Below are 144,179 nucleotides of genomic sequence, written 5' to 3'. Positions count from 1 at the left end.
CAGATTAGCACTTCTCACTGCAAGGGGACACAACGTTAATTCAGTCTCGGCTCTGCATTTAGTAAATGGCTAAAACTCCATCAGACAACACCAGCTTTGTTTTGGAAATGGAGCCTTTTTAGAGCAGTTTTCTCGGATAAATTTAATGACTATTCTTCAAAATTGCTCGTTACTTAAATGCCACTTATCATGAAGACAATTTTGCTGCTTAATTTTTTGTGTTTGGTTTGTTTTGGTGTTTGTTTTTTTTTTTTTTTTTTTTGAGTCAGAAATATTTTCTTCAATTTTTATTTAGGACAAGTGGACGTGCTTAGTGCAGCATAATGAAGAAAAGTGCCCTACCTATATGAAGTCATGTATCTCCCTCCACTGAGGAGCCTTCCTGACTCTTGAAAAGACACAACAGTTCCAGAAGAGTCTTCTTTTCTGGGGATAAAAAAATGCAGAATTAGCTCATGTTTTGTTTGCCATCAGCTCTAAACTTGAAGTTGTTCTATTTGCAATTAAGGCTTGCCCAGGATCTCAGATGCCTCAATGAGAGGAAGCAGATCACTCACAGCTCCTGGGCCACGTGCTTTGCAGTGTGGTCATTTTCCCAGCCAACACATCCTTTTATTTTAATTCCTCATTTGAACACTTTTGATCAGGTGCAACAGCTCTGATCCCAGGAATCAGTGCTCCCCTGCTAAGCAGAGGGGAGGCAGGAATGTTACTGTGCAAGCTTCCTGAGAAACCTTTCAGAAATCTTGGTTAAAAAAAGCTTTGATAAAACCAATGCATTGGTGGGGAGGAATTGGCTCCTGAATGTCTCCTCATAAGGGTCTCCAAGGGTAAGTTTTGCTAATTAGAATTTGAATTAGAATTGGTGATCAGATACTTTTTTTTTTTGCTTTTGCTCTACCTTTCTTCATAAAGTATTTCCCAAACACTGAGGATGACAACTTAACAGGTGTTAATAGATGGTATGTCCTGTTGTTTATGGGCATTATCAGTGTATGGTATTTTAAGTACACTTCAGTGTATCACAGATGACTATAAATCACAGAAGTTGCCTTCTTTATTATTTTCCAGTACGCAGTGATTTGCTACAATTTATTACAATAACTATTAGATATCCTTACTCTTGTAAAGTGCTGCAAATGGAATTACAATATTAAGTAACTAAAATGCAAATTTAAAGTGATTTGAATACACTCATTCTTATCACATCTTGTCTTCTGCTCACACTTCTGACAAGATGCTTTTAAATTCTGTATTTACTCAGTTGCAGTTCCTCCCACCTTCCCACCTGGAAACTCCACCAGCTAATGCTTTTTCTATCCTACAGGTTATTGGTAAAAGTTTTAAATAATGCCAGGCACTGTGCAATCAAAATGGCTTCAATTATAGGCATTAAAAGCTTTTAACAGATTTTTCAATAGTATATAGGTATTATACATACCTATTATACATGACCTATTATATAGGTAGTAAATAGGTATTGTATATCCCTATTATATATAGTACAGGTAATCCAGGGGCAGCCCATTTCTGGAGGTTACATCAGCTAATCTGTAATTTAGGATACTGTAAGCAGAAAATCCCAACCACCGTGCTGGGGAAGGAGCTGAGGATGGCAAATCCATGGAATCTCAGCTGGATCTTCTGACAGAGACACCCTGCAAAGGTGCTGCACAGCACCTCCAGTGCCCCCAAGGCCCTGCAGGAAAGGGTTGATGCCACAAGGGTGGCAGAGGTTGGTGCTTCCAGAGCAGTGGTGGTGTCCCCTGGACAGCTCAGCACGTCCCGAGGGAGACAGACGGGGGAGAAGGGCACAGCCCAACCACAAAGGAAAACTGCCTGCAAATCTCTTCATTCCCTGCCCTCTTGGATGTAACCTCCACTGAAGCTTGCCAGAAATATGAATCTTGGATGATGAATTAATTTAGAGTTTATCATTAGTAAGTGTATATTCACAAGTACATACACATATCTACAGCATAAAATTTTTCACTCTCTTTTTTCAAATTACATGTCCTGAACTGAAATTATTGTCTCTGGTTTATTCTGTGCCCTTCACACACCATTTTCAGAGTGGAATTCATGAAATACAAACTGCTCAGCAAAGCACTCTAACAAGTTTTTCTCTGCAAATATTTGCTGTTGGAATTTAAACAAAAATCCTTTGGGTTCCACTGTGCTGACAGACTTAATGTCCTGTCATGCTTTTTCTTATATTTAAAAATTAATGACTTTGTATTTGCAGTCAGTTTTGCATCAAGAACACTCTTGCTTGCAATTAATTCCTTGTAGTCTCTCTCAGCAAAGCTCCTTGTCCTGATTCCTGATGATGATCCAATTCTAGACTCCGCTGAGCCTTGAAGTAATCAAGAATGAGGAGGTTCTTTCATTTTTTTACAGGCTGATTTATTCACTCCTACTAAGAATTTGTTCCAGTTGCTATCTCCCATCCTCTGATAGATATATATATTATATATATGTAATTTCTGTATGTATACAGACGTGCATATATTAAAATAGGTGTGTGTATATATATATGTATTCTGCTAATTAAATGTTGCAATGTGGGATGACCTTCACAACAAGCTGTTTGACTACTGGGCTTCATTCCATTAGACTGAAATGAATCCAGACCCAGGGAAAAGGTATGCACTCCACTTTGGGTAGTGTTATTTTGGCAGCTTCTTTGGCAAGTCTGTTTCCTGTCCTTGCCCATGCTGGCTTCCAACTAACAGAAGGAAAAGACATATCAATAAAGCAAGAAAATGAATGTAATTTGGTCAAACTGTAAAGACAACTAGTGTGGGAGAAAAGTAAATTATATGTCTTGCCTTGACTGAAGCCTAGTCATGCTGTGTAAATTATAATTTCCAAACTCTTTCAATTTTTTCCAAATTTTAGCTCCCTGAGCTAGATTTCCCGTTGTCTTTTCTGCTGTGGCAGGCTTAAACACTGCTGTTCAAACTCAGGAAGGTCCTGCTTTGCCTTTGCTGCAATAACCACAGGAGATGCAAATTTACTGACCCAAACTGGTTTTATAAACGTGCTCTGTACCAGTGGGTAACTGCACTCTAGAAGATTTGCCAGCAAGTGCCTGATTTCAGTAATGCAAATCACTCCTATAAATAGAGTAAATGTGTAACTACTGCCCTTAGTACAGAGGGTTTGCAGCAGTGCAAGGACCAGGGGGCTGAAAGGCTGCTTCCAAAAAAACAGATAGATAAGCTTTGTCTCTCACAGCCACTTAGACTGGGAAGAATCAGGGATTTCTTTATGCAGCACGAGGAAAAGCCTTGTTTAACTGCAGGATTTAAGATGATAATTGGTAGACAGTTACTTTAATAAGAAAATATGCTGCCTAGAGTCAAAATCACGTGCTGGAGGAAAGGCCATAAAGATATTACCTTGAAAAGCTGAAGAACTGCCCCATGAATGCACAGAAGGGATGTGTCTGTACCTTCTTTAGCCTAAGCAAGCTGCAGGGAATGAAACAAATCCAGCTTCCCAGAATCAAGATCCGGGCCATCCTTGAATGATTAATCAGATGTCCCCCAGCTAGAAACTCCCTGAGGAATATCCTTCCCTCTGAAAGTAAACCCAGGCAAAATGTTCTGCAGAGGCAGGAGGATCCTGCAGAGGCAGAGCTTCTGTTTTTACCACCTCTCCCCCAGAAACCTGTGAGGTGAGCTGCCTTGGAAGACTGGAGTTCCTGCAAGCCAAGTCTGTGCCCTGGGACTGTGGTCCATTTTCTGAGTGACCTGCAGGCCATGGTCCTGGTTTTTGGAGGGAGGCTGTGCACAGGGACGGGGCAGTGCAGGAGAGAGGATGGGAGGTCAGGCAGATGTGGCTGGGGCAGCACTGAGGGGTGGGGGGCAAGGCCAATGCCATTTGTCACACCTGTAACAGCTGCAGGTAGTTTCAAGGGAGTTTTTCCATCTTCCTGTCCAGCCAGTTGGCAACTGACTCTGTCAAATTTTTTTTAGGATTTGCTGAGGAAGGTTGAGTACTAAGTCACCAAAACACAGATATAAATCTATAGAGTGTGATCAGAGCAAGCTTCAGGAGAAGTGCTCTGCTTATCCTTTTTGTTCTCCTTCCAAGGGCAGAATTTTAAAGGTCTAATTTTACAAGTAGTAAACTTGTAAAGAAATTGGATATGCTGCAAAACTGCTTTCAGAAGGTTAATTTCATAAGAAGCACTTCTAGTTCTTTGAAGATTGGTGTGAACACAAAATAGGAGAAGTTAGTGACATCACCACCATTTTCTAACTCACTATTTCCTTGGCAGTCTTTTTAAGGTTTATATACAGTTCATAAAGTGATTTGAAGCATCTTTGTTACATTTATGAAGATGTTCAGAGCTTTCTGACATTTCCTGACAAGGAGCTCTTTAAAAGTGATCCTGAGCATTTTTCTAAAGTGAAATTATCCTGACCTGCAATAAAGTGCCTAAAAAATGAGTGCAGCCTTATCCTGGGAAGCAGCTAACATTCCAATCTTCATTGCTGCCAAGGCTTCAGCAGTTTGTGAACACTTCAGGGAGAGAAAGACATCCTCAATTACTGATTTTAAAATCACAGTTATTCAGAACTTGGAAGACTGTGAATCTCCTAAATATTGTTGATACCAGCAATAAACTTTGCAGTTTTTTGTCCCCTGATGCTCAAAAAATTCAAGGCCTATCTTAACATCCTCTCCCTTCAAGCACTACTTTTTGAAATTACTTTTCTGAAGGATGTAATTTCTGTATGTGTGCTGCCTAGCCTGTCCCTGGAAAGGCAATTCTTTCCTTGGGAAGCAGGCACAGACTTTACTATCAATGGACTCAAAATAGCATGGGTAATTTCATTTTCTGTTTTGGGTTTTTTTTTCCTCATAGTACATAAAAAAAGATTGGAAAGTCCAACTGAACATTTCTCTAAATACTGTCGTTTTCAGGGAGCACTTGGACTTTTTTTATCTACCTGAGTGATAAAACACTAGCACATGTGCAAAACATATATATATTTAAAAGCTTGGCCAGTACTTCTGAATAGCAATGGTCAGAGAATTCTTTAGCAAGGTATTTACAAATGCAAGATCTATATTAAAAAAAAAAAAGGTAGTTGTATGTGATAACTTCTTGATGCATTAGAGGAGTTCATTTTTGTTTAATAAATACAGTGTCTTCCAGATGTGAGCAAATGTATTTCTAATTGTCTTTTGCATTGACCATGAATAAATTCTGTTGTTCCTTGTTACTGTCAGCTGCCATATATCCTTTCCTTCATGTGCTTTTTGGTTTTTTGGTTTGGTTTACTTTTTTTATTTTCTTTCCCCAAGAATAGGAAACAGCACTTTAGGGACACTCAGTTTTCACACCTTAGCTCTGATTTACGAGGGGCTGTACAAACCTGATGCTGGAAGCTGTGAAAGAGCTCAGCCCCAGCCCTGTCAGTACCTTGGCTGCAGGTCAGGGAAGGATCAGAAACAGCTGCCCAGAGTCCAGCAGTTCTGCTGATTGCTGCTAATGGAGAAACAGGTGCTCATTCTGTTTCAGGGTGTTTTCAATCAACAAACAGGTTTTGCATTAATGTGTCTGGTGTTATTCAATGGTTCAAGTCAAATGTCCAATACCTCACTGTACTGCCAATGATAGTGGGGAGGTGTCTGTCTTGGTGTCCCCTACAGAGACTGCCACATCCATATGTAAATCTTGCATTTAAATGAGATATTAAATGTTTTAAATGTTATATTGAATGTTATATAAATGCTATAAGAGAGCTCCTTTTTCACCAGGAATTCAGAGTAGTTACTTGTCCTTGCAGCTGATGGAGAAATTTCACTCAGGTGCTAACTGGCAGGGAGGAAGATGCAGACCATGGGTTTGTGGGCCAGGACAAAACAAGCTGCTGGAGAATTAAAATCCTTGCAGGCAAAAAGCCTCTGTGGAATAGTGCAAGAGCAATTTTTACTACAGCTCTGCCCAAATAACCCTCCCTGCTCTTTCACAATCAGTGCATCAGCAAGTTCATGGTCCTTCTGTGCATGGACTGGTGCTGGCTGAGGAGAATGAGAAGCTCAGTCTTGTAGGATATATTTTAGGGGATCATGCTCCTACAGCTGAGCTTGATATTAGCAGGATAAGACAGTTTAATAGGCTTTTCCTAACTTCAATACATGCTGGAAAATCCAGTGGGTGCCGCTGAATAGGTTTACTACATCTTGAAGCTGGCTTTCTGGAACATTTAAATTTGGAAAAGCTGAGACCGAGACAAATTCATAGCAAGGCTGGTTATATTTAATCCTAAAAGCTCAGGAAAATGTCAAAGATGGCATTGCAGTAGGAAATCCTATTTTTCTCAAGAACTGTATGTGGCCTCAGCAGACACATTGTTTTCTTCTGGAGCACCTCATGCTGTGGAAAATGTCAGTTTAGAAGACAGACCTTCCAGGCTGCTAATACAGCACTGAGAGATTCATAAGCTTGTAAAATGGATCATTACACATTGTACAAAAATCCATACCATCCTCTTGGCTTAATATAGCACGGAAAGAAATATTTCCAAGACTTCACTGGAGGAACAGATTGGAGATCATGACAAAGAATGAGCATGTAGTGTAATTTATAGCTTGCCTGAATTAGACTTCTCATGTTTGATCTGCAGTTAAAACTGGATAGAGTAGGCTTAAGTTGGCTTTGCCAGCTAATGAAGAACTTCTCTCAGGAGAGTGGCTGTTCATTTAGCCTGGCTGTGTGCTGGGATCCGCTCCTTGCAGCTGTTTCCTGATCTTGTTGATGTGTTTAAGGAACACACATTTGGTACTACATGCTTCTGGAGGTGGTGTATCTTCACACTTCCTGCGGAGACTTAGCACTCTGCTTTGCAGAGTAGTAGAAACAAAAGCCTGGAACATAAACAATCAAAATTCTTCTGGGAGAGGAATCTTAATGGAAAGCAAAGTCTCCAAGTGCAGCCCCACGAAGGGGCTCGTGGCCAGTTCTGCTGTAGCTCAAAATTAAGATCTGAAGAATGCATGCAAGACATTGCTCTACCTCAAGCTAGTTTGTCAGGGTAAATATTGACATATTTTGATACGATAAAACTAGATAAGAACCATAGTAATAGACAAAACATTCCAACAGGTAACATTTATATGCAAGACTTACACATGGATGTGGAAGTCTGTGTAGGACACCAAGACAGACACGCCCCACTGTCATTAGTAGTACAGTGAGGTATCAGACATTTGACTTGAATGACAGATTAACACCAGACATATTTATGCAAAACCTGTTTGTTAATTGAAAATACCCTAAAATAGAATGACCACCTGTTTCTCCATTAGAAGTACTGCCTTCCTTCTTTAACTAGAGAGCCTCATGGGCTTTCCACAAGCTGCAAGCCTCTGGGAACCCTCGAAGGATCCTTTGGTTTGCAGGCATCCTTGTGCCCTATGCTGATGGAGCTGAAGGGCTGTGGGTACCTGGAACGGCCTCCTCAGGCTGCAAATGTCCCTCTGGCTCTGAGGTGTGAAAAATGCATATTTTATGATTGGCTTTTCGCAAATATTCAAATGAATATTGTATGTGTTGTGTTAGAAAGTAATGCTGTATTAATTCCCTTAAGTAGTGTGGTAAATATAGGTTATAAAAAAGTGTTAAAATAGAAACTATGCTAGGTAGGATACTTTTTTTAAACAAAGGACTTGCAGGGAGATAGCAGCCACAGGACACCTAAATCTTTCAGAGAAAAAGAATTTATTGCCCTCTTATCAGAAGAAACGAACTTCTTCCCGCCTCGAAGGCACTGTTAGGATTAGGAGGAAGAAGTTGACGCTGACCAGACAGAATCCTGTGTTTGAATGGAATTTATGCATCATGGATGAGGCGTATGAATATGCAACAGGCTGTTGCTTTTAAGGGTTAATCCTTTGTTAACAGGTGTCCTTTTTCGGGCTTGTGCTGCCCAGACAAAGGTACCCGGACATCTGTAACTCTTTGTTTCTATTGTTTCATATTGTCATAATTCAAATTGTCCAAATTATTATTACTCTAATTGTATTGCTATTTTAATAACCATTCTATTACTATTAAACTTTTAAAATTTTAAAAACAAGTGGTTTGCGTTTTTCACAGAGGGCATTTAATGCTCAGGGTCAAGTATGACAGGGATGCAAGGGACACATGAGTGTGTGGGAAACAACAGCTGCAAGGAGCCAAAAAAAAAAAACCAACCCCAAAAAAACAACAAAAACCAAACCAAAAAAAACCACAACCCAAAAAGAAAAGTAAAACAAAAACCAAAGAAGGAAACAGCAAAATCCAGTCTGGAAAATATGTCTGAGGACATATGGAATGGCAGGGATGTTGTATACAACAGGAGGATAGTGCAAATGAAGCCAGTGTGGTGGAGAGGCAGATGGGGAACAGAAGTGTGTGCACAGGAAGAGGATGGAGAGGGATGTGGCTTGGGCAGCTTCTCCCATCTCAAGTGAAACTTGCAGGGAAAGAGGGAGCATTGGAGTGGCACTTTGCCTAGGTTTTCTCTGAAAGGAATTGCCAATGGTAGATGGGAAGACAGTTTTGAATTTGCAATGAAGAAAAAAGGCAGTTTGGGAGCCATGAGCTGAAGTGGCTTAAACTTGTGGGGTTAGAAAATCTTTAACACCATTGCAGGAGTCTCGTGTATGGAAAGGAAAACTCAGCTCTGCACACAGACCTTGTCTTTGAAGTGGTTCCAGCAGCTCTGAACTAACTGCATTTCAACAGCCAATAAAAAGAGCTGAAAGAATGACCAGCAGGGCAAGCTTTCAGTTTTTAGAGGATTAGATTGTTTCTACCTAGCACTAACCTTCAGGTTCCCAACATTCAATCAGTATTCTAGACATAGTGGTGTCTTTCTTGTTCCTGAAAGCAGTTGTAGAAGTGGTGCTTTTAAGCTCTCTAATTGTAAAAAAAAAAATTCAGTTGCATGAGTACAGGGGGAGGATATGAGTAAAGAAGTTTAAAAAGTTCACTAAGATGAAATATGCCACTTAAAAATTTTATCTTTGAAAGAGATTTTTACAAAATTCTGTTGCCATCACACTGCTGAACTTTCCTTATTGCTGACCCATCACACTGAAAGGGGAAAGATACTTTTCTTATTTTGGATGTGTGCTGCACCTGTTTTTTCTGCACTGTTGAATCCACAGCCTCAGGTTCTCTAGAAACACTTAGGTCTTCTGGATGCCTGTGTCAGAATGGTGACTCAACAATTTTTCTTTTGCCAACCTGCCTGTGACTTCCTTTAACAGAGCATTCAGAAATTATTTCTACACTTGTGCAATGAGGACCATGCAGAAAGTTAAATGTAAAATGTAATGAGCCCGAGGGTACGGTGGAGGCAACATTTGTGCCTGCTCTTGCCACCCTGCACTTGTGGGTGAGAATTATGTCAAAAATGCAAATTGAAGAGGCTGCCAGATAAAGGGATGATTTATGCCTGGTGTATAATGGGAAGAAATGCAGATATGCAAATCTTGTGACCAGGACTCCATTTCCTGGAGATCTAGCCAGCAAAAATTCTTCCAATACAAGGGAAATTTAATGGACAAGCTGGACATAAGATCAGTTGATATGACATGAGCAAAACTCTCATCAGTGCCTGGGCTTGCTGGACTGCTCATCGTGGAGAAGACTAAACATGGTGTTATAGCAAGGATGTCAAAGAAGAAACATAAAAGAAGAAGAAGAAGAAACAAAAACCCTGTGTAATTTTGGTCCAAAATGGACAGCAATGGATCTTCTTCTCCCACAACTTGAAGATCACCAACACTGCAAATTTAATTTTTCTTACCAACAGATCCTATTTCTTACCATGCTCATTAAAGCCTTTCTTCCCCTGTTTCTGGGAAGAATGCAGGAAATGCTTGGTGACTCTTCCATGATGCTGGAGCATGACATTTTCATGATACAGGACAACATGGAAACATCTGCTAGGGAAACAAGATGTGTCCATGTGAAGTTTTATTTTAAAATCTGCTTTTTTTGAGCAAAACTGGGGTTCCCAGCTTGTACCTATGAAGGGAGCAAGTACTTTTTGCAAGGCTTTTAAAAACTTCTGTCTAGTTGACAGTGCAGCAGCTATTGCTTTAAAAGATGGTGTTCAAGGCAATGCCACCCAAAGCCACAGAAATTCCCTTGGAGTGGGGTTGAGGTCAGTGTTTGCATTCATGTGTTGGACCTAGTCTTGCAACTTTCTAGAAGGCAACATACTTTTGTGGCCATGGCTCCCTGGAAGAATCAACTTCTGCTAAAATAATGAACTGTCTATGCAAGGGAGGGAGCAAAAGTGCAAGGGACAGAACTGCCCTGGGAAACAAATTTAGATTATGCCATTCATTTTAAAATCTATCAAAATGATCCCAGTTCTCACCATTTTCAAACCTCATTTGAATTAGCATTTCCTTAAAAATCCATCCTCATGTACAGCCTTGTACACTGGTATAACTTCTTTTAAAATGCTCAAGCAGTTTCTTCCCTGCAGGTTGGGGGATTGGATTGGATTGGATTGGATTGGATTGGATTGGATTGGAGATGTGGATTGGAGAGTCTCAGTGACTTGGATACCTTTAGCTACTTAAAGCAGCCTAATCCTACAACTCTGAAGTGAAAAAGAAGCTCTTAATACCTGCATAATTTCATGTGGTCTTATTATACAAAGATGAATTGCCTTTTCTGTGGAGCCTTGCATTTAGATTAATAACAAATGTAAAGGAATCAAGAGAATTGTATTTCTGCAAGAGAAATTGATCTGTTAACATTTAAATTCTTTGCCACAGGCTTTAGTAAATCTTTCAGTTGAAGGTAAGATTAACTTCTTCCCTATGGTTCCAACATCTTGGCTTGCAATGCTTTTAAAAGATGCATGAAGGATAGATATTTTTGCCTTTCAGCATTTTGATCAGATCACTTTCATTTGGCCAGATGCTATCACGGCTGTAAATTTCAAAGCTAAAAATAGACCTGACTTTTCCCCCCCTTATCTCTTAATTCTTTCAAATAGATAATGATTCAGTGCTACCTTGTGACCTTTCAAGTCTAGCTCACTGCATGTTAAGTGAGCACACTGATTTGGAGAGTAGAAGTCTTGTAGATTAAGGTTTTTAAGAAAGGAGTTAGGTTTTCTGATCTTTTATTTAAAGCAGTAGGTAAGAGCAAGATGATTTTATTCCCTCACTGTAGGATATATGCATGCCAACTCCAGAGCCTAAAAGCCAGATTCTGGCTTTTCAATTCAAGTAATCCTATCATAAAATCTTTACTTTTAACAAGACTACTTCATAGCATGTAATACTAATATTTAAAACATTAGGTTCTGCATTCACTGGTACTACCTTGCATCTTGAGTAATTGATCAAGGCAAGCTGACACCAGATTTGTGTCATCACAGAAAAGAGCAAAGTTCAATTGCTGGCTCTCGTCTGCAGTGGCTGCAATATTTACTGCTGCAAAGGGACTTTGGTATCTTCTTCCTTATGCTGTGGCAGTAACTTGTTATGACAGGCTTTTCAGAAAGAATAGACTGTAGCAGAAGGTTTGCTCCAGTGTTTTAAGATTAAATCCAGTGGTGTGGCGTTGAAACTTTTGAAACTTGAAAGATCCAGCAGGGCACATGAAATAATCCAGAATTCAATCTTGGCAGAGGATGCCCCTCAGCCCCAGATTTTCTGCCAGTTTCTTCAGCACGCCCTTGTGAGTTATTTCCCAAAATTTCTTGGGAGCCTCAGACAGCTGGTATTCCATGCATCACACACTGACACCATGCATCTCTGCAGAAGGGGCTTTTAGGAAGCTGGGCAGTTCAAGACTGCAAATCCATTTTGCTGGTTTATTTTCTGTTTGTGTGCAGGAAGGAAAAAATTGGTTCTGGTCAAATCTGAATCTGAAAATTAGACATTGAGTATGAAAACTACATTGACATCAAACAGAGCACGGGGTAAAATCAGGGTCTGGGTGTGGGAAGGGATATGAAGGATTGAGTTTGTGAGAGAAGGAGACTGTGGCAACAAGGATCCTGGAAAGGAACTGCACTGAAATCAGTGAATTGAACTCTGATCTTACCTTACTCCTCTGGAAGGATTTTTCTGTTTAAAATTTCTCCTTCTCCACTCATGCCCACAAACCAAGGAAGAATAAAAAAAATCAAAACCAAAAGCAAAAATCCAATTTCCATCCCACAGGATGTTTGATGTTTATAGGACTCCTCATCAAGATGTGTTGCATTGGAACAAACAGCTTGAGCAGACAGAAGAAACAAATGGCATATAAATAATCTTCATTCTGTATTATCTACCTCCTTTGTCTTTAAGCAATCAGTGGGAATGAACAACTCAGTATTTGTATTTAGCTACAGCACAGGCATGCTTCTTGCTTTGGTTTTGATGGTTAATGAATTGACTTTGCTTTTTAAATGGTGAAGGTTATAACTAAGACAAGATATCAAAACAAGTGAGAGTGCTTAGAAATTCTGTCAGTTCACTAATACACACAATTCAGAGAAATCAGTGAAGTGCTTTGGTTTTGTTTAGCTGAATATTGGTTGGTGGGGTAAATGTGGTCCTGCTAAAACTGTTGTGTTCTCCATCTCTCAGCAAAACTTGAGCAGCATCCCTTTCTGAGTGCATGCTCCTCTCAGTGAAGTCACAATGCTTTGTGTGTAGTAGAAACCACCTCAAAATAACACCTAAGCAGCCCAGGGATGAACAGTCTGGGCAACACCTGTAGGGGGGGATCAGTAACCTTTTCCTTTTAAGTGGGACAGTCTGTCTTTTTTACCACATCACACAGAAATTCTGTTACAAAACAAGATCAGGAACCTGCGTCACAAAACTGTTCTGAGGAGTTCAGAAAATGTCAAATTCATAAGCAGACCTAAAAAAATAAACCAAGGGCTCTATTTCTGTTGCCACCTGAGCTGGGACTTTATGTACTCATTTGATTTTGTCCATAAAATAACCCTACCAGCTTTTTTAGTGTGTTGAAAACACAGTAACTATGATGTGTGCACTGGATGAAAATTATTTATTCACACTTGTCCTGGTTGCCTTCCTCGTGTGCTTCCACCTTTCAGCTGTACAAGAGAATGATGGGACTGCTACAGGAAGGAAAAACACAATTATAAGAGCCACTCCTACCAGGTAGGTCTCTCCCATTTACTGAGAAACACAGACAAGCAAACAAACACAGAAACGAAACTAAAAATGACTGAAATATCACATGTGTTTTTCAGAACTCCTTGTTCCATATGTCAGTGATGTTTTCCCTGAAGGGGAAGGGACATACCTAATTCTCAATTTGGCCCAAATGAACTGAGGAGATCCCCAGCCAGAGGGAAAAAATAGGAACTTCTTCAGAGGTAGGAATAAATAGTTCATTTTCCCAGCTGTCTCCTTCCCAGCTCACCACTATCCCAGGGTGCAAAGATCACTCTTTTATTGAAAGGTAGTCCCTAGGAAATGTGTAGAGAAAAATGCATCATGGAAAAATTTCTGTTTGGAGCAATTCTACAACAAACTAAATGAAAAAATGCCAAGTCCTTCACCCTGGATCTTCCCCCCCCACCCCCGCCTTTCTCCTATAAGCAGCCACCCATCCTCACTATCATTTTATCTGTTTTTTCAGGGGACAGACATCTGTGCTGGGGAGTAATCATCAAACTCGGAGTTGTGGCTAGAAGGTGGTATCAATAACATCTCACCTCTCATTACAAGGACATGAATTCCAGGAATGTAAATTTAAATTACCTGTTTAGAAGGATACTCAGATTCCAAAATCTACAGAACAGGAACTGATAGAATCAGTGCTGCTGAAGCAAGCAGACTCTTTAAATGGAGGCATAAACTGTTGGAAACTTCCTCCCTGGCCCCAACAATTTCTCTTAATTACAGATCTCTATATTTCTCTAAATTGTACTGCTGTGTTGCTGGCACTCTTCAAGCAAGTGGAGTTACTGGCTAGATGGCCTATCCTTACCACAAAAAGAAAAATGGGAGCAAATGTGCATGTGGGAGAGTTCAAGGTCCAGATTTTGGAAGGAGATAAATGCCTCTTAATTCTATTGACTGTCAGGAGCACAGAAAGTTTTCAGCATTCCTTGTGACCTGGCCCTATATCCAAGTGATTGGATAGAATTACAAAACTGCTATTACTGTCAGGTGAAATAAGCACTGCTGGCAGTCAAGAGACCTTTTAGAATGATAATAACTCACTTTTTATTTGACATGGAGAGAAACTTCTTAAGTAACTCAGTTTTCTGTACTTGATGCTTTTGTTAATCACTGCTGAAAATACACCCTTTACTGTTCTGGGAAATGGTTCTAAAAAATGACCTTTTTTTCTACAAACTTCCACACTGAAGTATTTATAAATTGCCATGCATTACAACATTACACAGGAATAGTGAAATAAAACAAATCCCTTCCCTGCTCCAAGCAAAAAAAAAAAAATTATCTGATTAACCCCCTAAAGGTCACTATCTTCATAACATTGCCAGTGCAGCAGTTCAGTTTAAAATCATGGAAAAGAGGCCTGGTTACAAAAGCTGTGGTTGTTGTGTGGATGAACTGCACTCAGCTGTGGAATAATTGCTAATAACCTCCTGCCCTAGCAGTCTGTCCTTGAAAGAGGATCATGACCTGATCTGAAAACCACACCAAGCTGGTTGGAGGAGGGAGGAGGCTCCGTGCGAACTCCGTGTGGTGCTGCCAAAACAAATGTGATTGCTGCAGGGTTTTCTGCCAAAAAAACCAGGCTAGGACTCACCTGGGGGCAAAGGGGAGGGGACAGAGAAAAAATGACAGTCTGGCACCTGAGCTGAGAAGGGACAGAGCATAGTGTCACCAGGGTAGGACTCTTCAAACCAGTGGTTGTTACAGGAGGACCTTCCCCCTCAACTCAAGCAGGAGGCACCTTGGCATCCTCAAGGATGGAGACACAGAGGCTTTGTTGCTCTGACAGGTTCCTCTGGTTCCAGCAAGTGCCTCAGAAAGATCTGCATCCACCCATAAACATTTCTACATTTAATCTTCAGCCCTGGGGTGGTCAAACAGTGCTCAAGGTCAAACATCTGTCACTCAGCAGTCTGCTCAGGGATGGGAGTCTGGACCCTGATTTTTCTATATGGAAATCTGTTGCAGGTGCCAAACTGTATTCATTCCTCCTCTTTCCCCTCCTCTTTTCAGGAGCTTCATTTGATGATCCTCGTGTGTCCCTTCCAGCTCGAGGTATTCTAGGATTCCATGATTTCATGACCTATTTTGCTTAACCGTTTAGGTGACTCGAACTTTTACCATTACCACCTGAGCTTTCCTGGAGCTCTGCTGATTCCCTTTGCCTGCTCCTCCATATGTGACAACAGTCTGTGAAACAGGTGAGATTACAGCAGTCAAAGTGAGAGCTGGGAAAGGAAGCAAACTCCACAAAAGTTTTGGGCATAGAGAAAGAAGAATTACCTTCAGCCACCACCTGTTCTGCTGGTAGCTACCATTCACAAAGGAGAGGCTGGAAGCAGTGAGTGAAATGTAGCATATAAATATATATTTATATATAAAAATAAATATATATAAATAACATTTATAAATGTATATAAATAACATTTTCACTCTTTCTGAGCCCATGTTCAGCTCCAGTGGTTATGGCACGTGGAAGCAGAGAGCAAAACTTCTCAGCAATTTGTGCTCTGCAGCACTGCAGCAGGTTAGTGCTGGGAAGGCTCACACTGCCTCTCAATAGGGCTGAGCTCAATGAAGGAGGAGATGCAAGATCTGAACAGAGAGTTGGGATATTTGATCCTAGACTGGGACATTTTCAGCTAAGGGTTGTGCTTCTGTAAGCCAGGGACAAGAATGCTGGAGGGGTTCTAGGCAGAGCACAAGTGCTGTACATCACTGCATTTGAATATGGCAGCTTCATCATGAGGCAAGGGATGTCTCTGGAAAACCTTCCTCTGGTCCACCCTCAGGTAACCTGCCCATGGATATGCAGGACTTGTCATCCAGCAAAACATGACATCGTAAAATAGAAGCAAATCCAAATCTTGCAGGTTGTCAGCACAATCTTCCCAGCACAAGTGATACCAGACTGAAGGAAGAATGTAATACAGGAGGGGGTTGATGCAGGCAAGCAGAGAGCAGTGAAAAAGCAGTAAGTACTTGCCTGATAAGCTCTCAGGGAACATCCATACTGCAGGCAAAAACAACAGAGCTGGCAGCAGCGCATGATGGATGCTACAGAAAATGTAGTTAGCACATATCTGTACACAGGCCAGGAGCCAGGGCTGTAGCACTGAAGCTAAGGGAGTTTTGACAAGGAAAATACAAGCCACAGATATAAAGATCACAGGTTGTTAGAGAGGATTCAGTGGTTTTTTCCTTCAGGTCACCTTTGCTGCAGCAGCACAAACGCACTGAAAGCCTAGCAGAACAAAAATAGTAATGAGCAGCTCTTTGGTTCCCCTGATGTCTTCTGATCCCAGATGTCCAGAGTGTGGGGAAGAAGATGGGGCACTTCACATCTCTCACTTTCTTATCTTCTTCCCCTCAGCCTTTTCTACCTTTTCCTTCCTACCTTTTTGAAAAGGTAGCCTTCCTACCTTTCCAATGCCATCCCTGCCAGCTCAACCTGCTGCATGTCAGCAGTGGCAGCAGGAATTACACAAGTTCTGGCATTCTTGCAGTCCCTTGATACCCCTCACATGGGTGCAGATCTTTCTTTCTCTGTCCTGGGGGAAGCAGTAGGACTTCACTGCCCAGGGGAGATCTGACCCAGGGTGCAAGAAACACTTTGGATTCTCCTTGCTGGCAGGAGCAGTGTGAGCTGTCCCCTTGGTGAGCTCTGTCTGGATGCGGTTCAAGAAGTGCTTGAAAAACTGTCAACCTGCCATGGAGGCAGCGGGATGCATTTCCCTGCAGTCAGGCTCCAGCAGACAAGCAGAATCAGCCTGGAAGCACAAGCCATGGCCCCAGAGCAGTAGCCAGCACTTATTAGGATCTCAGGAAGAGTGAAGCTGGCAGGCTCAGGGAAACACACTGCCAAAAATACACTTGGCAGTTGGCAGGAGAGAAGTGAGGCAGAAACCAGCGTCCCTCGGTGCTCTTTGGCCACGTACCCCAAAAAGAGCAGGAAGTCCCACAGCAGGTGTTCCCTGAACATCATCCTCACTGGGACCCAGCAGGAAATCTGTACCAGGGAGGCCACACCTCAAATCCTGTGTCCAATTCTGGCCCTCTCACTGCAAGGAAGGCATTGAGGTGCTGGAGCATGTCCAAAGAAGGGCAGTGGAGCTGGGGAAGGGTCTGGGACACAAATCTGATGAGGAGCAGCTGAGGGAGCTGGGAGTGTTTGGCCTGGAGAAAAGAAGGCTTGGGGTGACCTTATCATTTTCTACAACTCCCTGAAAGGATATTTAAGCCAGATGGGTGTTGAGCTCTTATTTCAAGTAACAAGTCACGGGAGAAGAGGAAACAGCCTCAAGTTGTGCTAGGGAAGGTTCAGGTTGGATATTGGGACAGATTTACTCACCAAAAGGGCTGTAAGATATTGGAACAGACTATGCACAGAAATGGTTGAGTCACCATCCCTGCAAGTCTGCACAGCCCTCAGGACATGGTTTAGTGATGGTCTTGGCACTGCTCAGTTAGTGTTGGACTCGATGATCTTATAGATCTTTCCCAACCTACACAATTCTGTGCTCCTGCTGTTTCTCACCTGCCAGCTATATCCTGGTCAAGGAGTGCGGGGAAGGTATCAGGTAACTAACAAGCTGCAATTGCATTTTAACTGTCAAAGTTTTCTCTCCAAACTTCCTAAAAGGTATAATTTTGTCATCATAGCCTTCCGTTTCATTGTGAGGGCACTGAAGCAGGTCAGTCTTTGAGTTTTATAAGGAAAGTTTAAAAAAAACCTCGTCAATAGGAAAGCTAGAAAGGAGGAGAACTCAGGGTAGGAGAGCAGATATGGAGGAGGAGATGAGGGGGAGGTGATTTTTATTTACTGTCAGGGGTGATATTGTCTCCTAGAAGAGGAAAAGTGGGCAACTCTTGCAGGGCTTCTGCTGCTCCAAGTATTTTTACTCTTTATAAAATATGAGGCATACTTACAAAAATAAAAAACTGAATGGGCTAAATTGTGCTGCCTCTTCAGATGCCACACACCAGTCCCAACCTTGTATAAACTTTTTGACACACAAAGGTACAGATGGTGTTTGTACTCTTACTGCAAGTATTTGTACTCTTACTGCTTGATGCATGTCACCCACGCAGCGTGGTAAAACACTTGACCTCATTTTGACATTCCCTTCTAGGGAATACCATCCAGGGGCAAGTGGAGAGTGGCTGTGAGGCAGATCAGGCCTCCTTGCAAGGACTTTTAACAAATCATTGCACCTTCTTGTCAGATTTTTGCATCCTGGATGCTTCTGTGAGGGCAGAGCTCCTATAGAGCTTTGGGTAAGATAAATCACCCCATGCCAGTGGCAATAATGCTTACAGAACTCCTCTTCCTTTCTAAAGCATCACTCTCATGCCTAACTAGCTGACTTCTGACTCTTCGGGGGACAGGCCTGGTAAAGCAGATCCAGATTAGGAGTATTTTATTTCTCCTGGTCATTTTAAGTCCTCCACCTTTCAGGCCTCTGCCTTGGGCTGGTATCCAGAGTGGGAAGGTAAGGGAAAACTGCTTCTGGCAGCAGGATGGGAGGAGAGCTCGTGCTGACTCCTGCCTTGCAAAGTACAACAGACTTTCTGTTAAGAGTGTGAGTGTCCACAAGTGACTGCTGATGATGGTCCCTGTTGGAGTTCAAACCATTCTTCAATTTATGAAAAAGAGCAAAGGCAATCCTGAATGAGTCCCACACAGTCTTTTGGGGCAAGGCTGTGTAGTTTGTGCTATTCACAAATACAAGTGGCCAGAAAAAAAATGTGCAGGGATGCAGCCCTCTTCATGTGACTCAGAGCTTTAAATCTGTCCTCTGTTTTAATCCAAGAGCTGTGATTGCAGCACAACACTTTGCTGGCAGTTCTGCCAAAAGCAAGCTGCTTCCTATGTGGAGAGAATGTCTCCTAGGAGAGCTTCTGAAAAGGTTAGTAAAAGAGATCCCCTACTAACTTCTGCTTCACAATCTAAACCCCTGTTACCTGCTATCCAAATAATTCCTGCCAGGCAATGCTTCACTTCAGCAAAATTTAAGAGCAAACAGTAGCAAACTGAAACTATTACATTAAATAATGAAAAACAAGTTCTGAAGCATCTGAAAAATAAGTTCTTCTATTTGACCAATTCTTGGTCAAAAAATATATATGACTGGTCACAGTCTAGATTTTCTGGCACTGATTCAAAACCAATCTGTACCTTTGTGTGTCAAGGGGTTGATACAAGGTTGGGATTGGTGTATGGCATCTGGAGAAGCAGCACAATTTAGCCCATTCAGCTATTTCTTTTTGTAAGTACGCCTCATATTTTATAAAATGTTTTCATTGTACCCATTGTGACACCACAGATGTAAAAACTCAACAAACTGGCTGGAATACTGGAATCAGACTGAGAAAGCCTCAGGACTTCAAATGATGTCTCTTCTCTCTTCTGTAAGGTACTGTAGCCATGTCTTGTCCCATATACTCCTTGCTGCTTTTCATCACAAATGGTAAAAATGTGTAAAATCCCAGTAGTATATTAATTCAATCTTTCTCACTGTTCAAAAACTCTGAAGAGTCTGCTTCAGAGTGTTCTGTACTTTGCCTGTGATAGTTTCCAGTCCTTGCTACAGGCTGCTGATGTGCCCAGTCTGAAGTGAGGATTGTAACCCTGCAAACAGGAATGCTGGAGTTCCCTGCCTGTCATTAGTACATGTCAACACTTCATTAAACTGTCCAGAGCCTGCAAGCATAAGACAAATGGACTTGATTGTGCAAAACAAGCAGGACCAAAATTAATAATTTTTCATCCTCTGTGTTTTGTGGATTAATTGGACAGACATTCAACTGAATGGGGTAAGAATCTGAAAGGACAAGAAAGGCAGCAGTTTAAAATATCATATTTCTACAGCTGGAAGTCAAGTGCTTGTGAGCCATTAGTCTTTGTAAAGACTGAGAGATTGATTCCTGGCATGGGCTGTGAGATAGCCACCTCCAGACACCCTGGGAAAATCAAAAGCTATCATGAGGTCCATTAGCTGCAAACTCCAGTCTGTAAGGTCAGGGCTGAGGCACAACGGCTGCAAGAGTACATGAGACATTTAAATTGGTGCTGCATCTCTTGGGTAGACAAAAATCTTTAGTTTCTGGTGGTGCTTCTCTTGCTGAAAGCCATTCTGTCTCCCTGAGCATTCATGATTTTTAAATGTAAATGTTTGGAGCTGCTGAATTGCAGTGGAGCATTGTCTGTGGGCAGAGAGATGAAGGCACTCTATGGAAGCACACTGACCTCAGGGCTGAGGAGAGAATAAAGGCAAGAGAAAGGAAGCAGCAAAAGAAGCACATATTTGAACATAATTTTGAAAGAATAAAGCTAAAATAATATTGTGTAAAAATTAATTTATTGCTGACATTGAATATACTTTTATCAGGTTAAGAAGCAAAGGCAAATCAGGTATAGGGACTGAGCTTATTTTTAGTCTAGAGGAGGAAGAGAATCCAGCAAAGAGGATAGAATCGTGGTAAAGGGATGCCAGATAATAGTGTGAGTGAACACAGAGGAGAAAAGGGATAATTGTCATCCTGCAGCAGAAAATGAACCTCTGGGATGAAAGGGGTTACTGTGCAGGATGGCTCAAGACTCTTTATGCTGTTCAAATTCATGAGTGACCAAAACCACGGCTTGTTTGAAGTCATCTTATGTTCTCAAAGAAAATCTGAAGTACTATTTCATTAAAACTCTTGGCCAGTTTTTAATTGGCTGAAAGGTGACCTGTTTTTCCATGTCTATCTGATAAAACCTATTTTTTCTCCTTATTGCTCTTAGACCAACAATACTACTACTGGTGCCTCAAAACTGGGGTGATGAAAAGACCTGAAATAATCAGAGTGAAAAATACAAGAATGCTGAAAATCAGGGGGGGAAATGTAGCTTAACTCTGTGACAGTTTATGGGAAAAGAAAGTCTTTAGGTAAAGTTGAACCAGATTTCCCTAAAAATCACAGATTTATTGCAAGAAGACAAAAACTGTTTAGAAGAAGAGTAACAAGTGCACAGCCTGTGACTGTGAGATCCCAAAGAGATGCAGAACTCTTTGGTCCAGCCATGTCCCACCTCCACCCTAGGGCACAACTTGGATATCCACCATCCCACCAAGAGCAGAAAGCTGGGTGAAGGTGCAGGATTTGCAGATCTAAGAAGTTTTGCTGTCTTATGAAAGAATAAAATATTTTTATATTATGTGCCATGTCCACAGGTCTTTGCACCATCTCATACTGTATTTCAAGACCCATCATCTCCTGCTCTGCTTGCAGAAGTTGCAGCTTTAACACTGGAAATGTTATAAACAAAGGCTGAGGGAGCAGACTCATGGCTCTAGCTCCCTGCTCAGTTTTTATAACACAGACCTTGCTACTTGAGAAAATGGGAGCTTTTTTCCCAGTGCCTCTGGAATTTTTTTTTTTTCCAAACAAACAAAGAAACAAAAAAAAAAAATTCTCCTGATTCTTCTGGGGAAAAAAAAAATATTTCCAGAATCTCAGTCTACTTACAGACTGGAAGAAGACCCAGTTAGGCAAGACAAGCAAATGTAGCACCAATAGTCACAAAATTACAGCAGATATTCATGACCATCACACAGGTTTCTGGGAGGGAAAAGCATTATATTGCTAGGAATTATCTACCAGAATACTTTTATAACTTTTGATGCTTTTGACAAGCATGAGACTACCTCTAACAAATTTCTTATGAACTCAGACCTATCAGAACTTATGCAGGAACTGAGAATCTGAGAAGGGATAGTGAGCTCCTGAACAACTGATTTAATTGAATGCAATTAAGGACTAAGAGGTATCAGATGCATGCAATCATATGCTCTCAATCTAGAGATTCCTATTAGCATCTCTCAGAGAGCATTTCCAAATTTGCTATTTGCTGGTGCTCAATTCTTTTTTTGGTGTGTGAGATTTATTCCCAGGATGTATCTCATTGTATTTAACCAGCGGATTCTGCTTTATTGTGTTGTTATTTATTAAATTCTCCTCATGGAACACAGGGCAGGCCTAGCAAATCCAAAGAACAAGAGATTCTCTCTGTCCAGTGGAAGCTACCTGAAAATTAAAAATACTTGCTCCAAGAATTTCCTGTGAGTATAAAATGCAACCCTTAAAAAACATGTTTGGATTCATTGTGTAAGTAATTTTCACGTGTTAACTACATTTATTTGCTTTGTTTGACACATAGATTGGTTACCAGCTCCATCTCCAAATTATTTTGGCACAAGTCGTGCAGCACCCTTACAGAAAACATAGTTTGAACCATATTATGAACTAACATGTTGGGAGACCTAACAAGTAATTTTTCTTAGCAAATAACAAAACAGAAATAAGCATCAGATATTTACTGTAGAGGAATATTATTGTTTCAAAGTTTATTCTATAGAAGTAAAATATTAAGAGAATTAGACCTGTTTGGCAAAATATTAAATCAAATTACTTTTTCCACCCATAAAATTGATATTTCTTTTCTGGCTGATGAAGAATCCACCTTGTGTTTGACATATTACCCCTTACAATTTCTTTAATCCACATCCTGCAAATAATTAAACTGAAATTACTCTGTGCAATACAGAGTCAAATAAAGATAACAGTTTAAGAATCTGAATATCAGTTTTGGCAAAGTCAAGCTGTCAGTTCTCACTAAGAGCGGGTTGGAATCTGGAAGAGTTTCTAAATACAAAAAAAAAAAACACCAAAAACCCACACTTTGGTGAGTGCTTCCGTGATGGGGGACTGCATTTGTCAGCATCACACAAAGACAAAGGAGAGGCAATGTTGTGTTCCTGGGAACCTTTCATCTCTTTCTTCACTGAACATGCCAGAGAGCTTGAACCTCTGGGTGTGCCCAGAACAGCATCCAGGCATTCCAAGTTTCCATAGGAATATTGCAGAGGAAGGCTTGGGCTCTCTGGGACAGAGTGGCTCTTCTTTTATCCTCAGTGCTGTCACAGAGCATGACAGGACAAAGCCTCCCAGGACCCCTAAGAAACTTCCCTGGTGAAGATGGGACCATCCCATGGCTGCCACTCTGGGCCTCCTTGAAATGCTTCAGGAGCATCTGAGCTGACACAGTGGGGTGCACACAGGAGACACTGCCCAGTTTTTTGCAGCCCCTGCACTGTTTAAATGACTTACATCCTGCTAGCTCTTGCACTGGTAGAGCTGTTCTTCTGCAGGAACTTTCAGGGAATACTGCAAATCCTTCAGCAATTTTATGGTCAAGGCAGTACAATGCAGTTATTTTGGGCTCCAGCTCACAGTGCCATACATTTACATCAGATTCTGCATTTTCATGAAAAAGAAATGCCAAGTTTCTTGCCCTTACAGAAAGCTTTAAGCTTTAAAATATGAAATTGATGCAATGTTATCTGCCTGAGGGCCTGAAACAAGAGTTCCAGAGAAACTGATGCAATGTGATGTGCTTGAGATCCTGAAATGTGCTCCAAGGAGTGTGAACTCCTGTATGCAACTTCATTTCATATTTATTCCTGAATCCATGGTCCCAGCAAAGCTAGAGACAACCAGCCCTGCAAAGAGCAGTGAAAAGGTAGGAACAGATAATTGTGGCAAGCCCTGCCTGCTCACTAAATCACTGTGCCCTGCAAATCAATTTAGGCATTACAGGTTACCCTGCTGCTCTTCCTTCTTCTCTTGCAGGAAAAGAAGAGGTTTTTATTTTCCACTGCTACTTGTACTGATTAAGTACAACCAGGAGCTTGAGTAGAGAGTCATGGAAGGCTCACTGGCAATACTTATGGGCTCTGAATTCTTTTATTCCAGCCACCACATATTGGGAACGTCACTTAATAAAAGGGTCTAATGAAAAGTAATGTTGAAAGTTCATGAATGTTGCATAGCTTGGTAAACTGTTATTTTTCTGTGTAAAGAGCCCTGGAAGTACACATGGGGATAAGGGAAAGCTGAACCTGTCAGGAAACCGTGTTGAACAATTAGGCACTTAAGGCTGGCAGCAGGAAAAAGCCAGGACTCTGCAGAAAAGTAGAATTGATGAAAGCCATTCTTCCCTTTGAGCCATAATGTTATCAGCCTGCTTTACTCCTACTTTATAGAATTGGCTCCTCTCCAGTCTTTAAACTCAATTATGTGATATTTTTTAAACTCAATTATGTAATATAACCAAAAGCATCATCTGGTCTTCTGGTACTTGTTACTATTTTCATCTGTTAAATCATTGAAGTATTTTTGTGATTAATAAAGGCTTTTAAGTGAGTTTTAAGGCTGGGGTGAGGGGGGCCTTTTGGGGAAAAGCTGTTGTAATTGCTCATCTTCTAATCAGCTAACAGTAAAAGGTTTGAATATTTGTGATCTGACGGTGTAATCTCAAGGGACTGAAAATATGCTTATTTCTGATTTACTAGAAGAAACCATGACATTTAACTGACTGAGGTCTCTATCCCACCATGAACTCAATATAACCTTTGGTATACCACTGGCTTGCAGAATAAGGAAAACCTTAACAGGGAGTTAAAAGGAAATAGAGCTGAAGGAGGGAGTCATGATAAAGCATCTGGAATACAAATAGAAACAGAAATATAACCATACAATGTAACTAGGTGTGAATGCATTTCTACTTCTCTCTCAGTAGCCCCATTTATGTGGCTACATTTCTGGGGAAAAGAAGCTGAAATAAAGAGATGCTCAGGCTTTCTTTTCTTTAGGAAATAAGGGAAATAAATTGACAAACAATGGAAGCAGAGAGAATGGAGACAGCAGCGTAGGCTACAGACAGATTTGCTGCTGTGACTTCAGTTAGGTAAGAGGTTACTGCTGGAACTCTGCTCACCACCTCCCCCTCAGTGTTACTGCCTCTCCAAGATCTGCAGGCGTCTCTGAACATACAGATTTGAGTTTTGTGCTCTGACTTTAGGGAGTCACTGAGTGTGCAACCCAGCCAGTGGCTCCAAAGGCAGCACTGCTGCAGGGGCAGGAGCACCCAGCCAAGGATCCACCCTTGGGGTGCTGGTAACCCCAAAAGCCCAGCTCAGCTGCCAGGGCAGCACTCTGACCAGCTACACCGGTGTCATGCCAAGCCCACCAGGTTTTTACCACTGCAATAAGAGCAGAATGTGACACAGAATAAAAGCTGCAAACAGAACGGGAGAGAAAGTGCATCAGTTTGGAGGAGTAGGAAATGAAGGAGAAAAAGTTAAGAGAAAAAAAATTAAATGAGACAGAATCTGGTTCAGATGTATAAACCATCTGTAGTGTGTGTCAGTGTAGCAACAAAGATCACAGAAGCACAGAAGCACAGAATATGTTGAGTTGGAAGGGACCCATCAGGATCGTTGGGTCCAGCTTCTGGCCCTGCACAGGTTTGTCCAAATGCTTCTGGAGCTCTGCCAGGCTTGGTGCTGTGATCACTGCCCTGGGGAGCCTGTTCAGTGCCCAGCCACCATCTGGGGGAAAAACCTTTTCCTGATATCCACCCTCAACCTTCCCTGACACAGCTTCAGGCCTTGGGTTCTGTCACTGGTCACCACAGAGGGGAGACCTACAAGCTTCAAGGCCACATGGAAGATGAAGAGACTAAAAAATGCAGTGGTTTGTTTATGACCAAGACCTTCTCCAGGGGTTCAAAAGGTTCCAGGCTTCCAGAGGAGTCTTTGGCAGTGCTCTGTGCCAGTGAGTCTCCACCTGCAACTCAGGTTTAGAGGCTTTTTTTTGACCTTTAAAGCTATAAGAAACACTACTGTTGCCAGATAATCATTTCCTCTCTGAGATGCAGCACATTTCTGCTAAGCAATCCTGGCTTTTTTTCCTGCCTGAGTGTGGATCTCATAATTTTGTCACTAAACCATGAAATCCCTCAGTACACCCTGCACAGAGGAGTGGGAATGGAGGTGCTGGGGTGAGACACTGAGAGATCACTTGAGCATGGAGCCCTCCAGTTGTGATGCTCTCAGGATACCTGATTCAGTGGGAAAAAAAACTGCTGAGAGTTCTCTCAAGAGCCAGTTGAAATGTGGGAGGGTGCTTAGCATCGAGCCAGTCCTCAGCACAGTAATCCTATAAATCCAAATAAGTTAAGGCAATAAAGAGCTGTTTTTCATGACTTGAGAGCCCCCTGTGGCTGCAGATTTGGCAGCAGCATCTGACTTCATGTTCCAGAAATCTCACAAAAAATCTTTATGGTGGAAAAGCAAGGCACATTAGATCCCTAAGCCTTTAACACATTTTTCTCATCATAACCCCTAGGGGGTTTTGTCCATTTTGCAGGCTTGTGGATTAGTTCTGAGTGTCTTACATAAAGGCTGTAGCTTAGTCCTCCATATTATTGTACCCTCAATGCACACTCGCTTTTTATCTCCTACAGAAAATATTGGCACCCCATAGGCAGTCAAAGCATTTGACATTGTGGTTTGACTTTTACTCCAAGAGGGAAGGAGCCTTGGGCCAGCCCAGCTCCTTCCTGCTGGAGTTACTCCTTGTCATTTATTAAGAATCAGTACTTTTCAAATTGGCTTCTACAGTTATGAGCCTTTCCAGAACAACACAGCTTTGAGATGTCATTTGGACTGGGCTGGTGACTCAGACAGAAGTGTGTCTTTGCTAATTCACAGTTTATTCTGTATTTTAAAAAGCTCCACAGAAGGGGCTGTCACTGTCTGTGAGAAGAGACTTCTGAGAAGTGACTACTCACTGTCACTTCATGACATTCACACACAAGTAAAAAGCGTGTTCTCACCTCTATGAAGTAAAGGTAACATGAGAAAACTTTAGACTGTGCCCAGGAAACCTGTGAAGATGAGCAACCACAATTCTCCCCACTTGAGAAACTCCTTATTCTGGTACTGAGCCCACCTGCCCTGGGGTGACAGCTCTACTGAGCTACTTTTAATACTGTAGGGATTGAGCAGCCCAGGTCTGACTGAAAATGTGGACTACGAGAAGAGAAGAACATCTTGGCTGGGTCCAGCTGCTGGGACCATCCAGACCAAGTGCTGTGTCCAGCAGTGGCAACAGGAGAGAGCCTGAGAGGAAAGTACCTGAGCTTGGGCACTTTTTGCGGCACATTCCCTCAGCTGGACTGGGGGCTGTCCTGGTTTCAGTTAGGACAGAATTAACTTCTTCTCAATGACTGGTGCAGGGCTGTGTTTTGGATTCAGAAGGAGAATAATGATGATAACACACTGATGTTTTGGTTTTTGCTAAGTCATGTTTATCCTAAGTCAAGGACTTTTTGTTTTTTTTTTCTTCCATGCTCTGCCAGGGAGGAGGGACAGAAAAGAAAAGACCTGTGAGGGGGCATAGCTGGGATAAGCGATCCAGACTGGCCAAAGGGATATTCCACACCAAATATCATGCCCAGAATATAAACTAGGGGAGTTACCCAGAAAAGGGAATGGTCTGAATTCAAGAATGGGATGTGGCATCAGTCAGTGAGTGGTGAGCAATTTTACTGTGCATCACTTGCTTTTTTGTTTTTTTCAATTTTTAAATCATTATTATTTATCATTTTTATTATATTATTTACTATTTTTATTATATTTTACTTGGTTTTCAATTATTAAACTGTTCTTATCTCAACCTAAAAGTTTTACTTTGGAGTTCAGACCTTGCTATGGAGAGCAGTACATCTTTCATCTCTTTTAAACCCATCTCCTGTTATTTTCAATTAGTGTCCCTCAGCCCCCACTCTGCACAGCTTGCTGAGTAACAGCTCCCCATCCAGCTCAGAGTGACTTTGTAAACCTCAGCTACATCCCACTCCTCCTTCTCCTTTGCACACCAAACAAATGGGTGTGGAAAGGAGATAAATATGGGGCCATGGGGCTCCAAAATGGGGCCATTTTGTTCTTTCCATGCAAGGCAGTGGCTCCATCCTTTGAAATTCTCATTTCTGTGTCCGGTGTCTCTCTGCCCACACTGAGGTGCTGACACCAGATCCACCAGCAGGCAGAGCCCAAGGTGTGGGTTTGCTCTGCTCCTCTGTGAAGGCACCCAGGCGCCATCAGCTCTGTTTCCAGGACCCTTTCTGATGGTGTTTTGTTGCCTTTCTGGCTGTTGCTGTGTTCTGAGCCAAGGATTTCAGTGACCTGCCGGTGGTGGCTGCAGGAGCCCTTTCCCAAGGGCTCCAAATGCCTCTTTGGAGCTCAATTTTATGTAACAGTGACTTCTATATAAAAAATGTTCTTTTATCTGCACTGCAGCATATCTGCCACTTTTTTGACCTTCATCATCTGCCACCTTTTGGACCTTCAGGGCCTCATTTGACTGCTAATCTCCATAAATTTGGAGATATTCATTCCACCAGCCTCCCCAGGCTGAGATGTTGAATAAAGCCTGCCTCACACCCAGTTTCTGAGAGAACTGGTGTCGACCCTTCTCTGTCCTGAAAATGACAGTTTGACCTTTCCTTTTTTGCTTTTTCAAACCATACTTCAGACCATAAAAGCACCTCTCCTCCAATCCCATGGAAACCTAATTTTATTAATACCTTTTCACGAGGAGCCTTGTCAAAGGCTTTTGAAAACCCAAGCATATCATGCCTGCTAACAATCTTTCCTGTAATTCACAAAACCCTCCTTGTCCTTGTAAGTCATCAACACACAGGGTTACCACAGGAGAACTAAGTCCACTTGGTTTCAGAATTACAGAATTACAAGTTCTTTACAATTAAGTTGTTCACTTTTGTTTCTCAGTTCCACTCTACAAGGAATAGTCCAGGTTCCCCTCCCACGTGATGCACCTGCAAGCAGAAGGTCAGTGACAGAGCCTCATTTGTATATTGGCAGCTCAGAGCTTTTCTAAAATGAGACCTAAAGAAGCAAATACATTCTTTATTTAAATCAAGAAGTGGAACAAATATATGGGCTTTAAGGGGTGATTATTAAAGTCTAGTCAAAAGAAAAGTCTGGGGTTTCATCCTGATCGAAAGAGAAAGTAACAATGATTTGAGGTCAAACAAAATTGTTTTGAAATCAAATCCTATTTTTTGTTAGATTTTAATATATTTTCATGCCATCTTAAATAGTTAACTTCAAGGCTAAGCATTATTTTAAAATGAAAAATGGCATGCCTCATTAAAATATATTGCATTAAAATAAATTTTAAAAATGTTAGGATGTTTTCTGTATTTGTTGATGAAGCTTACTGGCCAAATTCTGGTCTGGATTTACAAATAATTCCAGTAGATCCAAAAGTGCTTTATCAGAAAATGAATTTTTTGCATGAAAAATTTAAGCAAACTTTGTATACAGACCTCCCCTCTTGTAGTCACAAACAAAATCCTGTGTGCCACAGTATCATGTGTTCTGACTGAATATCAAACTACAGTGCTGCAATTCAAGCACAGAGAAGCCTAGCTTGAAAGCAATTCACTCTTCTTCCTCCCCAGACTGCATGAAGTCAGACTTTCAAACTGCTCCTCTCTCACCCTCACTGACCCCTTGCTGATGCTGATCTTGGCACAAGACTGAGCCAAGCTGGTGATTTGATGCTCAGAGGGCTGGAGCCCCTCTCCTGTGGAGATGGACTGAGAGAGCTGGCTTCAAAGTGGAGGAGAGTAGGTTTAGGTTAGATATGAGGGGAAATTCTTTACTTTCAGGGTGGTGAGGAACTGGCACAGGTTGCCCAGAGAAGCTGTGGATGCTCCTTCCCTGGAAGGGTTCAGGGCCAGGTTGGATGGGGCTCTGAGCAACCTGGTGGAAGGTGTCCCTGTCCATGGCAGGGAGTTTGGAACTGGGTGATCTTTCAGGTTCCTTCCAACCCAAACCACTCAATCATTCTATGGATTTGCAGTAATTCATTTTTAGATGTTGATCCTCTTAAAAGCCAGACCTGTTAAGTTCCATAACTGTTTTCCTGTCCTTAAATCTGAAAACACCTGGAGTGTCACCTCATTCTACATCCAAATTCTGAAAATTTTTACTTATAACATCTTGGAAATCCAAGTTCCAAGAGGTTACCATCGATACTCAAATCAAAAAGTCAATCAGAAAGAGGAATTTGCACAGGGTGTAAGTGTGGTATGAAATCACAATCAACTAAGTATGAATCACTCTTTCAGAAGACAAATGCAGGTACTTAGTGATCTAACCACATGCCTAAGGGAAATTTACATGCCAGTGATGTACTCTTCAGAATTTAATAATCCATATGCATCATTAATGTGCTACTTAGCAAACCTAGGGTATATCATTTCTCAGTCAGGCAGAATTTTTCTTAGCTTCATTTTTTCCTGTTACCTTGCACTACAATTCAAAAAGAACAATCATCTAACATTTTGACTTAATAAAAATTCACTTTAAAGCATTTTTAGTGTTGGTAGGGGAGCTCTTGTTTATCACACAGCAGTTTGAGCATATATTGAACAGTACAGATATTAACTGGCTTATCTTTTACCAAAAGCAAAAAGACTGGGGAAAGTGGGGACAAAAAGTTAAGGGTGTGAAAATGTGTAAGCAGGGGAAAAAAAACCATTTCAGCATAGAAAAACTGAAAGACATTTAGAAGAACCCACTACTGACTGTGCTTACTGGCAGGATTTCAAAATGCCACAGGAGAGATGCTCCCCCTGCAAACCTCTTTACAGTACTATGTAAACTTGGAATTTTCCTAAAAAAGATTAGAAAAATCTGCAATATTACTGTTTTGGTTTGGCTCATGAAATCTTTCTTTTTTCAACAAAACCCTGGAAGACAGGGAATATTGAGCAATCAGGCTAACCAGTAGCCTCAATGTGTTATACAGGGATATGAGAAAACACAGTTTATAATATTGTGCATAAAGGATGAAAAAAATTTCTATATATTTTCCAAAAATTTTCAAATTTTTTTCTATTTTGATACTTAAACGTCTTTAGAAGTCCAGCTCTTGGGCAATAATAATAATAATAATAAATGTTACTAAAAAACAGGATCAGTTAAGGTTGGTGATGGTGTGGCTCCCTCTACTGCAGTATCCTGGATGGTGTTGCTGATCCCTGCCTCGGTTCCTGGCTTGGCTGTGAGAGAACAGAAGCAATCCTTCTAAATAAAAAAAAACCGACCAAAGACTACACCAACAGATTTTTGCTCACTCAGAAATAGCTTTATGATTCTCTGGAGCAAGTCACAAAGACTCATTTCAGGCAGGAAGACACAGACACTCTGCTTAAAAGAGATTCAGGTGCAGCTGGAGCCTTGCAGCTCCTTTTGAGGCAGGGAGGTACCTTAAGGAGAGATGGGGTATTCCTCCAGAATCATGTTTTAAGATTCCTTCCCCTCCTGCTTCCACTGATTACTCTTCTCTTTGTTCAACTTCTTTTCTTTTTCTCTCATATGTCCTGATTCTTCTTGTCTCATTTTGTGTGTGTTGGGTCTTCCTGCCCCGCCCTCGCTTTATTATTTTGGGTTTATTCTTTTTGATCTTTTTGTCTCACCACTTCTTTATATGGAAAAAGGCTTTGAAAGGAGCTGTTGTTTTTTTCTGACAATAGCATAGACCATTGCCACAAAATCCTTTAAGTGGAGAAAAATGCACTGGCAGTCCAAAAAGAAACTGGTTCAGCATCCCGATGCTGCATTGTTACAGTGCACCAACACCATGAAAATGAAGCATTAACCACATTCTTCCACCCACACAACACGGGAGGAAGGATGCTGGGGCAGATCTGTGCTTCCACATGTGCCCCATCTCAGTGTGGTGTGACATCAGTGTGACCTGATGTCACATCCTTGTCCTGCACAAAGCTGGGCTGCTCTCAGTCAATCGGGTGGAAGCAGGAGACTGGGGACTGGGGGGCTGCATTTAGAAGTTCTGGGAAATGGATGAATGGCAATGGGCACTCACTTTAGGCAGACCTGCTTGAAATGAAGCAGTAAATTCAGAACTGCTTTGCAGGCCCCTGGAGTGGCTGTGGTGCTTGCATAGGAGGTCAGTGCTTGGTCTCTCTGCTGCAGCTGAGTGATGCTGTGGAAGGGCTGCTGCTCTGATCTTGGCACTATCAGTGAACATCTGTGATTTGAGCTGGCATCTGCCTGTGGGGTGGAAATAACTGGCAGTGGAGTTGATCACCTCCATGTGAAGCAGGAGCAGAAGGTAACAACCATCCAGCTGGTGGATGACTGTGAGCACTGAGCTCTTGTGCCCCCAGCCTCCAGGCAGGCCCATTAGAAGATGCACAGCTGCCCCCTCAGGCTCTCCCTGCCTACAGGTACTTTCCATGGATCAGTGCAGAGTTAATGGAAACAGGCTCTCCTTTGTCCACTGCTGGAAAGTTGATCCCTTCTTGGGAAAGAGAGCTTTCTGAATTCACCACCACGTGTCTGTGTGTACAGACACTAACCCATACCCACGGGCACACATGGTAGGTGCACCCCAGGAGGGGGCAGGACCGTCCTGTTGTGCACTGCCAGCCGCACAGTTGCAAGTCTCTGTTTGGTTTTTTTTTCATTTCACAATTCACAACAGATGACACCTTTTGTGAAACCTTGGTTTTAAAATCCCCAGGATTACATGAGAATTTATTTGAAAGGAAGGCAAGTTCTTGGCTTTCATTCTTCCAGGGAAATATTTGAAAATTAGACCACTCACCACCTTGGATTGAAAAATCACCAGGCAAATTTAAAAGTTCATTATATTTTAAAGACTTGTTATTTTTTAATGCCCAGAGTTGGCAATGTAGCATAAGTCTGTTGTCAGCTCACAGATTTTACCTAAATTAGATACTAAAGGACTTCAGCAGTCCTTACCAAAAAAAAAAAATATGGGGCCATCTGTTACCAAAGAGTTTCTTCTAAAATTACAAATCTCTGTTGCAAGTGCTGCCCAGCTGTAATTGGCAGTGAGGTAAGTAAGCCACCACCTGAGGGCAGAGAAAAAGACAATGAACAAAAACTTCACCCAGGAAATGATCAGACTTTACTGCATCTATTTAGTAATTTTTTCAACACAAAATGCTTCAAACTAATGAAATGCAATTTCCATGCACAGAAAATAGACATGCAAAAATATATGCATTAAAAAGTACCAATTCAATGATCTCGTTTAAGTGTGAAGCAGGATTTTCTCTAAGAGACCCTGTGTTAAGATTTAAGGAAGAATGTAGGAGGAGACAGCAGATGCTCAGAGATAAGTGAAAATTATTTAGGTGTACTTCTATTAATACAAAACCTGAACTGAATTATTACTATGAGCACAGGATGTTCAAGACACGTGGTAACAGACAAGTCAAGCGGTGACGTGGGAGTCTTCCGGCTGAGGCTGCCTTCCTGAAGTAGGAATAAAAGAGAATGTGTCAAACAGAAGACTATTAAATGTGAAGCTGAAAAAAAAATAGTTATGAAAAGGAAGTGTGTAAAAAGGAGGACTTGTTTCCTGGTAACCCTGTGGAAAAGTCAAATTTAGTGATAGAGATTATACCTTAAATTATGCATAAATGAATGTCACAGCTATGAGCTTTAACTTCTGAAGTTCAGGCAGCACTGACAGCAGCAGAGTTGCCATGCAAGTAGGGTAACCTCAGATTTGTGAAAAGGAGAAATAAAGATATTTGCTGTCTGGCAGACACGTGGACTCCCATTTCTGAAGAAAATCACAGTTCACAGGTTATGGAGTCCCATAGACAAGACACTTGTCATGCATGGCTGCAGCAGTTCTGCTCACAGAAAGATAATTATCCCACTACAATTCAGCAAAAATATCTAAAACCCTGCAATGTTTTTTTCAGAACTATATACTTCGTATCTTTCTGGTGCCTGTGTTATACATACCAGGAACAGAGGTGGTGCCCATCATTTTTTAACACCCAGGAATGCTGTGCCACCAGGGTTAGCTGGAGTGTGCTCTGCAGAGCAGTGCAGGAAGCCCCCAGGAGCTGTGGGGACTGCTCCTTGGATGAGGAAGGGTGCCAGCAGGGTCATCCAGTATCTGAGGGGCTGAGCAGCCTCTGTGGGGTCTGGATCACACCCTGAGGCTGCCTGAGTGCCAGCCTCAAGGGGAGCATGTGAGAACTTGCTGCACATCCTCCTCAAGATTTCACACAGCAGAATACCTGCTCTGTCCTGGCAAAAAGCCCAACACGTGTCTCCTCCAAATCCTCCACAGGAAAACAGACAAGAAAACACTGCAGTGATCCTAAAAATGAAGCTTCAAGTAACGTTTTTGCTCAGTGCAGACCACCAGGGCTGCACCTGTCTGTGCAGAGTTCCATGGTAATACAAAAGCCACAGGATCATGACTGGATTGTTGGCTTTAGCAGGCAGTTAAAGGAAGGGGTGGAGGAGGACACCTTTTCATATTAGCTTATTTTAAATACCAATCAATCTTAGAGGTTTTTTAATTAAAATAGAAACTTGATTGAGAAAGAAAATAATTTTTAGAGCTGACCTATAGAAAGGATTAGTGTATTTGGCACTGTCCCTAATTTGTCCTTAAGTGAAATGAATTCAGTTTTAAATTCTCTGCCTCTCCAAGGTGTGGATACCAGCTGCACAAATAGATGCAGCAATTCTGTACTGTAGGCAAATTGTCCCCATGTCACTCCTTGCCTCTCTGCTTCCTCAGCCTGCTTAATTGCCATATCATGAAACAGCTGCCATGCAGGTACACCTCATGTAGTTTTATTTTCTTTTTACCACTACAATAGGAGATTGCAAAACTGATTGCAGGTTTTAATAGAACTCACTATGTACCCAAACAATTATGCCAGCAACTGTTTTCAATAATAATTATCAGGGACCCACTAAAAGTGCCAGCTTTAGTATTTGAATCTTTGATATTTTTCCAAATATTAAAGCAGTATTAAAAAATAATGAGCTGGACTTTATATCCAAATGGGGTGGTATTTGTCTGCAGGGTGGTATTTGCTGCTGTTTCTCTTCAGTTATGGTGATCAAAACTTTGTGAAAAGTAGGAGGGGAATGAGGACAGATTGATAACCACCTACAGATCAACACCCTACAGCATAACATTGTCCTCACGTCTGTGAACAGCAGCTTGGTGGAGAATATAATATTAGCACCCTGCATGGCTTCCTTCTCAATGAGAAAGAAAAGAAAAGCAGCTCCAAGCAGAGCTATTGGCAGGGATTGGAAGAAGCCTGTAGAGAAAGTAAGAGTTACAGGAAAAATTAAATAATGGGAAACCTTGTGTCTGTAGCATGTGAAGAGAGATATGGTGTATGCAGCAAAAAAAAAAAAAAAAAAAAAGGGGCAACCACAGAGAGAACCCTGCACTTGTGAGGGGTGGCAAAAATGGTATGCACAGGAGCAAGTGAAGTGACACACAGAGCACTGCCGTGTACAGCAAGGAGAGCAGATTTACCATCATGGGCATGAGCAGGATGAAAGCCCTGGTAATTCCATGGTGAGCTCTCAGCCTCCTCCTTTCCCCTGGTTTATATTCTACCACACACACCAGGGAACAATCCCTGCTCTATCTTGGGCCAAGCATGACTTGTTTCAAGGACAGGTCATTGGTGCCACCTCAGAGATCTCAAGCCCTGTCTCCCTGGAAGATTTGTGTTATGTGGCTCCGGAGCCCGTCTGCTGAAAGATAATGTGATGGTGACAACCAAGCTGCATTAAAATAGCAGTGTTTTAAAACTGAGGCATCTTTCAGAGTGAACTGTAGGTTAGAGAAATGAGTATTGAACCAGCTCCCCAGTACACCTACAAGCACAGTGAATTTCCTGAAAACAAACTCCTATTAAGCATTTGAACTCATGTTTTGAGTACCTCTGCCCTTCTGCCCTCTGTGCTGCTTTACAAGCACTAACCTGGCCACAATGGGGAAAATTCATTTCTAGACTCACTTCAGTCAGTGAGCTCTCCACTGTCACAAGCTCAGTGTCTGCATGCTTAAAAATGAAGTTACATAAATACAAAGCTGCTAACGAAACAGAAACTTCAGGAAAGAGACCTCTCAGAGCATCTGCACAAAGAAGTCTGCAATAAAGGGCTCAGGGTAGTTCTAATGAGCTATTAATTTCCAGTAGGATGAATGGTTACCATTTCCTTCTAAAAGCATAACTCATTCAGAAAAGGCTCATAGTTAAACTCTCTCTCTTGCTAGGATAACCAGGTGTCACCTGAGGCTTGAGTCAGAGGATGGATCTTGTGTGGACAGGTCTCACTGGGCACAACACTCCTCCAGTGTGAAACTCAGAGCATCAAGTGACAGCAGAACAGGCCACCTCTCCCCATGTCACTTCACCCTTGTCCCAGCCTGCACCCGCATCAGAAAAACAACTTTTGGAAGACATTTCTCCAGATCTAGTGCCAAAGTCACTTGGCAATAGATCAGCTCCACATAAGGAATGAAGTTATAGATTTAAAAAGGAAATAAAGAAGCCTCTTCTTGTTTTTTTGCCATGTTTTAATTAGTGGGAACCAATCTTCCTTCGGCTCCCCGAGCAGGATCTGGCAGGGATGCAGGAGTGAAGCATTTAATGTGAGCATTCTGGTTCTTCATCACCAGGCTGCTCCCCAGTTGCCTCTCTTATGCACCACTGATGCTGACAGGTGACAACTCTGAAGCAAGAGGACATCAGGACTGCAAAATACAAATAGTTTCTTTCTGCAGCACTGATTTACTGATTCAGTGCTGGGAAAAAGCTTGGAACTAGTTTAACCCTATCCATCCAGCTCAAATTTATGTCCCTTGCCCTGATAGCTGCAAATATCTCATGATACTTTATTAACAGACCTCTGCCATTACCAGTCTTTGCAAACCTTTAAATCAAAACTCTTTGATTTCTACAAGAGATCATCTGATTTAAATGGGGATTGACTCAGGGAAATTCAATGCCAGGTGCTATACAGGTCAGACTGTTTGATCACAGCTGGTTTTTTCTCTGGATTTGTAAGCTATTTTTTCTTTGCACATTGAAATTATCAAACTGTATCAGTGAAAAATCCACAAGTGTTCATACTGTTAATAGAAGCACAATAAAACAGAAGGCAGGAAACAGGATAACTGTGGGTGGCTACTACACTTTGAAATAGCAGGAGCATCTTGAACCCAACAAAATCAGCAGATGAATGTTCCTGTTCTGTGGGAGCAGCATGGAATCATGGAGAAGAGCTTGATCATCTTCAGCCCTGGCCCATTTTTATTTTGATTCCTGCCTTTTTTTTTTCCTTTCTATTTTTTTTTTTTTTTAGGACATTCTATTATTATGCACAGATCTATACCATATCACATGAAAAACATCTGAATTGGAGATGCAGTCTGTCTGCAGTTCTGGTTGAGAATTATTTTCGCAGGTTATGTTTAGACTCTTCTTGAATTTTGAACTCGTGTTTCTGGTAGTTCTGCTGCATGCTGTTCCAACAGCTCTCATCCACTTCAGATCTGCATCTATGGGAAGGCACAATATAAGCAAAGCATCCTAAAATGTCATTTATTCTGAAATCTTACAGTTCCATCTCTTCTTTTTGATGCTTTGTCATTAAAAAAAATAAATCGAAAGGTTTTAGTCACACAGCGACATTAAAGGGACCCTAAATAAACATGCAGTTCTTGCTTCATTTCTCACTGCTGTACAAGCTCTTCTTAAACTAGTACAAGGAATCTGCCTGTCTGCAGATATGTAAAAAAGCAAGCAAAGAGGAAATTAATCATCTCTGCTACTAAAATAAAGCTGGTTTCTCAGCCCAATTACAGGACAATGAGTTACTGCATGAAAAGTTTCTGATTTACGTATGCTGGATGCTGACAAGTGGGAAACTTAGTGCTGGGGAAAAAATGCCCTTTAAAAACACTTTTAAAACACCCTACAATTTCCCAGGCCTATACAAAATGAGTGTATCAGAATATGTGATTTTTAGCAGCCTACCAGACTGATTATATTTAGGTCAGAATGACCTCAGTACTCATAAACATTTTGTCATGGTTGTATATTTCTAAAACTGAACATTTTCCCTGGTTGCCTTATTTGCAGTGTTCACCTCATGCTTAAATTCTCCTTTGGGGCAACTTCTGAGGAAGGTCAACATTGCCTTCAGACCTGTCTGTATCAGCATGATGAAACTGTCCCTGTGAATTGTTCCACCTCCCAGTCTGAGGTTGGCCTGGCAGCCTCTGTCACCGAGGTAAGCCCTGCAAAGTGCTTAGGTTACCTCTGATCACCTCACCCCTGTGGAGACCAAAGCAGCTCAAGTCAGCCTCAGAGAAAGGACACACATTAATCAAATGAAGCAGTGGACTCCTCTTCCCACTCCCCAGAAGCTATTTGCATGCCAGAGTTATTAACTTTTTTTTCTTTTTAATAGATACTAGGTGTTTGCAGCAGCTCTATAAAACCAGTTAAATCCCATGATCTTTGTCCACATATCTTGTGCCAAAAATGAAAACAAAAGATACAAAAATTTTTTGAGAAAATGTGTTTAAAATAAAGGAGAAAAGTGAAAATCGTTACATTTGTCACAATGGGACAGCTGCAAAATATTGGGATAATAAAATCTTAACAGTTTAGTTCAAAATGAGAAAATTCTACCTATAACACCTAGGCCTTTGGGATTTTTTTTTTCCTCACTTTAAGTGCTTTCTGTTAGCTCTGGAAGCAAATTTGTCACTCAGCTCTGCAGCCACATAAAGAGGGGTAGTGCACATAGCTGGTGCTTCAAACACACATCACAGTGAAATTTCCTAGACTGCTCTTGACGTTAACTCTCACAGATAACACTCTCTTAGCAAATTTCATCTGAAGAGCTCTCAAAGGTTTGAGAGCACCGTTTCTTGTTTGCCATGAGGACCCAGCCCCTGCCTGAGCCACGCTCCCTGCATCTGTGTCGGCCTGCAGCCCTTCCCTCTGGATTGACCCTGGATCTGATCCCCCTGGAGTGACTCTGGATCTGAGCCACACACTCTGAGATGTCTAAGGCAAAAATAGGGACGTTTATTTCCCGACTTTGATATTTGTAGAATTCTAAAAAGCGACCATGGATTGGAGGATGAAGTTGCCACCTCTCCAACCACACCTCTCAAACCAGCAGTCAATCAATTTTCTCTTTTTCCAGAAAGGAATGCAAAACAATCATTATTTGCATGAAAAGTGGGTGAGAAGCTCCATTACAAAAATGTAAACATCAGAAGGCTTAGAAGAACTTTAGAAGAACAGGGCAACACTCCCCTTGTCTGGGGCTGCTGTGGTGACCAGCCCCCTGCACTGCCCACGCAGCTCAGCGTCCATGTGGGAGCCAGGAGTGAGTGGTGTCCCCCAGACTGGCACCAGCAGTATTGAATGCCTTCACAGTGACATGGACAGTGAGATCAAGTGCAGCAGCAGCAAATTTGCAGGTGGCAGTAAGCCAAGTGGTGCAGCTGATGTGCCTGAGGCACAGGGTGACATCCGGGGGGGGGCTGGACAGGCTTGAAGCTCATGAGGGTCACACGAAGTTCAACAGGACCAAGTGCAAGGTCCTGCACAGAGGCCAGGGCAAACCCTGGTGTCAACACAGAATCACAGAATCACAGAATCCCAGAATAATGAGGTTGGAAGAGACCTTGAAGATCATCAAGTCCAACCTATGGCCTAACACCTCAACTAAACCATAGCACCAAGGGCCATGTGTGTTTTTTTAAACACATCCAGAGATGGTGATTCCACCACCTCCCTGGGAAGAGCATTCCAGTACTTTATTATTCTTTCAGTGAAAAACTTTTTCCTAATATCCAACCTGTACCTCCCCTGACGTAGCTCGAGGCTGTGTCCTCTGGTTCTGTCAGTGCTGCCCGGTGGAAGAGACCAACCCCACCTGGCTACAACCTCCCTTCAGGAAGGGCAATAAGATCACCTCTAAGAGAGCAATGAGGTCACCTCTAAGCCTCCTCTTCTCCAGTCTAAACACCCCCAGTTCCTTCAAACGTTCCTCACAGGGCTTGTGTTCCAAGCCCCTCCCCAGCCTCATTGCCTCCTCTGGATGTGCTCAGCACAGGCTGGGGGATGAAGGGGTTGAGAGCAGCCCGGCCATGAAGGACCTGGGGATTCTGGTGGATGAAAAATGGAATGTTGTCCCTTCCAGCCCAGGCCATTCTGAGATTCAGATGCTGGGCATCTGCATCAGCTGGGTCAGCAAAGGCTCTGCCTCTGCCAGGAGCAGCCTTGCTCCTGCTGCTCCCTCAGCCTCACCAATTTGCTCTTGACTGCACCTGGCAACTTCAAGAGCAAGACCCCTCACCCAAGGAATGACTCTTCCTTCCTGTTAAATGTATCATCCAAAGAATATTGAGAGGTAGCAAACAGTACAGAATATAAACAACCAGGCACTTTGCTTTTCTGTTGTAGTTATTGTTTTAAGTATCCTTCTTGATATACATGACTTCATTTTTTTTCCAGAAAGACCTCAAAATTACCTTATAGCCTTTTCCTTATTCCAGCAATTAACAATATGAATGAATTATTCTAGAGTCTGGATAAAGGCCTATGTATAGCAGAGGGTCACTGCATAACCTAGAAACGCTAGGTATAGCCAAAGTTGTTTAATTTCAAAAATTTTGAGGTATTATCTTGAAAAAAGACAAATCCTTGCTATTTCCACTGTTTCTGGAATGGAAAATGTTCAGAACCACTTCGGGAGCTAAATAACTTGGTTGAGGGCTGTGTGGGAGTATATGTGTATGCATTGTCAGGGGGAGAGAGAGGCAAAGAATTATGATAAATACAGCATTTTTTGGTGTTCAGATGAGTTTCGTGTGAAGTCTGCGCTACAGTGACTTTAAAATTCCCAATGGCTTTCTCTTCAAAACTAGGAAATTTTTAAAAAGGGAGGAGGACAGAGTAGTTTGTAGAGTTTTCAGTAATAACACCTCTTGTAACCTCCTACAAAACAAGTTCAGACTTTCATGTTTTAATTATTCTAGAACCTACCCTGTTGAGATTGGCAGAAAAAGCAAGTAGAATTATGTATTTTACTAGGGAGAAGATGAAGACCCTGTCCTAAAAACCCCCTCAGCTTGAGTTGGTGTGAATGGCTCCACCAGGCATGAGTGCGGTTGGAGAAATTGGCACCAGGAGCAAGCAGGCTGAAAAGAGGGGACTTGTGTGCCAAGCAGTAGCATCCAAGTGTCTGCCAAGAACTGATAGGATCCAGAGACTTCACCGTCCTGCTGAATCTGCAAAACCTGATACACTGAGCACAGACACTCTGCCAAATCTGTCCAAACCCACTGGCATCAGCCATGGGTGTTGCACAACGCAGGCAACATCCATGAAGGTGGCTATATGCAAAACTACAAGATTGTCTGTCTATCTGTCTGTGGATATGAATATATAAACACACACACACACACACACACACACACACACACACACACACACACACACACACGTTTTAATGATGAAACAAAACGATCTGGAGGGACTTTCTGAACATCCTGACACATCAACACACACCTCTGCTTTTAGGTAACCAGCTGGGGTTGGTCTCCCAGCTCCTGCTCCACCCATCAATGCAGATGTTTGTGAACCACAGGAGAGAATAAATGAATGCAGTGTGCAATGAGTCCCTGGCTATTTTTAACAGCATAACAAAAGGTATCTAATAAATGAAGTTGAGTTCTGTGCTTCCCCCAGCCTGATCCCAGAGAAAAGGGGATATGCAACAACCCTTTATTGCAAATTTAAATGTCTATGTTTTCGTGGATATCACCTTAGCAAGGGTGCCTGATGCTGGATCCAGACTTTCTAAATGACAGACTTAGGTATGTTTCCAGTGTGATATTTTTCAAGTGGCTGTCACCATAAACAGAGGCATGCCCAGACACAGACACGGGGATACCCCAGACCTGGAGAACTGGAAGGGGGGAATAGGACAAAGTACAAAGATGCCAGATTCCTCACCCAAGCTTTTGAACCACAGTCTAAGGATCACAGCCTCTTCTTGAGACATTCACAGTGATGCCAAATCAGTAGCCTGTCCCTCTTCTAGCAGTGTCAGAGGACTGACTCGTGCTCCTCCCAGCCTGAAGAAACACCAGGACCACCAAACTCGACCCCAACAATAAAATGACTTCTGTGCCACTCATACCATCTTGGCTCCAGAGGCCACCAAATTCAGATGGCCCTTCATGTTCTCCTGTCATCTCCATGGCTCATATGATCAGACACGAGTCATCTCCAGGGAGAATCTACCAGGAGTCTGTTCAAAACAGCCTTTATTTTCAAAACTGGGCCTGCTTTCAGCATTTGCCCGAGTTTCCCCCCTTCCTGCCTCATCCCATCTCCCTGCTTCTACCTGCCAGATGGATGATCACTGTCATTTTCCAGAAAAATTTAAATTGTGTTGCCTATTTACAGCAAAAAATTGACCAAAATGAGCCACCCAACCACTTGTGCAGGTACTGGTCCTGGTGAGTGTTTTTGATAGGACCAGCAGCACCTGCTGAGGGGGTTATCCTGCAGCGTGTTCCACTCCCAAGCACTCCCCACGCCGTGGAATCTGCTGCACTTTTCTCAGGAAAATAAATGCCTTCGCTTTTGGGCTTCAGTTTGAGGCAGAGACCACGTCAGATTGTTTCTGAATGAAACAGAGGACAAGGTAAATGGAAGTTGTGCTTTGATGTTAAAAGGAAGTAGCTCTTTTAGAAGGAACAGGCTTTCAAAATCCTTCCACATCGGCCGGATTTGCAGGACCTCTTGTGGTTAAAGCCCGGACTTGCAGCAGTTCCACGTTTTTGCTGCTGGTGGGAGCGCACCTGAGGCTTTTTCTCTCCAGCTGTGCAGAAAGGAATGAGAGGCTTTGACTTGAAATGTCAAGCAGCAATGTTCGTGAAAGGAAATGCTGTGCTAACAGGCATCTGGTGCCAAATAACACTATTTTGCAAAATAATAATACACAAGTAATAATAATTTTTATAATAATATTCGCAAATGTTATTTGGGAGGTAACACATTTTTTACAGTAATGTTTGCAAAATAATAATAATAAGCAAATAATTTTTCTGTGAATTTAAGCTTATAAAAATAAGTTGTTCTTTTGCTGTATCTCAAGCATACCAGTCAAGAACCATGAAATGGAATTGTCTGGCAGAGTCACAAAACCACAGAATACTCCGAGCTCGAAGGGACCCACATGGATCATTAAATTCCAGCTCCTGACCCTGCACAGGACAGCCCCAAGAGTCACACCAAGTGCACCATGTATTAAATTGCTTTTAAAGGACATAGCCTCACCAATTAATATGAAAAAAACCCACCCCAAAACCATGGGAAGAGATCCTGTTATTTTAGCTGCCACTTCTTAGCTCTGCTGTGCACCCAGCAGTGAAACCAGCTGAGAAGTGGGGCTAGCAGCTGTCCAAGCTTCTTCTCTAGCCTCCCACCAGCTTTTCCTCTTGCCACCACAGCACTGCAGGGCAGGAAGGAAGCTGTCCAACGCCACTGCCACAACTTCTCCTTCCCTGAGGATGTTTTTGTGGGAATACTCCAGCTCATGCCATCGCATCATTGACCATAACAAGCACTGTGGCCCCATGGCAGGCAGGGAATGGGGTTTGGAGGTGTGAAAAATGTGAAAAATGTGTATTTTATGATAGGCTTTTCACAAATATTCAAATGAATACAATATGTGTTGTGTTAGAAAGTTATGCTGTATTAATTCTCTAAGTAGTGTGATAAATATAGTTTTAGGTTATAACGAAATATTAAAATAGAAGCTATGCTATGTAGAATAGATTTTTTTAAAGAAAGGACTTGCACTGAGATAGCAGCCACAGGACACCTAAATCTTTCAGAGAAAGAGAATTTATTGCCCCATTATCAGGAGAAATTAACTTCTTCCTGCCTCGCTCTGGCAGGACGATGCCATTAGGATTAGGAGGAAGAAGCTGACAATGACCAGACCAAATCCTGTGTTTGAATGGAATGTATGCATCATGTATGAGGTGTATGAATATGCAACAGGCTATTGTTTTTAAGGGTTAATCCTCTGTTAATGTGGGTCCTTTTTCGGACTTATGCTGCCCATAAAAAGGTACCCGGACGTCCATAACTCTTTGTTTCTATTATCTCATATTGTCCTAATCCAAATTGTCCAAAATTTTTATTACTCTAATTATATTGCTATTTTTATAACCATTTTATTACTATTAAACTTTTAAAATTTTAAAAACAAGTGACTAGCGTTTTTCACAGAGGGCAGTAGCTGTTGTCCCAAAATGGGTTCTTTGACTTGGTATGCCAGAGGCCAATCCACACAGAGAGTTGAGGTATTTGATTTACTCACAGTTCTGCACAGAAAAGTTCTGCAAATCCTCAATGCCAGCACGGCAACTACCAAAACCTTTAAATATTTATACATTTTAGTAAACAAAGGCATTGATATTCACTGGCTAAAAGTTACATAGTTCTCTTATTAATTAGTATTCTGTCTTCTGCTTATTAATGATTCTCTTGCTTCTTCTGCTAATCAGTCCCATACTCAGTCTTTCCCTTCTTTTGGGCCCGTGGGTTTCCTGAGTCCGTGAGTTGGTGAGTTGGTGGTCACCATCTCCTCCTGCCAGAATTACATTTTACCCAATCAGAGCTGGTTCAGCACAGTTGCTGAGCTGAACTTCTTTATTAGGTTCTTCCTTATCTTTGGGGTCCGGCCAAATGTCCTTGTGGCCCATAAATTCTGCATTCTTTGTGTCCGCTATCAGCTGCACATCCTTCTCCCCAAGCTCTGTTAACCTCCCCCGAGGTGGGAGATCACCTCGAGCCCTAAACCTTCACAAGGTAACCCTACCCACAAACAATTTGTCCTTTTAATACCCGGACGCCACTCAGGGACTGCTCGTCAGCCATAATTTCACGGGTTAAATCCCCTTTCCTGTTGATTAGGGTTGGAAGCACGCGAAGATCAGACATCCCCCAACGTCCTTTCTTAAGGAAATTTCCAGACATTCCACGTTTTGCACCAATTGGAGCCAAAGGGGAGGCACGGGCCCGACCGATCCCTCAGCGCTTCCCGCCAAAGCTGAGGGCGGGGCGGGGCTGGGGCGGGGCCGGGGCTGGGCCAGGCGCGCGGGTTTGGCGCGCTGGGCGGCCCGCGCTTCCCGCCGCGGCCATGTCTCGGCAGAGCACCCTGCTCCGCTTCTTCTCCAAGGCCGCGCCGCCGGCCGGCACCGAGCCCCACAGCGAGCCCCGCCGCCGCCGCGCCTCCGGGGAGCGGAACGGCCTCCAGGCCGCCGGCAGCCCCCCGGGCGGGGCGGGCCGAGCGGCGGCGCGGCGCGGCGAGAATGGAGAGAAGGGCGAGGGGGGCGGCGCGGCCGCCAAGGCCCCCAAGGCCGCCAGGTACCGGCGGGGACGGAGGAGGCCGCGGAGCGCGGCCGCGGGAGGGGAGGGCGGGAAGGGGAGGGGAGGCGGGACGGAGCTGCAGCCGTCGGCGGTCGGAGCGGGACCCGCGGGGTGTCCGTGTGTCGTTGTCGCCCCGTGGCTGCCGCAGTCCCCGCTGTTCCCCGGATGCGTTGCCCGGCCGGGCCCGCGGGCTGGCCCGCAGCGGCCTGTGCTCCCGGCGGGAATATGGGACACCTGCGGGGCGGGCCGTGCGGCCGGGCTGTGCTGTGTGGCAGTAGTGTTGCGCTCGTGTTTTAAATTTGCTTTCCGTGCTGTATCATCGAGTGACACAGTGGGTCGGGCTGGAGAGGAGCACAGTGGGGTATCTGGCCCAGGCTCTCTGCTCGAGCAGCGACATCCCAGAGCACGTGGCACGGGGTTGTGTTCAGACAGTTTTGAGTACCTGCAGGGAGGGAGGCTCCGCCTCTCTGGCCAGTCAGTTCCAGTGTGCGGTCACACACACAGTCAAGAAGTTCTTCCTTGTGGTCTGGCGGAACTTAGTGCCCTTTGTCTCGTGTCCTTGTGCTTGGTATTACCAAGGAAAGCCTGGCTCCATCTTCTTGGCAATCCCTCATTTAGGTACTTATACATATTGATGAAGCTCCCTCTCAGTCATCTCTCCTGGGGCCGAACAGGCCCAGCTCCCTCAGCCTTTCCTCTTAAGAGAGATGATCCTTTCCCATAATCATCTTTGTTGCCCTCTGCTGGACCCGCTCCAGGAGCTCCATGTCTCTCTTGTGCTGAACACCGTGATGGCAAGTGTCCCACATGTCAGCAAACTGAGTGTCACTGGTGGTTGGGCCACAGCCTGCAGGAGGGTCCCAGCCATCATCTATGGAAGGGTGGCAGTGGCTGGGGTGAAATCTGTGGGAAGGAGGAGAGAGCAAATAAAAGCTGCACCAGGTGCTTTGCAGTGCAGGTAGAGTTTTTTATTTATTCATTTTTTGTAGCCTGAGGGGGTTTTAAGTCTTACTCTTTTCTTTAGGTGCCTGGTTGAAAATTAGTTTCTACAGGAAAAGGGCATGTAGTGACAGGGCAAGGGGAAATGGCTTCAAACTGAAAGAGAGTAGGCCTAATTAGATTTTAGGAAGAAATTCCTCACTGTGAGGTTGGTGAGGCACTGGCACAGGTTGCCCAGAGAAGCTGTGGGTGCCCCACCCCTGGAAATGTTCAAGGCCAGGCTGGATGGGGCTCTGAACAACCCGGTCTACTAGATGGTGTCCCTGTGCATGGCAGGGGGCTGGGACCAGGTGATCTTAAGGGTCCCTTTGAACCCAAACCATCCTGTTATAAAGCTCTGTCTCTGTGGGAATCCAGCAGAACTTGGAGGAGCACATTAAAAAAAATTAGGAGAAGAGTTGGTGGTGGTATGGAAGAACTTTGGAAGCCTCTCAGTGGGTGCCATCTGAATTACAAAGACCATAAGGGGGCAAAATGCTCAGCAGCAGTGTGCAATGACATTTATGAAGAGAACTGTTCCAGATGTTTGTGTTCCTTAAATGACACATTTGTTGTCTCTGCAGTGTCTCCTGTGAGTATTCTCCTGGGGACTTGGTGTGGGCCAAGATGGAAGGCTATCCCTGGTGGCCATGTCTCATATACAACCACCCCACTGAAAGGACAATAATCAGAGGAAAAGGAAAATCCACTCGTGTCCACGTGCAGTTCTTTGATGAGAGCCCTACGAGGGGTTGGATCAGTGTTAAATACCTGAAGCCATATAAAGGTAAGAGATAGAAACAAAGCTGTTTGAAATGGAAACATGCCACTTGCTTTGGAATTACAGGCTTGGAATATAGGATACATTATTCTCCATAGAGAAGGAGCAGCAAAACCAAAAGTAGAATTGAGCATGTTTTGTGCTTTGTAAGTGACCAGTTTTTGAGGGTTACAGGTACATTTGTGTTTATACAGTTCTTGAAACATAAAGCACTAAGCCCTTTCATTTATTACATTAGAACAACTAATTAAGCAAACCTAAAGCTTGCTGATGTATGGAGGCATTTCCTTTATTTCAGTATAAAAATGATGTAGAAGATAAATCCAGTATTTCCAATTTTAGCCCTGAAATCCCTAAAGTATTAGGAGTGTCAAACCCAATTTTTAAGCAGCTATTTAGGAGCTGTAGTATGTCCAGAATTAAAAGGCTTAGGTCCAGGATATTGGGTAAATAAAATTAGTTATTAGCAACACTGCTGCAGTGTTGCTTCTCAGCACTGCAGCAGTTTTGTAAATAAAATATATAACTTGAGAATTAAGTGTTGGGTAGTGCTTGTAGTTACAGATCAGAATTGGTGTTTGTGCTACTGAAGAAATGACATGGCTAACTAGTGAAAATCGAATGTAATCAAGAGTTAACATTTTGCATAATAAATTTCACCTACTTAGTAAACATAATCTGTTTTCCCCCTTTTTTCATAATTTTACTGTTGCTGAAAACTAAATCATTGGCTGTAAACTCTCTTGTTAGTCAGATACTTCATATGTAATACAGTATTTCTGACACCCTGTTGTGTCACTGAAAAAACCTGAATTTAAATAGTTTATCCCTTTTTACAGTCAGAGTTCCATCTTGGGATCATGTAGCCACATTTTTGTCTCCTCTGTACTTCAGTGTGCTGTACTTCAGCCATAGTTTTAAGTTAAATGTTATTGCTGTGAGTGTTGGCATAATTTATTGCAAGTAAATTGGTCCATGGTTATATGTGTCTTTCCCCAAAGTGTTTGAAAACAATAAAAATATTCTGAGAACTTGTAGTTGCACTTAGAAGCAAATGCAGGTAAGGGAAATAATTCTGTTTACCTAAAGAAAATAGCCAAAACTAAGTTTAAGCACAGGTACACAGATCTATCACAGGAGAAGTGTTGAATGCAGAGCAGATTAAAAGCATTCAAAATACCTATTTGCTTTAAATTAAAATAAAAAGCATTTTTATACACAAAGGAAAAGTGTTTGTCTTTGGGTAAGAAAATGGATAAATTTCTTGGGTTCAATTATTTTTTGTACCTGAGTAAATGCAGACAGCACAGGGCAAGACCTGTAACAGGTGGGCAGGGAGAAGTGGAGGCGCATAGTAGTTGGTTAAGTGAATATGCAGGTGTTGCACCCTTGAGTGTTCAGCTCAATTATATGAGAAGATTTTTCTTCTGATGTTGTTCAGTCGCTTTTAATATGAATGCAAAATATTTTTAGACTGTCCCGTTGCATTTGGAAAACTAAAAGGGAAATCTGGATTGTTAATGTGTTGCCTTTGTGCTGTAGAAGCAGCTACTTGTAACTCCCTGCTTTGCTACTGGGAACTCGGAGTTGATTGTGAGTCAGAATTTTGTTTGAGCTGTTTCTGGGGTGTTTGGCCTCCTCCAGGTCTGCTGCCTTTGTCTGCCACTGGTTTAGAGCTGAAGCTTCAGTCAGTAGTGGTGGATGATGGGGCTGACCAGAGTGGGGAAAAGGACCTGAAATCAGTCTGCAGAGTGGTTGGCTTTGGGTTTGTGCTGTGTGCAGGAGGTGGCAGGAGGGGCTGTGCAGGAGGAGGAGGGAATGCAGCAGTTATTAATAGCAGGCTTTGTTCACTGCCCTGCAGTGGCAGCCTGAGTGGCCAGCGTGATTGGCCATCAGCTAATCTGGCTAATGGGCTGGGGCTGGATGCCTGGCTGCACTCACAGCAGCAGTTTGGAGGCCAGCAGAGCTTTCAGGTCTGTGCCATAGGTGGCTTGTGCCTAGAAAGTGAAGATAACTCTGGCTGAACTTATCTGTCGTTGCTAAAACAGCCCTGTGGTCTCAGTCAGGTGTGTCTGCTACTCTGCCGGTGTTGAATTCAGTGCTAACTACAGTGAGTGTGAGTCAGAGCTCAGCTCAGGAGTGCTCACATGTGCTAATGAGTTACTCAAATAGAAGCAATTCTTCAAGTGTTCATGCAGGTAGGCATTTCGTTTGTGAATGTGTACACTTTCCCCAGGGTTAGTTCATCAGGATGAAGGAGTGATAGATTGCTGTTTTTAAGATGTGGTGGGAATGAGTGGTAGCAGCACGGAAGTTTAGTTATCTGAATATGAATGCTTGTTGTCTGAATGCATTTAAAAGTGAACTAGGAGCACTGGTTAAATGCTAGACTTAAGTCTAGCATTTAGCACTTGTTCTTGACAAATTTGTGTTTTTTGCAGGTTCATCAGACAGGGAGACAATGAAGGGAGGTATGTTTTACAGCACAAAGCCTGAAATTAAAAGAGCCATGGTGCTGGCAGATGATGCCATGAGCAAAGATAAAACCAAGAGGCTTGAACTGGCAGTCTGCAATGAGCCTTCAGACACAGAGGAGGAAGAGGAAGAAATGGAGGTAAAATGTTTCTTAATTGCTGTCATTTGCAGAAATATTGCTAGAACTTAGAAGCTGTGACTTGGAGCTAAGCATGGAATATCCTGCAATTCTGTGGTACAGTAATCACAGCTTATCTCCTCGTTAATCATGCACACACATGTATCCATTTGTCTTTTTTTGTACTGCTTCTGTGTTGTCAGGTCATATGCTGGTCTCTCATCTTTTCTAGTTGGAAAGACAAGTCTCTTTGATGTTCTGTATGGTAAGGACTGACCTCAGAATCTACTCAACTTCTCTGACTCTCTTCACTCATCACTCCTTGGTGACCTACTTTTTCACCCAGAAATGCTTTTTTCTGATGCATCATTTTATCTTCTCTATCTGCTATTCATAGTCCAAGGTGCCCTAAGTTTGATCTGGAGTTTTAGTGTATCTTAATATATAAATTTATAGCTTTTTGACTCTTCATCTAAGGCATTAAATTGAATTTTTGGAGCCCACCCTCATCTTGTGGAGTAGCACTAAAATGCCAATTCTTGCACTGTTAACAGCAGTCTTGGTGGAGTAACTAAAAAGTGATGTTTTGTTGTGTTGATTCAGCTTTTATTTCGGTAGCACCATATGCCTTGGAATAGATTTCTTTGGAGAGGAATGGTTTGAGGAAAGTGTCAGTGGGATGACACTCAGCTCATCTACTCAGTCTCCTGTGTGACAGTGCCCTGAGGGACAGGTGCCACTCCAGGCATTGTGTTGTGTGCAATGGCACTTTGTACTCACTATAGTCCCTCCACTGCTGGTTTTCCATTAAAGTTTGAGGCTGAAAAGGCAAATAATGGAGTTGCTTTCCCTTCTCCTACACTTGCCATATTCTTTTTTGTGTAGTTTAAATGCTTTGTTCATCAGCATCACATATGCACAGTAATGAATGAGTCTCTAAAGAACAGAAATAAGAGTGATTGTGCCACTGGCCAGTAGCAGTTAGTTGTCCAGAAAAAACCCGAGTTCTGTTAAGGTAGCTGGAATTGGCTGTGGCTATGCTGTCTCTTGCTTGAAGCATCATAGGTCCTGCGTTATTGCACATTTTTGCACTTCTTTATGCAGCAGTATCTTTGTAGCCAGAATTATCTACAGACAAAATAATTTATTTTTCCAGGAGATGAGTGAAAATGCATCAGGCAACAGTGAAGACTGCAATAGTGAGGAGGATGTGAAAAGCGGTAAGCGAGTGATGAGCAGGGAAAGAGCTGTAAAAGCCAAGAGAAGGAGAGTGTTGGATTCTGACAGCGACCACGATGGCTCTGATGTGGAGTTCAAGCCTGATGGGAAAGAAGCAGCAAGCAGTGAGGAAGCCAGTAGTGGGGTGGATGAAAACGAGTCTTCTGACACAGAGACAGAGGCAGAGAGTGTTGCAGAGAGCCCCGTAAAAGTCCCTTCTAAACGAAAGAGAAGAGAGGTGAAAAAGCCTGCTAAACGGAGTAGCCTGGGAAATGAATGTTCTGAAACACCCAAAAGAGCAGCAACAGTCTCTTCAGAAGCCAAGTCTAAGCTGACATCCTTTGCAGCACCTGAAAATTTTGAATCTCAAGCAAATGCTTGCAGTGGAGGCACTGGTGGCTTCTCAGTGTGGGAGCACGAAAAGCTGGACTGGCTACAGGAAGGGAAGAGGAGAGATGCGCACAGGAGGCGTCAGGGTGACCCTGACTACGACCCCTGTACTCTCTATGTGCCCGAGGATTACCTCAACAAGTGCACGCCGGGCGTGCGGAGGTGGTGGCAGCTCAAAAGCCAGAACTTTGACGCTGTGATTTGCTACAAGGTGGGAAAGTTCTACGAGTTGTATCACATGGATGCAGTCACTGGCGTCAATGAGCTGGGCCTGATCTTTATGAAGGGCACCTGGGCCCACTCGGGTTTTCCAGAAATCGCGTTTGGCCGATTCTCCGATGTCCTGGTGCAGAAGGGCTACAAGGTGGCGCGCGTGGAGCAGACGGAAACGCCCGAAATGATGGAAGCACGCTGCAGGTCCGCGGGCCACTCCAGCAGGTTTGACAAGGTGGTGCGCCGGGAGATCTGCAGGATCATCACCAAGGGAACCCAGACCTACAGCGTCATGGACTGCGACCCCTCCGAGAACCACAGCAGGTTCCTGCTGAGCGTGAAGGAGAAGGAGGACGCGGCCGGGATGCGCCTCTACGGCGTCTGCTTCGTCGACACCTCCATGGGGAAGTTCCACGTCGGCCAGTTCCCAGATGACCGCCACTGCTCCAGGTTTAGGACTTTGGTAGCTCACTACACCCCTGTGCAGGTGCTGTTTGAGAAGGGGAACCTGTCTGTAGACACACAGAAGATACTGAAAGGCTCGCTTGTTTCTTGCATTCAGGAAGGGCTGACCTCGGGTTCCCAGTTCTGGAATGCATCTAAAACACTAAAAGTCCTTCTTGAGGAAGGATATTTCAAGGAGAAGCAGAATTCTGAAAATGGATGTTCTCTGCCCTCTGTAATCAAATCTCTGACTTCAGAGAGTGACTCCCTGGGATTAACTCCTGGTGAAAACAGTGAGTTAGCTTTGTCAGCTCTTGGGGGATGTGTCTTCTATCTCAAAAAATGTCTGATTGATCAGGAGCTGTTATCACAGGCAAACTTTGAGGAATATGTCCCTGTGGATATCGCTACTGCAAAAACCATGAGTTCAAGTAGTTTGTTTGGCAGAACTGGCCAGCGGATGGTGCTGGATGGAGTCACCCTGATGAATTTGGAAGTCCTGCAGAATGGAACCAATGGAAGCACAGAAGGTACTTTGTTGGAAAGGATTGATTCTTGCTGTACACCATTCGGGAGGCGACTCCTGAAACAGTGGCTCTGTGCTCCACTTTGTAATCCTAAATCCATCAATGATCGTTTGGATGCTGTTGAGGACCTCCTGGCAGTGCCAGATAAAATGTCTGAAGTCACTGAGTACCTCAAGAAACTTCCTGACATTGAAAGACTGCTCAGCAAAATTCACAGCATTGGGTCACCACTCAAAAGTCAGAACCATCCTGACAGCAGGGCCATCTTCTATGAAGAACTCAAATACAGCAAGAAAAAAATTGCTGACTTTCTGTCTACCCTGGAGGGCTTCAAAGTAATGAATGAAATTGTCGAATTCATGGAGGAGTTTGCCAGTGACTTCAAATCCAGAGTCCTGAAGCAGCTGGTCACCCGCAAAGCCAAAAATCCCGATGGCCGCTTCCCAGACCTGAGTGCAGAGCTCACAAGGTGGGACACTGCCTTTGATCACAACCAGGCTCGGAAGACAGGAGTCATTACCCCCAAGCTGGGCTTTGACCCCGATTACGACAGAGCTCTGGAGGATATCAAAGCTCTCGAGGAGGACCTTCGGAAGTACCTGGAGAAGCAGCGCAAGTTGCTTGGGTCCAAGTCTGTGCAGTACTGGGGGACAGGCAAGAACCGGTACCAGATGGAGATCCCAGAAAGTGTCATCTCCCGTAACCTGCCCGAGGAGTACGAGCTGAGGTCGAGCAGGAAGGGCTACAAGCGCTACTGGACCAAGGAGATCGAGAAGATGCTGGCTGCCATGGTGAACGCCGAGGAGCGCCGCGACGCTGCCCTCAAGGACTGCATGAGGCGCCTCTTCTACAACTTCGACAAGAACAGCAAGGACTGGCAGACAGCTGTGGAGTGCATTGCTGTGCTGGGTAAGAGCTTTGCTTCCTTCTGACACAGTAAAACTACCCCTGTGTTGATGAAATCTGATCTGGGGAAGCTCGTTGCCAGCTCTTGACTTGTGTTTGAAAGCTCTTGATTGTGGTAAGGGCTTTGATAATTGAGAGTGATGCCCTGTTTCATTCCTGTTGCGTGGTTGTAGATGTGCAGCCAAGGGTTTCTCCCAGTTCAGTGTAGCCTGGTGGGCCTCTGCTTCCAGAGTCTTGTGTGTGGATTAGTGGCTTCTTATTAAATGGAGCTATAAGAATCTAACCTGCTGGTAAATTTTTTTTCTATCTGAGCAGGATGCTTTCTGGCCATCCTTCAAAAAGAAGTGTGTTCAATGTTGAGCCTTGAAGAAGGTAGTCTACTAAGAAGGCTTCCCCAAATCCTTCTTAAATTTCTGGGATAGAAGAATCTTCTGTATTCCCTTCTCAGGACTGGCATACTTCTGTCCTGTGGATTTTCTGCTAGGACGAGGCACTCTGGGATGTCTTTGTTCCAGGGAAAAATAAAAGCAGTCTCTGAATGCCACTAGAGCAGAAGAGGGAGGGCAGGCAGGGAGTGTTGGCTGGGAATGGATTTGCTGGGAGAGCTGGGAAGCAGTCACATCAGCTACACCACAGCTCAGGGCAAGTGCTGAATTGGTTCCCAGCAGAGAGGAATTCAGTGTCCAGGCTCAGCTGTAATGTGTGTACATAAAGCCTCTAAAATCATGAACAGTCTCATTGTGTAGGTGATCAGCTTTTAGAACCTTGGGGCTCAGCTAACTAAGGGGTCTTGTGCTGCTGCTTCCTGCTGGACACACAGAGTTTTAATATTTATACAGTTTTCTTCTGGCAGCTTTCAAGCAGAATTAGGATTCTTCACAAAGTAATTCACTGTCACAGAAGCTGATTTCCTCCTTACTAAATGAAAAATGAAAAACCAATGCAATAAAGTATTATTTTATACATGAACTTTTGAAATTAAATAATGGGGATTTTAAAGACTTTTGAACTAAAATAACTACAGGGGGGAGCATTTTTATCATGACATCTGTAGAAATCTGGAAGGAATGAGCAAAGACACTGTAAATATTCCTACCTTTTACTCGTTCTGTAGTCCTTTGTGGGTGTTTCCCTTATGAGGAAAATGGAATAAAATAGAAAATTGTTTCTACAAAATTGCTCATTGTTCAATGAGTAAATGAAGTCCAGTGTGTGAAGAAATTTGAAAGTGTGACTGACTGGAATTTCTCTTTTTTTTCTAGATGTCTTGATGTCCCTTGCTCACTACAGTCAAGGTGGTGATGGACCTCTGTGCCGACCTGTAATCCTGCTACCTACAGATAATGCTCCTCCCTTCCTGGAACTTAGAAATTCCCGCCATCCATGCATCACAAAAACTTTCTTTGGGGATGATTTTATTCCCAATGACATTGTGATAGGCATCAAGGATGAAGGCAGCAGCAGTGAGGCCTCCTGTGTGCTGGTAACTGGCCCCAACATGGGTGGCAAATCTACGCTCATGAGACAGGTGATTGTCATGTGTCCCAGGGTACCTCTGGGGTTTGGGTGAGGGAATTACAGGGCCTGGCTGTCATGGGTGTCACAGGAGGTCCCAGAAGTGGCCTTCTGGGTGTGCAGCAATTGCACAGGCTGGTAGAAAGTGCTCATCTTCAGAGAGATTTTCTGCTCTAAGGAGGGATAAGTGTTAGTTGTCCTAGGAGAGTTGGTTGGGAAGAAGTGATAGAGTACCATCTATCTTTTTCAAGTGACTTACCCAGGACTTGGCATCAGCTGGCAAAAGATGCTTCTGCAGGTTGAACAAGCTGAAACTAGAGATCAGCAGGGAGATTGCTTTATAAACACTCCTTGCTGTGATAATTTGTGTTTTGAAGGCTTTCAGAGTAGTTGAGTCCTGCCAGAGATGATGCTGCTGCAGCCTGGAGCTGTTAAAGCAGCGGGAAGCTTTATGTACTCCAGTCCCTGTTTTAGGGGAAACACAGCTTTGTGCCCTCATTGTGTGCGTGGACCTGAAGCTGCAAGCACCAGTGCAAATGTGAGTGTCCCTGTTTGCTGTGCAGGCTGGTCTCCTGGTGGTCATGGCCCAGCTGGGGTGCTACGTGCCCGCGGAAGCCTGCAGGCTCACGCCCATCGACCGCGTGTTCACGCGGCTCGGCGCCTCCGACAGGATCATGGCCGGTGAGTGCCTGACACACAGCTGCACAGGGGGCTGCTGGCACCGACTTGCTGCTCGTGCTTCGAGTGGCACGCTGGAAAGGGAACAGTATTTTGCAGGGAGAGCTGTGCACTCTTTTGCTGTTCAGAGTGGAGACAGGATAGTACTTAGGCTTTATTTTTTTTCATGTGTTCGTCTGTTTGATTTTTGACAGACTCAGGGGATCATTTCCTAATGAATTTTAATATTAAAAGCCTAACTCCCAGCTGGATGCAAGTCTGAGGAATATCTTTTTTTAGAATTGATTATATTCCACTCTCACTGATACCTTTCTGTAAGTGTTCTGAAATAGGACAGCGATTTTGGGGCAGCTGTTGCACAGGAGTTGTTTTTGTACCTTCCTGCAAGGACTGTAGAAGTCCTTTGTTTCAATCAGAATGCCTTGTTTTTGAAATCTGATTTCTTCTGATGAGGAAGAGAGGCAGATGTCCTTCTTGGAAGTGGTAGTTGACAGTTCTTGGACTATTTTGTTCCTTTAATGGAGAGGAAGACAAAAGTGGAGGATGACACGACAAGTGGAATGGTAAAGTCTGCCAGTGGTGATTGGCAAAGTGCCACTGGGCTAGAAAAATAAAATGATTGTTGTGGTAAGAGTAGTATCACTGCTCATTAAGGAGGGCACAGGTTTTCTGTGATCTCTCTGCTGAAAAATGTGGGTCAGTGAATATGAAAGGAGTTAAGCCCACTGAACTTGTTGCACAGAAGGAATTTGGAAATGAATCATTCCAAGTTCTTAATTAAAAAAAATATTTACACTTCCCCAAATCAAGGCTTTTCTTCTCAGCTAGAGAATGTTATTAAGGCTTTCTTTGCCCAGCTCATCTCCATCTTGTTTAATTTCAGTACAAGAAGGAATCAAAAGTGTGGAAGAATACTTATATGCTTATGGTAGAGATGAGAAGGGCCCTTCCTTCAGGAGAGATGATCTGGCAAAATGTAGCTTTTTTTTTTTTTTTTTTTTTTTTTTTTTTTATAATTAACTGAGGACTGTACTTCTGATTTGGCATTTCACATTGTGAGAAGGGTGGTGAACACTGCAAAGAATGAGCTCTGAAATCTGTTCTTGATGCATTTGTTTGCACACTGTGTAGATAGGAAAGCACAGAAAAAGTTGTTCCACAGCAGTCACTTTGTAATGGATGTCAGCAGGACTTTTATGAAGTTAATTTTTTTGGTAATAAAATTTTAGGGCTTTATTTTCTGAAGAGAATAAATGGTTATTCTTAAATATTGTTAAAAGCATTAGATCCTGATAATTTCTTTAAATAAATGGATTTCTTTAAAAAAATGGAAAATCAGGATTGGTGGACACTGCTTAATAATTCATGTTAGAAAACTTATGTCAGAGCAAAGCAGTGCTCATGCAGCAGGAGTACAGGAAATAAATGCTTGCCTTTAATGGAATAAATTGCATTAATTGCTGCTACTTGTGATTATTTGTAATGATCTCCACAAAGAGCAAGTAAATCCCGACTTTGTAAGTGTGGGTTTATCATGTGCAAGGGTGTGAATAATTATGTACTTCTGCTCATAATCTCCTAAAACCAATTTCAGGTGTAAATTTCAGGCTTTGTATTATCTGGGACGCTGAAACTCCCATGAGATGTGTGAGCCTTAGCAGCAGAATATTGCTTTTGTCATACTTCATTCGAGGAGAGAACGTACAAATAAAGCCTTTATTATCCAAATAGTTCCCTCCTGACATCACAACCAAACCAGTAATTCCAGTCTCTCAGTCTTTGATTTTCTGCTTGTTTTTTGCTGGAAAGCCACACACACCTTCAGCCTGTCCTCTGCATTCAGAGCAAGAAAGGGACAAAAATTCTCCTCATTGTAGCCTTTGTTCCCCTCTTTTTGTCCAGCTGTTACTTTTGACTGGTGCTATTAAAAGTAAGCAGGTCTGTTGGCCTGAAAACTTAATTGTGCATGTGCTTATTCCTGTACTCTTAAAGGAACCAAAACTTGTTTTTTCTGGCAAATGGGAACCTGTTGTTTTCACACTGGAAAAAAAGTGTCATGTTTTTGTTCATCTTCAGTTTGCTATTGAGTTTCACTTTAGCTTAACCAAGATTCTAGTGCAGATTAAATGAGGTTTTAGTTGTGGTTCTCAGATCTTTGACTACTTCATGGCTTTTTTTTTTTTTTTTTGTCATTTCCTTTAAAGGTGAAAGTACCTTCTTTGTTGAATTGAGTGAGACTTCCAGCATTCTGCAGCATGCAACAGAGCACTCCCTTGTTCTCGTGGATGAACTGGGTAATTAGACTATTTTGTAATAGATGGAAGCTAAATCTGAGGGATGAAAGACTGGCTGCAAGGTTTTTGGGCTGTCTGAATGGCAGCCAAGTACACAGGGCCAGTTTCACCATAATGATGCTGGTGTTTAACTGGTGTGTCAGCCTCTCTAATATGAATACATCTTGGGTGCCCTGGGAACTCATCACCACCTCCCACCCCCAGTCATTATTACCCTATTTCCAGCTGTGGTTTCCTGCTTTTGCTTTGCAGCAAACCTCAGGAGAGCAGAATCTTTTTTTTCTGCAGTGCAGAAGAGGGTGATTGTTATGGGGCCAACACCCAGGTCACCTTCCCCTGGTGCTGGTGGCTCTCACCCCTCACTGCTGTTTGTTTGTATTGCACACAGCAGGGAGGGGAACAAACAAACACTACAAATGCATTGCTGCATTTGTCTGTAGGGTGTCTGTCTGTCCAGCAGCAGAACTGTGGATTGACTTTTCTATGCCCCTTGTGCTCCTGAGTGTGCCACAGCTGTCCCGTTGTGTCCCCAGGCAGAGGCACGGCCACGTTTGACGGCACAGCCATAGCGAGCGCGGTGGTGAAGGAGCTGGCCGAGAGGATCCGGTGCCGGACGCTGTTCTCCACTCACTACCACTCCCTGGTGGAGGACTACTCCCACAGCAGGGCCGTGCGCTTGGGCCACATGGTACGGCTGGCAGGATGGGCTTTTCCCTGCTGGGACTTCTCCTGCTTTTCTGTGCTCTCTGCCCTGAGAAACGGGTGTTTTGGGAACAGGACATGATGTCCCATGCGCTTCTTAGGCTGCAGGTCAATATTGCAAACTCTAACTTGTGACTTGCTCTTCCCAGGCATGCATGGTTGAAAATGAGAGTGAGGATCCAAGCCAGGAAACGATTACGTTCCTGTACAAGTTCATTGAAGGAGCCTGCCCAAAGAGCTACGGCTTCAATGCAGCAAGACTTGCAGATATTCCAGAGGAAGTCATTCAGAAGGGGCATAGAAAAGCCAAAGAGTTTGAAAAAACAACCATCTCACTGAGAATATTTAGGTAAGGCCCTGGGTTTCTGTATCTAAGTTGCAAAGGGCTTCTAGGAACCCATTGTAATATTTGGGCAGTGGCTTTTGCTCAGTCACAACACGAGGGGCAGTTAGAACTACTTTTGTGAACATCAGAGGATCATAGAGAGGGAGGGAGGGCAGAGATGAAGAGCGGTATTTTAAGCCTTGGGTCACTGTGCCAGTCTGAATTTGCACACAGAGGTGCTGGGGGGTGGGTTGTGCTGGCAGCCTTTATGCCAGGCCCAGTACCCACGTCTCCTAAAGCTGTTGCAGGAATGGCAATCTCTAGGTCTGCCCCTCAGTGTCCCTGTCAGTAAAGGTGGTTATTTCCCTCAGGTACCTGTGCCAGGTGGTGGATGGAGCAACCTGTGATGCAGGCGCGGTTCGGAAACTCACGGCGATGATCGACCGGCTTTAGGAACTCGCACGGGTTTCTCAAGAAGGTGGGAGCAGACAACATTATGATCTAATAAACTTTATTTTTTAAAAATGACCATTTTTCCATTGTCTTTCCTAGGAAATTAAACCCTTTAATTCATACCTACCCTCTACATAATGGTTATTGAGTACTCCACAATATATTAAGTCTAGATGTTATGGTACATGCATACACTTTCAGGCTGTTGATTACCCACTGTCACCAATACACATAAATGGAAAAAAGCTATGAAACTGTATAGGGCTGTATATATACTTGTCTCAGCTTCATTAGAGCAGGAAATTGCTGTGATTTCCAGCAGGTTATGTAAGTAATGTCCAGACTGTTCAAAAAAAACTATGAACAGAGTAAAAGTACAAGACTGTTTTGAGGAGACTTTCTACTGTGTACTTTAAAACATAGTAAAATTTCTTTCACAAAACTTAGTTACATGGGTACTTTGTTTTATAGTGCATTATAGTCTAGGAAGTCTCATTAAAACACTCGCTTTTCTTTCTTTTGTTAGGGTGGTTTGAGTACAGACTATTGCTGGGGCAGGGGAGGAGATTATTCTAACTTCAGAGGACACCAGAAAAATTGCTGGATATAATTTAAGATTAGTGTTTTCTCTTTCATAGAAAGAACGTACATACTGGGACATGAGTACAGTTACAGCAAGTCTAGGTGTGCTAACAAAACAGGACACATTCAAGTACAATAAGATTTTTTGCTTGAAATTAGAAACAAACTACATGAGATTAAAGCATTAAAATCATATTTCTCAATCTGAATAAATGTTAAAAAAATCAAAAGAAATGCAGAAGTGCTAGCTCACATTTTTACCATGTTACAAAAGCGATTGGTACCCATGTCCATAAAGGCAGCAACAAAGAATGCTGCTTGTCTACAGAATAGTACTACTGCAAATTGGACTGCGTTTCAATGCTACTTGTAAAAACACCAGCTCTCAGAAGTTGGTATCTGTACAAAATTGCAGCTTATTTTTCTTCACTTCTGTCCCTTCAAAGTCTTTGTTTACACAGTAATGCTAAAACGCCCAGTTCTGTTATCCTGAGTCAACATATTGCCACTTTCTTTTTTGGTAGGTTGAGCTCCATAGTGTCAACACCTCACACATCCGCTTTAATACAGTCTCTTTCTGCAGAAATGGGCAAGTGTAACTTCCTCCAAAAAAAAAGTTTTAATAGTTATGATATTAGAATGGCAGGACTTTCTTTCTGAAAAGGAATTCAGTTGTGCTGCAATGTATTAGATTCTATAGGTGGAGCAGAGTCATATAGTGTATCTGTATCGTGTGTAGGCTCTCCGGCAAGTGTACAAGGATTGGACAGTGTTCCAGCACCACAGTCACAGAAAAACCTACAACACAGAGAGACAGCTCTTAGTGGCCATGCCCTCCTGCTCTGGGAGCAGCCCCACACCCTGGCTGGGAACGTACCTATCATGTCTAATGAATTCTACGTCGTGTCCTTGATGGCACTTCTTGATGCAGTTCACACAGATGGCGTTACGGTCTGTGGTGTTGCAGGTGTGACACCTGGAGGGAAAAGCAGCGCGTTAGGCAGGAACCAAAACCTGACCAGCTCTCAAGGGAAATGCTCCAGGAGGCTGGAGGGACAGAAATGCACTGAAGGAGAGAGCGTGCACAGGACTGTGAAGTTTGAGGATTTTACACAAACTTGGATTTCACAGCACGCTTTTTGTTACTTGTGTCACAAAAAGAGTCGTGCTGTGCAATGCCCTGGGCTCAGGTTCACAGAAACAATCTGTCTTCCTCAAGCCCAAAGTCAATTCTGGAAAATGGGAACTTGTTAAATCCTCTTCTGTTGCAGCTGAGGAAGAGCACACATTTGTGTGTTCACCCACACCCAGCAACTGTTCTAGGGGCCTTGCCGGAAGAAAAAGGGGGTTCACTGGAAAGCCTTTCTGTAGGTGACGGGAAGGAACCTGTTACCTGTAGAAGTCATGCATCGGGTAGCTGGTGTAGCTTGAGATCTTATATAAACACTGGCCTCTACTGACAGCTTTCTCTATGGCATCTTGATTGTTCATTATTTTGTTATCTGTTGGGGGGAAAAACCAGGACTAATCACATCTGGATCAATGACTTTTTTTTTTCCTTGACGCATTGAAGCAAAGGGCCCGTTAGGAACAATTAATTCTATACCTGCATTTCAGCTCTGGCATTTAAGAATTTAAAATCCTCAATGCCCACATGCCCAGAGTGCCATGCACTCCTGAAGCAAGTAAACACTTCCGCTCTGCACACGTGGCACGAAGTACCTAACAGCCTCCATTTAAATACTCCTTTTGAACTTGGCTGTTAATAAATGCTTAGAGACACACAAGCCTTCCTAGCAGGTGTAAGTTTTCTGCTGAGGAGCCTGAAACCCAATGTTTGAAAGCCTCTCATTGACCATAAGGCCTTTTACACATCCCTTAGAAAAAGGAAAAGGATGGCTCTTTCCCCAGGAAAGTTTAGAAATTAAGTACTATCCAACACAATGGAAATGGAAATTAGGTCTGACCAGCTCCAGTACTTCACAGATGTGTTGAAGGCACAGCAAATTTGATAATTCCCTCTGTTACTCAACTACCTGATCTTCTGTCTAGTCCCAAAGTGCACCTCAAAAGGTTTTGCCCACTCCCAGCAGCATCAGAGCAGTGAATGATGTCATCAGGAAGCCCAGGTGCTGGGAATCAGGGAGCCAGAGCCTGTGTTTTAAGAGGCACAAATCTTCCACAGGAAAGGGTTTAACAGCTTTATGTACAGCAAGTACATGAACTCCTGCAAAATGAACCTTTTTCTTCTTGAATAACTTCCTTGAGCTGTCTGGCATTCAAACCATCATTCCCATCTCGTCCAAGAGGATCCTGTCCCATGCACAGGACTTCCCCATCATACAAAAGAATTTTATGTATGTGAACTGTTCATATTTTCTGAAAAAAACCCCATGTTTGGGATTGGGAATGTTCATGCTTTTAGATCCTAAAAGCCAAGGAGGCATGTTTATTTACTTGACACTTGTTTTTGGATATGTGAGAAAAAGACTTTCCATTGTACTAAATCAGAACTGGAGTCTGAGATGGGCCAAAGATCAGGAACTGGTTCAAGAAGTGATGTTGAGACAGAAGAGCTGATCACAATTTTAATATAACAGCAGAAACCTTAAGTTACCTTTGAACCCATCTGTTTGTCTAAAAATCTTAACACAGTTTAATGTGGCTCATAACCTTAAGCTGAAACTTAGCCACAACTTTGCTTCAGGTGCTATCAGCTGTGAGACACAAAGGGTACCATAAACCCAAGAGCCAGCAGCACCAAACAAGTGACCAAACACAAGCCAGGAGAACTCGGGCTCACCTTTCATCGTGACATTGACACCAGATGCTAGAAATAAACCTCCAAAGCGGTTGTTGAAAATCTGATTGCCTTCTAATGTTGCAGTCGCATGATTTGTTATTTCAATACCTTTAGTGGGTCAGGGGAACAAAGGAGAGAAAAGAGAGTGGCAAAGTTAAATCCCTGGTGGTTGTGCATTTGTACCTCTCTCGTCATCTACAGCTTGCTTGCTTGGTTGTTTTTTTAAGCCATCATAGACTCAAGGGGGAAAAAAGGAAAATGATATAGCTACAAAACTGCACTGTAATTTGTTATAAAACTGAGGTTCAAATGCTGCTGTTGAATCCTTTCAAAGAGCTACAGCTGGCATGCACGGTCTCTGGGAGGAACAACACACTACTAGTTTATCTGATAATAAAATGGTACAATGATCATGTTTATTTTCAAAGGGGATATGATTTTTGGGTGCTTAGAGCTGTCATCTTCATGTACATTTGAAAGTTCTTGTGCACATACCTTACCCTTTTTAAAATATCTTTTTAAAAAAGTTCTCAAGATGGGCACCTAAAATTCATTTCTTTAATTCTTAGCTCTTATCAGTAACCCGTGTCTTCCAAGTCATTTGTCCAGGACTGCTCTTGACAGCAACCTATCCTTCCCCCCCACCACACTGAAACAACACCTTTAGAGGCTCTTCTCAGAAAACTTGCTTCTTCTGAAAGAAAGATGGGAGAAAACTCAAGAATGCAATTTTAGTTGAAATGGAATCGAATGCAAGACGTATGAAACTGTGATGATTAAACAGTAAAATTGCAAAAAATCATGTTAACATTCTTCATCTTTTGGAGAAAGAAACGCTCATTTTTACAATTTTTCAACTTTGTGGAGTAAGTTGAATTTGAGATGCAATTCAAATCTCTTTAAAACATATATTTGCTCCATTTCCTAGGTTTTAAAGCAGTGATAAGATATTCATACCAGCATCCAGCACATCAACTATGAAAATAACCTAGACAACTTTACCAATTGCTTCAAAAATAAAATAATGAAAAGTATTTCACAAAAAATGACAAGACAGAATATGTGCCATTTGCCAACATGCTGTAAATATACCTTGACAATTCTGAATTTTCAAATGAGTTTTAGAATACACTGAAGGATATCCCAGTCTCTTTTAAAACATCTAAATACCATGGGGTAAAGAAACTCTGAGTAAGCTTTGTGAAGAGCTCATTCCAAGCTTCCAAATTTGATTTAAACAGCACAAACCTGCAGCAAAACCATCGAATATTCGGTTTTTCCTTAGCACAGGGTGGCTATTGGTGCTGATAAGAACACCAGCTTGAGCATTCCTGAAGATATCATTCTCTTCCAGAAGACCTATAACAGACCAACAGATGTATCATTTCAGCTTGGGAGCATTTCCTGACCTGTAACCATTCTGTGAAATATTTTCAAAGGATCTTATGTGTCACAATCCTGTTAATAACTCCTTTCATTTGGAGAAGATGCACCAGTAGCAATGACATCAGTGATACCAGTTTAAAATAGTTCTCAGTGTATAATTTTGGAAGTGTATTTTTTCAGTACACAGCATGGAATTTGTGATCATAGGCACCACTGCAGAAAACTAAGTCTTTCTGCTTTCCAAATTTTTCTTTAATTTTTCTAACACCTCTCTCTTCTTGTCTTTTAAAATGAACAGACTGCCAAAAGCCAAACATTTTTTTTGTTATAGGACAGGATTACTTTAAAACACCGAGTTAAAATTAAAGCTCACTTAGAGCAAGTGATTATCTACAGAATATCAGAAGCTGGTATCAGGACAAACAACAGTCAGGGGATTTCAGACAGGGACCATTTCTGAATTTACAAGTGTACAAAAGATTCCTTAAAGATCTGTGAGTTTTCTTCCCCTGAATCTTGGACACTCTGGCAGAACCCAAACTACTCAGGTGTGTGATTTTGACTATGTGACTTGAATCCAAGACTGTGTTTCAGTCAAATGGCAAAGCTTAGAAAAGCAAATGGGATAAAAGAACTGTCCTTAGGCAGCAATCTAACAGTTATCTTGGATGAGATAAATTACCTCTCTGCCCACAGATTTCAGTACTACTAATGTAATTAAGGCTAAAAAGCATTAGGGTATGTTCGCTATAACTATTTTATCACTCCAGAAGACAAGAGCTGTTTCTAAAGAGCACTTTAAAAAGAACACTGCTTAAACTGAAATTTAACTCTTATCCAGAACATTCCGTGAAAAACAGTAAGGGAAAAAGTTACCTCTTCCCCCATTAAATATACAGATGCCTCCATCTCTTCCATCATGGATTTTATTTCTCCTTAGTGTAGGATTACTGTCTGTTTTAATCCATACACCAGCCATTGCATTATCAAAAATTTCATTGTCTTCTATAAATCCAAGCCCTAAAATTGAAGGAAGGGTGGAAAAAACATAAAATCAAAAAGTATAATAACTGAGAAGATAATATAACACCACAGAACACAAACCATTCTGGATAAACATGAAAAACAAACCTACCAGAATTATAGACAAGAATACCACCATTCTGACCACCCCAGATCTTGTTGCGTCTGATTTTGGGGTTGCTTCCAGTTCTAGAGTGAAATGTAAGCAAAGAAGTAATTTAGAAGTCATTAAAAATAAATCATTTATAGTCATTTATTATATCCCAAGGCCAAACATCTGAAATACTTCTAAAGAAGTGCCCCGTGGATCTCACTGCTTAACAATCTTAGTAAAATACAGTTCTTTCCAAACATGCAAACATCATTTATTTTTAAAGACTTCAAGGGCCACACATTCCAGTCAATACCCAGGCTGTATTTTTGGTAACTTTCTTGTAGGTTAAAGCAGAGGGTATTCAGACATACTGGATTTCAAAAAAGTTATTTTTATAAACAACATGACAAGAACAGCTAAAAAGACACAATAGGGCACATAACAAGCTACGTCTGTTTTGGCAGAAAATCAAAATAAATGTTACCTTATCTGAACCCCTGAGTACATGTGATTATAGATGTCATTGTCTTCTAACACGCCATGTCCATTGTCATAAAAATAAACTCCAACCTAACACATCAAGAATTATATTATTAGTTCCAAAGTAATGAGGCATAAAACCACAGGACTTCCTTCTCTGTGGCCCCCTTGTAACCACAGAGCAAAACTCACTTGTTTCCCACTGTGTATTCTGTTTCTCCTCAAGACTGGAGTGCTCCCTGTTGTCACCCAGACTCCAGCCAGTGTATTGCTGTAAACTTCGTTCTCCTCAATCACGCCTTGTCCTTTTTCATGCTAAATATAAGATGGTTTAAGAGTTAGGAAAACCTAAACACCAATACTCTTTCCTGCTGTACCCATCCCTCCCACCCCTGGCTTCTTTACTGCAGCAAAGTAATTCCTTTCCATTTGAGTAAGCTTTTTCATCATTTAAAAAAAAAAAAAAAAAAAAAGCATATCATGATTTTGAATATTTGCCATGAAACAAAAAACACCCTGCATGTAAATCATTCTGTTTCAAGGCTCTGCAGTGGTATTTGTAAATGTCTGCTGGCTCTTGGTAGGAGAGGTGCCTCCCCAGTGCTGTGCACTCACATGAAAACCCTGGCTTGTGGTTCTTAAACCTACACCCAGCTCTGTTCCCAAAATGGACAAAAAGCTGGCATGGCTCTGAAGGTCACCACATGTCTGGGTTCAGAGGTCAAACAACAGTTTTCTCAGTCAGGGCAAGAAGCTGTTCTGGTTAAATCTACTCAATGAAGAGATGAAGCTGCACACTTGCAGCATTAGCTGGACCTTAGGTAACCTTTGGCAGAAAGACAGTTACATATTTCTGAAAATCTGGTATTGCTTAAGGGACCCTGACAGCTCTTTCAGTTCAGTTAGCAGAGCCCTTGCACACACACTGGGAATTGGGCTTTATTTTCCACTTTTTCAATACAACAATTCCAATTTCTATCATCCCAAAGGTAGTTAAAAAAAAAAAAAGTCTTCTTTGAGGTTAGTAGTAAACACATTACACTCCAAAAGAGCTGAACAGACTTTTTTTTTAAATGATGACATACTACTATAAAAACTAAGTCTTTTCAAAAAGCTTTCAACCATGCAACGATAAAATTGTGTAATCTATCCCATTTTAAATATTTTACTCTGTAATAAGAATAGTTTAGTGGCATTTATAAAAAACTCAGTCTTTTAAATAGCAGCACCAGCTTCAGTCGCTTAGCATGAACCTGGTTTCTAACATAAGAAGCTCAAGCACTGTAAGCACAAACATTTCACATAGGGTACTTTCCCCCTTTACATTTCTAAAACAGAACACAAGGCTGTGCCTGTCCTAGGCTGCACTTACCACATAAATTCCTCCATGTTGACCATCATGAATCTTGTTGTGTCGAACAATGGGACAGCTGTTTGTTCGAATCTGTATTCCTGCTAATGCATTACCTGCCAACAAAAGTGGTATTTAATACAACTTACACATTCATTTTTCTCAGAAATCAATATGCAGCAAGAAAATCAGCTTACCATAAATGTCATTTCCTTCAATAAGGCCTCTTCCATCACCAAAGATATAAACACCACCTTGATTCCCATTAAAAATTGCATTCCCCCTAAGAAAAAAAAAATCAACATTATGAAGTTATTCTTATACATTGTACAATACTACAGGCAAGGACTGTATCCCATTCAGATTTAAAATAAAGAACTTATGTTCTGTTGCTTTGAGAAAGACCTACCTCTAAGTGCACACACAAATTAAAAATGCAGTTCAACTGAAGACAGACAGAAATTTCATTTCTCCAGATACAGGAATATTTACAGCTCTCCATAATTAAATAAATTAAAGTGCACTTATCCCATCCCTATCAAATCTCTTCTTCTTCTACATAGTGAAATAATAATGAGGAAAACAATACCTTATTGTTGGGTCACTGTTTGAGGTAATCCAAACACCTGCAAAATTGTTTGCATAGATTTTGTTCTCTATGAATTGTCCTCTTCCTTTTTCATGCACATAGATTCCTCCAGTCTGGCCATGATGGATTTCACACCTCACCACTGTTGGGTTGGCATATGCTTTCACTTCAAAGCCTGCTATCCTGTTTCTATGGATGTTGCAGCTTTCAAAATAACCCTTAAGACATAAAACATGCAGTTTCCTGTAAAAGTCCTTTTTTAAATGAAAGTTATTCCCTCCTCTCCCTCCCCTTTAAATTCAATCCTTATTTAAAAGGAAACAGTACCAAAATTGACAACATGTAAGTACTTCTATAGCTAATTAAAACAACTACTGACACTATATAATTTCATTTTTCCAAAAATAAAATACTGTTTCAAAGACACTGTGTTTGCACTGCTATTTATGACTACTCATGGAATACCAAGAAAAAATGGCAACTCTAGATATAGCACATTGAACAGGACTCAGTATCAGGTTTCCTCAGCAGCTACAAGGATCAGACTCCTTTCAAAGGCCATAAAGCCCACAGGCCCAACACAGAAAGGACAGTGCTATGGAGAAAACTACTTGCTTGTTTTCAGACTAGGAACTGTAAACACTTTGCAAATATATGGTTTCTTTAGGAAGAAGTGTGCTAAATTTCTTTGAAACAAGTGATCAAAATAAATAATAAGAATGTGGGAATTCAGTAATTTTTCCAGGGTTGGACTGGTCTGAGTGGCCAAGTGGTAAATTATTTTCCTTTTTGCCTTTTTTAAAATGGTGTACACTGAGACACTGATGGTAGCAGCAGACCTACAACACAACTGTATTCAAAGAAGAGCATTATAAACAGTATTGCTGTGGGCAGGGGAAAAAAATGCCACTGCACAAAGCCATGCCAGGCATGCTCCTTCCCTGCCAACCATGGAACAGCACCATGAACTGGCCCACCTGAAAATTCATCTGGCAAAATAATTGTTTCCTGCATGACAATTTCTCCAATTCTACCCCCAGGGCCTTCCTAAGTAACTCTGTCGGTCCTTTCACAGCATTTTCCTGATATGGTTCTGGAACATTTTAATATTCAAATTCTACCTATTCTTAAGGTGAACTTCAACAGTACTTCATGCTCATTATGCTCAACCAGAAGAATAGAAACTAAACTGAAAGACAGGAAGCATTTCTAATTGGAGATGGTAGACAACCACCAAGTGATGCGCTGTAATTTGTGGATGGCTTAGATGCAAGTTCCTGAAAGCTCTAACCCAAGACTGTCTCCAGCAGCACCACTTTTCCTGTAGCCACCTAAGTTAGTTATTTAGACCTGCTCTGCATGAGACTTGTTATACTTGTGCACTAAAAAAAACAACCAAACAACAAACAAACAAATCCCAAAACCAAACCAATAAAAAAACCAAAACCAAACCCAAAACAAACAAACAAAAAAAACCCCCACAATCCCTGCTACTGCTCAGAGTAACTGGACTCCATGCTCACATGATCTACTACCAGGAATGCCTCAGGCCTGGAGTTTCTACTTCCTATCACGTATAAATTACTCAATTTACTGCCAGCCCAGGCAGTCAGCACCCTGTTTCACTGTGCTGTGAATTGCTATGGGACTCCATCAAACAATGACTACAAAAAAATCAGAAATAGATACAGCTTAACAAGGAAATCAAGGCAGCATGCTCTTCTCCCTGCTCTGAGGATTGCAGTCAGGAAAGGCAGTGCATTGATTAAAGATTCTCCAAAATACTGCTACCCATGTGTACAGCTTTGCTCCTCAGATTCCTCTGGGTAACAAATGAAGTCAAATGGAAGATGCTTACATTCTGTAGATATTCAGAGTATGTTCTTTTCAAGAACTTTGAAGAAATTCAATCCTAAGTGAGTCAAGATGGTTTCAGAGTTCTCAAGGAAGCGACACACTAGCAGACAGGGGAATCAAAAGATCTCCTCAGAAATATGCCTTCATGCCAATAGGCAGTCTTTAGACTTCTTATCCTGAAAGGAATCACTTTTTTCCTCCTAATTTTCACTTAAAATGAAGCTCTCAGAAAAACTTACCTAAAATGACAATTTTGTATATAAAGGCAAGCCTGATTCTTCTGATGGAATACACAATTTCAATTAAAATATTACTAAACATGGTCTGACATATTTTTAATTACTTCACACATTATTCTCCCTCAGTGCCAAATTTTTTTGACCACAGCACCGTGATGAAAGAAGAGGGGTATTTCAGGTGTGCTTCATCACAGTCATTCTGGATCCCAGGTAGAAACTGCAAAAAAACAGAGTCTTTCTCATGTGGCCTGCAGGATCTCCATAAGCTTCAGCAAGCACCAGTATTTAACTTGAAAAATGTTGGACTGCTGATTCAGAAGAAAGTGGGAATTTATTGTAAGACTCTGTGAAGGAAATGCTCCTTCAAAGCGGGGGGAATGAAACAAAATAAATCTGTATCTCAGATTCCTTTATAAGCCTAACTAATGGGTTGGAAAGTCAAGGCTTTCTGCTGAGCAAGACCCCATAACATTCAATATCCATGAAGTGAAACTGCATTAAAGAGCCCAGTCTTAATCAGAGACAGCTTAAGCTGAAGGCCTGGCTTTGAGTTGATGCAGTTAAACCCAGTGAGTTTCTGCATCTGTTGAGACTAAGTCTGACCATACCTGTGTGCATCACTGTTAAACTCCAGTCAGCTAGACCAACAGAGCTGCTGTTTGTCAGAAACACATGCATTTCCACCATCCTAAGCAACTACCTCATCCCAGACCTCTTATGACATTCTCTGTTGACACCAAAAACTTTTCTGGCCCAAATTCACCCCCTAGAAAGGGCTAATACTGACTTCAGTCTTTAAGGTGCCCCTAGCAATCCCTGTTATCTTTTCAGCCACACCCATTCAAAAGGCATTACTGTGCCTTTGAACTCCAGCCTCTCAAAGAGGTCTGGTGATGAACTTGTGGATCCCAAAAAATCACATGGCTTCAGGGCAGAGTTTTTATGTGGAACGTTAGGGAGCATTTTTTTAAAATGGAAACTGTGTTTCCAAGTATGGAGTTCCAGCACCTATTATCCACAGGGTCCAGCAACACTGCTAACAGAAAGCTTACTGCCACCTCCAGTACAACCAGGTACCACTGTCAGACACAGCTGCTGCTCTCAGCACCCTCGAGCTGCCCAACCCTTATGCTCTGTCCAGTTGTTTCCTTAGCAATCCTGGCACTTTCTGGTGCTGTCCCATCCAGGTTCTTCTTCCATTAGCTGTTGACTTATAACCAGAAACCCCCACAAAGCCCAACCCAGCACACTTGAAAACCATTCTTTGAAGGAAGTGGAGGCAATATGAGGGTTGTAGTCCCTCTGTGCAGACTTCCTGACCTCAATAGCTTGAGCTGCTTGAGTCTGCACAGAGGGACTACAACCCTTATATTGCCTCCACTTCCTTCAAAGAATGGTTTTCAAGTGTGCTGGGTGTTTGACTTGGGCTTTGTGGGGGTTTCCAGTTATAATTCAACAGCTAATGGAAGAAGAACCTGGAGGGGACAGCACCAGACAGTGCCAGGATTGCTAAGGAAAAGAGGCCCCTGCGATTAATAAGAAGGAATAGAAGATGCATGTGGAAAAAGTATTACAATCTTACAAAAAACTACCAAGTAGCTTTCTGCTTGAAAATCTTAAATATTAAAAAGCAGCACTGTACATCAAATTTATTTACAATCCCAGGCAGAGCATTAGCTGTGGACACAAAATGACAGCTACACTGACAGCATGTGTGGGCAAGAACACTGCGAGCAGGTGAAGGAATCAGAAACAAACACCACAGCAATGATAATGCTGATATTCCCACCTGGCACACACTGCACAGAAAAAGATGTGATCACAAAGATGTGATCCTGCACAGCTGGAAAACTCTGAAGCCTTTTTACATCAAGACTAATTCAGTGATTGAACTTGGATGCTTTTTTCTTTCTGCATGTTGTCCAGTCTAACAAACATGGCTCTGAAATGCTTTAGAGTTCAAACTTTTAACTGATGAGATTTTGTTGCTGCTTTTCTTCTCAGAGGATTTCTGAGAATCCCTTTATTTCTAAAAGGACTTTTTTTTTTCCTTCTCTGTCTCAAAGATTACAACATTATGGAAACAGAGGCATTTAGAATGACTGTTTGAACAACATATGCATTACAAGAAAAGAGATATAACTGTGTAAGAGTTAACACTTCCTAAATATTTATTGACTCAGGTATCCCCTACAGAGCAGGGAAAAGAAGAAAAGAAAAAAAAAAAAACAACAGGAAACCAATATAGAAAAATAATAACTGCCTATGCTTATAAAATTTGCCTTCCAAACCCTGGAAGGGTCCTTATTTGAGAGTTAGTGCATTTTATGAAAATTCAAATGCAACATAAAGAAAATCACATGCAAGATGCAAAACAAACCCTTTATTTTTATGCACAGCAAAAGGCAGTTAAGTTTTTAATGCAGCCTGTATAGAATCTGGCATATGCTTAATTTTTTTTGGTTTTTTTGGATTTTATATACACATTTCTTTAAAGTGATCTGATTTGTAGTGTTTAGAAGACAGAGAAGTAAACTAGGCATGATCACCCAACTTAGACACATGCTGCTACACTTTTATTTCATCAGGAAAAAAAAAAACACAAGCTTCTCATTTAGAAGCGATGAAAATGAAAATTGTTTTGCCTAGAGCTCAGCTTTAAACTGTAAAATTAGGCTTATTCTTACATTAAATTGGAACTTCTCCATTATGTGCATACAACTACAAAATACAATTTATGACAGAGGCCTGGTAACTCATCTCAGGTACCTGAGAGGTCAGGGTAAGGCACCCAGGGCTGTCAATGCCACACTGCATTTTTAATGCCAGCTTGTTACGTATTTGTCACAGCACTAAGGCAAACATCTGGATATTGCCAGTTTAGAAATAAGAGGTTAAGTTTCTACAAGTATCAAAACACAAAGAACAGTTTGAAAACATGAAACTGAAAAACAAAGCACTCTTGAACCTTTTGGAGACAGCACTAAAGCACAGAAACCCATGGGAAAAGAATGTGTAGGGTAGGAATTCAGCACTGGAATGCACTTATCCCACTTCACAGGCACAAGCAAAAAAACCCCAAAACTTACAGAAAGTAACAGAAGTGAGAAAAGCAAAAATACAAAATCCATTAATTTGTTACAAATATAGGATTTTTATCTGAAGCATACCACGTCACTTTGTCACTTAAGGCGCATATGAACACTGCCAATGATGTCATTTGATTGACTCCATCACTAGACATGATGCAAAAGCAGAAGATACTGCCAAAGCAGAGTTGGGGGGGGGACTGAATCTTTCAAAGGAGTTTATGACAATGAAATGTTTCAGTAATATTTGCAGCTGAGATAAATACTATTCACACATTCTCTTTAATGTGCTACTGTTTCCCTTAAACAAAAGGGAAACATTTATTTCTATTCCATTTTGCTTGTGATGCCACACTGATCACAGCTCTGAAACAGATATTTAATTGGTAAGAATAAAGATCAAAAGCACTTTTATTTAAAATTAATCAAGTGAATTCAGCCTGGCTTTTAATTTTTTTAATATTTCAGTACTCATATATTTAATATTTATACTTCAGTACTCAAACAAGAAGCAGCTCCTACCCAGACTTTCCAATTAACCCTCAAGCCTACACACAGACACCTCCCCTGCAGGAGTTGCTGAAGCACTTTCCTTTACCAGTTTTCCTATAGCTGAAATTACTTCATTCCATGTTTCCAAGCCTGTTTAAGTCTTGAAGGGATGTATGTACCCACTGAAGTGGATCAGAAGTGCTTATACAGTATGTTAAACACAGCTCAATGCAGTCCAAACAATGAGATAATATAAACCAAAGACATCTGCCACCACTCTTTGCAAACCAGCCAAACAACATCATCCCTAGAGGACAGAAAATGATGTAAAGCCATCCATCAGAAGAGGGCTGCCAGCAGGGCAATCTCAGCTGCTGCAATCTTGCCCAACACAGAACAAATACACTCCTTAGGATGTAACTATCAGATTGGAGAAGAGGCACCTACCAGCAGAATCCCACTATGTGGGGTGTTTCACCTCCACTGGCAAGATTTTATGCTGGCAACAAAAGTAGCAGCCCTGTGACCTGTTTGCCTTCTATTGGAACCAGAAAACCAGAAATCCAACAGCTACAACTAGCACTGCCTCAATCCTTTATCTCTGCCCCTCAGCAACCTGGGCGAAGAGAAAGACCTCACTCGACTGTACCCACAGTGCATTTCCTGTTACACTCTGCCAACTCTCATCAATAACCTGAGCAGGTCTGGATTAGAACTTGCTGAGGGTGCACTTGATCCCACTTCTGTATGGCACCACTGATGAATGGTACTGGTCCCAGTACAGACCACTGAGGGACATGATTTAGCCACTGGCATCTACCCTCTGGATGCAACTATGCAAACAATTCCTCATCCACTAAACAGTCTATCCATCAAATCCACATCTTTACCACTTAGGGAGAAGGATGTTGTAGGGGAATACCTGGGGAGGTGGTGGAGTCACCATCCCTGGACGTGATTAAAGAAAGACTGGTTGTGGCACTGGGTGCCATGATCTACTGCCATGGTTTAGCTGAGGTGTTAGGGCATGGGCTGGAATCAATGATCTTCAAGGTCTCTTCCAACCTGGTCATTCTGTGAACTCTTTGCATAAGTCGAGGCCCTACAGAAGTCCACATAAATGACATTCACAGCCCTTCCTTTCCCCACTGAGGCTGGTCAGGCAGGACTTGTCCTTGGTGAAGCTGTACTGGCTGTCCCCAGTCACCTCCCTGTCCTCTAGGAGCCTTAGCACAGCTTCCAGGAGGAGCTGTTCCATGATCTTCCCAGGCACAGAGGTGAGGCTGACAGGTCAGTCCCTGCCAGGGTCCTCCTTTCTGCCCTTTATTGAAAATGGGTGCAATGTTTGCCTCTTCCCAGTCACCAGGGACTTCACCTGATTGCCAGGACTTTTCCAATGTCATGGAGAATGGCTTGAACTCTACATCAGCCAACTCCCTCAGAACTCTGGGATGCATCTCACTGGGTTCCAGAGATTTTTGTACATTCAGGTTCCTCATGAAGTCACAAATGTGAGCTCCTCTTACAGTGGGAGTGACTTTGCTCCTACTGTCCCTGCACTGAGGTCCACCCAATAAAGAGGTGTGGGAAGACTGCCAGTAAAAACTGAGGCAAAATGTTGAGTACCTCACCCTTCTCCTCATCTCTTGTCACTGCTGTTACTCATGGGGGGGGTGGGGGTGGGGTGATATACTTTTTTTTTGCCATTCCTTTTTGGAAAGATACCTGTGGAAACCTTCCCTGTCATTCCTTGCATGCCTTGCCAGGTTCAGCTCCATCCATGCCCTGGCCTTCCTGACCCCATCCCTACACAACTGGACAGTGTCTCTAGACTCTTCCCAGGTCACCTGTCCCTGCTTCCACTGCCTGTGCATTTCCATCCTGCCCTTTAGTCTCAACCCAGCAGGACTCTTGCCTTCCTTTCCTGATTCCTTACACCTGGGGATCAAGAGCTTTTGCACCCTATGGAAAGCATCCTTAGAGATCTGCCATTTTAAGAATGACTAAAAGAAAACTGCTTGTTTTGCCAGCTGGGCATGGGGAATTGGGACTTTTGTCATTCAAGCAGGAAAAACAATGATTTGGCACTCTTTGGAAGACATGCAGAATATTTTCCTAAAACAAGTCAGTAATCATCTTTTATTTCAGAGACAAAAATCTCTTCTATTTCAAGGGTTATGAATGCCATTTCTCACTACTGTGCATGTACTTGGAAGTGATGAGCTTCACCCCACACAAATAAACATTTATGAAAGAAGGCCTGAATTCTGATATGAAATTATGTGTTAAAATTCCACAACTAATTCCCTTCTACAAAAGTCCTCTTCCCAGGGAAGGTGTACATACCTTATTTCAGAGTTTTAACATTAAAATAAGGCTAAGTCTTCACAAAACATTTTTTCATTTCTAAATCATACAGCACCTTATTTTTTGTTCTTTTTCAAAGGGAAAAGAATGAAGTACAAAGGTAAGCCCACCGTTTACATCCTGTTTCAAGAGGTATTTTGTCACTGCAACATAATACAATGTAACAGGCTGCCAATCAACTGCAAAAGCTTGCTTAAACCTCTTTCAGCTAAAATTGTCTTTCTAGTGAAGTCTCCCACTTAACAGCAAGAGAACAAGAGTAGGCATATTTTGAACTATCTGTTCATGACTAAATGCACTTTAAAAAGAAAAAAAAACATTTCTCCAATAACAGGCAAAAAAGGAAGATTTCAGTTCAACAACATGCGTGTTTTTTTCTCCAAAAGAAAACATATAGGTTACCATTCCGTGGTCAAAAGTGAAAACGCCAACGTCACGTCCGTGGTGAATGTGATTCCGTCTGATAATGGGATTCCCGTGGTTTTTAACCCAAATCCCTGCTAACGCATTATTGGAGATCTCATTGTCCTCATATATTCCCTGGGAAAGAAAAATGTAAATTAAGACAGGAATCCAGAACAGTAAACAACTTTATCAAAGTAAAGAAATGAATGTGGAAAATTACCTGTGCGTGGTCTGTAATATAAAGTCCAACATTTTCACAGTCGCTGATGTTACAGTGTTTAATAGTAGGACAAGCTCCCTGGCCACTAACACATACTGCAGAGCCAACTGGAAGAAAACAGTACAGTTACCATAGCTTCAAAGCACAGTGTATTTATAAATAGTCTGGCAGAGCAAGAAAAGTTAGTGTGAGGTGATATTTTAAAAAGATTTGGTGTTGACAGAGCCAAAGCATTGCAAGCCACTGGCAGAAAAACACTAATGTCATCATTTTGCAGATACAAAAAACACGGTAGGAGTCACTTTGAAATCATCCTGCCAAGGTTAAACAACTGCCAGGACAATGGTTTATATAATAATTAATGCTTATGAAAGTCCTCACTCATTTATTTGCCTGTGTTAGGCCCACTGTATATGGACTGTTCACAGCAGAGCACAACAGAAATCTAACAAAATTCTCTGCTAATTACTGCCTTGTTGTGCTTCCCTTTAAATTTTCACAACTCACTACATCAAAGAGGCCAAAGAATAATTTTGTAGCATACAAAGACACACTGTCTACCCAATACTCAGCAGGACACAGACACACAACCTCGAGTACAGAATAAACATCAGAAAAAAACAGGTCTCTCCCCAGCTGAATTACAAAACTCCTTGAATGATTTCAGCTACCATTCCATAACCCTGAAAATAAGTATTTTCCAGGAAACTAGGACTCAAACTGCTCAACACTTCTGCATACCAGCTCAATTCCCTGAACTCCATGAAGTGTGACAACATAAAATTCTGCAGGCACTAAAATCAACAGTGATTTCTGAAAGGTAAAAGCTCATCTCAGGGAACCTGGCTTAGGTAACACACGTTGCCCACAATTAAACACCACGACATAAGCAAGCCAGTACCTGCTGTATTAGTCAGTTTTCATATATCCTTCTAGCAAAGCACCACAAAGACTATGCTTAAATAATTCACAGACTCATTTAGAGAGAGCTTATTCTTTTTTAATTCCTAAAGAAATTATTTTGATTGTCTAGTCTGACCTTATGAATAATACAGGCTATACTAATTCCCTGAATTAAGTCCTGCTTCAATTCTAGTAGCAGGAACTTCAGCACATATCTTGTAGAAACATATTTAAATTTTGATAACTTTGACTTCCAGCAACTGAGAAACTAGAATAAAGCTTGTCAGCTGGCTAGAGGGCTGTTGTCCTTTTAATTTACACTTTAATTGCTCATCTGAACTCCTCCAGCTTTGGCATCCAGTTCTCTTTATACCAGTGTATGCCGCACCCAATGCACACATGCATTCAGTGCAAGCAATTTGCTCCTTCGGCCTTCTCCTTGATAAAGTAACAAATTACAGTCCCTACAACCAAAGTTTTCTGCTTTACCTTACATGACTTTTCATTGAACAGTTTCTAAATTTTCCAACATGTTGCTATGGACACCAGAAAAGAGCACTTTATTCTGAAGCAGGACTAAGCAGAGGCATTTACAAAGTCTCTCTACTTCTCCTTGGCGTTCCCACAGGTCTAACTAAAGATCACATCAGTTCTTTTGGCCACTTGACTACATGAGGGCTCACATTCAGCAGTTTATCCACAGTGACTCTTTAAGCTTTTCCCAGCTTGCCAGGAGAGGGGTTTAGCACATAGAAATAGGAACAAAAGCGAGTTGTGTGTGTGTAACTCCGCACTTTGTCAGACTAATGTGAGTGGTGTTTGACAGTCCACCTACCAGGAAGGCCAAAGCAACCCATCCTCCTAGTTACTTTTAAGACCGTAGTTATATTACATTCATATAATACTCTATAGGAAAGTCTACAGGTCTCATTGATATGGATCTTATTTCTTCTCTTCAAGTCAAGAAGTCATCTTTGAAATAACCACCAAAAAAGAAAAGCTATTATAGTTATCCTGAAAGATATTTTTCATCTATTTGGTGTAGACTCTGGGCATTCTGTAGAACTCTAATATTTTAAGGCACTATGTGTTGATGTCAAACACTTCCAAGGATCTGTATAATTATACTAAGACTGCTGCCTTCTTTTGGTCAGAGAAAGTAATCAAAAATGCCAACGGTGTAATGCAACCATTATAACTTTGTGTAAATACACACGAATTTGATTCGTCATAAATTTTAAATTCTTGATTGACCAAACCCCTGCATTTATACCTCATCATTTTACCCAGGATCAACAGGCAGTACCCCTGCCATACTTCATCCTGGGTAGTCTCTCCCCTCCCACCTCCCTCTGGGACAAAGACCATCTCATCGAGCTTTCAAGTTACCACAGATACACAATAGGAAGCCAGAGAATTTCTTGGCCAGTTTTTTCTAAACCCCTGCATGATTTTAGAATGTCTGTTTTCACAGCTATTTAACCTCATCCACAGTTACTGTCAAGAGTGGAACGTGTTTCATTATCCCTCCAGGGGATGAGGGCATTTATCATTCCTGCCTATTCTCATTAAATATGGAACAAAAATTACACAACACTTTGCCATTCAAATTTTTCCATTCTATGATGGATCAGCATCACTGCTAAAACTCCCTCTGTTCCCCAAATTAAGACACAAGCACTGTCTCTTCTAGACAGATGCTTCATTCTTGTCTTGTTTATCAAGTTCTTTGTGGCAGTAAAGTGGTGTGTTTTTATTTTAGAGGGAGGTCCCCACAGTTTCCTTCAATTGCTAATTTCCTATTTGTATTAACTGTTAATAACTTATTCTTTCTTGCATTTCATAACTGCTTTCACTCCCCTTCCTCCATCTCTTTCTGAGACTGAGGAGCTATGGATTTTTGGAACTTGGTGTGATGTTCCAAAAGCATACCTCTATCACATTTTGCTTATTTAAATGAAAGCAATCCTTATTCTGAGTCACTTCACTGGACTTGAGTTACTGATTGTGTGAAATGGGTCCTTTTGGAGTCCAAAGCACATGTAGTACTGGTTTAAGCTTTATTTTGTTTACTCAGAATAAATGATTGCACACTTCAGCAATATTAAATTTTTTGAAAAAAGGAACATGGCAATCCACTACTACTTTTATCCATCGAGGTGAGGGCTAACAGGTTTCTTCCACAATGGATGCAACAGAACCTCTAGACTCAGGATCTTGCCATTTAAACTTTATTTGAAAATATTTCAAAAGATGCTTGGGACTGGCAGCAGGAATCTCCAGATTAACGCATTTGCACTTACATAGCTCCCACCTTTACATATGACACACATTAAGAACTTTACATACGACATAATGTAGAAATATGCTTTAATGCAACTTGGAGATCTACAGCAAGGACATCAAGCATGTGCTAGGAAAGAGGTTTTGAATGCCTATGGATCAATACTTCAGAGATGTCAATTATCTGGAAACAGTAAATGCCTTTTCTGGCAGACTGCCATTCTTCCTCCCTTTTTACACAAACTTAGTACTTCCTGAATAGGTAACAGCAAGGCTTGGTAGGATTAAAAAGGCAGTAAAACTTGATAATTGATAAGTGATGATAGTATAGCCTACACACAGCCTCCAAAACTGAACAGAATTTCAGAGAGAAGAATTTAATTTGGAGAAGAGAATCAACAATTCACTACAGTAAACTTTAAGAAATCCAGAGTTTTGGAGGGAGCAAAACTTCAAAATTATCAGAAATAGAAAGTGGTCATGAAAAAAATAATCTAAACTTAATTTTCATAAACAACTTTCACAAAATATCAGGATCTAGTAGCTAATGTATAAGCATGTTTCCATCTGAAATCATGCAGCTCTTCAAACTACTTTAATATTCAGGCTGAATGTGTTCTTATCTAATTCCACTCACTGGATGTCAGGGTCCCCAGTACTGGTATATGGTAAGTTCCAGGACACCTTTTCTCTGTATATTTCAATCTCCTAGTGTTAGCACTAACACTGGGATAACTGGGATACTCTGAGCAGCTCACTGTCCTTTGCTCCTCTTGTGTCATTTTTAACACCTCCAAGTATTCACTGATGTGTCTCCAATAAAAGAGATGGTGATGCAAAGCACAGAGCTACAAAGCAGAGAACTGCCTTGACCAAGTGCAGTGGTTTATAGCCCAAAACCTTCAAGAAAACTCATCTTCCTCTAGAAGGCACACACCAGGAATCCTTCCACCATTCTCATCACGGTTCCCTGCAGTATTCTTCACAGGCAGTACCAGAAAAATGTAGTTTTTATATCTAGTTGGAAGAACTCTTTTCTTTTTCCTTGCCTTTATGTTGAGCTGAGCAACCTCCATGCACAGCCTGCTGCACAGATCCATTCCCTCTCCCTAGCTGACCTTGGGGAACTTCACATGGCCATTTCCACACGAAGACTCAGTATCTTAATTGTCCTGGACCTCTTCTTTCTGACACTCCAACTCCACTCCATCTGGCTGTGTTCAGAGATGTTCAACTTGCCATATCTTGTGTCCAATGATTACAAACTGCCACGTCTTCCTGCCGGGGACTAAACTGCCATCCAGCTCCTCACTTCCAGACACTGACTCCTCCTTTCCTCAACCTAGACTGATTTTTCCCAGATCAGGCGGTATAAATTCCTCATTGTTTCTGATTGTAAAATGAGTCTTTCAACACTTCTGCCTGTAGAGCTACTACTCATCCTCTGAACATGTCAAATCATTCCACTCAGAGTGAGCTGAGCTTAAGAGTTACATCTTGTGACTGTTTAATGAATTGACCCCAATACTGAACATCAGAACAAACCCAATGAACAACTCCCATGTGTAACCCTTTCAAATGCCCCATCCTGCCCGCTACAACTATACACCAAACCCAGGTATGTTTATTTAACTGGCACTTCTCAATTTCAAACCAACTGTCCAATGAGTCCAAACAGATTCAAACAGAAAACCAAGTACACATTATCACAGAGGTTTTGGACACAAAGAAGTCACTCTAATAGTGATGCTCCAAGGCAATTAAGGCTTGCAGACCTGTATTGAATACCTGCATCAAAAAATAAAGATATGCCAATTGTAATCATACTCAATTTGTTGTGTTTCTTCAAACAATAAAAAGCCCACTAACCTGTACAAGTACTTCGGATAATACAGTGATCTATAATTGGACTGCAGTTCACGGTAATCTCTAAGCAGTGGTGTGCATTGTGGTGCTGAGCAGATTTGTCATCAGGGTTGAACTGAAAAGGAAGAAAACAGAAATGCGGTATTTAACTGCTCAGACATTAAAATGAATTTTTTAGAAGATCTGCTTATGGGTGAGATTCTTACCCTGATTGTCATATATCCAACATAGGCATCTTCAGAACCCTCCATAAAAACGAAGGTGGAATCTCTAGTGTTTTCTATTATAACTTTATCTGCTACTTTTCCAGGTGCTGCAAAGAGAACAATTAAAAAGTCTTAGTTTGTGCTGCTGAAAAAAAAAATCCTCAAAATATTTACAGAATTCTGTTTGAAGCATCAGAGAAAAAATTAACACTATTGTTGGCACATAAATAGTCCTCCTGTCAAAAGGATCTTAATAAAGGAAGTTTCAAAGACAATGAAGAAACTAGTCTTTAACTAAGACAATGTGGCACCAATTTAGTAATATCTAGTACTGGGAGAAAAACCTCCTCTGTTACAGAGCTAGTTTTTGACTACTGCTTACAATGAACAGCTTAGACATGGGTACCAGTCTAGAGGCAGTTTAACTCTGCTCAAAGTATGATTTCTTCTGCTATTTCAAATCCTTTTATTAATGCTAAAAACATACATTCCGTCATTAACATGATCCACTATTTACTAATCTACTCATTACCTACAAGTGACCTCCCCACACTTCTCAAATGCGGGACTCAGAGTTTTGAATTTATATCCTCATTATTCTTTATGAAAAAAAAAAAAAAAAAAAAAAACAACTTATTGAATTAGACTGAACTATACTACTGGCAGCATGTACAAAAGGTAATGAAGTGGTTCACTTGCAAAATGCTATAATGTGTCATTTGATTTCCTGTGTTACCAGTGAGGCTCTGCTCCATTCTTTACCCTTAATCCGAAGGCAGGTGATGTTTATGTTGGGATGGCACAAGCCAGCAGAGGGAGCACCAGATAACCTCAGCCACTCACTGGAATAAATTTAATGATGCTCATTCACAAGCAAGATCGTTTGTCTGATTCAAACCTGCACATTAAACATGCCAGCCAGAAGCAGCCCTCCCTCAACACACCAAATATAAAGGCGGAAGTTTCACACACTATAGCAGATAACTTATCTGCACTTTAAACCATTCCCAACTCAACCAAACGTGAGCAGGTATTTGTCCTGAGTTCTGTATTTTATTGAAAAGCCTACGCACAGGATTCCTCATGAGCAGATCCTTTTCTGTTGTCTGTTGACATTAGTACAGACAAGTGGTATGTCCTGTTCTTTATCACTCTGGCAGAAAGATGTCAGTCAGAATGAAGCAACATTTACATTATTATACAGCTTGTTCTCACTATCTAAAAGCTCAATCCCCGCTTTCATTACTGCGGAGCTGCAAATACTTTAAGGTAGTCTGGCTCTCCTCTACACCACTACTCACTTAGTATCAGATAACAACTAAAAGAGGCTTTGATGAGGAGTTGTGTCCTCATACAAAACATATTTCTGTGGTTTGGTGACATTTCTATATATTCACCATGGTGCAAATGCAGTGGCATAAACAAATCTACTTGTTTCAGCACATGGAAAGGAACAGCACCACAGTACTGCACGTGAACCAAACTCAGGAAATAAACAAGAGCCCCAAAGAGGATACAAGAGCCATAAATCAGTATCAGAACTTTCAGGGTGGCACAAAAAAACCGCACTTCACATTGGATGCTCTGAAACACTATCAAACAGATTTGTGGAATTATTTGCAAAGCACTTGGATCATGTTCTCTACAGACACCTTCCTCTCATCACATGAGTTCCTACACAAGCAGTAACTTCCGAGTTGGGAAGGTCCCAGAATGCCCATCACAGAACATGCCAGTTAGAAAGATCACTACACTTAAGTCTCCCTAGGAAAACAGTGAACATTTCCTTAAGCATTAGTTTCATTCCAAATGCACCAATGAAATTCTCTGCAACATTCAGCTTAATCTTTGTGAAATCATCATTCAGAGAAATATCTCTATTTCAGCATTTGGCTTAGACCACTTTGGAATAAAGAAATCACTGTTAGAACTGGAAACGGAAGAAAAGGGCCATTAATTCTGTAATCAAGCAAAACACAGCTCCCAAGAATTCAGTTTGCTGGAACCTAAGGGAGTCATGTTCCCCAGAAGCAGAATTCATGCTCAGCTTAAGGACCATGGATAGACCATTTAGACATAATGGAACAGAAAGCCTGTCTAAAGAAATATACATTAACAGGATATTGCCTCAGAATTACTTAATTCCTCATAAGGAATAAAACAATTTCCCTTTTCCTTGCATTAGAAGACAAAAAATCATTACCTTCTGCAGAAACGAACTGTGACCCTGTCCAACTGCACCAAGCAAAAACCAGATACTCTTTTAGATCTTACAGTCTACAAGATGTCAACCACAAAGGTCTAAACCAGTCCAAAATAAAGCTTTCAATGCAAAGATGCAGAATGGGTATTTGAAGAAGAGCTCAGGCATGTGAAAGTACTCTTGCACTCTAAAATAAAACAATATCCAATTATAATAGTTTTCTTATCATTTTAGATTTTTCCACCCTTAAAATGACAATAACCATTCCTATTGGTTTTACCAATTTTTTTCTTGACTCAAGGATCTTTTGACAATCAATTTTCACTTCCTTGCATATTATTTAAGTCAACTGGAAAATGAAGGGAAAAAACAGAAGCTGTAACTCTGAAAATACATATTAAGTTAAGATTCTCAGATCAGGACATGTCTGTACAACTGCTGAAACTCAGCAATTGGGAGATTTTTTGTCTTGAGTGAGATGAGCACTCCATGGAAGGCTCCTATTCCTGCAGAAAACACACCCCCTTCTCCAACCCTGGAAAACAGAATTATTTTTTAAAAATTCAAAGGTATTTCTGTCTGCTGAACCAGATGCAACAATTTTCTTACAGAACCTCTCCTCTTGCTTCTTTCTTGGCAGTTCAGATATGCCACAGTACTAGTAATACTTCCAAAGCCTTCCTTTTGAACCAACTCCTTCCCTCAGATTTAAGGGAAGAAATAACGCCAAAATTAAGCAGAACAAAAAAGAAAACCAGGCATTATTCTGTAAGTACATTTTGCTTATGTGACCAAGCAGAAGCTTCTTCCAAGCTCAAGGTATGTTAAGCTGCCTTTCTAATAATGTTGTGCTTCTTCTGAAGCCCGAAGAATAAACTATTAAAGAAATTTGAGTAGAAATGCAGAGATTTGGTGCTGCCTTAATCCTTCCATTCTGAAAAGCATGCCAGACTGAACAGAGAAGAGGTAGTTCTCCAAGGCTTAGTGGTTCACTTAATTTGTTTTCTTTTCCAGTCAAATGAAAATTGACTCTCTACAATGTCACTCACCATTCAGAAGAGAAAGTCTGAGGAAGTGAAGTCAGCAATGCCAAAAACTGAAATATAAATACATCTAGCATTGCTGGATTCCTCTTGGAGGTTTTGTTCCCCAAGACAGCTATTCTGTTACAAAAATACACAATGAAGATCTCTGGCTTTTAAAGGACTCTACTTAAGATAACTGTTTTTCTGAATAACTTAGTTTAATTCCAGAGGAAGGAAAAGCAGATGGCTTTTCAAAACTTAAAAGGAAACAGAGAACATGCAGAAGTTTACCCAGATATTCAAGCTATCATTTCAAGTGTCATGAAGTGACTGGGAAATTTTCTATCTTAGGACAGTGCCGATCCAGTTTCTCTGGATTTTAAACACTTCATGAATATGATTTGCCCTATTTTTACTGTAATCCTCTCTTCTGTGGAACAGCAGCCAGGGGTTATTTGTCTATGGCCACATCTCTATGAGCAAGCACTGCAGCCTAACACAGGAGTGGTACCACAGAGGGAACCAGTGCTGAGGATCAGGCACCCGCAGCACATGCTGCAGGACTGGGAGGGGAGAAGGGACTGACTTTGCACTAGTCCTCACCAGGTCCCTGTGACTGAACACACACTGGCTACTGAAGGGCAGTAAAAGTATTCCAGGAACATGTCTTGTAAATTAGTCTCATGCAAAAGGAATCCAGTTTGTCCTCCAAAAGCTCTCCACAACACAGACCAAAGCACTGTAAGTGGGCATGTTCAGATGTTAGCTCCAGAAATGCAGTCACAAACTGACAAACTCACATACTAACACAGCCACATTTTGCAGATCTGTGGGGACAATTTTTCAGAATAACACTGGAACAATCTGCCTGCATTGCTCAAAACCGCTCTCCCTGCCAAGGCTGCAAAACCCAGGCAAGAAGTGCCAGAACAGTTTCACTCAAGAACAAAACAGTTGGTATGGAGAACAGTTAAATACCCAAAAAGAGAGACTTTGCAAAACAAAGAAAATATCTGTAGGAAACACACCCACCAAAACAAACAAAAAACCCCCAAACCCACTGCCCTTAATAAAACTCACAATCCAGTAATCCCAACCAACCCAGAGAGATAGCTTCTCAAAACCACAAAACAGCAGGTAATTCACTTCTAGACCACCACAGGAGCAAGGGGTCTGAGACCCCTTAACCAAAATCTCTACCAGACAGTAGTACAGCCTGAACTCCTACCAGTTACATGCTACTGGGAATTAGCATGCTCCTAGTAGTGACACGAAAAGCAAGCAGCTCCACAAGTAACACAATTTGCAGCCTGGTATATTATATTAACTTCCTAAACCTTTCCTATTCTCCAAGTCTTATTTCCTCCTCCATAGAGGTTCCAGTTCAGAGGAACAATTGGCAACAGACAACAGAGGAAGAACCTCCAATCTCAGAATCCTTCTGCTGGATGCTCTCATTTCCTTCCTCAAGATGGAATTATGATATTGAAGAAAATGGGACAGATACTAATTTGGGCTTGTTGTCACTGCTGGTTTCTACTCTGGAGATGGATTTTAAATATATATATATATATATACACACACACATATATATACACACACACGTATGTATGAATGTAAAAGTTTCAACTGCAGTCCTATTACTGAATAAGCTTTCTGACAAATTCAATTTTTTTCTCATAATGAAAAAAAAGATAAGTTATTCTGAGAACTAGCAAACAGACAACAGCACTTCAGTCTGAAGCATCAGCTACTTTTGAGTTAGTGACGCTTGTACAAAAACCACTTATTTGCTAGGCAGATGAAGGAAGATGGGCATTTATACTGGATATTTAATATACCCAAGTATCATGGTAATTAACACAAGTTTGAGACAGTGATGCTCCCAGTTTACATACCTGCGCCAATCATGGTGATTGGAGATTCTATATATATCCATTCATCAGTATATATACCAGAGTGAACAAAGATAAGTCCATCAAAATGAGCTTCTTGAACTCCACCAAGAGCATCCTCAATGGTATCATAATACTAGAAGAAAAGGAACAGATTTAGAGTAGAGTAATGTCCATTTCCATTTATATAGATACATAAACAGTTTTAAGAACCGCTTTATAAACATACCAGCATATTTTCTCTTCCTTTGTATCTTGCAGGATTACTGTAGAAGTGTTCAGCAAAACCTGGCTTTACATGTGCTCCTTTGTACTGAAACAAGGAAGAGAGTTTGTGAGAAGCTTGCAGACAGGTGGGCCTGAATGCACTGACAGATCCACTAATTCCCTAATTAACAAGCCATTTGCTGATATCAGTTTATCCCAGGAAGCAAGGATCATATACTGACCTCACACTCCAGGCACACAATTTGAAATGGCAACACCAGAAACAGTCTGAGCCCAAGGGAATGATCAACTAAGCCAAGAGTCCAACTACTTACACAGCCATAAGCCTCAAAACTGACTGAAAAGCCTCATACACCTGAAGCATTATACAAGAGCTATCCTTACTTCCATCTCTTGTTTCTCTAGCAGCTTGCCAAAAAAACTGCATTTATATGGCGAGGAAAAGAGAATCCCATACCTTCACTAGTGATTGAATACTAAACAAAGAAGCCAAGTCAAGCATTTGTCCTCAATGCACTTCAGAAATTCACTAACCAACAACGCATGGCATTGTGTGGTATACTCACACTGATTATTTCCCTTACTTATGTTTTCCTAGTATCATGCCCAGCCATTCGTTCAATATGGTTGAAACTCTGGATTAGAGGTGCAATCACATTCCTTAAAGGAAAGTTGTTTACCTCCAGTCAGGCCAGCTGTAAATCACTATTAAGCCCAAGTGGTATTACCAACATGTGTTTGGTTCACCAGAGGAAGATGCACACAAATCTGATAACCAGCACACACACTGGTTTAGTAAGATATCACAACAGCATCTTTCACACTGTGAGTCTCAGACCATGACAATCTTGTACACAAAATTTCAGTGATACAAAACCCAACACAGCAGAGCTGGATACTCAAGAACTCCACTTTACCATGTGGTGTCTCCCTAAAGTGTGCCTCAAAACAGGAAATAACTTCTGCATTCCCCCTACTGCACAACACCACAAGGATCTTAAAGTCTAAATCCAAGGTAATTACTGTTTGTCAGCCACATTTCAGAAGTGTGTGTTTTTACTTTTATAAATACCCATGAATTTGAATATAAATGAATAAAACTGTTACCAGCTGCTGGAAGCTTTCTTTCCAGGGATTTGGATGTTCATATTCTTCTGGATTAATCTGATAAAATTTACCAGGTTCAGGATGCATCATTGGACGAGTGTACTCAAATACTTCCATATACAATCTTTTCCTGAACAGAAGAGAAAATTAATTTTAATTTTCCATTTTACTCTTCCATTTTAATATAAAACCAAAGGCTAAAAACCTGGGGGTTTCTCGAGAAAAATTTGCCAGTAACTGTGAATATGACCAAGATCAGCATCTACCACTTAAAACCAATTTTTTTGCTGTACTGACTTTTATGTTTTTCTGACAAAAATTTGAATGTGTTTTATAAACCAAGAGAAAAAGTTCTCAACATGCAATTTTCATGAAGAAACTTAAGCAGTTACAGACACTATTTGTGAATCAAACTGTACATTAACTATAGCATTAGCACTTACAAAAGCTAGTAGCACAAGTATAACAAAACTTAAGACCAAGCAAGTCACCACCTCTTCCTCACCTTGCCAAAAAAAGACTGAAAAATGCATTCACTGAGAACAAATGATGCACTGTATTCCAAAAAGAGTTCATCAGTGAACAAATTACAGTAGTTTAAAAAGAAGAAAACGGCACACAGCAATTGGATTCTTTTCGTTAGTGCCAGAATGCAAATAACTGCAGTGTCTAAGCCTGCTGATATTAAGCCCAGACTTACAGGATGACACTGAGTCACAGAAGTCGTAATTCATCTGACAAGGCATCCCCAAAGCTGTCTTTAGGACAGGAAAATGGGTAGTTCTGTGATGTTATTTTATTATTTTTATTTTAGTCTTAATCTTTACTTTAAAAACAAAGCAGCTTAAGAAATATGTAGGTTTTTTTCCTAATAAAAAACTACAAATTTAGTTCCCATTTATTAAAACTCTCAATAACCTGGGGTAGACCAGACTCATGTAAGAAAACAGCCCAAGTATCCAGCCATTAAAAAAAAACAAACAAAACTCAAACCAAACAAAAACCCCATTTAAGTAACACTATACAAAGTTCGCATCTAAGTTGAAGAAATGTTTTGTTCCTTCTGTGTGAAGTAACACAATCCTCACAGTAGCCTAAAAAAGGTTAAAGGGGGAAGAAGGAATGGCAACTGAAGGAACTGATTTTTTTAAAACAGGCACTGTTTAACTAGTATCTACACTACCAGAGAAGCAAGTTTTACTGTTTAATACATATAATACAAAAATAATGCTTAACTAAACCAGACATAATAAAATACAACTGGTTTTCCTTCAACTAATTGTAACCAGCATTTCAATTTTTCTATTGTACTGGCAGCACATCTATCTTGAGCAGCACATCTAGTATTTCTCAAGATAATGAGGAATAGCTTTTCACTTACCACAAAATTGGATCATTAGCCAGCTCACTGAAGCGTTTACACACACAAGCTGCTCTACAGAGATCCTGCTCCAGCAGGTAGGAGAAGATCTTTAGAACCACTTCATCTGGCAACTTCTCCTGAAGATACTGCTCTGCAGGTGCTGCTATTAAACAGTAATCAATACAAGGTTATTGACATATCTAGCAAGTTCAAATTCTCACTGCAAAAGATTACCAACTTGTCACTTGAAAGGTTCCCATTTAAAATGTCAATTATCTCAAGGCAGCCTTTTTTTTAAAGCTTGTTTCTTCTAAAACCAAAGGCAAAAAATCCTCAGAATTTACAGACTTCAAGTCCTCTTTTCAAACTTCTGATTCCACCTTTTCTATTGGAGGAATCATTGTGCAAAGAAGTGCAGATGTTAAGCAGGCTACTGTGCATGTTCCGGAAATGCTGACTTTTCATGCTATTAGCTTCATTGTGGTTCAATTAACCCACATTATCTATACAATAATAATAATGCAATTCCAAAGGAAAAATGTCTGCAAATGTTTTCAAACACAAAATAATTTAATCAGAAATAGTCACTCTTTGGAAAAACTACTAGGAAGACTTCCTTGTTCTCCCACAATGAACACATAGGGAAAGAGGACATCTGGGATGTAGGACATCAAAAGCCATCAATAACTCCCAAGTCTCCTCCCTCCCCTTACTCTTTTTATGCTCTTCCTTTTAAAATGAAAAATCTAAACCAGAAGAAGTATTAGTCTTGCCAGATGCATTTCTTCAGAGAGGCTAGAGAAAGCTGTATTCCCATGCCATTGTGTGGAGACAGGAGTGCACTTTGTTAAACCCTGCTACAGACACTCCACATACAACAGTTCATGACCAGTCTTTATCTTTGCCCTAACCTAAGCTGACAGTTGAACTATTTATTATTTAGTACGCATTAATATTCTGCACACCTGAAAGTTACAAACACAGCTAGTTATGTCATTCAGTTTCCACAGGATATTCACAAAGCTACTTCAGTTTCAGTTTTGATCATTTATCTGATAGGGACTAGCAAAGTAATACCAAGACAAAGAGCAGGGAAACCTGCCTGAAAGTGAATTTCCTTCTTTGTATGAAGACCAAGATTGCCATCCCAAGAATCCAAAATTGTAAATTATGTCTTATATGGTTGCCTTTTTTGTCCATTTTAGTGGAGAAGATGGAGACAAATAGCTTTTGCTCTATAAGGACATATTTAGTAAAAATCTTTTATTGTTAAGAAGCAGAAATATGTCAGAAACATAGCATGTATTGTTCTTGGGAAAGTATCTCAGGAAATCAATAGGAAAAGAAAAAAATCAATTTAAAAAGTCAGTAAGTTCTGTAAACTTATGCATGTTCCTAGTGTACAGAACAATCAGTGAGTGAGCCAGTAACCTCAAGTCTCAGAATGTACTGCAAATCCATAGTTCAGTGAAAAGAGAAGTTTAAAATAGCAACACTCCCAGCAGAACTAGCTCTGAAATCTGTATTAAAATACACGTTTTTCTGACTCCTGGCTCCACTCCAGTTGGAAACTCTAGTTGACTGGCATTTCTCCTTTCAACTTCGCTGAATTTTCCTCCACTCAGAGTCTGTACAACAAGGAATGGTTTTCCACCAAGAAATTCTCCTGTATTTCTAGCCCCTTGCCATCATTTCATCTACAGTTCTAAAATAAACACCTGTACAGCCCAGATGACAATACACAGTCACCACTCATGACAATCCAAGAAGTCTCAACACTTACAACTCAGTTACAGCTATCGTTACCAATGCCAACAAAAAAGGTGAGGTGAAGGGGACTGTGTGTTAAAATAAAATCTCACCAGAATCAACACTTGTACAAATTTAAAGGAATCTCCTAGAAACTCAACAGGGAGAATAAAAAAATAACTGTCACCCATACTGGGAAAGAGATTATTAGAAAATGGTTTGAGGAGGACACTCCTTTCTTACATTGCAACTGGTTTGAACACAGTCTTAAAAGTAAAATTGTAAATCACTGTTTACAGTGATTCCTCTGTCAATTCCATACTGGAGAAGCCTCCACAATCCCCACATGAGCTCAAGAATCTAACAAATGGAATGTGCAGTGAAAGCGTGGAGAATTCCTCAGGAAATCAGTGTCAATCATGTTGGAAAGTTACACACTTTCACTAAAGAAAGGGGGAGAGTAAAAGCACAATGACTAACACAGCAAAGAACTGAAAGAAATGGAAGAAAAACTAAGAATTGTCGAGAGAAACAGCCTTTGACAAGACAACTCTGCACAAGGCTCCAGAGAGCCAATCAGGAAATGAATCAATGCAAAATGACACAGGTTTATGTTCAATTGGTTCTGGCTATTTCAAAAATATAAATCTGAAGTTAAATGGTTCTTAAACAGCTGCTGAAATTAGAGAGTTGATCAAAGAGGGGGAGAATAAAACAAAGGGGGAAAAGGACAAAAAAAGACAAAAAACTATGCTATGGAGAAAATGAGAAGACAGAAAGAGCAGACCTCAACAGAAGACATGAAAACAGACCCAAAGTCTTGCGCCAGCTGCTCAGCTTTAATTCATAATATTAAGGGAGACGTGGACTAAAAAAAAAAAACAGAAGCAAGAAAAGCAGGAGAAACCACATCAATGGGAGTTGGCAAGCACTGGTGTTGATTTTCCAGGCAAAAGTGACAGCAGATCTCGTGGAACTGAAGAGTGTGTCAGGAGACAAAAAAAATAGAAGCAGAGAGATTGAAAAACTACACAGAAAACAGAACAAGCAGGGGGTGCATGCCTGTATACACCTACAAAGTGTGTGCACACAAATTAAATACACACACAATACAGTTATATACACATGTATTGGATGCGTGTTTATTATACAACATGCATTTACTGTAGATGTGTGCAAAAATCTACACACATTATGTATGCAGGTATATCTGTTTTTTATTTACAAACACACCAAGTCTCTCCCTCTCTCCCCAGTGAAGTGCTATGATGACATACCCAAACTACCCATAAAAATGCAATGGAACAATGCCGTCACTATAAGAAATGGTAATTAAGTATTGCAGTAATACTGCTCCTAACAGCAGCTTAGATATAACTACACAGCACCATGAGAATAAAAAAACAACCAAAACACGCCTGCAGTGAAGCAGACAGAACAAAAGATCAGATTAAAAAAATTCTGATTAAAATCATGCTACCAAATTTGAAGATCAGAAAAAGCTTGGAGTTTTGTTTTGGTATTTTTTCCCCACTACTGTTGGAGTATATAGTACTTAGTTGGAGAATATACAGAAAAATAGTTTGGGGACAGTCTGTGTGGGAGAATGTGTGATGTTAAAATGTCTAAACTCCTACTCCCTTGCCCTTTTTTTGTACAAAAGTTATTACCTGATAAATCCTGGGATTTCCCAGATACTCTAGCACGTTTTGCTCGGTGACCAAAGTTTTCAGTAGCTGAAGTAGAGGCACCCTTTAATGAAATAAATAAGAATTAGTTCAGTCATTAAGAAAACTTAAGAAAAATACTAACTGTTTTCATATTCTTGAAACAGTAACATTTCCTTTACAATTACACCCAAAGAAGTTACCTCCATACTGCTCTTTGTAGGACAAGCTGTTCTTTTAGGTAGAAGAGTTTTTCTGCGAAGTTGGTATGGGCTGTTTTGTGCACCAGGACCTGATTCTTCTGCAACCATATCTGCAGGTACATCATCATCTGCAAACAAAAAAAGAAATTTGATAATTGGAATTGTAGTTTTGCTTTATACCAGGGAAATGCTACAGAAATTTTCAGGTAAGTACATAGTCAGAAGGGTGGGGAGGAAGTGCTAGAGAGCAGAGTACTTCCAGCAAAAAAAAAAAAAAAAAAAAAAAAAAGGTCAGAATATCACAGCATACGAATCTAAGTTCCTTCATGTGTACTTTCTCCATACACACACAGCAGCTACACCAAAAGCAGCTGAACAAAAAGCAAAAACCTAGGCTTTTGTTTTCTCTGCAAGCATTTAATTCACTATGCTAACTCAATCACCTCATTACTTCAAATTTTTTACCTAACACAATCAGCAGAATGAGGAACACTGAAGTGTCAATTATTAACTAAATGTTATCAAGAAATCCTTTAGTAAACATAGCACTTAGTACAAAACTCAAGACTGAGTTTTCCTCAAACATTTTGGGAATAGCTCAGGCCAGCACACAAAACCTTCTGTAAAATGGAGGTAGCTTTAAACACATACATTCTCTTCACCTAAATTACACTTGAAAAAGTAAGAGCATATTTTCTCCCTGCCTTTTAAAAAAGAAGTGACGAAAGTGTCATGAGTATAATTCTAAAGGCTTTGATTCATTAGTTTCAATTTTCCCTGTTCATATATTTATGGAACATACTTGAAACAAGCAAGGAATAATTACTCATCACTGCATGCCCTATAACTAACATTACATTATAAAGCTGCAAGAATTTTTAAAAGGCCAGAACAAAAAGCATCTAGAAAATAAATTAAAGCCAACTCCATTTAAGAAAAATATATACTTTCTGCAGATGCTTAACTGTGAGAAAATTTTGCATTTTCTTATGATTTTAATTGCCTTTTTCTTCTTGAACTGGGCAAAATGTGATGTGAAAATAATAGCCATAAAAGCAATGCCACAGAGCCAGTAGTTTTCCTGAATATATCAGGCTGAAGAGACTAATGTAAAAAAAAAAACCAACACAACACAAAAAAGAACCCAATATGCCGCCAATGAAACTCCCAATACTACAGCAGTCTGTTTAAAAAACAAAGCAATGCAATTCTGAAGTGACTCATTAGCATTTCAAAATCTTAATCTCATGATTTTCCTAAGGGTTTCTGGTTTGGGGTTTTTTGACATAAATTACAAAACATTGTGCTTATATTGGATTATACATACCATGCAGCCTGAGCTGCTACATCAGTGAAAAAAAACACCAAAACCCCAAACTATTTTTCCCCTTCCTTAGCAGATATTTATAAATGGCAACCTCGCCACATACCATTAATCACAACACTGCCACAACATCCAAATAGAGGACAGAAGCTGTGCAAAGATGAGGTTCACTGGTGATGTGTACACCTCCACGCAGGCTCTCAGAGCAATAGAGGAGAGCTTCATTGGCTCATTAATCCACCTGAAAACTAACCTGCAAGTACCTCCATGATCAGCCTTCAGCCAGCCCAGCAGCTGGACCAGGTCAGCACAGCCACAAGACCACATGACTGGGAAGAACCACCAACAGCATAGGTCTTTAAGGACAGAAGTGAACTGTGAAATTTCTATCAAGACCCACCACTTTTTAAAAGAGAGCCATCTCCAAAACTTCAGCTGGAAGCTGGCTCACACTCCCTGTCTGCTGCTTCCCAGGCACACCTCGCATCTGAGCACTCCACTACCTAGGAAGGATAAGTATTTATCAATTATGCAAAAAGCCTAAAGGACATTGAGAGATGAACTGCAGTGAATTTTCCTGTGAAGGCGTGTCTGGCCCAGCGTGGGGATCACTGCCTGTGGGAGGTCAGTGACCTCAGAGCAGACTCAATGCACACTCATGGTTCAGTCACTTGGTTTTCTTTGCATCTCTAATGGAAAACACCCTCTCAATTTAACAAGGCAGGCAGAAGACAGAAGCTGCTACAGGAGAGCTCTCAGCCTTCCCTGGCACACCAGAGCAGAAATGCAGCCGTGGGTGTGAAGCAGGCCCTGCCAGCAGAAATTCAGGCACCATCACCAGCCCCAAGGCTCCCCACAGCAAAACACCAAAATGTACTCAGACACTGCAGCAGGGATCGATTTTGCAGCCCTTGTTTCTATTTTACATTTGATACAGTGACTATGATTACTGTCACTAATATCCCCCAGAAACTACCTGGGGACTTCAAGCACGGTGTCTCAAGCTCCCCCTGCTCCCTATTTTGCATTGAAGACACAAGATGACTGTCAGAACAGCTGGGTTTTTCCCTCAGTTCTAGATGGTCAGTACAATGGTTCAAAATTGCCACAGGAAACACAGCAACAGCATAATAAGCAAAGATAACAGGGGGAAAAAATAGAAAGCAAAGCAGAGAATTTTGATCTCTCAGTAAGTGATGGAAAGTGCACAGATAAACTCCAGTCAGGTCTTCAGAACACCACCCATGGAGGCCACAAAGGACAGAACATATTACTGCTGGAAAGAAACAGCAGAAGCCTGTGGGGTAAAATGGAAGGAAAGGTCAGTTTGGCTGAAACATTGAAGGACTGCTAAGCAGAACAGAAATATATTCACTTTCTTGCAGTGTGTCCTACTAAAAGATTGCTCTGCCAGCACAGATGACAATAAGGGATATGCACACACTCACAGCAGGCATCAGAAGAATTAAAATCTTTCTTTTTCCATCTGAACACCAAGGAAGACAAGCAAAGGATACCATGATATCTCTCACCAGCAGTTTTTGCCACACTTCTGAGGGGCTTCTGCATGGATTTCTGACACTTCAGGAATAACAACTGATCCTATTTTTCCAGATGCAGCCTGTGTAGCCACTGCCAAGTGAAACAGTACCAGGAAAACTGAAGGTCTTGAGTGACCTTTTCGAGCAGTAGCCTTGGTGCTTGGTTTTAGCTTTCCAGATGCTCCCTGTAAGCCCTGAGCAGACTAAGGCAGCTACACTGGGTGCTCACCAAGTAATAGTTCTTCAACACTGCACACTGCCCTTCCCTGAGCAAAAAACTCTTAAACCAGACTGCCAGAGCTCTATTTTTGAAAATCCTTCCCTAAAACACACTTCAACATACATCTGCTTAAGAGCAGAAATATCTGTTTTAAAATACAGTGCCTCCAAAATATTTTGAAAAACCCTATTTTAAAGTGTAACAGTATCAGGCAGTAACACACATAAAAAGCATATAATCACGTTTGTTGATGATAGAAGCATAAAAGTCAATAAACAAATTTGGAAGAGTGTGTGTGTAATATTAATATCATCATACCAACACCTGCTGAAATGACTGCCAGATGCTGTCACAGTTTCAACCAAGTCAGTATGTTTGCAGTTTTTAAGAGATTAAATTAAACTGAGTCTGCTCTCAAATAAAAATATTTACCCGAATATTTTACACCAATTATATTGTATAGTAAGATAAAATAATTTCAAATAAAATCATGTTTATTGAACTTCATGACTCTGACAGGTCAAAACCTAAACTTAATTTAAGAATTATCTCATCTGATAGTTCTAAACAACTAATGAACCCAAACTGTAACACTATAAGCTTTAAGACCCACAAAAGGCCAAAAAGAGCAAATACTTCCAGGAGGAAAAGAAGAAAAATCTGCCATTCTAGCAACTACTGTCAGGAGTACTTTGTATTTCCACAGATGCTGTGGAAGTGAGTACATTAAAATACAGAAAAAAAAAAAACTATACAATTGATTTCTTTTGTTTCATGAAGACATAAGTTACAGAGAAGTAACAAAGTGTTGTCAAGAGCTATCTATTAAAAAAATATACACACCTAGGTCACTTCTAGAGAAAATTTATCATGTTCCAAAACACATGCACACGGTTTCATTTCTACCTTACATGCATTCAGATAATATTTCCAAAAAAACTGTTAATATAATTGACAACTATAAGGTTGATAAATTCTTTAAAATAAAAATAAAAAAGCTTTCAATTCCCAATAGACTCATCATAAAAAAGAAAAAGGGGGGAGAGGGTCCCAAAAAAGGCAGCTCATACACTAACCAGTAGTGTTTGATCACTTAAGTTTTTACTCTTCAACATCACATTTTTGTGCTGGTTTTCTCCACCTTCCCCAAATGGGGCAGCAGGAGCAAAACCAACCAACCCAAAAGACTTGTAGTCAAGAGAAGGAGAGTCCTGGGGGTGGCATATATTTTAAAACAGACACAGCACTGAAAGTGCTCCTGCAGGCTGGGGGAAAATCTGGTGAGAAATCTAACCAACCAGTTTTCAGACACGAAAATCTGTATCAAATTGAGAGCTGATCTAGAAGAGCAGCTCTGAAAAATAAAGTTAATCCATACTGAACCTATTTGAATGAAGCCATGATTTATCTTGCCTGTCAAACAAATTTTAACAGGAAGTGTTCATTAAACAGTGTTTTGAATAGCACCAGAACAACTTCAGAACGAAACAATAAATTATTAAAACAAAAAAATTCCAACACTGTCCATCTTCATGGAAGAAAACACAAACTAAGCAACTAAAATGTTAACTGATAAAACTCATTTGCTCTGGATTGAGCTCATCTTGCCATAAATCTGGGAAAACTCCTATCAAGCATCCTGCCAGCCTGTGAGATGACAGCCCCAACTACTTGATTGGATCCACCTCTGGATTAGCTCAAAATTCCAACAGAGAAGAGAGGATAACACAAATTTAAGGGAGTAGAGAGGAAGGAACCCCCAACAGAGCTAACAACGAAGGCAAATAACTTACAGAACAGAAATTCAAGGCAGTTCTTGAAGGCAGTGTATTTGCACTTACAGCGACATCTCTGCAACAAACTGCTGCCCAAAAAAACCAAGCAAACACACCCACTCACCATTTTTCTTTAAGGAGCAAGTCTCTGGGAGTGAGCTGTTAAATAAATGCATGTATCAGTAGTGTGACTGACACTCATCCTGTGTCCTTGAAAACATTCCTAACAAGTGGCTGACACTTGAAAGCAGCTACAGCAGCAAAACATTAAAGATATTGAATACAGAATTTGCACATACTACTCTGTATCTCAGAGCAAAGGTTTCTCACACCAGTGGAGGCTTACACGTTGATTCCAGGCAGCATTTAAAGATTAGTTTAAATTATGGATGGCTTAAGGTTGCTTTTGAAATGGAGACCATTTTCTTTTGAGAGCTATCTGAGGACCTCTCTGAAGAGAAAAAAAAACCACTAGCCAGGAATACATAAAAAAAAGCAAGTGCACCCCCAGAAACCCCCACCCAAAGCTAACAAAACCCCTACAAAACTGAGAAAGATGACATGCAAAGTTCACAGAGCTCAGATCCAACACAGCAGTATTGTGGAGCATTGTGGTGGTCCTTTACAGTCAAATTTCACAGTGGACTTAAGAAAAAAAAAAAAAAGGTCCATAAGAAACAGGAGGCATGTATTCTATGCATTCTATGTTGAATGTCAAAAATATGGTATTAAAAAAGCTGGAAACTCATTTGCTACTATGATCAGAAACTGTAAAAAATACTGTGATATATTTTTAATTATTATAGAAAGAAACCCTGAAGCACTTTTCAAGCATTATCTAGAGCTGCTCAGCTCACAGAAAGGTAAAATCTAAAAGGCAGTATTTTGTGTCAGGTTCTGATGGCACTGGTCAACAAGAAGGATTAACCTCTGACTGGAGACAAAGCTGTTTGGAACTAGAAGAGACCCTGCAAGAAAAAGATTCTGAGTCAGAACTGCTACTCAGAGTAGCAGGCTCTCAGATTGGAAAGGGGACAGACCTAACATTAAAAATGTATGCTTTCTTAAAGACTACAGAAAGATCAGACTTCCTGAATGCCATATGGAATAAAGAGATTCTGCCTTCTGGGAAGCAACAACTAGACACAATAACCATTACTGACTACTAGAATATTTTAAATATACATACAATTTCTTACTGGCAATAAACCAAAGGTATACAACAATATGCAAAGCACACTGTAGCTTGTAACAGTTTATCAAATAAACAAAAATTGAGTAGAATACATTGAAATTTTCCTGTATGAGATTTATTTCTTAAATTCAAAGAGGGAGAAAAAATTATGTTTAAACCATAAGTCACAGTACTTGTACAGAGCAAAATTTAAGAAACACATACCACACCACCTTCCACCCAAAGAAACAAACAGTACTTTTTTTCTGCATTTACATTTTAAGCTTTTAAACATAAATACCTAAATAAGACATCTTATTGCTCTCTCTGGAAATAGGTTGTGCAGTCATGATGGCCTAAAAAGAGTAAGAATAGATCAGACGCTCAAACTCCATCTGTATTTATCCAGAAGCTCATGTTAATTTTACAACATATTTGGAAGTATTTTCTAAAAGAAGAAAAGCAACTACTTCTACCTACATAGAGAGTTTCTTAAAGCTGACATTTTTTCTCAGCGTTATTCTTAGATAAAAGTTAATTTCCACAAGATCTCAATCTGATATTTTCTCCTCCTCAGCACATTATGAAGCCCACTACAACAGTCTTCACACAGGTCACTCAAACCAGACAGAGAGACACCACTCCCTCCAGGTCTGCTAGGGCAGCTAGCACCCCCAAAATGCTGCAAAGGAAAGCATGGTTTACACAGCAAGGTAAAAACTTAAGTTCTTAGAGCTGACAGAAAACAGACTAGTAGAAAAGGAGACAAATGGGAAAGATACACTGGCTGCAAGCCCAAAACTTGTCCTCATCTGTATTTCTTAAAAACTTATCAACAGTCGCAAATAGCTATTCACATCTTTACACTTCATTCCCTAGGGAGCTCACAGTCCAAAACCACCTAGCACAAAAAACATGTGTTAACACCAGTTAAAAAACCCTCTAGCTACTATGAAGAATATATTCCTTTTCAAAAGCCAGTATCAAAAAGTGATAACGAGGATTTGATGAAAAATTCTGGTTTCTTTCCACAACCATGCCCCCAAAAGAGATATTTAACATCAAGGTAAAGGCTGAATTTCTAAAAAAAAAAAAAAAAAAAATTCATTAACACATACATTTTTATTAAGACACACAGTATAATTGTGCAAGTACCTGCATACTTGAGCTACTTGTTAAATAACTCATTTTAGAGAGGGAAGAAAAAGACCTTTTCCTTCGAACAAGCAGCTCTAATGATCAGCACTAGTATGTAGAACTGATAAACCAGAATTAGGAGACAGATTTTATTTTCTGGTATGTTTTTTTAATTACATTGTTTTCCCAGACTGATAACTGTATTACAGCACCATTTGTAACATTTAACAAAGTAGTAAACAACTCTCCAGGTGGCTACTGTGCAAGTATTAAGGGAACTTCCCTCCCTGCTTAATAGGCAGCTTGACTTCTGCTCTGACAAGCTTTCATTGAGAAGGGACAAGGAACCCTTTTTGGCTGCATTCCTCATTAGAAAGCAACACTTTCAACACTGCGGCCTTGCTACAGTGAAAAAGCTGACCAAGGAGATTTTAAGGTTCAGAAATACAGTGCTAAGAGCCTTTCACTGTTACATTTCTGAATGACACTAAATAAAATAGACTATTACTACAAGCTGATTTTTTTTTTGGTCTATTGTGACAATTATAGTCAAGATTCCAAGTAGGACCAATTAAAATTTCTACCTGGCCATATCACTTCATTTGTTAGGGCAGTCAGATTAACAGTCTCAAAGGTCATCTCCCTCTCTGGCTGCAATACAGCAACTTTCATCTCATTAGAAAAGCACAGCCAGTGAGAACAATAAAAAACACTGAAATAGGTTCAAGTATTGCCACTTGATTCTGACCAAAAAGATGTTTCTGATCAATCCTCATGCTTCAGCTTCAGGCAGTACTTCAAGGTGCCTGAACAAAGAGGTGAGAGTGGAACCATGTGACCACACCCTCGGGGCCAACAAAAAATTCCAAATTCCCATTTTAGAAGGAAGTAAAGTGTCTCTCAGACAAGAAAGAATTATAGATTGTCCAACAGCAACACCAAAGTCACCAAAATGTGTAAACAGAGGAATTGTGGAACCAGTCATCGGTACTAAAAAAAAGGCAAACACAACACCCATCAAATCACACAAACCAAACAAACAAACCATCAAAAAAAAAAAAAAATTACCAAGCCCAGAGAACTCACTTCCATGAACAATGATGTCAGTCAAATCCCTGGACTTTAACAGGATGAAAACCAGCCTCCAAAACTCAGGAGAAAAATGTTCTAACAAGCACATGTAAAATTAATAAGAGATACTTATTAGTGAAGACACATTATTTCTAATAAGCAGAGAGTACCTGAATTACAAAGCAGAAACCTTACCTTCTTTAATTAGACTAAGTCTGGATATTCTTGATACCAATAACTACAGAAAAATAATTAGAAGTTTGTGATTTCCTCTTTGTATTAACTTCTGGCAGCAATTATTTTCAGCCTCACCTCCTTTAGCATTGCTGAACTGAAAAAGGAGCAGGACACTATTCATTTCTTCTCTAGCTGAGTTTCTGATATCTTTGAAAAAATCTGGGGCAAACCCACAGTCTAGGAATGAGTAAACTCAATGAGAATGCAGAGATTTCACTTAACGCGTCCTCAGTTTACACTTCAAGTTTTCTACACTCCATAACTGATCCATTTACAGAAATTTTCTGTGATCCATGGGAAACCAAGAGAAACACGGCTCCTCTTGAAAGAGCAATAAAACAATTCACAACTCTCATTATGAATTAACACTATTGCAGCTATTCAAGCATAACCCCTGTAAAACACCATCTCAGGGCACAATCATTTCACCCAATGTTCAGGAAATGAAAGCCTCCCACAGATTTCTGTCAGGAGCCACATCTGCAGAATGCTGTTGTAACACAGGCAGAAAAAAAATACATATCTCCCGCTACTAAGTGTAGTAGCAGATTTGGAGGTATTTGCCATGCAAAGCCATCTGCCTTCTGTGGACTCTCCATGAGAAGTAACTGACATCTATCAATACATTGGCCCAGCTGAAACCTCATTACGTCAAAGAGCAGTTTTGATGAACCTTAGGAAATTCCTGGTTTAGGAATTAAAAGAGCTTCTGAAATGCCTAGCATGACAAGGAAAGGCAGTCGTGGATCTATCCTGCAGCGGCAAAACGCCAAAGGAAAAAACCAACCAAGATGAAAGGCCAGACAGCCCTTTTCATGCGCTGGGTTCCAAGGGGTATAGTCAGTATAATTTCCTCTAAGAAAGAAACAAAAGGAGGAAAACTGTATTAATAATTCTTTACAGCTTACCGGATTTGGCTTTCTTCCCTACTGTACCAAGCAAAGTTTCCAAGCTGACCACTAGTCTATGAAGAAGCACAGAAACAGCAAACAGTCCAGAGAAAAAAATATGGACCTTGTAACCTTGACAGACAGCTGGAGGAAAACACACCTTGTGCTAACACTCCTCACAATTCTGGATCTTCAAGAGCATGTCGCTAGAAAAAGACAACTGAGCAAACTGCAAAAGGAAAAAACTAAAATTAATTCCACTACCTTTTTTGGCTATTTCCCCTTACTATTACACTGATACTCAACAAGCACATGGCATTCTCCTGCTGCCCTAGCACTACAATCAACACTTAGAATTTCAAATGTTACAGCTGTAATGAAAATAACAAACAAAACCCAATAGAAACTCCAGCATATACACCCCGCCAAAGAAACTGTGAAATAACACTATAAGAACACCATAACTAACAACAGTACCTTGAAAATATAAATGCATTACACTGGAGAGGAAAAAAAAATTAAAAATCATTAGTTCCTGCCAAATTACTGCTCTTAAATTCACCAAAGAGACCCCTTGTCATAAAGACATAGTTATTTTTAACCTTTCAAGAAAGGCTATTTAATGAAAAGTGTATATATATATATATATATATGCGTGTGCGTGTGTGTGTGTGTGTGTAATATGCCAGAAACATGCATACATAAAAAAAGGAAAGCAAGCATTTCTTATCCTTGAATTAGACAAAAATATGTTGAATCTAACATATAGTAAGGCTGAATTTTACAAGCCTAACTGAGGCAAGGTTTTACACAGAATCACTCATCTGATCCTTACTCTGAGAACTTCTCAATGACTGGTCCTATTATTCTACTCCTTAAATTACCAACTCTGAGGTGCCTGTCAAGAGCAGGAAGGCATGGTTCTGTTTAGTTTCAGGGAAATAACTGAGAAAACAAAGTGTGGAACCACAGCAAGTGCCAAGTATCGTCAGGGCGCAGGAGGGAAACACTCATTTGCCAGCGTATATGTTATTAAGACGGGTTAAGAAATCTGTCATCAAACTATAAAACACCACTGCAGTAGTCAACATCTGATTCAAAACTAAATTTGTTAAGAGCTACAGTAAAAATAAGAAACTGCTGACAACACCAAAGACTGTGGGACTAAGGGCCTACCTAAACCCAAGCTGCTTTGAGAGAAAGTACAGCTTACACAGAGAACAACTACAGTTTTTCAAACCTGTTCTGGGAGATAAAGGCTAAATAGCTTTTCTTCTTTTCAAGTTTTATTGTATTAATACATGATTTAAATACAAGTTGGGAGAACAGGATCATCTGTTTTCTACTGCCAACATCTGTTGCAAAACAAACATGAGGAAAGCTGGAAAGAAGGTTTTGTATTATATGTTCAAGGAAATTGCAGCACAGAGAGAACACTCTGTTCTTCCTTGCCCTGTAGACTAAGGATGCCTTAAACACCCCAATTGAGAAGTTACTGCTCTTGGATATCTGGAGAGGAAAAAATAATAAAATTACATCCTGATTTTATTAGAAAACCAAATGGCATAATTTTGATACATTAATCAATTTTTTACCTTTTTTTTTTGTTTTCTCTACCTTTAAATAGAACTTTTTTAAAACCAGGTTAATTTTTACAGACATACACTTCTTTTTTTCACTGCGTGATTTCTGCACATATTAAAGTTATCCAGCCCATTCCACAGTACTGCATAAGCAACCACCCCTCGACACTCAGCTGGTTTTAACTTTCCTGTTTTCAACTACAAGGAAAACAGGCTGTCAGAGGCTGACTAAAGATGTATCTTTGCCATTAAAAGCAGTATCATGCAAAAAATGCTGCATCAATGAACTTCTCAAAGTTTTTTTAAGAAGCTATTACATTTCCATTAGTATTTTCTATTAACAATGTTATTTCACATCAAGAGGAGCTGTTTTATATATATATATACACATATATATATATAAATAAAAATAACAGCTGTATATATGCACATTTAAACTTCAGAAACATGTTGAAATTAATAACAATTGATTTTGATACTGATTTTGATTTTGCTTTTGGTAAAATTTCAGCGACTAAAACACCCACAACTGTCAAGGTGTGTGGGTGGTGATGGTGGGCAAAAATCTGTATTTGGCTATTAATTATATCTTTTGGTATTTAATTACACTAATTGCAGATACATTTTTCCTGATAAATTCTGAAGTTAAATGTAATGGCTGCATAATTTAAGAGTTTCCAGAATGAGACTTTTTGCAGTGAACACTCTCAAGTTTAAAACCACAGATGATGCCCTGCATCTGATGAACTATTTTCAATTACTGACAATTTCATTTAAAAATAAATCTAGATTCTCTTCTTAGAATCTCTTAACTGTTTTTCTTATGGTCCCAATCTGACTAAAGCTCTGTTACAGTAAACAATATGGAAATGCTCATCTAAAACAACAAAAAAAAGGCCTTATAGATGCTTATTATTTCCATTTCAAACTTATTCTTAACAATATCAAGAGTAAATAAAGTTCAAGCAGACAGAGTAAGCTTGGTCACCTGAGAGCAAGCATAGGTCACAAAATGGAAAGAAACTACTATTTTGGTTTTGTCAAAATTGCCCAGAAATACTGACAGTTTTCAAGAGAGCTGTTTTTCTTCTGCCACAGTCTTTTTATATACCTACAGCAGAATCCTGAACTTTTAATTTCTTAAACAGGTCCTCCTTTTCACACAGATGAACCCCATTTTTATAGTTTCCCAAATTCTGGATATTCAGTAATTTTAAGACCAGACAGAAGGGGGGTTTTGCCATTTATTCTGTCACCATTTTGAAAGTCTGAGCCACCACACTTGCTACAAATTTGTTATGCCTCAGTATGGTAAATGTCTATTCAAAAAAGTGTTTTTAAATCATATGCATTAACTGTAAAAGGTGTTTGAACACATGCAGCAAAAAGCAATAGGGAAACAGTATCGTTGAAGAGCCCAGTAACAGCGCCTTCCATCCAGACTCTCACAGCCCTTCAATACACACAGTAATCCTGTGTTGTGAGCCACTGGAAGACACTGAAACAGCCATCAAAAAATAAACCCTATGCTCAAAGGCCACAAGGACCTAAAGAGGTTTTAAGAGGAATGTTCGTTCTCACTATGCCAAAAAATCAAAGATAATCTAGAAGTTGCACATTAAGATGGTCAATTTTCTCTTTTCATGTCTCCACAGTTCTGTCATTATCCATTGACCTCAAATGTTTCCTCTCAGATAGCTACACCAAGCAGTGTATTTTACAGACCAGGGTGCTCTGGAGATTCAGTGGACAAAACACAGGCAGAAAAAAGCTGCATTAATAAACTTCTTTTCTGGTTATTTTACCTACATTTCCCAATCATTTTTTATCCAAAGAATGATTTTTAAAAATTGAAAGACTGATCAGAAAGTATTCAAAGATGTCAAGATATGGCATGACAGCTGCCCCATGGTGAGGTTCCCCTTCATGCCTTGACTAGTGCTGACTATCCTGTCACCCCCACATCCCCAATGAGCCTACACAGTTTGATCTTGTCCCTTTCAATAATTTTTAGTGTTGATGAAAAGTTAAACATGTACAAAAAAAATGTAGCTCTGTGTGTACACAGAGCTGTCAAGGCATTCTTCTGGAGACAAATTTGATATATACACAAAAACACTCTGTGAGAGCAGAGTCAGAGGTGTGCAGTTCTGAACACATTGATACAGTTCTGAACACACTGATCCACCAAAACAGAAAACACTCCTTGTTTAGCCAAACTAATTCTACTTAGTGCATCAACAGACTACATGATTCACAACACCTTGCTTGAAGAGGGCTGCCATTTCACAGTACTAATTTATTGTGGTTTTTAGGTCATCTGACTATATCCTTAAAAAGTTGCAGGTATAAAGAGCATTAGCATTAAGAAGGAACACTGTATTACAAACAAGACAGATGGCCAACAAACCTGCAGATAAGTTCTGTATGACAAATAATCTTATAAATAATTATCTCTTCTGCAGGACAAACTGCTCAAATACTAAAACTAAAAACAAAGATTCCCTTGGCCCATAGCACTGAAGAAGTTCACTGAGTTTACAGCTGTACACAAGGTGAAAAAGCATTAAAGCACTGGAAGTACATCAGAAAAAGACTTCCATAACGAGGCTTTTTTTTTTTGACTGTGAGGGTGACTAAGCAGCAGCACAGGTTGCCTGGAGCTTGCAGAGTCTCCAAACTATGTGAGCCCTTTCTAAGATGGCCATGGCTTTGTTAATGTGGCAAAGGCAGAAGGCACCACTGGAGAACAGTTCAATCACTGCTTGACTCCAGCATTCTCATCAGGTAAATACTCTCCCACTCCTGCTTAACATTCCAACACCCGAAGTATTCAGTTCAGATTTCTATTACAAAGCCTTACCATTGGCCTTCACTGAAGCTCCAATCCAACTGTTTTGCTATTAAACACAAGTTTGTAGTACTTCAGCATCCCAAAAACCTCAGCCCATTTTAATTCTGCTGAGTACTCCACAATTCTAAAAATCCCAGACACGCAGACATTAGGACAGGAAGACAGACCATAGTATTTTCAACCATACACATGTAAAACTCCACTGCTACATGGACGTGGATATTTTCCACACCAGTGGTACTATGTTAAGTTGTCAAATAATCTGTATCAGAATGTATTTTGTCAGCAAAAATCTATTATGAAGAAATACTATTTTAAGTTAAATCAAAGCATCCTCAGTGCAGCAGTTTAAAGATTTTATTAAAACTACTAAAATATAACTTATTAAAGTAATAGAAACTGTGTCCTTCTCTTAGATTTCCATAATACACACATTACATCATTCCTCCCCAACTGTCAGACTTAGTGTCATTCCATCATCATCCTGGTCCAAAGATTTGAGAGCAGAAAAACACCAGTGCTGTGCATTGTGACCCAGAGTTCGGCTGTAAAACATCCCAGGGCCCTTCTACACACTTGACCAGGCAAGTGGAACATCACCAAGTCTTGATCCATCTATTTTTAAATAAACAGTGTTTTTGTAAAGGGAGAGCAACTGATAAGGTATTAGTAACAAAAAGCTGTTTTTGAGAAGCAGCAACATTTCTATGAAGTTGAATGCTGATGATTAACAGATAGAAACAGCCTTCCTTTTCAATTTCTTTAATTATATGTACAGAAAAAAAATTCTAAGAGGTCAGTCTTAAAGCCATTGTGCAGAAATTTTAAAGATGAGGACCCAAGCTGCTGCTCTTCTCACCTTTCCACATTAAAGACCAAAAGGTAATGAGATATTAGTGTTTACCTGGAAGACCAGCATGAAGTAAACAAATCCCTGTCTGACTGCATGATCTTGTTTACACTGCTCAAACATGGTTATAACCAAAATAAAAGCTTTGATTACAGAGCTACAGGAGAACATTAATCCCTTACTGCTAGAGCTGAGAAAGAAGGGAAGACAAACTCCAAGACACCCATCAGACCTTTGTTTAAGAGAATTAGGATTTCAAAATCTGCACTGCTAGGGTGGTAGCAGAGCAGGGGTAACCCCCACCTCTGTTCAGAAGTGAAGCCTCCCAGCCACAGTGAGCTGAGCAGAGGCCATGGTCCTGCCAGCAGGAACCCCTGGGCTGTGCCTGGTGGGCTCTCCCAAGGCACAGAAAGGACTCTGAGCTATCTGCAGCAAGCTACACTGCCTTCCTGCTCCTCCTCTCCCCATCTCAGGCTCTTCCAGTCATTTCTGCTCACACCAGGGGGAATGACATACACAAGTACCACCTACTTAAGGGTGACCGTCAAAATAGTATCTACCCCCCACCCCCAGGTCTTTCACCTGGAATGAGGTAATACTTACACTATTACTGTTCACCATCTTTGACAATCCTGTGAATGTCACTAGTACAGAAAGAGATCAACCATTCTTTCTCCATATTATTAAGCTCCCAGCAGTTACAAAAATAAAATTAAAAAGAAAAATCAAGAAGCACTACTGTGCCAAATCATGGTTTCAAGGACCTTTGCAGCTGTAAATTGAAGTATGCTGGAACACATGCTGGCTGAACAACTCACCTGCTAGACAAGATCACACCAGCTGGAAAGTCAGAGTATTAATATATTCTACCTCCTACACCTTCACTCTAAATTACTGTCAATTTGCTAAAAGCAAAGCCACACACAATCACTCTCCCTTACAAAGTATGTTCCCAAACTAATGAATCTACAGGCTGCACTAAGATGGTTATATAACATCAGCAAATTGTATTTATTTTCCAGGCCCTATTTTCTGTCGGTCTTTGTAATCATCACCTCAGTTTCAGCTTCCTTCAGCAAGTCATCCTGTCAGAGTTTCACCTGTTCTGAATTTACCAATCTGACACATCTGCAAACTACTCAATTGTTCCACTGTTACTAATGCACAGGAGCACCTGGAGAGACAGCCAAGTCAGTCACTTCAAACACTTAAGAGCAGAGGGAAAAAAACCCCAAACTTACCCTGAAGAGCTCATGGACACAGCTGCAAGCAAGGCTAGAACAGGAGAAAGTAAGACAACAGAGGCACAGTGAGTTTGTTTTCACACAGGCTTAGACTGATGTGTTGACTGTGCAGTGCTTTGGGGTTACATGAACAACACTCACATCTCTTTCCCTGCTGGTTTTCTTGCAGCCATTTCTTCTCCTAATTGATAATCTGGGATGAGATGATGGCACATTGTTTAAGAACTCTACACTCACAAACTTGCTTGAAACTGCTGGAGCCAAACATGAACTGGCTGCTGACATCTTGGCACACTCCGCCTGATACATGAGTTAAAAGGATCAGCATATTTTAAAAGTAGGTGGAGAGGATTTAAAAGACATTGCTGCTTATATTCTTTCACCTGCTGCTTCTTTCAGACATCACTACTGTAAAACACAGCTAGAAAAAGTATTTTCCATGAACTCATTTGAATTTAAATACTACTGAAAATTACTGGTGGAAATAAAGGAGAATCTAGTGAACCAGTTTCCAATGTTTGATCTGAATTACTTTACCTTGTGTTAGCACTTAGGAGGAGATCAATTCAGTACCAGAAGTCCTTAATTTCATTAAACACACTTATCCCACATTTTTCTTTACTGAACTGGACAACTACACAGTCACACTCATTACTGTGTAACTGAAATTTTCATAGAGAAGTCACCTCCTCCCTCCAACCCAAAGCTACCTAAACCATCTCAATGCCACTCCTCTGCTTCTGAAACACCACTCAAAAAAGGGCTTGGGCAGCAGTTAAACTGGGGAAGAAAACACACAGCCCATGGATTCTATATTTTCAGGTAAGGGCTGGAGAAGTGGGCATTATCCAAACCCTGTGAATCCAAAAGCTTGCAGCCAGCACAGCTAGAAGGCAGGCAACAGAGAAATACACCTTGAAGAACCCTGTCACTGTACAGGAGCTGCTTAACAATATTTTTTTCTTTAGATGTCAGAGCATATGCCACCACTGATGACTAACAAGTAAGGAACACAAAGAAATTTTGGTGCATCAGTCAAACCATGGTTGAAAAACTATGAGGCCTGACATCAAATCAGGCTGCTATCTTTGAAGTGTAGTACTTAACAGTCAGTGAATTATTTCATGCCAGTGCTGTGTGCATTTCTGATACTGACACAAGATGAGAAACAAGCCAGTGACTGAACTACGATGGAATGAATTTTTACTTCCATATGATAGACAACAGACATTCATAGCAGATGGATGCACTGCACTATCTACAGTGATATTCTGGGAAAATATTATGGTAGTTGGAATGTCCAGTTATAACCAGAAATAAACAAGTACACAAAGCTGAGGCACCACCATAGAGAAGACCTTCCCTTAACATAAGCCTCTTATTTGCTCTTATGTAGAAAAATAGTTCCAGAAAAAGATATTCTACTTTATATCTCAGACTCTCAAAGGACTCACAGGAAGTCCTGTCTTTGGTAGAGGAAAATTCAAGACTTTTGTCACATGGCAAGAGCTACACATGTGTGCATATATATACTAGCTAATTAAAAACAAAATGAGAACCAACCTTAAATTCTTAGAAGAATAAGAGTCAGAACCACTTCATTCTGCTCCTGTCTTTTCACATTTCCTGTATAACTTAATCCTGGAGAACTGCAGTGCTTCAGGGAACACAGGTCAATGCCAACAATTCAGCACCAATCTAGTACTAAACATCACTTCTAAACACAAGAGGTTTTTTATTGACTACCTAGCATTTTTACCTTGAAGGAAGCCTCTGAAGGGTCTAAGTGTTCCTAGAGGAAAACCTTGCATGCAAAGCATCTACAGACTGATGATCCTGTCTTTACAGTCACTCCACATCCACCTTCTGAACAGACCAATGCCTACCATGGGATAGCAAGACCATAGATGCAAACTCAGAACAAATCCCAGTGAGTTTCAAATCCTACACATGTAGAATGTGCAAGACACCGTCCATTTGCAAACACAAAAAGCCCCCCATTACACAACTACATTTATGTAGTCTGTCAGATAAGAAGTGCCAGCACAGACACAAGCAGATTCAGTATCACTAGAGACTCAAAAGAAAAGAATCCTTTGTGAGTTGTTCTTAAATCACGAGCATTCAAAACATTTCCAGCAAGTGAAATATATTTTGTGCACTCAACTTCAAGTATGCCACAAGGGTCATGAACACAGTTAAATCCAGCCTACTAAATAAATGGGTATTTTCCCTCACTGAACTAAAACATACAATACTTGTCAACTATTAATTATACTGCATCAAGTACAGCATTCTTACATCTCTGTTTTAGAGGCAAAACTGGGGTATTTTCCACATTCTAATATGCATCAAAGACAGTTTATAAGTGCATTGAGGTTTGCCATGTTCCCCTTGTATTTTAGTTGAGCCCATGGAGTATTAGTCATCTTTGTTATATTCATGCTCAACATAGCTAAAAAATTGTTTTAAGATGTATTCTAAGCAACTGTCAGATTGAATTTTTGACATGTTTATACTTAAATTACGGCTAATTTAACAAACAAACTGTTCCTATTCTATAGGTTGAACAAATAAACTCATACAAAAAATGCTACTGTATTTATTGAAATAATTTATTCATGTGTAATTTTATGATTGTTTTACACAAAGTATATATTTTAAAAATAATTCTTTAAAATACTGCATTATGTTTCACCATTCTGAAGTTAATCAAGAGGTTATCTACAGCAACCTTTACTTATTTTCCTCCATATATACCACCATCCATCCTACATCCTACAGATGCTGTAAATGTGGTGGGTTGGGTTCACCTTCTGAGGTTTAGTTGATTACAGAGGTTTTGTTCACAACTTCACAAACCAGTATTTTGGTAGGAAGAAGTGCTCCTTCCAAGAACTTTTACCTTAATGGACATGGACAATCTAGAAATCCATATTCCTCAAAAAACAGGCACTCTCCAGAAGGAAAAGTCCACAAGCAACTCCATGTCTCCAGGCAAGAGGCTGGTGGCTCCTATAAGCAACATACACCTGCTCCTTTTAATTAAACATACAGAGAAGCAAATTGTGCAGGACCAGATTGAGCCCTGGTAGAAATGCAGTATACAGAAATAACAAAATAGATACTTTCTGATCGAGTGCATTAGTCAAATGCAGTTATCAGAATGAAAAAAAAAAATTAAAATTTAACACAAAAATTAAAATTTTTAACAACCTAGACTGAGAGAGTAAAAGTCATATTTAGAGCTCAGACTAGATTTGTTAACAGGCAGTAAACTGCTGAATCCATGTAATTAAGGACACAAAATCAGTATTATGCTAACAAGACTTTAAGAGCAGCACTTAGGTAGAATGACTAAAACCATCTTTCACAGCAGCTGAGACTTCTGTATTCCAAGGGCAAGAACCATCTATGCTATACATAGTGCCATCTATTAGTCAGAAAATGTCATCATTCCTGGGAACAAAGTGAAGAGCTATGAAATAAAAGGTTCTGAAAAAATTGTTAATAACATATCACACTTGAGAACCAGAGCCTTCAAACTTAAGAAGAAAAATAAAAGAAGTCATGTGCATCTCAAAATCAAAATCCAGTCTGGCTATTTAAGCTTAGATTTTAAGACAAAAGAAAACCCTTATTAAAATATCTTATGTTCTTTAGGAAACAAATGCAAAAGGAGAGAAGTTTTCCCTTAATGAAAAGTAATCAATTGTGGCTGAAGTCCTGAAAACCTTCAGCTAAGATAGTGCTGGGAAGAGAATCTTAAAAAGTGAAAACTTGCAGAACAAACACAGCATAAAACTATCAATGACACAAGAGGCAAAAAGATCTGTTTTGTGCCCTTAGTGGACAAGTACAGAGGTGCAGTCATCCTCAGTATAGAGCAGTTCAAAATTAATTTTAGTTTTTTTAATAAAGCCAAACCTTACTGTCAACTTGGCTCACTGTAAACACAGAAGACTTCTGGTTTCCCAGTATCGAACAGACCTGAGATATAAAGGAGGGACCAAGTACCACCACCACATTCCTCCCCACCTGATCACAAATGACACTGGAGGCACATACGTATTAAAACACAAGTTAAAAACACTAAAAAAATACTAATAGCAGGAGTTCCCCCTGAAATGGGACAGGCTCAGACAGGAGGTCCCTACATAAAGTTGTCTCTGATGTGTACCTACTGGGGAGCATGGTGCCCAACAAAGATCAAAAGCAAGGCAACTAAGTCATGGACTTGAACATCTCAAAATACAGACAACATCAGTCAAGTTTTTTATCAGAAATAATTACACTGGAAGTAATTTTAAAAGTGCCACTGAACTTCATTATGCCAGTACAAACAATACTTTGTCAGTGCCCTTTCTGGACAGTTGTAACATTTTATTCCAAGTCATTACAACTTTATTTTTTAAATCAACTTTGAAAAGTACAGAGAACTAAATATAATTTCCTGTAAATCTGAAGCAATTATTAAAGTCAAATGTTTCCACCACATGTACAAGAAAAAAAATTGCTTTCCTCTAGCAAACAACATAATTTAGTAGGACAAATAAGGAAAATTTAAATTCCAGACTGTTCTCTGAGCTACATGTAGCAATGAAGAGATGTCTCAAACACATTCTATTGCACATTCATAAGACTTCAACCTTAACAGCCTGGAAGCCCTACCACTTACTCCTAGACATGATTGTGAAAGGCACAATCAACACTGTGACAGGTTCTGAGACCAAACTGTGGATGTATACCAGAGCAATGCATGTTGCACATATTCCCTTTAAAAATTTCTGGTCCAATGGACAGAGAAGTTGACAGAAGTGGATAAAGCACCCATATGTCAGGCACCATCTTTATAAAGGTCCTTTCAGGGCAGCAGGTTCAAGTTAGAGCAGAACATCATCTGTAGCAGTCCAGATTACCACTGAGTACTAGGAATCCATTATTTAAATTATGTTGCTTCCTAGCCTCTCCCCCCAGCACATCAGAGGGCTATAGGCATGACCAAGTTATAGCAGGTAAAGCCAATGTAAATGCTGGACTTGCTAAGAGCTTCCAGAACCACTAAACTATTAACTCATGGCTAGTGTTGAAAAAACAAAAGAGCCAACCACCAAACAAAAAGAAAGGGAGCAGTACTTCCCTTTCTGATAAAAATATTCAAAGCTTTTCAAATTAAAAGCCATATACTGTTTGACTGCCAACTGCAGTGTTTTCTCCAACTACTTATTTTCCCAACAACTACCTCTTATAAACTCATATAGTCTTCCTCAGATAAAATGTTACCAGTGGTTTTTTTCTCTTTCTGTTCACAGTAATGTGCCAATATGATCAATACCATTAGGAGCTCCCACATCCCTACTCAGAAGCCTGTGCTGAAGTTTCTGAAGAACCAGAGCAAAATCTCAGAGTTTAAATCTTCCACATGAGCTGTAGGTCATCTCTCAATGCACTTCCTTCGGTATTTGTGCTTTCACAATGTCACACTGCATTTTAGTACAAACATATAATTTTCTTGTACCACATGTATGGTTCAGTGCACCTGCAGACACACCTATGGCTTCACAACTGTCACAATGTTGTATCTCAAAAGCACAAAAAAAGAGTCTCTAAGAACATTATACAAGTTATAAGAACATTATTTATTCTCACAGAAATGCCCACTATTCCTCTTGGGATTTTTTTTAAAGTTAATTGCACAAACAGTTAAAACAAGCCTTACTCTCTGCCTTACCCACAAATAAGGGCTTTGACTGACACACACTGGCAAATAAAGAAAAAAGAAAGTCTGCCAGGCAAAGCAAGCCTCAACCCTGCCAGCTGCCCCTTAGAATGTAAGTTGGTGCCCCAATGACAGATGGCCATACAGCTCACGTGGCACTGCAAGAGCAGCTCCAGTTTTCAGCCTGGCATAATTAAGCCAACCAACTGCAACTCTCCTTCATATGCTGCCCTGAAAGATAAAAGCACCACCACAGCCATACCCTGAGCCATACCCTACAGTGATCCCTGTCTTGAACAAGGATCAGCTGGGAGCACAGGACAAAGGGCAACTGAGAGCAACAACTCCCAGTACACCCATCCAGATTTTAGCCTGGGACAAGATGAGCACTGACATAAGTCCAGAAAGAAAACAGGTATGAGACACCATGTGGTTCACAACTGGAGTACCAACCACAGGAACCGAAGGGCATCATATTCAGTTGTGTGCTTTGACACAGATGTGGTTCCATGATAAAGATAAAACAATTTAAGTGTTTAATACTGCCAGAAAGGAGGGTGCAGACATTTTCCCACCAGCTCCCTCACACAGTGGGAGTGATTGTACAGGTACACAGTCATTAAAACAAAGGAAGGAAGAAGCAAATCACTGAGAAAATCCCTTTTGGTAGCCATTTGCAATCACGCTGCTTAAAATAACAGTGAAACTGTGCCTACAGACTTCCCTGGTGACTTTGGGCAAGTTATGCCATTTCCCCACACTTTCGTTTCCCACTGCTGATGTCAGAACAATGGTACATCAGAACATCCCAGGTGGGCAATGAAAGCTACAGACATGACTGAAGGCCTGCAAGACACATGAGTTCTGCAATACAAATATCCAAATTAGTAAAACAAAGGGGATCCTTTACCAGTAGCTGAAATTACTCTAGGCAATCACAAGGAACAGAGTAACAGATATTTCCTCATGTTTACTGCAACTCCAACACAAGACCTTCAGGCAGAAGGGAAGGATTAAAGTTGAGTGCACTGATTAGTATTCTTTTTACATCACTAAATGCTTGAACAGCTCTTTCCCAAGTAAACTCTGAGCATATACAAGAGTAAGGATTCTGTGAAAAGATCAGTAAGTCAGGAACCTTCTGGACAAGAAACTGCTCATTAGTTTTAGTCCACCCACTGCAGGGCTGTTACTAGAAATACAAAAAGAGGAAACAAAGAACCACTGAACTGGTCCTCTCACTTTAAAAATTAAATATGCACACATACATACAAATCCACTCTTAAAATAAATTCTTATTTAATTTAAACTCTGAAGGTCATTAAGTCTACTGCAGTGATTGTCTCTAAGAAGTTTTATCTAGATGGGGAGATTTTTTGCCAGCTAGGTTTGCAGAGTGGGATACTTAAAAATTGTCTCCATATATATAGTGAAAAACACCAGACAGAGGGGAGGAAGAGGCAAGGCCTGGGAGGAATTATATCACTTATCTGTTTTAATAAAAAAAGAGCAGGTTGATTTTTGTTTTTAACTGAGAAAAAAAACCCCACAAGCAGGATACCACATTCTTAAATCCTGCTCTTCTGATGCCTTTGCCCTTTCTCAAAACATACACATTTCAAAACAAATTAAAATTCATTTTTTGTAATGTATTTGGCCATTTCTGTAGTACTTTAAAATTTGGGGAAAAGACAAAATATGTCCCAGAAATCTTAAGGAAATCTTAGCCAGGCTCAAACAGTTACCCCAGCCACCATAATGCACACAGCATTTATATTATTGCAAAACATAATCTTTCTGCCAACAGGACCCTACATGTGTTATAAGAAATAAATCTTAGTTAATGTTTAATACTCAGTATATATACATAATTTTACTGACTACATCTGCAGCAAAACATCATAAAGATAACAAGAAAAAGAAATTGTCTTTTTTACTATTTAAAACTTGCTCATTATGAAAGTGGTAATTATTTCTGTCATGCAAGTGATATAAAGAGTTGAAAATTTCTGCCTTTCACAGCCATTACAGCACCACTTCACCAGACTACCTGTTTGCTACTAGTGGTAGCCCAGAGGAATGCTCAGGGCCAATGCTGCTGATAGAGAAGAAACACTGGGATAACAACTGCAGTGTATTTAGTCTGAAAAATCACTGTGCCCAACTCACTATGATTCAGGTATCATTCCTGATGCCACACAATTGTGCAACACTTCTAGATCTTACACATACACAGAAAAATATGCTGGCAGCTTCTTGCACTCTTTGTGATACTGGCCATTGAATCAATTGAAATTAATGAAAAACTATGCACTCAGTCTGCTGGGATTTACCCAAGAACATGGCAATGAATCCACTCCCAGCACCAATGGATAACAGGTATTGTTTGGCAGGCCTTTGAAAAAGAGAAGTTAAAAATCATGCTTTTTCCACACACTACCTACTTTTAACTTCCACTGTATTAATCAGCATACGAGCAACCCACAGCAGAGAGAAAATTCAAAGCTTCTCTCTGCTGAGAGAAGCAGAGAAAAGTTATCTCTTAAAAAAGTCATCCAGAAAAATACACCCTGAAAAATTAACGAACTAATGAAAACTGATCTTAAATTGAAACATCCCATACTATTGAAACAGAAATTTTAAAATAAAAATTTGTTTGAAACTAATTTTCTGTTGTCTCTCTTTTCCCCACATTTTTACAAATTTGCAGATTTCAACATTAGTATGATCAATACATTTTCCTTTAAACTTCCATACTAAAAGTTAGGCTGTCTGTAACTGAAAAATCAGAATAATTTTGCCTCCTCTTCTTTTCTGGCATTTAAAAAACAGTTCTAGAGGAGATGAGGCTGTTAGTAAACATTATTTCCTGTTTAGACTTTTAAAGGTAACAAGCTCAGATGTTCAAGCATTATTTAGACAAAATGGGAGATCCAACATCACACTGACAAGTACTGTGACAAACTCATCTTCAGAACTGAGCTTCATTAGACAGACACCCACTGAACCTATTGGGATATGCCTTTTTCAGTACTTAAACCTTTCAAACTAAGGTAAAAATTGACAATGACTAACAACCATACTGATACTGTCAAGTGTATCAGCAGATTATTGATCACAAGCTGCTGATCAATGAGAAGATATTTGGCAAGATATGAAAGGTTCTAAGCTTGTTATCAAAGGCCACTTGAAGTTGCTCAGGTATCACGCATTATCACAATCACACCCATTCCTCTTCTAGTCATCCTGACAGTAACAGTAGCCCAAAGCACTAATCCTCTCTCCTCCCACTGATGCCTAGCTGGCCAAACAACTCTTGTGTTGAAGGAGGTTCTCTCAACAGCAATCCAAGGCACATACCTTAGAGGCTCAATTATTGTAGAGCTTTGCAGAGACTTAAAAATGGAACCAGAGGAAGCTCCAAATGGATCTTGATACAAGAGGGAAATTAGAAATTGAAATTAGATTATTTTTAAGGCCTCTTCGAACCCAAACCAGATGTGATTCCATGAAAAGTGATTCTTCTGTGATGGAAAAACCACTACACACTCTCATACAGGGCAACTGCCCCGGACCTTCGCTCTTCCAAGGTCACAGCAGACGGAGCTCAGCTGTCTCTTGTCCCTACCCATGGTCTCATCTTGGACAGCTGCAGCCAACGCAGGTCCAAACAGAGCAAACGAAACTTCAGAGTAAACTGGTTTATTTTGAAAAACTGCTCTTCAAAGACTGCGGATGCATGTCCAAGGACATGGCCACAGATCCTACCACCTTCAGAGAAAGGTGAGGCATCACATCTTGACAAGGATTAATGTAACAACCATCTAAGAGCTGTAGTCCTTCGTCAAGACAGCAACAACTGAAGGAAATAATAAACATTAATTTGGGCAGCCACTACACACAATTTACATCGATGACCCAATAGCATTTGGGTCACCTGTCTGGCCTCCTGCTCTCCCAATTGTCAGGAAAGGCTTATTTAGACAGAGCATTCAATTTTGTTCTCAGCTCTTAGAAACAATGATTAAAATCTGAAGCTTTCCCATGCTTCTGCAGCATAATGTTCTTTCTAAAGGTACGTTGACAAACATAACTTTTTAAAGGTATGATAAACTTCCCAACTATTTATTTCTCACAGGACTACAACAAGTCTGCACCAAGACTTATGTCTCAAATTCCAATAAAGAAGAAATTTACACATTTCCTCTGACTTTTTCAAGTACAAAAAGCTTATGAACTGTAAATTTTACCCAATTATCTCCTAAAAAAACCACTTATTGACCAAATAAGAATGAAAAAAATAGGAAGGATACTTTATATACACACGGGATCAGTAATGCAGTAATTAAGTAAGGAGATTAATCTGTGTAAGAAGAAATGGAATAGATTCAAGAGACAGTTCTGAGTTTCTCTTTGGGAGCCTTAAGAATTCACGAAGGCAGCAAGAGAGGATAGCTGTATCACACTACTGAAAAATATTTTCCCATAAGCATTTAAGTAGCATTTTAGATTTTTAACAATTATTGATGGACCAGACCAGACTGGATTTGCTGTTGCAAAATCAAATTTCAAATAAGAATTAGGCACTAAAAAGAAAATCAATTGTTTTACCTTTCATGTCATTTCAGATGAAATTTAAGCGCCGTCTGTAGCAAATGGGAATTTTTCAGTTAGCCAGGATTTCAATAGGCTTTGAATGAGAACATCAAAAATTGTTACTGCAGTGTTAGAATTATTTCAATTACCAAGCATCATCTGAGAGAAATTAAGGTAAAATGTACTTCTTCAAAAACAGGAAAGAAGTATACCAAGATACTGTGAAACAAACAACATGTTCTATATGTTTATAAATGCACTAATAAAGCTTTCTATGTTCTGCTAAAGAAAAACATGCCTGGCAATTGTAACATCAGACTGGCTTTCAGGATAGCATCTTTGTAGGATTTATTTCTTCAGCAAGGTATGGTCTCAAAACCACAAAAGTACAGGAAGTTGGTGAAGTCCTCATCCTGCTGTTCTACAGCAAAACTAGCTGAGACAAAAACTGCATTATTGTTTTAGCCAAGGCTCTTCAGCAGGTCTAACAATCCACATGGAGAAGGGAGTGCCTTGCAAGAGCATAATGAAAGAGGGTCAAGTTAACTCAAATTACCTTCCATTTGCCACAGGCTAAGAGCATACACATGAACAATTACTGTGAATCAGACACCCCAGATCAGCTGACATATGGTAACGTGTCATCCAACAATAACCTGTCCAAATACAAAGATAGCTTGAAATGTCGACCTGCTGTAGAACTACAACTCACCCCTATTCAGAAAGCAAGACACTAAACACTAGAACCTTTGCTTATGGATGCATAAACTGAAAACAAGCAACCGAAGGGAACCCACAGATGAGAGCCCTTAAGGTAAAAAGGCTGTTTCCAAATACTACAAACTGGGATTACAAAAAGGAAATAGTTACTGTAACATGACTTATTAATGCTAACCAGCCTTTCAGTATAAAACCATACACACAGTATGATGACCATGAGACTGCAAATTCAGCTCTTCTGCTGGTTTGGACAGTGGTTATTTAAAATAAGTACAGGAATTTCAAGTACAGTTGTTGATTTGGTCTTGTTGCCATGTAGTGGCAATTCAAAGTAGGACAAAACCCGAGCTTTTGTCTTCCAATCTCATTCTCAGGAGTGCTCATCTCTCTATGCTGCATGTACCTACCAAGCTCAATGCAGTCAGTCAGCACAGAAAAAGTGAGGAAAAGCTCTACAGGCTATACCAGCACCAGACTGGCACTCACATGGTACAGCTGAATCAGTTTTTTGGAACACAGAACTGGTTGTGCAAGAAGATAAACACTACTATTATTTTGATACTGGAATACCAGTGATATCCGGTATGTATGGGAAGCATATCTGTACAGGCTTCTGGGGATCAACCTACACAGAGTCAAGGTACAGCACTCAACAGAAACAAACCTAGGAGCCTGAGAGACAAGGTTTCCAGGCAGAGCTCAACTATGCAGCAGTTTGAGCTCCCAGAACAAAGCAGTGTCTGAACTCACATATAAGACATCAGAGGGACCTGACAAACCTGGCAACGGAATGGAAACTGCAGGTTTCTGTTACAACGAACAGTAGGTTTCATTGTATGTGCCACAGCACAGAGCAGAGCACAGAGCCCCAGCAACACTGCAACAGCTCCTCTCAAACACAGCACTGGCACCAGGCACTGGGGAAGGCTCCAATCCCACACCACAGCCAAGATGATCCAGGGGTGACCTGTGAGGGCAGGGCCAGTTCTCTTATGTACTCACCCAACCCTGCAGTTAGATAGCTCCAACAGCTAAAGCAGCAGGTAAACTACTCACAGTGTTTTGGAGGCTTGGTTTCTGTGGTGATATGGTTCAGGGAGCTAAAGGTGTCAAACAAGGCAAAGGCTGAGCATGAAGTTAGAAGCAGGAGAACCAGGACAACCTCTTTCTCTAACAAACAGGCTTTACAATTACTTAGCTCTCTTGGAAAAATGCAAGAAAAGGAAGCGTCTCAGAGGAGAGCACAAAAAATAGTCCCCAAAAGCCTACTGAAAGAACTCTAGGTTTTATAAGTCTTCATTGCCTGTTTAGCCTAGCTTCTACCCACAGATGAATAACAATTTTAAGAAGAGGGAATTTCCCGATTTTTATAATCAGGAAAACTGTTATTGAGAGGAACCACAATAACTACTATTCAAGCAATCTTTTATGAAGGATTCCAGATTTCAGAGATTTTAATCACTTCAAGAAAGTTAATTAAACTTTCTAACAGGAAGTACGAGGCACATAATAGAAGATGCCTCTAGAGCATCTTCTTTACTTAGGAACCCACATCTAGAACTTACTCTTTTCTTCTACAAAAATGTAAAAGTAATAATATACAAAAAAAGCAGAATTTTGATACTCTGTAATTTCACTGCATGTTTTAATTTGCTTTCTTTCCCTCCCTCCTCCTTGGCCCCCATTTCACAAGAACAGAAGGACTCAGACTAAAAGCCTAAATTATATTCAGATACTACAGCTTAGTATCATGAGCAAGAATCACCAAGTTTTGCTCCCCTTCCAATCCAAGTGCTGAATGCAGAAACACTGCACAAGTAAGAAACAGAAAGAAATACCTAATAATCTGAAACCATGAAAAGACTAGGCAATGACAAATTCAACTGACAAACCTTCCATTTTCTCAATTCCTTTTAGTTCAGTCAGTTCACCTCTACTTTCTTTCTTATCCATATGTTGTACAGCTCTGGGTTAATTTTCCTATTGCATCTGTTGTAATGTGTAAGACTAAATACCTTAAATCACTAACCAATGCAACTTAGAAACCTTAGAGAAGCACACTACCCCTCTTCCTAGCAGACCAGTTTACAAGCACAGCCTGCAAGAGGAAGTTTAAGTGTTGCCACAGGTGATGCACGTTAACAACACACCTGGTGCATCCCTCCTTCCAATTACCCCAGGGACACAGAGGAGAGTGTGGGTCAAAGAGTTGTCCTGGCTGCAGTGGCAGCCCCTGGGATACCACCTCTGTGAGTGTGTGCTCAGTGTGCTGAGCAAACACAAGGCCCAGCAGTGGCTCTGCACAGGCGCTGCACATTCAGCACTCGTGAGGCACGCTGGGCTCACCACGCTGCTGAGGGAGCTGCCAGCCTGACCTTCTCAGGCAGCTGCTGGCCTGACAGAGCCTTCCTAGTGCTCCACTTCTATGCATATACATCAAAGCCTCATATCCAGTGCATAGAATGTTTATTTATGCTCAACAAATGAGATGCTTCATGCCTGCACACCTGCAGTAAAAGCCTGACATACACTGCACAGCTTTGGTCTACTCTACAGCCATGATTGTCCCAGGAAGCACCAGAGCAAGGAGGGGGGCACAGAGCATAACCTTCCCCCAAAGCACAAAGATATAAAATAGACCCATGGAGGAGGCTTCATTATCTCTTAAACCACTGGGCTCCAAGTTTTTGTAACACAGAAAGTAAAAAAAATATTTGGTATTTCTGGGAAACTATAACTGATGTTAATAGTCTTATGATTGACTAAAATATACCAAGACTAGAGGCAATGAACACTACTGTGTATGTCAAGAAGAAATATGCTTGATTTTGATCTCTCCAATTGAAATAGAAAGCTTTAGCATAGGTTTAGGCACTTGTCCTATATGAAGGACAACAAAAGTACACGGATACTCCTTTGTACTCCTAATGCAGAATGAGGCTTTGGGAAACAGAAATTGTACTTGAAGAACCAAGTTTATAGACTCCAAACTTCTATCTGTAAGATAGACTTTGGAAATTTTTCATTGCAAAAACAAGGATTTTATTTCCATATGTGAATATATCTTTTCCCACCCCATGACTCACTTTCAAGAAATAAGAGAAAAGCCTTAACTAGATTTCTTTCCATGTGGAGCAACTGATGCCTGACTTGACTTCTTGCCCTAAGGGATGACCCTACAAAAACTGAAACCCATTTAGGTGCTTTGATGCAAGTCTATGCACTTACTTCAGAATAAGAATAATTTAATTCAGTTACTGTTACTGCCCTGCACTCACCAAATAAGCCTTTAGCACATACTAAGAAAAAAAATCATATATAATCAGGCACGTGCTTTCACACATACACTTGAAACAGAGCCAAATAAAGACTCCTTACCTTTCCTAAGATATTTATCTCAACATTACAAAATTCAAACGTTGTGAGCAAGAACTCCCCTGGAGTTTAGTTTCTACATGTTTGTTTCACACAGCCTAACCCACTCTTTTTCCCAGTCCGTCAAGCCCTTGTGTCCCCTACACAGACAAATGACTAATTCAATTACCTTGTGTGCTGACAGGCCAGCTGGTTGCTGCTTCTTGGCATGGGTAGAAGAGGGTGAGTTATAAATGTCTTTCCCTTATTGTCTTTGTCCTCTGCCCAGCCACAAAACTTAACTTCACACCCCTTTGTCAACTTTGGTTTAAAGGAGCTAACAAGTTCAGAAGTTGCAGAGTGACCCACACACTATATGGGTGTATGTACTGTGTTTTCACTGGAAAATAGATTGGGGCTAGGAGGGGAAGCAAACTTGCAAGGTAGGTTTATGGCACGCATGCATTAAATTTGCCTCAGCTCCAAAAGTATTGACCCAGCTTAACCCAATCTAAAATGGAGCTGCCACAGTCCCACCACACCCACAGGCGTTCAGTGTTATCCCTTCCCTTGTAGCAGCACTCGTGCCAAAAATCAACCTGGGAAAAAAAAAAAAGGCAGTTAGCATTTGGTGCTGGCAGCTCGGAGCCAGCTCCTCAGAGCCTTGTCACATGGACACTGGCAGCACGGAACAGCAGCACTGTGGCAGATGCAGCTGGGTACTTATCAGCACACAGGAGCTGACCCTAAGAGCACTTAATTCTGGACATGCAGCTCAGAACCTCATTAGTACTACAGCCAATGATGTGCTGGTTTTACACTGGCACATATGCACTAATGGAGTTATTCTTTTGAGAAGAACAGAAACAAGAAAAAAATATTCATATGATAGCTCTGAGGTTGACAATTTCAGCTGCATTCTGGACAAGATCTTTTGGTCTTTTAAAATAAGTGTATAACCTTGTCTTCTTCCTAGCAAAACTAGCCAAACCTACACAATCAAGGAAGAAAAAACAGCACTATAAGCAAACATGGGAATATTTAATCATAAACACTACCGAGTCCAGATTTCCTTTTGGGTAGACCTTTGTCCTAAAGAAAAGAAAAGGACACATCTATTCCATATCATTCATGCAGAATTGCAAAACCACTGAATAAACCACTGGTGACTGGGGAGATCAGGAGGGAGAAGGTAGAACAGAAGTGGCATAGTGTAGCCAGAGTGGCTTAGATGGAGGGAGGTGTGAACAGCAGAGCATAAGGCAAAACATCTTGGGAAGTGTATCCTGATGACATCTTATCTTGGCTGAACAACACAGTGAGTCTGGGGGAGAAAACATTTTTATCTGCAATCATTTATGATCTCCCTTCCCCACTCATCAGAACACAGGTACACAGATATTGCTCATCAATGCATATTATAGACAGCATGGTTATATATTCATTAGATTTGTTCCTACTACACACATAAAATGAAAATTACTTCAGTATAAAGAACAGCTTTGTATGATTTTTAAATTCTTATAAGGAGCCTCTGAGGAAGGATTTTTAGAAAAGTATTTTTTCTCAGTGGTCTATTTATTAACAATAGGCATCATAACTTGATTTTTACCCAGCAGTGAACATGTAACAGCTGTTACTCAGTTGTAAAACACTGTCTACTTACGCAGCATTAAATAATAAATAAAGCTCAAGACCTAGTACATGTTTTACTAAGCAATTTAATGATATGAAACAAGAAGTTCCAAAGATTAACTGTGAGCTGTGTTATCAACTATGTCCCATGATATCTGTGCCTGTAAGCACAGAGCTGTAATATGAAGGAGGAAATAAATTAACAGTAACAAAAAAAAAATTTTGGTTCAGTCACAGCTGCAGTAAGAGGTTTATTTTAACAAATTTAAATCTGAATTCAATAGAAACCCTTTCCTAATAACTTATACTGATTCTTTTGTACAGCCTTTTTTAGGATGACCTACATTGCTTGGGAATAAAGGTGAAAAAAGTCAACACTGATTTGCATGGTATAGTCTAACCCCAGCATATTGGCTTTTAATTTAGTAGCATTATTCATCAGCCTTTACTGCAACAGCCCTGCACAAAGCCATCAAAGTCACAGGTAAAACTGAAATTACCTTCCAGATATAGTGCATCAGACCTTGTAAATCCTGAGATAGAACAGAAACTGCACTAGAGACACCCCCAAATGCAGATGGAACGCTAATGACAAATAAACCTTAATGCTGTTGGGCATTTTTGGGCAAGTGAGACCTAGCACAACTGACCTTCAAAAATGCAAGGAAAAAGCTAGCTCCACATGGAATGGTAATTTCCACAAACCATGGAATTTGATTTTGTTATAATTTCATCATCACTTTCAACCATGTGAACCAGAAGAACAATGTGAAAAAAAAAAAAAAATTAGGTGAGTCCACAGTTCCAGAAATGTCAGAATAATACAAATACACTGCAGCCTCACATTTTAATAGAGAAAGTTTCTGCCTGTATCTTTAGCAAATTAGTAACATATGAACAGTGGCAGTCCAGTGTAAAACTGAATAATCACTGCATTTAATCCATAAGCACATCATTCTGGATGCCTTTTATAAGTTGCATTTTCATCTGTTTAAAAGGCAAAGTAAGCCATGGGGTTGAAAAAATGCCTATATTCTGCATATGGAACATCGATGATGAAAACCCTCAGTGCATGTCTTTGAGAGGAAGTTCTTTTTTTTTTGTTGTTGCTTTGCTTTATTTTCTGTGTTGTTGTTTTTCTTTTAAATGTCAGTATACCAGAGAAGTCATTTTAATCATATAATTACTGAAAATTTTGGAAGGTTTACACAAGACCCATAATTGGGCATAAGACATCACATCCTCTGGTTATATACACAGCAATCTGGTCTGGGTAACATTCTTTGCTCTGACCAATGTGTGCGGGGGGGGGGGGGGGGGGGGGGGCGGGGGAAGGAAGGGGAGGGAGGGGAGGGAGAGGAATGGAGAATTAAAAATACTTCCTCAGATTTAAGTAAATGAAGTAAAGAAAATTTAAATGTTCTGATTGCATAAAATCCACTAAAATATTTATCGCGACTCATCTCCGTAGTTAAAACACCTTGTTCTCAATGCGATATCCTAGATATTCAAACAAAAGACATTCAGCTGACAATGAAGCCTTCTTTTTCTTTTTTTTTTTTTAATTTTAAAAAGGCATTTGTGCACCTAAGACCGCACCACGGATCAGTCTTCTTTATCATGCCGGAGTTGTGACAGGTAATGCATAAAAAATTAAAATTCAATCCACCAGATAAGACATGCAAAATGTCTCCTCCAATCCCACCCCCATCTCGCCTTCAAAAAAAAAAAAAAAAAAAAAAAAAAAAAAAAAAAAGCCCAGCCACCAGCCCTGCACATTCGGAGCACAGGCACAGTGGCACCCCAGAGCCGCCACTGGGGCGACAGCGACAGGCCCGAGGGGCCGCCACCCCCGAGCCCCCCCGCACCCCGCTCCGGGCTCCATGAGGGGCGAATCCCACCTCGCCGCTTCCTCATGCCCTCACACAATGGTGCTTTCCCCCACTAGCTCCCAATTGTCAACATTTTCACGCTAGGCCGCGGCCGGGCAGGGCTGGGGTGCGGACGGCCCGAGCCCCCGCTCCGCTCCGGGGCCGCGGGGGCGGCGTGGCCGGGGGGGATCAATGGCCGATGGGCCGCGGCCCCCCCGCCGGCGCTGGAGCCGGAGCCCGAACTGCGCAGCAGGCGCGGCGCAGCGGGCCCGGCCCCGCGGAGCCTCGGCCAGACCCGGGGCCGCCGCCCCCGGACACCATTTCGAGGAAGGTGCCGCGGCGAGTGGCCCGACACCATCGCCTCCCCCCGCCCCGCAGCCCCCCGGGCGCTCTCCCCCCGCGGCCCTCGGGGGCCAGGCCCGCCGCTCTCCGCGGGGAGGCACCGGTGTTCCCGGGGGGAGAGGGCGGCTCGCCCGCCCGCGGTCCCCGGGGACGGGGCGGGGGCTCGGGGGGGTGTCCTGTCCCGAGGGGCCGCGGGCGATCGGCTCCCCCTTCCCCGGCCGGGGAAGGGGCCGAGCCCCCGCCTTCCCCCGAGCCGGGGCAGAGCCCGAGCCAAACAAAGCGCGGCCTGAGCGGGAGCCAAGGGTGAAGCAGCCTGGGCTTTTCCTGCCGGTCCCCGCGCAGGGCGGGCCCCGAGCCCGGCTTACCCCGATCCCCGGCGGCGGCGGCGGCGGCGTTGTTCCTCTCCTGCTGCTGCTGCTGCACCGGGCGCGGCCTGGACACTCGCCTGGGTCTCCTGTTGGCGGCTCGGACCGAGTTCATTTGCCGGCTCGTGTGGGCGGCGGGAGGGGAGGGGGGGAATCCTCCGGCAACCGGTGCCTCGGCGGGGACGGGGGCGCTCGGAGGGAGCCCTGGAGCGGCCGCCTCGCAGGCGCGGGCAGCAGGGAAGGGCGGGGGGGAAATCTCCGGGCGCGGGTCCCGCCGTCGCAGCCGGCTCGCTCGAAGGCAAAGGAGCCGCCGGCTCTCTCAGCGCTGCTGTGGGGGACGATGGCGCCGCGCCCCCCCCCCCGTCCCGGCCCCCGGCGATCCCGCGGTTCTGCCCGGCTCAGGCCCGTCGCTGCTCCGTGGCAGGAGGAGCCATTGACACCGCCAGGGACGCGCTCGCGAGCGGGCGGCCGTTGGGCGGCCGGGCTCCGCCAATCGGCGCGCCTCACACAAACTGCCGGGGCCGGCGCGGCCAATCGGCGCTGCCGTACTATCGGTGCGCGGGTTGGGGAGGGGCGGGCGGGCGGCACGGCGCGGGGTGGGGCGGCGCGGTGCCTATAAAAGGCCGGGGCCCCGCATGTGGGGCGGCAATGGCGGCGTTCAGGCCCGGCTCTGGCGGCGGCAGCAGAGCCCGTGAGGAAGCGGCACGGGAGCTGGGCCCGGGGCAGCCCGGAAGCCGCCGGCAGCCCACGGGCGGCGGAGGGGTCCGGCAGGCTCCGTTCAGGCCATGTGTGATGAAAGAGAGAGGGCGGGCGTCTGGCGATGGTGCCTTGTTGTGGTGCCGTGCGCCTTGGAAACCCTGCCTGGGTTGGGATTAGCCGTGCTGTGGGTGCCGGCTCGTTTCGGCTTCCTGGCTGCTTGTTAACCATTTTTTCCCTTCTGGATTTGTATATATTCCTTGGCCGGCGTGCCCACTCTTGTTTGTGCTGCCTTTTGCTAATACAACGATGGCGCTCTTTAGTTTGGGCTTTAGATAAGTGTATGAGGCTTTTCTTCCTTCATTATTGTTTGTTGTGTTGGTGCTCAGCTGATGGCCTCAGAGCAGGGAAAAGAAGTAAACGAAGCTAGCTGTGGTCTTTTTCCTTTTCAGGAGTCACTTAATAAAATGGATGGCATAACCCAAGCAGTAAGGAAGAGAATCATCTCTTTGTGGGGTTGCTCAGGAACCTGCTTCTAATGTTGTGAAGGTGGGTTTGTGTGGAGTCCTACTGAAACTGAGCTCTGGGAGCTTCTGGAACCAGGGCCCTTGTCTATGCCTGAAAAGCAAGAGTGTTATCTGGTATAAAATGTAAATAAATGATGGTAATTAAAAACACATTAGGTCGGTGCTTGTTTCAAGCTGACAAATGAAGGAATAATATAGCTAAAGGAAATGACAGCTTTTAAAATGAAAAAAGCTTTAAAAACACTTATACTTGTGATTCTAAAGGAAATGACAGTGAAATTCTAATTCTCAGTTCACATTAGACCAGATATAAATGTATGGAAAATCTCAGTGGTTAAGGGGCACTTTTTAGACTTAACATTTTGTTGCCCTAAAGAATGACTGGAGAAACAGTAGAGGATGTTTTTCTGTGTCAGAGAAATAATTCTTGCCAACTTCCCTGATATTAGGGGAAGAGATAATGAAGTTAAGCTCTTGTGAAAAGAACTTTTTAGGGAAAAAATATAAACATCAGTCTGTTTGGGGCCAGTTTCTGTCATAGTGATTACTAGACTACTGTGCTGAACATTCTGTAGAGCTACATAATTGCATGTAAATATCATTAAAGTATTTCCCTTTTTGGTAGTAGCGTTGTGAAACACTGCTTTAACTCTTGAATGGGAAGAATAATCATACCCAGGTATGGTGCTGAATTTACTCTGTCATGGTTAAGGGTTTCCCCCCCCCTCACTGGAAAATTCTAATCTTTAAACTGGAGTGTTTTGACTGTTTGAATCCATTTCTGTTCAGCTGTTCTAGTTGTGCTCTCTTCACCAAGCAGATGAGTTCTTGGTGTCACAAGATTGCTTGAAATTGCTCAATGTAGGTATACTCTAAATTTTTAGTGTTCTGAATCTTTGAAAGCTTGTTCAAGGATGGATGACAAGCTGATTTTCACAGAGAGCCTTCAAGAATTGAAAGGTTCTGATACTAGAATAAAACTTTATTTAATTGAAGCAAACTCTAAACTTCCTTAATAAGTCTTGCACTAGTTTGAAACTGAATGGTCTCTTGGCATACAAAAACCCTTTCTGTATTTAGCTCCTTAAGGTCGAAGGTGTACTCTCACTGACAACCAAAATACCCCAAGGGCAATCTATAGAAGTTATGCAGAAGTTTGGGATAAATGCCTTGAGTTGATACAATGAAAACCTCATGCTGAATTATACAGACTTGATTCAGTGACTCAATAAATTACTGGTGTGGAGAAACGGATTCCTGTAAGTATTCAGTGTTTGCTTACAAGGCATGGAGTAAAGAAATACTTGCAGTGCTCTTGTCTGACATTCTTGGCTGTACTTTAGAAGGCCAAACAGTAGAAAGCCTGAAAACTCATCAAAACATTATTGACTAAATCTCTCTATCTGTTCTCATAGCTGTTAAATGTATCCTGTCTGGGATTTGGTCATAATTTCAGATTTGTTTGTCAGTCTTTAAAATGTTCTACGTAGCCATCCTGTGTCTCCCTTGCTGCTGTAAAGCCTCTGAGAAGGAAAACACCATTCTGTGATGGATATGGCACTGAAAGCCCAAATTAATAATTTGGGCTTCATTGTGTTGACCACTGTGGAGGTGCTGTAAGCCATCCTGTATGATGTGCTAATAGGCCATTCCTGAATGTGGGTGTGATTTATACTGGCAAGATAATTTTGCCTTTGTCAAGACAGCTTTTTCTTTATTTAAATTGGGACAAGAGGGAATGGGAAGTGGAGCTAAACTGTACAGTGATCTTTTTGCATAATTGTCGACAAAAGAAATGCTTGCTGGGCTGGTTATGTTGGCCACAAATCACCTTTTGGTGACCCTTGAACAGCCTCACATTATGAACAGAAACGTGTAAGACCTGGGTGAAGAGCTTGCTTGGAGCATTTATAGCATAAGCAATTTGGACAGAGTTGTCAAGTGCTAGCTCATCATATTCAGACCATCTTCTAAGCTGCACTGAACTTCAAATGAGTGTGTATTTAAATGTTAATGATAACTGGTTCTCTGTTTCTTGAAGAGTTGGCTGCTGCTTTGAAGAGATCACCTTCCTTCCTGCATGAAGGAAGAGATGCCACAGAGTGCTTAGTGATAACAGTAACTTGTTAATTATGTGTTAACATAGAAAAGTTAGAGATGAGGCAGTTTCACAGAGATGTAGTGCAAGTTGTCATGAAGGGGATTCCTGTTTGTGAGGGTAATGTGCAGAGACGGAAGAGCCACTTTGAGTTGGCTGACTTTCTCTAAAGTGAAGAAAGTTAAAGCAACTTAAATATCAAGATAGTGAATAAGTGTTTATTTTCTAGAATCTCAGAGTATTGCTGTGAGATTAGAGGTGGTGGGGTCACAGAATAAGCAGGATTGGGAAATTATGATGGGACAGTGCAAAGTGGTACGTAAACAGGGCTGATTTAGGCCAGGGTGAGCTGCAGGAATCACCACTATTTTATTCTATTTAATGTATATGTCTACTAGCAACCTGAAAAGCCTTGCTCCAGAGCCTATTAGAAATGCTTTGAGTGTGGGACAGATTCATTTAAGTTGTCATGATCCATCCTTACCCTGAAGATGTGGGTATTGCTTTAACAGTAGATCAAAACAAATCTAGGATAACAGATGTCAATGAATCTGTGATCTGTGAATTACTTCTGAGGGGTTCACAAAATGTAAGTAAGGACAGCCTTCAAATTGTGTATGATGGCCTAAAGCTCTACTTCAAAATTATTCAGAAACAAAAATTTTGAAAACTGAAAAAAAATAACCAACCAACAACCCCCCCACTGAATTGATGGCTTTTAATTAACAAATGCGCAGTAGTCTCTCTAGCTTTTTCTTCCTAATATTTGTGAGAGAACAAGAAATATTTTGAGAACGTGGTTATAGTTAATCATACAAAGCCCACCACAGAGCCTTTACCTACAGCTTGTGGATTTGAACAAGAAATACAAGGGGTAATTTTTTTTTTGTACTTTTTAATCGATTCAAGTGGCTTTGCAAAGGAACCACGTCTCTCCCGCTGTATGGATGAAAGTGAAGCAGAAAGGGCTGAAATGACTTGTCCAAGAACATTAACAGGGCTGTGAACAGAACCCAGGGTGCAGGAGTCCTTACCTAAGTCTTTCTCCACAGTGTCATGTTACTGCTTTCAGAAGGATAAGAATTTTGTCTATTATTTTGAGTCATCTCATGTGCTGCTAATATGTCCCTGGACTAAAAATACTTCATTGAAGATTTGGGACTGACCCAGTGTGACTTTCTGACTTACAGCTCTTTAAACTTAGAGGGATGTTTCTCCTGCAATTGGGAGATGTGGGCTATTCAGAAATAGCTAGGGATACCTAAAACTGGTTGAACATGCTTGCTGTGCAGCTCAAAAATTCCAAAGTCATTTTTTTGCAATGTCTTTGACCCTCAGTTCCTCATAATTGTGTTTTACAACCCATCTCTTGCATCTAGAATCTTCCCACTGTTGCAGAAAAAGACTCTTAAATCTCTCCTCCTTTTACCTGGAATCCATGTCTCCTGAAATCCAGCTTGATGTTAGCTGACCTTCCTGGGTTGCCTTCTGGGTGAATGTCTGTGGCTGGGATGTTTTGTGTTGCTATACCAACCTGGTTTCTGCACTAAAAATAAAGACCTCAGGGTGGGGAATGTGTGTTGTTTCCTATAAGCTCACATGTCTGTTGCAACATGTTTATCTTACATATTATTTCTAATTCTGCCCTAACAAAAGCTCTCTGGAAGCATGAGTTGGTACTTCAGTTGTCATTAATTTATTTTTTTTTTTAATAAAAGTAACTTCTAAAAAAAGTTCTGTAGGGATTGTGTCTGAGTTTTAAAGCATTATTAGCTGTCTTGGTAGAAATTTCATAGCTAGATAAATATCTACACAGCTGCCTTTTGGATTTTTGGGAGTATGTTCAGGGAGGGAGAGGGAGTGGGAGTATGGAGCTGTTTCAAGTATCCATACTTTATTTTCAGCCCGTTTTTCCTGACAGTACCCAATGAAATCCCCAGACTTGATCCTCTGGATTGTACTGAGTTTAGATGTTTCAGATAGTCTGAACTTATACAAGGCTGGATTTTAAAAATTAATTAAAATAGATTATGGGATAAGTCACATAATTTTATGGGTGGTGAGGTATTATTTTGATTTGGTTGTTCTCATTCATTCAAAGTTTGCTTCTCACTGTTCATTTTCAGACATGGATGTACAGAGACCAAGTATGGGCTTCACTCAGTTTTTATTCCTTGGAGCCTACTTTTGTTTTGTACATTGCATCAGCAGAATGTCCATATGATGAGTTCTGTCTTTAGAGCTGGGGTTTTCTGCCCCCCAAATAAGGCTGGTGTGTTATTTATATTGCCTCGGAGAGGATACAGCCTGAAGAGATCTTTCAACATAATGAATTAAGTCGGGTCCCAAATGAAGTGTTTACAAGAAGTACATCCAATACTCCCAACTGGAAAAATCAATCATTTAATACCAGGAGGCTGGAGTTGTATGAGGGCCTGGCTCCAGATTTTGACCTAGCAAAGGAAAATAATGACTTCTTTATGAAATTTTTTGCTAGTGTAGGGGGTGGTTCTTCCCTAGAAATATCTCAGTGGGATTCTGAGCTCCTCATTTTTATGAAGTCCTTCAGTTCCCTGAAGCTGGTCTATCACAGGCCTAGAGGGGCAGGAGCAGTCGGGGACACTTCGCTTCACCTTTGTTATGAACAGCTGAATACAAAATGAGCATGAGGAATCCCAGTCTTTGTTTTCAATGTGTCAAACAGTTGGCAGCATTGAAGAGCATCCAGAGGTGGGGTGCTTAAATGGGATTTGGTATAGAGAAGTCTGTAGAGAAAGGGGTCAGCAGTGAGAAGTGATGCTGCTTTCAGTCCTGAAGGCAGGAAGATAAAAGTGGTCTCACCATCAGCACATGAATACAACTGCCTTCACTTCAAATCTGGAGAGCAGGTGGGTGTGGGTTTTATTGGTACTGACAGTTTTAACCCCAACAGCAACTGTTGTTGTTAACTGGTGGGAACAAGTTCTTCATTGTAAAAAGAGAGAGATTACAGTTTTTCACTTTGCTGCCTGGTGGACAGATGCCATTTTAAATGTCTTGGTCCAAAGCTGTATCCTCTTCTACCATTAGAGTTCTCTCAGTATAGAAAGATTGGACCTGCCCAGGGAAAAAAAATGTACCATATTGTGTACATATGTCTTTCAAGCTTGCTCCTCTAGTTGGAGCAGGTAGAAAAGATGAAATTAGGTCCTTTTTCTCCATCTTGCTGCCTCAGATGGACCTCTTGATTGTGCCCTATCTGATAAGTGGGGGTGGTAAGGTCTAATTTTTCTTATGACCAAAAGATATTTCATCAGAAAGCATCTTTGGATGGCCTGAAGAGTGTTTTGCAGTTGGGGTCCAAATTGCTGTTGCCCTTAGGAAGCAATCCTGCTTTTCACAGTCATATTTTTGCTGCCCCTACCCTGTACCCTGTTCTGTCAATCAGCATTTCTGCAGCAGCACCGTTCGGCAGGTCAAGGAGGTACAATGACTGCAAACTAATGCAGCTGAAGGTGCAGCTGGTTTTCAGACATGTGCAATGGTAGTGCAGAAAAGTGGTGGGAAAGGATGGCCCTTCTGTGAAGGAAGCTTTCAGGCAGCTTGGCTCACTGTGATCCTGGAAGCATGCCTTCAGTATTTCCCTGGACCTGTGAAAGCCATTCCTAATTAGATCTGCTTTATTGGAATGCTCTCAGCCATGGCTGTGCTGCTGTAGGAGCTGCCTGGGCTGCTGCTGGAGCCCCACGTTCTGCTCTGTGGTTGGGCTGTGCATCCAGGCAGGTGGCAGCACCTACTTCAGGGATGACCAGCTCGGGAGCACTCAGCGAGCAGAGATTTTAAGCTACAAAATGACTTTAAGCAGTTAATTTCTCTCTGTTGCCACGTGGTGGTGATGTTTGTTGTTGCCTTCAAGGAGCTTTGGACTTCTGTGCTGAGGGCACGTGACAGATAATTTGGCAAGAAATGTCTTACAGGCCAGTACCTATAGGTGACTTTCTCCAGTGCTGCATGGTTTGTGCAGTTATCCACATGGTGGTGATAGGTTTGCTTCTGTTTATCCTCCATTTTCCATGTACACATTCCTACACCTCAGGAGGCTCAGCTAATCAACAACAGGAGGTGTTTTCCTAGGAATAACTGACAAAATAGAATAGATTTCAAGGGTAGCATGCTGCAGGTATCCCCTTTTGAGTCTACTCAGTTGTCATCTTAGGTTATTCCAGATCTAGAAGGTTTTCCTGTCACATCAAAGGCTTGGCTGTGATCATTTTGATTCACCAATGACCCTGTTTCCATGGCGAATCCCTAATGTGTCAGGTTCTTATCATTATCTTATTTTATGCTGATAAGCAGACACAGAGGGTAGATCATCCATTCACAAGAATGTGTTTATAAATGAGATCAATGGCACTGTAAAATCCTCTCCACCAACTCTTGGTGATGAGCTTGAATATGATCTAGGCCTTAACAAAATTTATGTAGTATATGTAAATGCACATTCACTGGAAGGGCAGCTTACAGAACAGTGATTTAAATATGTTAAATAAAATCTGTTTTTCCTCCACTTGGCTGTGTCCAGTACTACAAACTCAGATTTACTGAGTCACTGAGTTCTGAGTTCCTGAGTCTTAAATCTTGTTGCTTAAGTTTTTTATGGTTTTTACACAGCAAATCAGAAAAGATAAATGGGAAATCAGGATTATCGTATGTTTTCCAGTCTCAGCTAAGATGAGAAGGAAATCTTGAGTAAGGCTAGTGTAATATTCTAGAGAATTTTCCTTTTAGGAATTGGATAAAGGGAAGTGATGTCTCTATGCTGTTTTATGGAAACAGATTACTGACTGTCATTCTAAGTTCATGTTCAACATCAGTAGAGAAGCTGTTACTCTAGAAGTTTATAAATGTTTAACCTTTATTGTTTGTTTTGTAATCTTCATTTCTTAATAGCTGATCATTGTCTTTGTTTTTTATCAAACTGATCATCTTATTACTGTATGTGTTTAAATGGATGGCTTTGTCTTGTAAACTGCTTGGCAAAACCAGGCATATTTTGTTGCAAGTTGGGTTTTTTTCAGATTTACATCTGTATAGATGGCATTTCTTCTGTGAACCACTTTGGGTATGGAGTGATTAATAGTTGCTCGAAACAAAAAATGCGGTCAGGCATTTTACCTTTTTTGGGGTTTTTTTTTGTTGTTGTTTTTGGGGGGGTTTGGTTTTTTGTTTTTGTTTTTTTTTTAGTGAGGCAGAAACCACCTAGGAAGAAGGAAAAGCATCAAATCTAATTTTCTCTCTCTATGCTCTGTTCCAACATGACATTATATGCAGTAATCAGTGTTGGGCAGCACTGGGCTGTGGCTGCTCAGTGCTGGAATTTTGCATAACTCTGAACACGTTTGGGTGGAAAGGGGAGGTCCAGCTCTCACAATCCCAGAATTTCCACAGCCTGCGTGAGCATCATGAGAGGTGACTGGTTCTGTTGCACCACACTCTCTTGGGCTGTGTGTGTGCAGGGTTTCCATACTCAGCCTGTGAGGTGTGGAAAAAGAAGGTGGCAGTCCAGTCTATGAGTCAATTTTTGAAGGTGTGGAAGAGCAGTCAGTGAAGGAACATAAAAAGGTGAAGATTGGGGAATGGAATGTTTGGCGTTGGTTTTAATTAGAAACATGATGTTCATCACTCATATGTGAGATAAAAAGGGAAGGATATCCATTACTACAGTACACTGACAGAGGAAATATCTGTATTATAGTGAGCAATTCTAATTGAGCTGCCAAGTATAATTGAATTGAAATACAGACCCAATTCCAACAATATCTCCCTTATTGTAGTGTATGAGTGAGAGTCAACTGGCATTGTATTTATTCCTAATCTTTCTGCAACTGATGACTTTTGTCTAAAATCCAAAGTACTTCAGTACTGACTCAGTATTAAACTTAGCAATTACCTTTGTCAGCTAAAAGATGAATAAAGCTCAAAAAACAAACCTTTCTTTCATAAACCCGAGGCTTCTTGTACCTGTCCCCTCACAAAGGTACAAAGATGGCACTGGTACTGTGACCTAGAGGAGCGACTGTGTAAATCAGAGCAGGAAGCTGATACTTGCAAAGCTCAGAGCTGAACGTTCTTTTGGTTTTCGGGGGGAGCTTTGTTCTTGCCGAGGAGGAACCAACCAGTGAACTGCTCTGCTCACGCTCTCCTAGGCGTGGTGCTGTGACTCAAGAGAGGGGTATGTGCTGCCCATGACTGCAGCTAATTACCTGGAGTGACCTCTCCCTTCCAGCACTGCAAACCAGCTGCACTGAGACTGTTACTCCAAGTGGTACTGGAAATTAGATTAAAATCTGCTGCTCCTGGATTTGGGTAATTAGCTGGCAGTACCTTTAAAATACTTTTTTAGAGTATTTGGACAGTGGTGTGAAACATGCATCATTTTCAAGGCTTAAAGCTTACTAAATTAAGTGAAACAATCTGAGATCCTTCCACATGTCAAAGGGAAAAGTTTAAGAGGTTTAAATTCAGGGTGTTCTACATTATAAAATTTAACAAGTATCAATATAAATGGGTACAAGTAGTCCTTCCATCCTCCAGTTGATACAAAAGACTTTGCTCACTTTCTATGTATGTCTCTATGTAGACTGAAGCTTCCTCTGAGCCAATTTTTTTCACTTCTGAATAAAAAGCATTTGAAGAGCTGTTGTTAAGTAAATACTTCAAATTACTATAAAGCTGTGACATAACTAAAAATAGTGGTAGCAAAAAGGAGAATCTCAATTTCTAAATTTTTTCTAAAATACACTGACATTTTTGACATTATTCCGTTCAGGTCATCAAATTGTTACAAGCTATTGGACTACAATGTAAAACATAAATTTAAAAAGAATGAAAAGTGCAGGAAGTTTGAATGATGCATTACAATAAATTTACTCATCTTTTATAAAATGCCTTCTTGAGGTGCTGACATTTTCAGTACATTAATTGTTCATAATGAGTACTCTTGCATAAAACATTCAAAGGTAATTTTCTGAGGCCAAAGAATGACTAAAAAGTTATTCACTAGAGAGCAATCAATAATCTGTATCCAAAGTAACACTGGTGGAATGTGAAATAAACTGATGTAACAGGTAGAGGAGTTTGCATATATAAAAGAATCTGCCCTTTTTACAGGTTTGATGCCCTAAAGGAGCCGTAGAGTTGGTGTGGACTGGTGGATTGGTGCAGAGGCAAAATCATTATGTTCTAATCATGTTTCATTGAAGACAAGGAAAAAAAATCCAGCTTTGGGCAAAATATCCATATCTCTGGTGGCAGAGATCCAGGAGGTAGCCAAGTCTGCTGCAGGTAATATATGATTGCTTTTGTGCTGTATACTTCAGGATGGATAATAACAATCAGTGAAAATATGTTTAAAGGATATACTGAAATATCAGGGAAATAAATTAATTGATCTATCAGGCTCCTTCCAGGCAATAGATTTTAAACAACTTGTCAAATATTTCTTGGCTGTTATACCCTCGCATAAGAGCTTTCCCTGATTCATAAAGAAAATTAATGTGAAATCAATAATGGTATTTAAAAATTCACCAAACACTTCTATCCAGTGCAAGTCTCACTTTCAGAGAGCCACTAATGCAACAGGAAGAGTGGGAAAACCACACAGACTTGACCTTAGTGGTTAAAACAGAAGCCAGTGCAGATGGAAAATGCGGTGAAGAGATGCTTTCAGAAGCAACCAGGAGAAGCTGCCTGCTTCCCCACAAGAACAAACCTCTAAACAGAGCCACTTGTGAGCATCAGCTTGCAAGTCTTGTTTGAAGATGCAGTTGAGATGCTACTCTGACTTCCTGCTAGAAGGTACAAACTGGCCTGCACAGCAAGCAAAAAAAAAAAAAAAAAGAAATATCACAGAAGGGTGAAAACCACAACAGAAGAACTGTAAAATAGGTTTCCTGTAGCAACATACAACCTATGAGCTGCCCAATTTCAGACAACAAAGAGAGAACATTTGCTGGTTCAGGTTGCTTTGTTCTACTCTTGCAGAAAACCTGGGATCATTTTGGAAATGGGAAGAAACAAGCCATAAATTAGATTTGTGTTTTGGTTTATAATTTTTAATAAAAGCACAACAAAGAAGAGTAAGACAGTACATGGTGGTTTTGTGGCTGTATCTGCATTTAGGCTATTTTTCTGGTGAAGGAGGTACATTGTAGTTACCATTTATGTAAGTTAATACAATTGTAATTACCCCCTGTTGCCACATTTGATCTGTGAAAATAAATAGGATTTGTCTGTATCCCCTCTTCTTCCCCTTCCTCCCCTAAGTGATTCAGAACTGTTTTCCAGCCTCTTGCACCGGGTTGTTCAGCAGGGGCAGAAGGTGAAGTGCAAGCCTGGGCAGTCTGGGGGTGGTGGTGGTCTCTCCTGGCAGGCTGATGTACTGAGCTGCTGCATCCAAGAGCAAATTCCAGAATTTGCTCTGTTTTGTCATCTCCAGGCACCCATGCCCACGGTCTCTTGGTGATACTCACAAAAATTTAAAAATATACTGCTTTATTACTCGTGGTGGTATCTAGTTTTGGGGGTTCACATGTCTCATATCTCCCCAAGCTTTTTCATCTGACAGAGTTAAAGGTTTGTTTTTCTTTTTAGGTTAGAATTCAGATTCAGATGGAAGCACTTGACTCCCAAAGCTGCGTCCTCAACCAGCAGCTAGGAGATGCACAATAGAATTGGCAGAATTGCACTGCTCTAAGCACTTTTGGAGACATATGCTGCTTTTCCCACTCCTGGAAGCAGTCCCACAGATGTCTCATGATTATTCACTTGACTCATGGCTTCAGCGTTGACTTTTTGGTGGGTTGGATTCCCAGATTGCTACACCGCGCTTTTAACAGAAGAGCAAACTCCGACTGCAGACCTGCCCACCTGCAAACAGGGAGGATGCGTTTAACCAAAACCCAACGCTTCGAACGCAAACTTGGAACGCCGTTTGGTGGAAACGACACCTCCCCGAGGAGGAAGAGCCGCCGAGCGCCCGGCGCGGCTGTCGGTGTCGGTGTCGGTGTCGGTGTCGGTGTTGGTGTCGGTGTCGGTGTCGGTGTCGCTCCGTGGGGATATTCCCGCTGCGCGGGGCACCAGGTGGCGCTGGCCGCGGCTCCCGCCGCCCGGCCTGCCTTGGTTTTGGGAAGGAGCGTGGCATTCATAGAGCTGGACAGCAGCATCGCTGGTTTCTGGGGCCGGGGCGAATTTCTAGAGCGAAGTCGCTCCGGGGAGTCTGGGTGGTGTTTTCTTGGCGGAGGTTGCTGGAGCGGGGCATCGCCTGTGTGCCATTGATGAGCGGCTCTGCTGCCAGGCTCGTGTGCTCGCTGAGAAACGTGGGAGCTCTGAGCCCGTGCCTAACTCTGTGCTGCTTTAATTTCTAGTGTATCAACAGAATAATGGCTTTTTACCTCGCCCCCCCGGTGTGCTCCTGCTGTTAAATGAATTATTATTACATGCTGCACCATGAACAAATATTAGACAGCCTGAGGAAAAAAACTTTACTTGCTTACTTTACTTACTTACTTAACAACCCGAGAAAAACTTTAATTTGCCTTAAAAGTTCTTTTAAATGTTGCTGGAAAGGAGTTATTGTTACACAGCTTCAACAATAGATTATTCTAAATCTATTCCAAAACCCATACAAAAATGGAATCTCAGATTTTACTTACACTATCAATCTGCACTGAGTTATCACAAGTGTAGAAAAATAAGGAAGTTGCTATCTGGGCTAGTTAGTTGAAACAAAACAAGAAGATGAATTGCATCACTAGTAAGAGTTCTTTTGTCATCTGATTTTCCAGAAAGCATTTTTAATTTTACAGTAAAATCTTGAAAACAAATTTCTTCAGAATGATGTCCCTTTGCTTCATAGGATTTTCAAATACAATTCCCATTCTCAGCTAGCTTGGTGGTAGGAGCCATCTACTTGCTCCAGATGCAAAGCAAAATTTGCTTTAATTTTGCTTTAAAAATTCCATCAGTTTGGTTTTTGGGTTTTTTTTTTGTTTGGTTTGGTTTTTTGTTTTGTTTTGTTTGTTTTGTTTTATTTTTAACGGAAAAGAAAAACAAATTCTGTCCATTACAGTCCATTACAGAGTTTGGAATATTACATGCAACCTGCAAATAGAGATTTAAAGATTCATTGGACACTGGAGATGGTAGAAAAAGGATAAACATTTCTTAGTGCTTTCTCTAAATTTTCCACAAAGCTTCTCGAACATTTGAATCAACTGACTCTAAGTCGGTTCAGTTTTCAGGCAAGGAAAGTTGTTTTCTTTTTTCCTGGCTGGTAGTGTTTTTACAAGAGGTGAGGACAAAATCAGGCAGATGGAAGGGGAAAAAAAGTGTGAAGAATTGTAAGATCAAAATCTTTACAACTGCATTATTGGTTTGGAAAAATGAAGACATTAGTTGGGTAGCTTCTGAGTCTAAATTACTGAATGTTTTGAAAATGCCATTTTAGTTTTTAAAATTGCTGCATTTATTCAAAGACTGCTGAGAATGAAGAGTATTGATAAGCTCTACTAAGCATTTTCATATGGAATCTATTTTCAGCCACATACCAGAAAATGTCTTTGTTATTTTTTTGAATGAGACCCTAATCTCAGAATGACTTTTCATTTATCAGAGCCTTTTAAGTCTGCTATTGTGTTTCCAGTCAGATCCTTTCCACTCACTTCTTTTTTCCTGTGTCAGCCTCTTACAAACTTGCAATAGGGCAAAGTTCACAGTTATTTTCCACAGGCACAAGGATTTCCCCTCTCAGGGGTGCACTTGGGCTTTATGCAGTGGAAGCCGAGCACAAATTAATGCCAGCTCTAATAGTTTGTGATAAAGTTTCTTGTGGTATATCATACTTAATAGCAGACCCTACAGTTTGTGATTTAACTTGTTAGCAATTCAAAGGCTTTTGTTTCTTATGCTGTTCAGTCAGATGAAATGGCTTAGTGGTTTTTTGCATCACCAGCATTGGCATTTGTGTCTGTTGGTGTTCTTATTTAGCGTTGTGTTGGTTCCCACTTCAGCTATAATTTAGTAATGTTCAAATACCACTTTCTAGGAAAAAAAAAGTAAGTTCTGGCATCTGCAGTTGAGAAGTTGGAAAACGTGAGTGGTGAATGCCAAAAAAATCCCCAAAGAAATATAACTGACTCCTCTTAAAATTCCATTATTTTTCTGTTTTGTTTTGTTTTTTTTTTTGTGGGGGGGGGGGGAGGGGGAGAGGAGAGGTGGATTACAAATGTTGTAGCTCTTCAATTCCCTGAAATATATTTATTTTAAGTTTTTCCAGGGTGTTCAAGTTTATTTTTGTGTATTTTATGGGCAACAAACAGCTGAAATTATCTCAAAGGGATTATAAAAACCACAAAACCTGTTTGTTCTCTCCTAATTCACTGTTACAGATTTTACGACTCCTGGTATCAAGAAGGACTTGTGTTCCTACCCTTGACAGAAACTTCCAGCTCCCCATCCTTCTGCAGTGAGGATGTGCCAGCTGTCAGCCTGGCTGCCATTTCCCACCCTCCTGCAGCTGAGCAGAGCTTTTAATCAGTCTTGGAAAGTGCTTTGCTGACCCTTCCCTTCCAAGAGAGGCTGATGTTCAGGCTGTAGTTCCTTGTATCAAACGTGCTTTTGGATCTCTTGCTGGGCATTTGTTGCCTTCAGCTGGAGCTGGGAGCAGCAGTTGTTTGCCTGTGTCAATGAGCAGCTAACAACAGGAGAGAGCAGAGGATGCATGGATCAGAGACAGAGCCAAAGCTGTCCTGCTCAGTGGCACCATGGACCCACATGGCTCAGCAGTGGTTTACCAAGTGTTAGCATGGAAAATAATCAATCAGCTTGTTTGGGTAACCTAACTTAGCTGTAAGGGGCAATTGAACTTCTGCATCACAAAATGCAAGTAATGGGCAAGAAATCTGGGGATTTGTGCAAGTTCTGTTCTGGAAGAGCCAGCCTGGTCAGAGTTAGCTCTCTGGGAAAGTGGCACCAAGGAACCAGTGCAGATCAGCTGGGGCTCCAGAGACCTGCAGCCAGCACAGCCTGGCTTTGCTTGTCCTCCTGACAGCGAGAGGTGACCTTTGGCTGATTCCCTTCCCATCTTGCTGTGGTCTCCTGCCGCCATTTGGTTGCTTTGTCCTGTTGAAGTTGAGCTCCTGGGCAGGGGGAGGCTGCAAGTTCCATTTATTGGGTGTGTGTGAAGCCCTCGGCACCACGGGGCTGAGCCCGGAGAACATCTCCAGGCTGCTGCACCCAGAGCAGCTGTTATCAGTAACAGCAAAAACAAGGAGCTGCAGTAGAGTGTGGGGAGGGGAATAGCTTGCCATTACTGATGTCAGGTTTAGAGAGTAAGAACTGCACTTGTGTTATTACTGATCATCCTCTGGAGAGCTGTAAGCATCTCTCTGGATAGGGATCCAGTTTCTGCCCTTACCCTGTATAACCTCATCAGTTTCAAAACAAGATTTAATGTCATTAGAGCAAATTGGCTTTAAGGCAAAGGATTTTGTCCAAGGAATTCAGGTTGTCTTTACTTATTTTTTCTAAGCATATGGCACCAGACGAATCACTGAGAAATTTACCCAAACCAACCTTTCTTCCCAGCTGTCTCAGGTCCAGCTTGTGTCACCAACCTTTTTTGCCTGCACTGCTTTCCATTCTGCTAAGTGGTAAACACCTCCTGAAACATCTTAGCATCCTTCAGGATATTTTATACTCCCTTTGCTCGATCTCATCCAGGCACAAGGGACAATTGGGTGGTCTGGTTGTTAACTGAAAACTTGGTCAGCTCTCCTCATATTTTTTTAAGATTGGTTATAGATTAATAATTCTTTCTGGTATTACTGTGAATAAATTATAAATCAACAATGGACAAGTGTAAATGGCTAGCATTTAGTTTTATGCATTTACTTTCCTTTTCTGCAACATTTTTCTTTTCTGCAGTTTAGTATGGGTACCTACTTGCATGATAGATTGTGTCTGGAATTCCTGATGGAGTGATTTATGCTATTCTACTCCCGTTGTCTTTGCTTGCACTTTAGCACTGTGAAATTTCTGCATTTCAAGAAAAGGAAGAAAATTCCCTCCAGTATGGAACTGCATAGATTTCATTGGTAGTCTTTTAGTGTTTCAGGCAGTGCTTTGTCTCCTGGTAGGTACAACTCCTCTGTAAATGTCTCTAAAGTCCTTCAGGATACCCCCTAAAAGAATG

General features: G+C 41.1%; 2 protein-coding genes and 1 long non-coding RNA gene across 5 annotated transcripts; 2 read left to right on the top strand and 1 right to left on the bottom strand.

Annotated features, from left to right (window-relative positions):
* The first annotated feature begins 45,188 nt into the window (after positions 1-45,188).
* On the top strand, positions 45,189-59,525 carry MSH6 (mutS homolog 6). Of its 2 annotated transcripts, XM_059840843.1 has the most exons (10): positions 45,189-45,430; positions 46,996-47,198; positions 49,634-49,806; positions 50,942-53,486; positions 54,746-55,011; positions 55,562-55,679; positions 57,881-57,970; positions 58,504-58,658; positions 58,822-59,021; positions 59,369-59,525. In XM_059840843.1, the coding sequence occupies exons 1-10, from the start codon at positions 45,204-45,206 to the stop codon at positions 59,448-59,450; spliced, it is 4,059 nt and encodes a 1,352-aa protein (XP_059696826.1). In that variant the 5' UTR covers positions 45,189-45,203; the 3' UTR covers positions 59,451-59,525. The 2 variants fall into 2 exon arrangements, with proteins under 2 accessions (XP_059696826.1, XP_059696827.1); XM_059840844.1 differs by lacking the exons at positions 45,189-45,430; positions 46,996-47,198; positions 49,634-49,806 and adding an exon at positions 49,862-50,050.
* On the bottom strand, positions 59,492-128,054 carry FBXO11 (F-box protein 11). 2 transcript variants are annotated; one of them, XM_059840845.1, is made up of 23 exons: positions 127,628-128,054; positions 93,126-93,253; positions 92,926-93,007; positions 89,525-89,669; positions 88,144-88,273; positions 87,038-87,121; positions 86,812-86,944; positions 81,686-81,792; positions 81,483-81,594; positions 76,428-76,534; positions 76,205-76,342; positions 67,759-67,976; positions 67,367-67,452; positions 67,191-67,285; positions 66,011-66,133; positions 65,823-65,908; positions 65,357-65,433; positions 65,098-65,241; positions 64,084-64,194; positions 62,836-62,943; positions 61,426-61,534; positions 60,910-61,008; positions 59,492-60,830 (listed from the first exon to the last, which is right to left on the bottom strand). In XM_059840845.1, the coding sequence occupies exons 1-23, from the start codon at positions 127,740-127,742 to the stop codon at positions 60,701-60,703; spliced, it is 2,667 nt and encodes an 888-aa protein (XP_059696828.1). In that variant the 5' UTR covers positions 127,743-128,054; the 3' UTR covers positions 59,492-60,700. The 2 variants fall into 2 exon arrangements, with proteins under 2 accessions (XP_059696828.1, XP_059696829.1); XM_059840846.1 differs by having other exon boundaries at positions 89,525-89,666.
* A 209-nt stretch (positions 128,055-128,263) lies between these two features.
* Positions 128,264-142,141, top strand: LOC132324586 (uncharacterized). The gene is made up of 3 exons (XR_009485674.1): positions 128,264-128,872; positions 138,098-138,271; positions 139,580-142,141. It is a non-coding gene; the product is annotated as an uncharacterized LOC132324586 (long non-coding RNA).
* Positions 142,142-144,179: the final 2,038 nt, after the last annotated feature.

This window comes from Haemorhous mexicanus, chromosome 3, assembly GCF_027477595.1.
Source record: "Haemorhous mexicanus isolate bHaeMex1 chromosome 3, bHaeMex1.pri, whole genome shotgun sequence".
Classification (NCBI taxonomy): domain Eukaryota; kingdom Metazoa; phylum Chordata; class Aves; order Passeriformes; family Fringillidae; genus Haemorhous; species Haemorhous mexicanus.
The sequence above is the reverse complement of the archived record's forward strand: the minus strand, read 5'-3'. Positions and strand labels throughout refer to the sequence as shown.

What these genes read in the sequence shown, in the direction of transcription:
- MSH6 (XM_059840843.1), top strand. Translation starts at nt 45,204, where the DNA reads ATGTCTCGGCAGAGCACCCTGCTCCGCTTCTTCTCCAAGGCCGCGCCG. An exon ending in AAGGCCCCCAAGGCCGCCAG is followed by an intron (nt 45,431 to 46,995) that starts GTACCGGCGGGG and finishes TTGTCTCTGCAG; the next exon opens with TGTCTCCTGTGAGTATTCTC. An exon ending in CTCCGACAGGATCATGGCCG is followed by an intron (nt 55,680 to 57,880) that starts GTGAGTGCCTGA and finishes TTTCCTTTAAAG; the next exon opens with GTGAAAGTACCTTCTTTGTT.
- FBXO11 (XM_059840845.1), bottom strand. Translation starts at nt 127,742, where the DNA reads ATGAACTCGGTCCGAGCCGCCAACAGGAGACCCAGGCGAGTGTCCAGG. An exon ending in TTGGATATATGACAATCAGG is followed by an intron (nt 81,595 to 81,685) that starts GTAAGAATCTCA and finishes CTTCCTTTTCAG; the next exon opens with TTCAACCCTGATGACAAATC. An exon ending in GAATACACAGTGGGAAACAA is followed by an intron (nt 65,909 to 66,010) that starts GTGAGTTTTGCT and finishes TTGATGTGTTAG; the next exon opens with GTTGGAGTTTATTTTTATGA.